Source organism: Bidens hawaiensis, unplaced genomic scaffold (genome assembly GCF_021521415.1).
Source record: "Bidens hawaiensis isolate Kalapana, Puna unplaced genomic scaffold, B.hawaiensis_p1.1 tig00010504_1, whole genome shotgun sequence".
Classification (NCBI taxonomy): domain Eukaryota; kingdom Viridiplantae; phylum Streptophyta; class Magnoliopsida; order Asterales; family Asteraceae; genus Bidens; species Bidens hawaiensis.
Window position 1 is genome coordinate 2,362 of NW_027491802.1, and position 144,179 is coordinate 146,540.

The 144,179-nt window shown below is 34.4% G+C and overlaps 1 protein-coding gene across 1 annotated transcript; it reads left to right on the plus strand.

Moving 5' to 3' along the window:
- The first annotated feature begins 24,543 nt into the window (after positions 1-24,543).
- LOC143535490 (uncharacterized) lies at positions 24,544-102,346 on the plus strand. Its single transcript, XM_077029722.1, has 5 exons — positions 24,544-24,684; positions 24,736-25,245; positions 101,450-101,581; positions 101,677-101,753; positions 102,310-102,346. Exons 1-5 carry the CDS (start codon positions 24,544-24,546, stop codon positions 102,344-102,346), a joined length of 897 nt encoding a protein of 298 aa, XP_076885837.1.
- Positions 102,347-144,179: the final 41,833 nt, after the last annotated feature.

The window sequence follows — 144,179 nt, forward strand, 5'->3', positions numbered from 1 at the left end:
AACATGTCGGGACGTAACGTATTGATTGGACAGTAGCTCAAAAGACACTAATTAAAGCTACAATAATTATTTAATTTCATTAACATCAAACATGTACACAAATTCAATAATATTAAACAATTACATCATGCTTTTGCAAGTTGAATAATATCCTAAGGCAAAACTAAATTCTTCAATCTTGAACAACGTAAGTTACTTGTACCTGTAGCATGTATAAAAATAAAGTTTGTCCACACGAATGTTGGTGAGAATACATAAGTTTTAGTTGATTTATATTTATAGATAAAAACCATAATTCATATGTTAATGTTGAGTATTACAATTCTTATGAAAACACAAACAACTAAATAGATGTGGACCCGTTCTTATTGATACGAAGTCAAAGTACTTGGGTAAATGTATGATCATACTAGATGAGAATAGATGAGGATGAGATACCAACCACTAAACATAAAATAAACACTTAAGCACATAGAGCATAGTGATAGATATTGCAATCATCACACATAAACATATAACGAATTGTGTTTTGAAATAGATGTAGAAATAAACAATAAATAAAATTAAATAAGGTAAACATGCTACCCCAAAATATAAAAGAAGAAAAAGGGGTATGTAAAACTCACCTCAAAGACGGACAAAAGTGATTAAGATGACGAGAAGATGGGAAAAGTCACACGCGAACGCTAAAGCCTAATGAGAAAATAAGAGCAAACAGATACGCTAAGTAAAGTATGATATTTATTACGAAAATTAGTTAAATAATATAATAATATATATAAGGTTTTAAAAATAATTATTATGATTTAAGCAAACATAACTTAATAATTGTAGTTTTATAAATATATAAAATTAGTTTACTTGATTTTTATATTAAAAACATTAGTATTTAAGTTATAATATACTTTATGTATATATATATATCATAATACCTACACGTATATACATGAACAGAAACGTGAGTTAAACGAGTATTTCAAACTGGTTTTTTTTTATTAAAACAATCTTTATTAGTTAATATAGTTGTTAAATGATTTAAAAATAAATAAACAAGAAAATTCCCAAATATATCGGGTGCAGGGGTCGAAACCGCGACCTTTGCCCCACCATACACATGAATTAATCAGCTGGGCTACCAGTTACAAGTGATAAAGAACAGTTTCCATAAATTATATACACTAGCAGTTCCTATCAGATTTGATCATAAACCCTAACATCTTGATTTGATCAATCCATTTATAATTAACCAAATAGATCTTAGGGCTTTTGATCAAGACATTAAAGTGAATAAAACCATGTAATCAATTACCTCTAACAAGGATCGGACGAGGGTGAACGAGATCAAAATAGGGCCGACTTAAGGTGTGTAAAAACGAACTACTGAATGAACAAATTAATCTAATTATCTATAGGCGTTAGGTTCGTGACAGATAGAGGAGTGTGTGGTACCAGTTAATTGAATTAAGATTGTGTATTTATAGGGTAAATTGATCATGCTAGCCACGGTTCATTTTTATTTGAATTAGCTATCAAATCACTATGGTTTACTATAATTAGGTTGTCGGTTAACACGTTTATGGGTCAAGGAAGGATTTGGAAAGATCAATTACGCTGAATATTGAGGAACAAGCAAAGGGGGGGTATAGCTCGATGGTGATGATGGGGAACGAAGAAGATGAATTAAAATAATATTTTTAAAATTTTCAAAATTGTCCTTCGGGTTTGGATGGTTAACAAGTTAGGATAGAACAAGAAAAAGGGGGTGATTTTTGTACAAGTTGGATAGTTTTATTAAATAAACGACACGTATACGAGTGGTGTAATAAATGATCAATGACCAACCGAACTAATAACTTATTGGTTTTAATAAATAAACAAACGTCCGGTTAATAACATTCAAACGGGTCAAAATTTGGGCTTGAAAAATAACGAATGTTACACCTATGACAACAACGGACCAGAGCGAATATCGTGATTTGATGGCTGTCTCCCTCCTGTATAGAAAGTTGCCATAAATCCTGACATTCTACCTTTAAACTTTAATTGATTTTCATTGTATCCTTCACAATATATATGGAAATCTTTTGAATTATTGTGTGTGTTTGTTACTTTCATGTCCGTTGAGAAACACTTAGAGTATTATTTATTCCGCCTTAAATGTTTTAGTGGTCTTCCCAAAAATAGTAAGTCGTAACCTTCTTGTCAACACTTATGTGTGGGTTACTTCTGATTCATTTTGTTACTAAAAAAGGAGTTACGACAGTGAGTGATTGAGCTAGTGAGTGAGCTATTAAGGGACCGATAACTCGATTGTGAAGGATGTAAGAATTCAAGAGCTTGAAGCAACCAACTCTGATAAAGATTTAAAGATCAACGAACTTCAAGCCAATACGGTGTCACACCCGAAAATCTTAATTAAGACATCGGAAGACTTTGACCAAGTCATTCGGGTGGTGACAGACGCCGTTTCAGCCAATCATAACTAAGTACACATTTATAATGAAAGTTGAACTTTATTTGACCATCATAGTTATCACACGTGCCATATTACACGATTATTATTCAAACTACAAGTTCAACATAAAGTCAACATTTTCCTTTCAAACACACGTCACAATTTTCCCGCGCTCTTCGCGAAGCTTCCATACTTCATTTATTTACCTGAAAAGCATATTAAAATATCGATCAACACAATGTGTTGGTGAGTTTCCCTTTATATAAAAAATAGTCCATATATATATATATATATGAGTCGAAAACACAATCCATTTAACAATCAAATACGATATCAATTCGTGTGTAATCGTCACTACACCCCGAATTATATAAAAAATATTCCGTGTATAATGGTCTACCGCCATTATATCACAAATCCGTGTGTAATGATCCACCGTCATTACATCACAAAATAATAGGCATTTTATTTTTTAAACAAATTGAGTTGTTGTAGACGAGCAAAGAATACAACATTACGTATGAATATCACAGTTGATAACCCGATATATACAATACTCAATATATTCCCACTTTTAACGCAACGCGAATGGAAGTGGGGGGCGTCACCCCAATAGATCTACCAATATTTCTGTGCCCCTTTCTAGGGTTAACTGTTACTTATCCCAACTAGACTCATCCCGCATTGTACACCAATTTGTAAATAAAATGCCTTTATAAAACATTAACGAAAATAATATATAATAAATAATATGCTTTTCACCCAAAACACAATTAAATATCGTTTTGAAAACATTTCCAGTTAAAAATCGAGGGGGGGTTCGATAGAGAAACTCACTGTCTTGTAGCTTTTCGTTCCAGAATTTGCGTGTCCTATATTAGTACACGTTTTGTTAATAAAAACTTGATTTTAGTTTCTACGACATCCTTTTAGTTTATTAATTCTTAATCTAGTGTCCACACAAGCACATAAGCAATTAAGTTCTTATAATGTTAACGAGTACACGTAGTTCGGTTTTCCGTTAACAGTTATTTAAATAACTATGTTAAATAAATAAACACTTAAAATATATAATAATATTTTAAGTTTTAGTTTCTGGAAAGTTTTAAGAAAATAATAATATTTTATTTTTCACCATTCTTGTCGGTTTTGTCGGTTTTGTCGGTTTTATGCTTAAAATGCGTTAATTCGGGAGTTCGTTTGAATATTTTAAAACACGAAATACGTTAAACGAATAACCGAAAATCACCTAGTTATTGATTAAAACCACTCATATACCCACCCCACTCCCCTAGGCCGACCCCACCCCCTCCTTGGACACCTCAACCCACACTTGTCCCAGTTAAACCTTTCCAAATACTCCCCTAATCATTACTTTCTAGAAATGCACACATGTTCTCCATCCAACACTCCAACCCATCACCCTAACTCACCAAATCACCACTCTACACCACCAACACATCACTCTACCCTACTCCTTCCTCTCCCTTTAAAATATATATATATGACTATTTTGTTATAAAGGGAAACTCACCAACACATTGTGTTGACCGTTATTTTAATATGCTTTTCAGGAAAATAAATGAAGTATGGAAGCTTCGCAAAGAGAGCGGGAAAATGGTGACGTGTGTTTCAATGAAAAATGTTGACTTTATGTTGAACTTATAATACAAGAGTATGTTCATAAGTGGAAAATTTGGGGATTTTGAAAAAGCTACAAGACAGTGAGTTTCTCTATCGAACCCCCCTCGATTTTTAACTGGAAATGTTTTCAAACGATATTTAGACCCGGTAAGGACCCAACGTCAACAATTACCAAAAATTAATTTCATAGGCTTGTATTATCAAGAATTCAATTTCGTTCAAGTATGACAAAAATTATTAGAAACGGGATTCGTTTGATTAGCTAAAATACGTTAGACGTTAAAACGGAAACTTAAGATTATTGTTTAAACACCTACTTACTAAACCAAAACCATGTGCCATAACCATTGTTTTCTCAAAACCAACACCCACACATGTCACTTGTAATGATTACCATAATCATTACCATAAAACTTGGAATGCTCCAATTGTTGACAACTCATCTAACTAATCATTAAACCTTCTAGAAGTAAATGTGTTGTAACATTCTCATCCACACACCTTTCACCCCAATGATTACCCTAATCATTACCCTTATGTGTTGGCATCCCCACCACCACACATCTTTCAACCCACTCAACTCCTTTCTCTCTATAAAACCCACAACACACATACACTTTTAAACACACACAAATCAAATTTCAAACATAAACACACACATACTAATCAAAAGTTATGAAGATCTAAATCAAATAACAAGAGAAGATTAAGCTACTATGAAGGATTAAGCTAGGAGGCACACTACACCACTCACTCTTAACACCATTTTCATCTTTCAAAATCTCAAGAAACAAGTAAGTATTATGTTAAGATTAATTAAGTATTGGTTATGGATATACAAGGTTTGATGTTCTTGAGTTGATTGAATGATTGAAAGCTTGAATAAGTGAATAGGTATGTGTGTGTGTTGTGCCGTGGGTATGTGTGTGTGTGTAAATGGGATAATCAAACTCATTACACATGCACACATTCATCCTAAAGATCCAACATTGATTGCTGAGCTTGATTGTAAGTGTTGTTGAATCTCTTGATTGTTTGTTATAAACTTGAATGAATTTGATATTAGGGTTTCTTGTTAGAATGGAATTTGGATGGATTGTTGAATCAAGAAATGATATGGAATAATCTAATTTAAAATAGGATAGGATATATGCTAGAATTAATAGTTGAAACTTGAAAATTAACCAAGATTGGTAAAGTTACTAAATAAGGAAACTTTAATTTAAGAAAAGTTGAAATTTGGATTTTGATGTAAATACTTGTGATGAATGTGATCAATATGTGATTAATAAAAACTTTGAACTAAGATAGGGTGCATGATTAGAAGCATTGATTAGTTAACACCTTGGTTAAAATGGACAACAACTTACTAAATAAGGAAACTTTGTTGAATGATAAATTGAAAGAACAAAATTGGATAGGACACTTAGGATGCATGAAACCCTATTAAACAAGTTGAATGAATTAAGCCTAGAATTGTACTTAATCAAAGTGGAAAGATTGAATTAGATAAAATTATCAAAAATTAAAAAGTTACTATAAAAAGAAACTTTGTTAGTTAAACACTTAGAAAATTCATATTTTAATTTATTAATTAACTACTTGAACTTATACATATATGATATGATGATTTGAACCTAGAAATTTAGTTATTAATATGATATTTTTTCATATAAAAATAACAAGCATAACTAGTAACATTGTTAAAATAATCTAAAATACGAACTACTAACCGAAAAACTCGATTAAAGTATCTTATGAACATATATAGTCAAAACTGCTATTTATGGTAAATTATATGTTATTATATGTGTGTTTAGTTTATATGATGATTAGTATAGACTTGTGTAATTTATTTGACTCGTCGGTAACCTAAACGGTCGAAAAATCGGCTTTTTAAGCAAAACTGACACAACTATTACGGACTGTTTTAGAACAGCCTCTAAAGTGTTAAAATACCCATGTGTAACATAAGTTAATACATGAGAAAAAGACAAGATGATAAAACTTGGTCCTAAAACGGTTCGTGTCGCGAAAACCAACACAAAAACGTTAAATAGTTGCTATTTTAATAAAATATCAACAACAATGAAAATAATATATTTACACAAATAAACTTATAAAACTTGATTAATATATATGTAACAAGTATTTTTCATAATTAATAAGTTATATTTTAAACGAGAAACCGAATTAACGCATTTTAAGCATAAAACCGACAAAACCGACGAAACCGACAAGAATGGTGAAAAATAAAAGATTAATATTTTCTTAAAACTTTCCAGCAACTAAAACTTAAAATATTATTATATATTTTAAGTGTTTATTTATTTGACATAGTTATTTAAATAATTGTTAATAGAAAACCGAACTACGTGTACTCGTTAACATTATAAGAACTTAATTGCTAATGTGCTTGTGTGGACACTAAATTTAGAATTAATAAACTAAAAGGATGTCGTAGAAACTAAAATCAAGTTTTTATTAACATGACACTTCCTAAATTTCGGGACGAAATTTCTTAAAGGAAGGGAGAATGTAACACCTGGCAAAAATTTTCACTATATTAATCATGATTATCCATCATAATATCGTTTTATTAATAAAATTTCCCTTTAATATGGTTCAATATCTTGCAAAGTCAACAAAAAGTCTAAATTTCGGCATAAAACAAGAAAAACGTGTAAATACCTCGGGTAACGAACCAAAAAGTAAATAAATCATTAGATTGATTAAACAATCTCAAAAATTCAAAATATATATGAAAACATGTGAGACAACATAAAAATATAATTTAGGAAGGCTCAAATCACAAAATTTGGAAAATAAGTAAACCCGAGCCGGTACAAGACCCGAAAGGGGCCCCACAAAAATTATTTTCAAAAAAATAATTTTTATGGTCCATACTGTCAGGAATTTGATTTCGTTCAAAGTCTGACAAAAATTATTAAAAACGGAGTTCGTTTGAATATTTAAAACACGAAATACGTTAAACGAATAACCGAAAATCACCTAGTTATTGATTAAAACCCCTCATGTACCCCATCCCCACCCCTAGGCCGTCCCCACCCCCACCTTGGACACCTCAACCCACACTTGTCCCAATGAAACTCTCCCAAATACCCCCCTAATGATTATTTTCTAGAAACTTGTGAGTTGTTAACCATCCAAGCACTCCACCTATCCACCCTAGCCCACCAAATCACCACTCTAACTTACCAACTTACCACCCTACACCTCTCCCTCTTCCTCCATTAAAAACTCAAGGCCCAAGACATCCCAAACCATCCAACTTAATTTCAAATCAACAATCAACGCACACATACACATAATCAATAACATGGAGGTTTAGATCAAGATCAAGGGAAGGGTTAGGCTATTAAAGAGCTATTAGGAAGGATTGAAGCTAGGAATCACACACCTAACATCTCTAATATCATCTTTCAAAATCTCAAGAACCAAGTAAGTATCATGTTAAGATTTATTGAGTGTTGACTATGAATATACAAGATTGGATAAACTTGAGTTTGATTGAAAGATTGATAATGTGTGTAGTGTGGGTATATGTGTGTGTGTGTCGTAGGTATATGTATATGTATGTATGAGAGGATCAAAACTCCATACACATGTACGTATATCTTGAAAGATCTTATATTGTTTATTAGATTGAATATGGAATATTAATAATTTCTTGAATATTTGATAAACTTGATTCAAGGGTTTATATTAGATTAAAGATTGGAATGAATTATTGATCTTTAACTTGTTAGTATGGGTCTAGATTGTTAAAGATTGTTGCTAGAAATATGTAAAACATGAATATGTTCATAATGGTGAAAATTGGGGATTTTTAATATAAAGTTACTTAGGAGGTTTTGTATGGATTTTTGAATTAAAAGATGTTATGGGATGAATTAAATGTAAGTAAGATAGGTTGCATGTTAGATCTAGTAGTTGAAATTTGAAAAGTGTTGGAACTACTAAATAAGGAAACTTTAATTTTAATAAAAGATGAAAATGAGATTTTGATGAAAATACTTGTAATAGGTGGAAACAACAAGTGATTAATAACAACTTAAACAAGATAGGATGTATGGTTTGAAACTTAGATTAGTTAAAAACATTGTTGAAATAAACAATGACTTACTTATAATAGAAACTTTGTTGAATGGAGAATTTAAAAGAATAAAATGGAATAGATTATCTAGGATGTATGAAACCCTAACAGCTTAAATGAATAAATTAAACATAGAATTGTATTAATCAAAGTGGAAGAATTAGATTAATTAGAATTACAAACATTAAAAGTTACTAAAATAATAAACTTTGTTAAAGCAACACTTAGAGAAATTATAATCCATGATCCTTTGATTTGAAAGATTGATTAAGGCTTGATAAAGATAAGAATATCCTAAAAGTAAGTAGTTATAAAGTTATGGAAACATCTAAAGGAATAATATTTGATTTTGTTGAAAAAAACAATGCTCAAAAGATATGAAGAGTAGATTCTTTTGAAAAGAGAATAAGAACCTTCAATTTAAAAGTGAAACTTTGGATTATTAGAAACTTATAAAATAAATTAAAATCTGGATTTTTAAGATATTTAAACATAAATGTACATAAATAAATAACAATCATAACTAGTAACATTGTTAAGGTAATCTAAAATACGAACTACGAACCGAAAAACTCGAATAAAGTATCTTATGAACATATATAGTCAAAATTGCTATTTATGGTAAATTATATGTTATTATATGTGTGTTTAGTTCATATTATGATTAGTATAGACTTGTGTAATTTATTTGACTCGTCGGTAACCTAAACGGTCGAAAAATCGGCTTTTTAAGCAAAACGGACACAACTATTAGGGACTGTTTTAGAACAGCCTCTAAAGTGTTAAAATACCCATGTGTAACATAAGTTAATACATGAGAAAACGACAAGATGATAAAACTTGGTCCTAAAACGGTTCGTGTCGCGAAAACCAACACAAAAACGTTAAATAGTTGCTATTTTAAATATTCAAACGAACTCCGTTTTTAATAATTTTTGTCAGACTTTGAACGAAATCAAATTCCTGACAGTGTGGACCATAAAAAATATCTTTTTAAAATAATTTTTGTGGGCCCCTTTCGGGTCTTGTACCGGCTCGGGTTTACTTATTTTCCAAATTTTGTGATTTGAGCCTTCCTAAATTATATTTTTATGTTGTCTCACATGTTTTCATATATATTTTGAATTTTTGAGATTGTTTAATCAATCTAATGATTTATTTACTATTTGGTTCGTTACCCGAGGTATTTACACGTTTTTCTTGTTTTATGCCGAAATTTGGACTTTTTGTTGACTTTGCAAGATATTGAACTATATTAAAGGGAAATTTTATTAATAAAACGATATTATGATGGATAATCATGATTATATTAGTGAAAATTTTTGCCAGGTATTACATACGGGTGGCCTCACCGCTATGTACTTAGACCTCCAGCAAAAGCTTATTCGGAAATTTGGAGATAAATTTAAAAGCGGTGAGGACATTGCTGAAACGGCACCTGCTGACAATCAAGGTGGTAGTTCCAGTGCGCGTCCTACTTCAAACATCGACGCTTCTGAAACACTAGAATAATACCTTGCTGCCCCTCCAAATACAGTCGAACAAAGTGAAAGACTTCAAAAGAAGATTCCTATTATGAAGAACTCAAATCAGAACGTGGAATCTTTTGATCACCCGGATAAATTTATTGTTGAATTCAAGAAAGGTTTTTTAGAAAAGTATGGTGATCGATCAGGTGTCTTGTCTTGGGGGTTTGATATTGATAAATCCATGTGGTGGGTGAAAAGAAGGTCTGGGAATACTGAATATTACAGGATGATGAAGGATTTTGGATCCTGGGCGAGGGTTGATCTCAGCGACCTTATTAATGCTTCTTTTCACAACCTCAACAATGTCAAAAAGGCTATAGATTTCTGGAATTTCTTGAGGAATCAAGTTGATCGAAGATTCCCGAATATGACTATAGCTGAGTCATTTTTAAAGAAAGCCAAATTGGTCTGAGATCCCAAGACGGGGAAGACAACGGTCAATGTTATGTGGCAGACAACTAAAAAGGCAAGTCATGTTCCTCTTTCTACCAGAATTCTAGATGGTGATTTAGATGAGATGACATTCTGTATGTATGATGGTGAGACGGCTACGGTCGTTATCCATTTAAGAAAAGGGAAATTTCGATTTTTCGACCCACACGATTTACTGAAGTTTGGCGAAAAGAATATTAAAACTCTTAGTAACTCTCTAATTATGGCTGAACCACTGTACAAGCATGCTGCTAAAGAGTATACAAGAATGGTGGGATCGAATATCAGAACAAGTCTATGGGCTGGTGGTTACAAGGAGGTGGACGCAAATATTCTTAAGCACGATTAACACTAAAGATACAAACCAATGGGGAGATTGTTGGGCTAGTATTAGTATGGTTTGTACTTGATATTGGGCTTATATTGTAAACCTAGATCTCTTGGATCTCGGTGGGCTTTTGGGTTGTTTTGGGATTGTGTTGTCACACCCTGACTTAGGGCCTAGAAGTGTGACCAATAGTAGGTACATGTTTTGTAAATATATCAGAGTTATGGGTTAATTTTAGCGGAAGACTTTAGGTTTGAATATAATATTAATTTACATTGAAAATTTACTTGGGAATTAAATACCCAAGTGTTTGTGTTATAGAATACATGTTCATATTACAAGGATTTTAATGTTAAAAGTTGATCCATCTTATTACACGCTTATAAATTCCACGATGACTCCAATCCTTGCTACTTATTATAAGTTCTTAATTACATGTATTGGGTTGGAAGAATACGTCAGCTATGTGCTGGTGAACACGTATGACTCCAAAATAACTGAATAACAGTTACAACACATATTTAGTTTTTTGTACAAGCTCAACAGAAGTATTTCTACTTCCGGGATTTGTACCACTACCCTACACACACAAAAGTGTTCCCCGAGCCACGTAGCCCTTAATGGAGAACTAGTTATGACGGTTAGCCCGCGGCCACGTAGCCTTTGAGTGTTTAGGCTAAACAGTTATGTATTGATCTAGACACATGTGTAATCTGTCTAAGTTGCTTTTATTTTCTATTTTGTATTATAATATTTTAGAGATCACGTAAACTCATCTAAACGTTTGACTGACTCTTTAAGACAAACAACTCGTTCATCTTATAGAGTACAAATATGTTTTGACTGATTGTAAAGGTTAATGTATTCACATGTACCGTCGATACGTTTGAAACCTTTCTTGATTGAGAATGATATTAGCCTATACATAAATAGGTTTAATAAAAATATTTGAATGGTGTTTCTTGATTAAGCTATTACTCTTAAGCTTAACCTTGAAATAGTTTTATAACATTGTTTGTCAATGAAAACACTTTTTATGTGACGTTTGATATATCATTCTTTGGCTTAATAGGTTCTAACACGTTGGTGAGTTTCTCCAGGTAAGTAAATGGGTCCCGCGGTTGATTGGTAATTGTACGAATTACTTTTCCTTAAGAAAGTAACTCGATACTAGTGATATCCCCCTTATAATTTACTACATGCCCGTCAAAACATATTTTTTGTTAACGTTACTTTATTAAGAAGTAACGTTTATGAAAACTCGTTGAATGTTTATAAAATGCTTTTAAGGTTAAAGGCCATAGCCTCATTTATTGTCTAAGATATAACTAAATATCTTAAACATAACTTCTACCTTAATACGAGTACTCGGAATGATAATAAGAAAAGAGTATTGACGGGTAGGATCTTGATCTAACTTGCTTAAATGAATGATAACTTGTTTATAACTTCTAAACTTGCACGAACTTCGAGAAAACGGAACGTCGACTCGTCTCAGTAATAGGGCTCGATTTCCTAGGCTTATGTGTGTGAGAATGAAAGTGTTTTGGGATGATTTGAGTTCAATCCCATAACTCCATATTTATAGGAGAACTTTGTACCCCGTCGCGATACGCTATGGCCAACAGTTTTACTCCATCGCGTGCCGCAATTTACGCCGTCGTGCCGCGTTGTGACACGTGGTTGGACACGTGTACTCGGTTACTTAACGGGGTCATAGCGATACGCGATGGTCCTATAGGTTTAGGCCATTGCGTATAGCGAAGCCGCCCGGTCTTTGACTTTTGTGCAAGTCTATAGCCCTACACGATGATCTTCATACTTACCCCATCGCGTATCGCGATGGATGAAATTTTCAGAATTTTTAAGTTTAGTCCCTAAAATTTATGAATATGGTATAAAAGGCTAAATTCCAATAGGGTATTCTACGTGGTGTTACATTCTCCCCACCTTTTGAATAATATCGTCCTCGAGATTTATTGGAATAGATAGGGATATTTCTTCTTCATTTTTGACTCGAGCTCCCATGTACACTCGGGCCCTCGTCTTGAATCCCATTTAACTTTTACTAAATTGAGTCGCTTGTGTTTTAGGAACTTGATCATGTTATCTTCAATTTGAATCGGTTGTTATACAAACTTAAGCTTTTCATTGACCTTAACATCCATTAAAGGCATTGTAAGGGTTTCATCGGCTAAACACTTGCGTAGGTTAGATACGTGAAATACGTTATGTATGCCTTTCAATTCCCTGGGTAATTCCAGTTGGTAAGCAACTGGTCCAATCCTTTCAAGTATTTTGAATGGTCCAACAAAGCGTGGACTTAGTTTTCCTTTCTTCCCGAATCGTACTACACCTTTCCAGGGTGATACTTTGAGTAGTATTCTATCGCCTTCTTTGAATTCTAATGGTTTGCGACGGATGTTCACATAGCTCTTTTGTCTATCTCTTTCCGCTTTCAATCTTTCACGAATTGGTATTACTTGATCAGTGATTCGTTGAACAATTTCAGGTCCTGATAATTTTCTATCACCTGTTTCAGACCAATATATAGGTGTTCTACACGTTCGTCCATATAGTGCTTCAAATAGTGCAATTTGGATACTCGTATGATAACTATTGCTGTACGAGAATTCCATCAGAGAAAAATGAGTATCCCAACTCCCTCCTAAATTGATTACACAGGCACGAAGCATGTCTTCCGAAGTTTGAATCGTACACTCACTTTGTCCATTTGTTTCGGGACGATATGCGGTACTTAAGTTTAATCGGTCCCCATTGCCTTTTGAAATATTGACCAAAAATTTGAATTAAAACGACTATCTCTATCGGAGATAATAGATATCGGCAAACCATGTAAAGATACTATATTTTCGACGTACAATTGTGCTAACTTATCCATACTATATGTTTCTTGTATTGGAATGAAATGAGCAGACTTGGTAAGTCTATCTACAATAACCCATATTGCATCATTTTGACGAGAAGTTTTAGGTAACTTCATAATGAAATCCATGGCTTTCATATCCCATTTCCATATTGGTATTTCAAGTTGTTGTAGTAATTCTAGTGGCTTTGATGCTCGGCTTTTACTTTGAAACAAGTTTGGCATTTTGCGACATACAGAGCGATATCCTTCTTCATACCAATCCACCAATACTCCTTATTTAGAGTGTAATACATCTTTTCACTTCCTAGATGCATCATATACTTAGATTTATGAGCTTCTTCTAGTATTTTGTCTCTTCAATTTCCAACCATTGGTACCCAACTCCTTGTTCCAAGCCTAGGTACTTCATCATTTCCTTTGATCAGTTGATCAATTGTACCATTTTATTTTTCGACCTTTATGTTTCCTTCTTCCAATGCTAACTTCTGAGTTTCCTTAATCTGATTCGATAAATCAACTTTGAGTTCCAATTTGAGGGCTCGGACTCTACTTGCTTTATCATGTTCTTTTCTACTTAATGCGTCAGCCACTATGTTGGCTTTTCCTTCATGATATACTATCTCACAATCATAATCATTGAGAGTTTCCATCCAACGCCTTTGTCTCATGTTCAATTCCTTTTGATCAAATATATGCTTCAAACTTTTTTGATCAGTGTATATTGTGAAATTTATACCATACAAAAATGTCGCCATAACTTCAATGCAAAAAGTATAGCTCCCAATTCAAGATCATGTGTAGCGTAATTCTTTTCGTGAACTTTTAATTATCTCGAAGCGTATGCAATAACTTTCTTTCTTTGCATTAAAACACATCCCATTCCCATGTGCGAAGCATCACAGTAAATGGTAAAGTTATCCAATCCTTCTGGCAAGGCCAAGATAGGTGCATTGGTTAACTTTTGTTTGAGTGTTTCAAATACTTCTTCTTGTTTTGGCCCCCATTCAAACTTAATTATCTTTCTCGTGAGTGAAGTTAATGGAACCGCTATTCTAGAAAAATCTTGAATGAATCTTCGGTAATATCCAGCTAATCCTAGAAAGCTTCTAACTTGGGTTGATGTTTTGGGTTTCTCCCATTTGGTAATGGCTTCTATCTTTGCTGGGTCTACTTGAATACCCTTTTCGGTTATAATATAACCAAGAAATTGGACTTCCGATAACCAAAATTCACATTTAGAAAATTTGGCGTACAACTTCTCGTTTCTTAGGGTTTCAAGTATGAACTTGAGATGTAATTGATGATCGTATTTGGATTTTGAATAAACAAGAATTTCATCAATGAATACAAAAACAAACTTATCGAGGTATGGTTTTCAAATATGATTCATCATATCCATAAAAGCTGTTGGAGCATTAGTGAGTCCAAAAGGTATGACAGTGAACTCATAATGTCCGTACCTTGTTCTGAATGTCGTTTTAGGAATATCTTCTTCTTGTACTTTTAGCTGAGGATATCCTAATCTGAGACCAATTTTAGAAAAACAACTTGCTCCTAGGAGCTGATCAAACAGATCATCAATTCTTGGCAATGGATACTTATTCTTGATTGTAACCTTATTTAGCTCCCGGTAATCTATACACATTCTCATTGATCCATCTTTCTTCTTTACGAACAGAAGTGGAGCTCCCCATGGGGACGAACTCGGCCATATGAATCCTTTTTCCAACAGTTCATCTAATTGTTTCTTCATTTTTTTCATTTCAGTGGGTGCTAGTCTGTATGGGGCTTTTTCTATTGGCGAAGTCCTGGTATGAGATCAGTTATAAAATCTACTTCCCTATTAAGTGGAATTCCAGGTAGTTCGTCAGGAAACACATCTTTGAATTATGATACAACTTGTACCTCTTCTAATTTCTTGGGTTCGGGTTCTTTGGTTACATAGTCCATGAATGCAAGGCATCCCTTACCTAAGAAACTTCTTGCTTTTATTTTAGAAATGATTCCGACCTTTCCCACTTCTCTATCACCGGTTATACGAATGGTTTTGTTATTATATGTTCGGATGTCAATGGCTTTATCATTACATAGGATACGGGCTTGATTAGATTATAACCAATCCATACCTAAAACTACATCAAAACCTGCTAATATCATGGGTAACAATCGTACAGGTATGATGTGATCGGCTAAAGAAATTGTGGCATTATTTAAAACTTCAGTTATTCTACTCACATTTCCATCAGCAGTTGCAACTTCATAGTGCTTACCTAATTTAACTAGCGGCTCATTTAATAGATTAAAGAACTTATAATCTATAAAACTCTGGTTTGCACCTGAGTCAAACAAAACCCTAGCATAGACATTGTTAATAGGAAATGTATCGGTGATCATGTCCGGTATATCTGCGCCCTTCTGAGTATCAAACATAAAGACACGCGCGTTTCCTTTCTTGGCACCGCTACCACTTGCTCCAACCGCTGTTGTTGTCGGCTTCTTCTTCGTACATTCAGTGCTAAAATGCCCTTTCTCTCCAAAATCAAAACACACCACTGCCTTCTTCTTGCAGTCGGCTTCAACATGACCCGTTTTCTTGCAAAATTACATGTAACGGTGTTGGTTGGTCGAAGACATCTGCCAAAGTGTCTCCTACCGCAAGACTTGCAAACAGGACGATTATACACAAACGTTCCTTCACTCTTCTTCTCTACCTTCTTTACTTTTCTTCCAACAGTCGATCTCCCATCATCCTTCTTCATTTCATCCCTATTCCTGATCATTCCGTCCATTAAATATCCAGCCAATTCCATGGTAGATTCCATTGTGGACGGCATATGGGAACAGACCAAATCACGGATCTTGATTGGTATTCCATAAATGTATCGAGTCACTTTATTAATTTCGGGAGTGACTAAATGACGGAAAATCCTACTATACACAAGAAATTTGGTATTATATTCCTTGAGATTCGTTCCGATGACTTTATGGTTCCATAGCTTGGTTTTGATTTGATCTATTTCATTGATTGGATAAAACTTCTTTAATATCATTTCTTTAAACATTTTCCATTCCAAATTATACAAATTTTCTCTACCCTTAACCTCAATCAGGGTATTCCACCATTCCCACGCCTCTCCCTTGAACATTTGGGAGGTATACAGCATGTTCTCCCTTTCAGTACACTTACAAATCAGTACTATAGATTCCATCTCCTCCAACCATCAAAAGCTAACGATTGCTCACTTATCACCGTGAAACTCCTTTGGATTATAAACTTTGAAAACTTTGAAATCACAACCTTCTTGTATTTTAATTTTTTAGTTTTATCACGAAGGTCGTTCTCGGCGGTCGAGCTTTGATCACTTTCTTCTTTCTTTTTCTCATGTTCTTTTTCTTTCTTTTCCGTTTCTTTCTTAGTTTCTTTTCTTGAGTTTACGATTTCACTCCTACTTCAACTAGCTCTTTTATTAGAATGAGAGGCAGTTCGACTAGGATCATTTTTCATAAGTTCGTAAAGTGGGTTAACAGCCTATTTTAATAAGTCACGAATACCGAGCACATAATCTTTTGGTATTGCTTGAATATTTTCTTCCATAGTCTTTTCTTTGTTATTTACTTGAACTTCTGGGTCACTGTTTGCTTTTCCTTGTCCAGACATGCTGTACATGAATAAGACAAGTTTTAAGAAAAGACACACTTTCTTATATTACATTATTTATGTTGCAGAAAAGGAAAAATAACATAACGGCTACTTTTATTCTTAATCTCTAATCCATTTCTTAACAAGATTTTTCATCTTATCACATTTCTTGATGATTTTATTTCCTACTTTATTTTTATCCACTTACTCATTCCTCAGCTCGTCCATCACCGCATTAGGTGGGTTAGGATATCCCGTTAGTGCAGATGCAACTGGGAAGAGATAAGCGTTTTCTTTTGGGTAAATATGTGGATTTGCAACATATGCATGCATTTCCTCATCGGGAACATTAGTAGTATAAAATTCCTCGATAAGGTTAGCATCCTCTCTTAAATCTCATTGGCTTGTTAGGAGATTGAGGGTCTTGGTTCTACGTATGGAGTAAAATAAGGTTTTCATTTTCCTCATCTTCTTCTTCGGGATCCTCTTCCGATTCATAGGGATTATTGACTGGTGATTGAAATGATATCTTTTCATAAGGCATAGTAACCCCCATCTTAGGCTTTCGGCTTGATCCTGTGATAGTCTGTTGAACTGGGTATTGATAATTCGTTGGTGGTGATTCGAAGTGCCATTTGTTTTGATCGGAGTGGTAGTCCATCCAATTTTATGAATTGGAACAATCCTCCTGTTTAATCTTGCTTTGAACTTCTTGCTCCTCGGAAGAATGATAAAGTGGGATTTCAGAAGGTTAGTATTGGGGAATGTTATCGGTAGTATCGTCAGAGATTTCGATAGGAAATTGTTGGCTTCCCGGAAGATACACAGGTTGACTCCCATAAGGTTGCACTAAGACATCGGTTGGTTTTGATTGAAGAAGTTAGTGTAATAACTATTACTGCTCGCCATATCTGATGCTTCGTGAATGAGTGTCGGTTTAGTTCGAATGGCTACTCGGCGTGTATGACCAAGATAGTTAATATAAGACATCTGCACTTAGTTAGATTTAGAGATAGAAAGTTTACCAATCCTATCTTATCCCAAAGAATAATAATCATAATAATAACTTTAAGGTTAAAGCTTATGTACTAATGTTTAATAACTAATCCGTAGAAACCGATGGCTTTGATACCAACCTGTCACACCCTGACTTAGGGCCTAGAAGTGTGACGTATAGTTGGTACCTGTTTTGTAAATATATCAGAGTAATGGGCTAATTTTAGTGGAAGACTTTAGGTTTTAATATAATATTAATTTACATTGAAATTTTACTTGGGAATTAAATACCCAAGTGTTTGTGTTAGAAAACACATGTTCATATTACAAGGACTATAATGTCAAAAGTTGAGCCATCTTATTACGCGCTTCTAAATTGCACGAAGACTCCAATCCATGCTACGCCTTATAAGTTCTTATTTACCTGCATTAGGTTGGAAATATACGTCAGCTATGTGCTGGTGAACACGTATGACTCCAAAGTAACTGAATAACAGTTACAATACAAATATAGTTTTCTGTACAAGCTCCGCAGAAGTATTTCTACTCCCAGGATTTGTACCACTACCCTACACACAAAAGTGTTCCCCAAGCCACGTAACCCCTAATGGAGAACTAGTTATGACTGTTAGCCCGCGGCCACGTAGCCTTTGATTGATTAGGCTGAACAGTTATGTTTGGATCCAGACACATGTGTAATCGGTCTGAGTTGCTTTTATTCTATTTTGTATTATAACGTTTTAGAGATCACGTAATCTCATGTAAACATTTGACTGACTTTTTAAGAAAAACAACCCGTTCATCTTATAGACTAAAAATATGTTTTGACTTATTGTAAAGGTTAACGTATTCACCTGTACCGTCAGTGCGTTTGAAACTTTTCGTGGTTGAGAATGATACTAACTATACATAAATAGGTTTGTATAAATATATGAATGGTGTTTCTTGTTTAAGCTATTACTCTTAAGCTTAACTTTGAAATAGTTTTACAACTTTTTTTGTGAATGAAAACACTTTTTATGTGACGTTTGGTATAGCATGCTTTGGCTTAATAGGTTCTAACACGTTGGTGAGTTTCTCCAGGTAAGTAAACGGGTCCCGCGGTTGATTGGGATTTGTACGAATTACTTTTCCTTAGGCAAGAAACTCACTACTAGTGATATCCCCCTTATAATTTACTACATGCCCGTCAAAATATATCTTTTGTTAAAATTACTTAGTAACGTTTATGAAAACTAGTTGAATGTTTACAAAATGCTTTCAAGGTTAAAGGTCATAGCCTCGTTCAATGTCTAAGCTATAACTGAATATCATAAACATAACTTCTACCTTAATACGAGTACTCGGAATGATAATAAGAAGAGAGTATTGACGGGTAGGATCTTGATCTAACTCGCTTAAACGATTGATAACTTGTTTAAAACTTCTAAACTTTCACGAACTTCGAGAAAACGGAACATCGGCTCGTCTCGGTAATAGGGCACGATTTTCTAGGCTTATGTGTGCGAGAATGAAGGTGTTTTGGGATGATTTGAGTTTAATCCCGTAACTCCCTATTTATAGGCGAATTTTGTACCCCATCGTGATACGCGATGGAGTAAACTATTGGCCATCGCGTATCGCGACGCCGCCTTGCCATGTTGTGACACGTGGCGTGTGAAATTGTGCCACGTGTTGATATGTGGTTGTACACGTGTACCGGTTACTTTACGGGGTCATAGCGATACGGGATGGTCCTATAGGTTTAGACCATCGATATAGCGAAGCCGCACAGTCTTTGAGTTTTGTGCAACTCCATAGTGCTACGTGATGATCTTGATACTTATTCAACCGCGTATCGCGATAGATGAAATTTTCAGAATTTTTATGTTTAGTCCCTAAACTTTGTGAATATGGTATATATGGCTAAATTCTAATATGGTATTCTACGCGGTGTTACATGTGTGTAGTGCCTATATAAACAATGTAATTAGGTTTATTATAGGTTAGCCGTGTGAAAGATAGACGAGAGAGATATCAGTGGTTCTCTGTAACCTTTGTGCTTAAGAACTTAACGTTTAATATACGTGTGTTTTGAAGCATATTCTTTGTGTTCTTCGTGTGTTTGTTTGCATAATACTGAATCATCTTGTGTTAGTTTCCGCATAATCACGAGATTGTGTGATATCACATTGAAAGATATGTCTAAAGTACTTACATATTTCTATAATTTTTTACAAGTTATTATGTTAAATAATGAAATTCAATTGTTTGCTTAAATAAGATTGGTGATCTGAGAATACACACTTCTGATGATCTCCAAAAAAAAGTTAAGCACAGTAATTTTAGTCATGATGAACGAATAGATGAATTACATTATTTTTGGATACTTCAATTTTGAAAAAGTAAAATCAAATAATATTATTTTGTAAAGTTTCCTTAACTAGGTTAAGTTTACTAAAATAGGCATGGTAGTGTTTTACTATTATGTCCCACAATTAATTTAAATAGAAATGAAAAGGATAAATTGTAATTGGTTGAATTTACTTATCGCATTTTTCGCGTTAAAATCATTTCTCTCTAGAATTATATATATATATATGGTTGGTATTCTTTGAGAACTTCATTTTTGTTAAGAACCAATATAAACCACTCATTTTTCTTTAATATTAAATACCCAAAAATAAATTAAAAAGGGTATAATTGTAATCTAAATAAATTCTCTCTTATGTTGTTAGTTAGTTAATTAATAAATAATTATCTCTTTGTTTTGTTTTGTTTTCAATCTTTTCAAGTGTACGTGTTTATAGACGTGCTTATGATTAAATTGATCTTTAATATGGTCGTTGGTTAAAACGATCTTGATTAAGGCCATTTATTAATGTAGTTATTTACCTACATTCAAATATGCTTGTGTAAGTGTACCATTTACATATATATATATATATATGTAAATGTTGAAAATGACAATTGATTTCCTAAAAATGAATGTAATATATGTAATATTTATACCAATTATCCATTTTTTAAATTCATCATCCATTACATATACATAAATCTACAAACTAATTGTTTATTTACATATATGTTAATGTTATGTATACGTCTGTTTGCATATATGTAAATAGTTAAAAAACAAACTATAATTAAAGTTCTGGAGAATATTTAAGAGAGTTTTGTTAGATAAAATTAAAAACCATAAACACTAATACTTAACAAAGAAACCCTAAGCAAGACTCAGATTTAAAATGAAATATTTAAAACTGAAACATGTTCCTTTTTACTTTAAAATATGTGGGATTATGTAGTTGATCATTAACTTCATACACGGTAACTAATAAAAAAGCATTCCATCTTCTTCATGAAAAATCACCGACTAGGGTTTGATGAGAGAGAGAGGGATGAATGTGTTGTGAGAGAAATTAGAATATGTTAACTGGTAACCATATTAATAGGAATAATTAAACCGTATTAATATTTTTATTTCCTAAATTACCCTTTCTAAATAAATAATTGTCCTTAAAACTTCTAGACAATTACCAAAATGACACTTTATCTCTCGACCCTTGATCAAATATTTAATGGATGAGATGGGTTCTTTAAGTTCTCATCAAATTTGAGAGTTTTTAAATGAAACTCACCCTATATATATATATATATACACACACACCTATATATAGGTATATATAGATATATATATAACCAGTATTAAAATTTACAAAGGTTTTTGGATAATAAAGATTTTAAAAGGGTTTTGTTTATTTAAAATACATAATTAAAATATAAAAATATACTTTGTTATTATAAATAATTATTTGGCTAAGTATTTTATAAACCAATGATAATTTTATAAATATTTATATATATTATTACAACTTTAATAGTATAAGTACAAATATTTATAAACAAATATAATTTGTATACAATATTAATTTATAAGTAATCTTTATTAATAATAAAATTAAATTAAATTATTTTATACTCTCAATACACGTTCATATCTCGTTTCTCTCTTATTCCATTTACTAATTCGTATTTCCCGTTATTACACTTGTTAGGATTTGACCTTGCTACAACTCGAGCGCGACGTTTATTCTCTTAACATTCTTAGTGTAGTTATTCGTTTGTTTATTGCTAAGGTGAGTATCTCACTCCTCACTTTTTACTCATTTTTACTGTTTTGCGGACATATGCGTTGGTAGACATCTTACTGCTATAATAAAAGACTATCACTAGGTGCCACTTGTCAAACTCTCATCAATTCTAAGACTTTTTAACCCATTTTTCAAATATGAATCCTATGGGTCATTACCCACCCTGTTTAATGTAATTCGGATCTGTATCTTTTATTCCTTCCTAAACCCTAAATCACAAAACTCTCTCAACTCCATCATCCATCACCCTCTCCATGGTCGCTGAATACTATTATTGCCCCTCCATGGTCGCTGAGTCGCTGAATACTGTTATTGCCCTCCACGGTCGCCACTACCACCACTGCCCGCACTGCCACTCCACGACCTCTTTTCGATTTCCACACATCCATCCATCCATCGATCGAAAACTCTCCTTCAACGCCAAATATGAATTCCGGACCCGGACTCTTCTCCGATATCGGCAAGAAAGCCAAAGGTTATTTCAATTCGATTCACTGTTATATGCATATTCAATTCAATTCGCCCTGATTAATATGTTTGTTTGACCTAATTAATTAATTTTTGCATCTGTTATGTTTTGTGTTAGATCTGTTAACGAGGGATTACATAACGAGTCAAAAGTTTTGGTCTCCACCGTCAGTGCCACCGGCGTTGTATGTATCTCTGTCTCTTTTTCTAACCCTATATTTTATCTCTGTCTCTTTTTTCCAATTGCTTAATGTAAATTATCCAACTAGATGAGTAACATATGATTGTGCAATATTCAATTAACAAAAATTAAGGAAATATTTTAACAAAAATTATGAGTGGTCATCAAGAAAAAAAATTATGAATTGGAATAACAAATTTTTGTTTTAAACCTAATTCACAGTAAATTGGTCATGGAGTGTATTTTCTTTTAGGCATAAGTATTATTTCAGTATCGATGGAGAAATAGCCCATCATAATTGGTCGTGAAGTCCTAATTCACTGATGTAGTTCACATTAAATTCTTTTATGCATAAGTATTAATATTTTAACATATATTTTCTTTTAAAATTATGAATTGAAAAAAAAGATATTGAAACACCACGGGCCTCAAACTCATTTTAACAAAAATTATGAAGGGTCAAACTCATAGGACTTTAGCAAATAAAATCAAATTAGAAACTCATTTTAACCAAAAATAAATATATTTTTAGGAAATATTTCGTTTTTTTTATAAAACTTAATATCTCTAATTTGGTTTTCAATATCTCTAAATTTCAATATAAATCGTTATATTATGTGTTATATAGACATTATAGTCTCAAACAAATACAACAGATTATTAGGTTACATTTAAATTTTGTTTTTATTATAATTTTTCTTAATTTTAGTCAAACAAATTAGAAACTCATTTTAGGTAGGTATATGAGTGGTCAAACTCATATGACTTTAGGAAATAAATTCAAATTTGAAACTTATTTTAACCAAAAATAAACATATTTTTAGGAAATAATTTCGTTTTTAAATTACAAACTCATTTTTAACTAAAAATGAAGATTTTTAGGAAACAGTTTCAAATTACTTTTAAAAGGTATATCACATAATGTCAAATTTAACAAATCACACTATTTCCGGTTTCAATATCTTTAATTTTAATAAATTCGTTATATTTGAAACTGTTTCACACTGTTAAGATATATGACTGGTCAAACTCATAGGACTTTAGGAAATAAAGTCAAATTAGAAACTCATTTTTAACCAAAAAATAAAGATATTTTTAGAAAATATTTCGTTTTTTTAAATAGTATAACCAATTTACAGTTTAAACAGAATTAAATAAAATCCTATAATTGAATATTGCCAAATATAAAACTTAACAACTCCCACTAATTTGGGTTTCAATATCTCTAAATTTCAATATAATTCGTTTATTATGTGTTATATAGACATTATGTAGGATCAAACAAATACAACAGATTATATTTTGTTAAATTATTAGGTTACGTTATTTCTATTATAATTTTTCTTAATTTTACTCAAACAAATTAGAAACTCATTTTAGGTAGGTATATGAGTGGTCAAACTCATATGACTTTAGGAAATAAATTAAAATTAGAAACTCATTTAAACCAAAGATTAACATATTTTTAGGAAATAATTTCGTTTTTTAAATTACAAAATCATTTTTAACCAAAAATGAAGATTTTTAGTAAGCAGTTTCAAATTACTTTAAAAAGGTATATCACATAATTCCAAATTTAACAAATCACACTATTTCCGGTTTCAATATCTTTAATTTTAATAAATTATAGACATAATGACATTATGTATATCCGTTTTTTTATATGTTATGTTTTTTAGAAATTGATGTAGTCTAAAAGAAATACAACATCAAAAAAACTAAGGTTAACTATGGGTACGCCTTCATCTGATGTTGAGGAAACCAGATTATTTGCTAAATGGATTTTAGATATAGGTGAAGGTAATATCGGAGGTCCTAATGATGGCATTGCAACGATAGATATACCTGACGATCTACTTATAAAAGATTCAGTTGATCCTATATCAAAACTTTTTGACTTTGTTTATCCTGATATTCTATAGAATTATGAGAACCAACATTACTTTCAGGATATAGCAATACTTGCACCAACAAACGAAATTGTTGATGAGATTAATGATAGTTTGCTCAAGTTTTTTCCAGATGATGAAATCGAGTACTTAAGTTCAGATACCATATGCAGTTCAGAATATATCAATAACACTGTTGATACAGCTTTATACTCTCCTGAACTACTTAATGGTCTAAGAATATTCGGACTACCAAACCACAAACTGGTGCTAAAAGTTGGTGTTCCTGTTATGCTCCTTAGAAATCTTAACCAGAAAGAAGGCATATGTAACGATACTCGACTACAGATTATATCTTTAGGTACTCGTGTCGTTGAAGCCAAAATTATTTCTGGAACTAACATTGGTCATAGAGTTTTGATTCATAGATCGCCACTGACTTCATCAGACAACAAAATAGCCTACAAGTTTCAAAGACGGAAATTTCCCCTTGGAGTATGTTTCGAGATGACGATAAACAAAAGCCAACAATCGTTATCAAGGGTAAGTTTGTAGTTAAAAGAACCTGTGTTCTCACATGGACAACTATACGTCGCCTTGTCAAGAGTTACAAGCAGGTGTGGGCTAAAGATCCTGATTCTTGATAAACATGATAATCTGACCAATACAACAACAAATGTTGTGTACAAGGAAATTTTTTCTTATTTATAAAATACTTGTGTAATTCTTTTTTTTTTTTGTAATCCTTTTAATTTTAGTGTAATTTGTAATTGTATTAACAATATATGACAACTGTATTATTGATTGTATTTTGCTTAATGTTTAAATATTAAAATTTTTATTAATTGCCCGTGTATTACACAGGTCTCAAACTAGTTTTATTACTATATATTACTCAACTTGCAACTGTAGTCATGGGTGCTTAATAATTTATGCCTAACGTGTTATATGCTTATATGCCTTACTTGAACTCGTTTCGGAGAGGTCTAACATATTCTCATACTTGTATGATCATACGCCTGCCGTGTTAGCCATCGTCCAGTTCATCTGAAATCGAGCTTACCGACAACATATTTACTTGCTCATTTGGTTAAATTGCTTTTCTCACTTGACACAGTTTGCACTTTTATTTATTGTTATATATTCACAAAATCTGGTGTTTACTCACTCAACTTAGTGTTGACAAAACCTATTTGTATTTTTAACACATATGCAGGTCATCGTGTGATGTGATTCTCCAGCTTGTTTGAAGAAAACCTAGGATTGCATGATAGAGCGAAGAAACAAGAATTTAAATTTTTATTTTTGTCTTTATTTATCCTAATTATGGATTATGTACTTGGTATTTGACAATTGTTGGATTTATTTAATTTGAAATAATAGATATTAATATTTTAATTATTGCATGATAGTACCTTGAGAGCTGTTAGCAATCCGCCCACGCCCCGACATTTCCGCCTTAGATTGTGGTGTGACACGTTTAATACCTTGGATCATAATTCTCATTGCATAATTGGAATTAATCTTTTCAGATCGTTTACACACGTAATTTGAACTACACCGACACATCTAATATGGAAAACCAGATAAATATTATACGAATTTGATTTACTAACTAAACGTTTTATCAATTTAGGGTATAACTATTTAGAGATAACCATAATACAATTAATCATATACACATCATCCTCGTAATCCGGCGACCTTAATCACTCATTTAATTTCAATATATCGATTTAGGGGTATCGCGTTAAGAGCGCAAGCAGGCCGTCGGCCGATTTCAGCGTTCACCGTCAATACGAAAGAGAATCGGATAATTTATTTTAGTTTTTAGTTCGTCCTAACCTATATAACCATAGCCTAACTCTAATTAAACAAACACGTAGCAGATTAACGAATTGCAGATCTAGGGTTCATATTCAATTTGAGGGGAAATTGTTTTACTGTATTTAAATTTTCGTTTGTGTTTTGTTACCATCTGACACCCCCAACGCAGCTGGTGGTGTGGTGTGTGTTCGGAATCTGTGAGCCAGCCAGGGCGCATGTTCGAGCCCCGGCCAACCCTTTTTGCTTCTTTATTTTTCTTGTTTGTTGTTTTAAGCATACTAATGGTTTACAAATATTTTAATGAAGGTTAATATCAAATAAATATCATGTTATCATTCCGACACCTTTAAGTTTTACGTTTCTTGACAAATAATCTCGTTATAGATTATATATATATATATATATATATATATATATATATATAATATGAGATAGGCGCAAATTAAGACAATTGATTTTAACTAATTTACAACCAAATGAAAAAGGTACATATATATAAAAAAAGGACAAACTTTTCTTATAAACACATAATTCATACGGTTTATTTTAACTCTTTAAAATATTTATATTTTTGAACCTCCAACTTTAGTTAACTTTTGTTAAATGAAATAATAATTACATGTTTACCCATCATCTTTAATCAAATATTAACTTATATTTCAACATTAAACCAATTTTCTCCCACAACTTTTAAACAACCATAACATTTTCGTACATTAATATTTTTCTAAAAAAGTTACACCATAAAAACGAGCATTTTATTCACTTTAATTTAAGTATGATATTGCTATAGTTTTATAAATTAAATAAACTACTACGTTGGGTGTTCACAGTTGGTTTTGACGGTCCTATGTTAACCCGTGAGTCCAACCGTTAGTAACATCTTTTTGACGTTGAAAATCACACTGAAACCACACCAATGACCGGTTTTAAGGGTTTAGACCGAACCATGTATACCAAATACATGCCGCATCGCGCGGGCACCCGTCTAGTACTATATATAATACACCACTTAAGGGTAAATTAACACGCTTGGATTAAGTGACTTACAACATTAATGCAATATGTACAACATTCAATAGGGGCAAAAATGTCAATATATCATTAATCTAACGTGAATTTGAAATCTATTGAAAATATTTACAATTTTCATCCTTGAAGTTACAACATTGGTCCTTAATCTTTAACCTATATATTATTTTATTTTCACTTTTAACCTAACTTCCCCACGATTTTTAAATGGTCATAACTCTTTCCTAAGTTAATATTTTTTTAAATAAATGACTTCGTAAAAAAAGCATTTTATAATCTTTAATTTGAATATGATATTGACATAGTTTTTGAAGTAAAAGAAAAAACATTTAACGCATCATTGTCCACGGTTCAGTTTTGATGGTTTTAAATTAAACCATGAGTCAACATTACACGTTTTTTTGCCATCGAAATCCGAAACTGAACTGTTTGAAATTAATACTCAACTAAGATGAACCATTACCAACGATAAGTTTCCTAGATAGTTTGTACTTCGATAATAAACTGAGTTTAAAATAAGAATTATGAATCTGCCTATACTTTCACGTCAAATTATACACCAACTAATACGTTACTTAAGAGAATCGTAATATGAACAAAGACAACTTTGGTCACATAACTGATAAACTTTATCAAAATAAATAGAAGGCGAAATCATAACAAGAGCAAATATTACAAAAAATCATACTGTAAATTTGGCTAAATTAATGTTGTAAAGACGAGTTTACTCGTATTAAATAAAACTTTCTTTAACTATATCTAATAAATATTATAAAACATATCTAATACTAGATGCGAAAATAATTAACATTTTAATATGTACGATCAGCTCCGGTTACAATCGTGAAACCAAACTAATGAACGGTCTCACACTTTCAAACAAAATAATGAACACCCATAAATTTGTTACATGATTACTAAAGTATGTGTTTCCTGCTGCATCGCGCGGGCACTCTTCTAGTATATATATATATATATATATATATATATATATATATATATATATATATATATAACTCCTCCTTAGAGAGAACTAGAGAACTAATAAAAAATATTTTTTAATTTAATTTTATAAAAAATTTAAATTTTTTTCTTTCATCCTTCTTATATGTAGTTATTCATAACCACAAAAAAATATAAAAATAAAAAAAAACTCGTTGTAATGCTTATATACAATACATTGACTTTTTTATAATGCATATGTGCAATAGTGTGTATTTTGATATGTGAGATAGCGTTGAATAACATATATGCAGTTGTTTGTATTGTATATTTGCAATAGTGTTATACAATATACAAAAATAAAAAAATTCGATACAATGCATATGTGCATTGTGTGTATTACATACAATTATTAGTGTAGTATCTGTATTATTTCAATAGTGTGTATTGTATAATGCAATTTTGTTGTATTATATGCAATAAAACACTATTGTGTATATGCAATACGCATTAGTGCACATATACACTACAACGGTAAGTTTTTTTTTTATTAACAATATCATCTTATTATCTTATTAGAAGGAGGAAAGAAAAAAATCACAAAATATTTTATTTAAACATATTTAAAAATAATTCTTTACTAGTTTTGTAATAACCGAAAAAAAAGAATAACAATAATAATAATAATAATAATAATAATGATGTTGATGATGATAAAATACTTTTATAATTGACATGAAAGCAATATTTATGCATTCAAAACAAAATAAAATGACGTTAAAACTAAATAGATTTAACAATATAATGTTATAACAATATAGTAATATATGATAAATGTTCTGTGAAGCAATATTCACAACAACAGCAACCACAAGCCATGCACATATTGAGATGTGAAGAAATATTTGCCAACCTCCATCCACACGTTGCACACGCCTCTCACATACTCTTGACGAACATAACTTACCCCGGTAATCCGCAACCCACATGCCATATGAGAAAAACCACAAGTCACCTACAACTGATACAAACCCCGAACTCCTCCGAACACACGAAGTACGTACATCACATACGCCAAACTTCAGGCATGTTCTTTACCATATGTTTCAAACCGTTCTATAAATTGATAAAAGACTTATTATAACTCTAATCTAAATCCGCCTCTCTTACTACTTTGTTCCAAAAATCCGGCAACGACTCGATTATGTGGGAAACTGACACAAACCCAAACACCAAAAACAATACTCTTATTCACTCTCTCCAATATATGTCCACCCCATAACCACCTCTGAAACCCCGCAACCCAACCGACGTCATGACGCAACCGAACTTCATCGACAACCCGTTATTCGTCTATAAAATAAGGTAACAACGAGTATATCTACGTTTACCTATCGGTGTGTGTGTATACCTAAACATATAGACACACTTAAAATATAACCCCGTTAAAGTTTTCCGACGATATTTCGCGATTATCGGCAAACCAAAAACAAACTAAAACATCAATAAGATAATCAAGCTACCTATTTTTACCATGTTAATAACTTTCGTTCACTTCACCACCTCTCAAAATAAATTTCGCCACCTCTCAAAATAAATTTCCGATTAAACCGTGCTTTATCCGGCGAAGTCTTGAAGACGACGAAGTACCAGCAAGGTTTTTGTTACTATTTTAATACTTTGAACAAATAAATGAGTGGTTAAAATAAGTAGCAAGAAAATACATTGCATGCAATGATTGTTTGCATACAATAATTGTGGTTTGCATTAAGTCTACACTATCTATTTATTTCTTTAAAATATTTTTAAAAGTCCATGAGTTTTAGCCAAGAACATCACTATGACTCCAGCATTAAATAAAAGGAAATTAATATAAATACCTATAGTACATATTATGTAAACTTTATATTTTGTTTAATAATAAATAATAAACAAATTTTTTTATATGAATTCTAAACTTTTATGTTCATCTTTATTATCCATATTTTATTTGTCCCCTATATGATAACGAAAAATTATTTTTATTTTTAAAGTTTAGACATCAATTATATATATACACACGGGCATGTAGAAATATTGTAAATTGATAAATGATCGTATAAACTAATAAATTTAATAGATATAAATTGTGATTCATAAACAACTAAAATATTTTTGTAGCAATTAAACACATCATACAAAACACTATATAAAGGTAATACTTTATATAAGTTAAATCACAACATACCATATGTAATCCTTGATGATATATTGATTCAAAACTATATAACTGATATGAAAGTTATAATGTATTAATAATTCTAACTGGGACATACGTCATATGTAGATAATTAAAACGCTCGTGAACCGGTAAACATCACTTTGAAACATTAAAGGTACGGATCTTTATCCCTACTCTTTATTGTTGTCATATTCAATTCATATAAACCCATTGAGTTAATATATATTTTATAATTCCTCACGTCTTTGAATTATCAATTCATTTGGATATCCGATGGATTCCAATTCTGATTAAACATTGGATTTAGCTTTCATGTCATGCGATATTATTATATTTGATTATACTCATTATCGCATGTTCCGATATATGTTACGAAAATATGTTTGCTATGAGTTATATGAATAAGTTCATTTATATTCCGATACCTTGAGTGTCGCTTCTCGTGGAGTGTCCCACGAGCATGTTGTTGCGGCACCGACAACATGTGCACCACCCGTGACGGTGAGATCAGTTCACGGCGTCTCTTAAGTACAAGTGGTACATATGACTATTAGGAGGCGTATGGATCGGTCCTAGGATTAATATTAAGGAGATGCATAGCGGGTATGCCAACTCGCCATCTCATGTGATAAATATGCAGGAGTAACTACCTGTATGTTGTCACGTTTTATGTTCGCTCATGGGTACATCCGTATGATACGATTTATTTGAGTTAAGTTACTTTGTATCGTATCATTATCATAAGTTAAATCTAAATTACGTTTCATTAAATCATTTTGAGCCTATTATTCCGTACTGAGCATTCGGCTTATTCCGTCGTTATTTTTATTTTTTTACAGGTACACAGGTTACTATGGGTGGGGTTAAGAGAGAGGAATAAAGCATCAGGATCATAATAAAATATCTTTTAACCGTACTAGTTTGTAAAATAGCCTTAAGTTTACCTTATCTAATGTATTATAAGTTTGACAAGTAAATAAATAAAATCATGTCTTTTATTCAGAAACCATGTTTATTGTGACACGTCAGCCCAATCCGAGCCGGGGTGTTACAAGTTCTCTACTTAAGCGATATATATATATATATATATATATATATATATATACATACATACATATATATATACATACATACATACATACATACATACATACATACATACATACATACATAGGGAGAGGATCATGAGAGAACTCCATTTTATGGAGAGAACTAGAGAACTAATAATGAAGTATTTTTAATTTAATTAAAAAAAATATTTTTATAATTTTTTTTTCTTTCATCCTTCTTATATGTTGTTATTATTCACCACAAAAAAATAAAAATAAAAAAAATAAAAATAAATAACGAATAATGCATATATGCAATACACCAACTTTTTATATAATGCATATGTGCAATAGTGTGCATTTTGATATTTGAAATAGTGTTGAATAGCATATATATATAGTTGTTTGTATTGTTTATTTTCAATAGTGTTATATTATATACAAAAATTAAAAAAAAATCGATATAGCGCATATGTGCATTAGTGTTGTATTACATATATGCGATAATTTGTTTTGCATACAATTATTAGTGTCGTATTTGCATATATTCAATAGTGTGTATTGGATAATGCAATTGTGTTATATTATATGCAATAAAACACTATTGTATATATGCAATAGGCATTAGTGCACATATGCACAACAGTACTATACCGACAAGGTTTTTTTTTAGTATCAATATCATCTTATTAGAATGAGGAAAGAAAAAAAAATCACAAAATAAATTTTTTTAAAATAGTTAAAAATAATTATTTACTAGTTCTCTAGTTCTCTCTTTAAGAGGAGTTCTCTTTAGATCTCAACCCTACATACATACATACATACATATATATATATATATATATATATATATATATATATATATATAATTCATAAGTATTATAAGTATTTATTACTAATAAGTAAACATTATCTTATCAAAACCAGAAACCATTATTTATGTTTCATCGTCGTTGAACATCTTTATAAACTTGCTTATACTTATTTTATATATATATATATATATATATATATATATATATATATATATATTTATATATATATATAATAAACGTATTCAATAGGTTTTCCTTGAAATATGCAAACAAAAATATTTATTTATACCTTATTACATACCATATTATCTACATATTATTATAACTATTTATTTATTTATGTATTTGTATTCTATTTACTCGAATAATTATAAGTATATTTTATATTAAAATTAGTTATTTAATTTATTAAATTATAAATTTGATTATATATTTATCATAACAAATAAACAAAGGTGATTTTATAAATATTAAAAATAATGATTTTAATAATTACATGATAATATTAATCTTTGCAATAATAATCACTATGAAAATTAATCGTTCAATCATTAACGTTCTAATCACAACCAAACTTAAATCAATCGAAACCCTAAAATCCATTATACGTATTATATATTTTTCCATTAATTATTATTATATTATTTAACTAGAAATCCTTGAAGGTAATTTCCAAAGGGTTAACAATCTATCAGTATCACTTGTAATTTTGTTAATCAAATCAGTTGAGTAACTCATTCCCCTTTTTACTCATTTTTAAATTTTTTTGGGGACATATGCGTATCGTATAATATTTATCTATTATTTATTATTCTCACTAGTGCACCGTCGATCCTTGTGTGTATATCAATTACTTGCTTAACTTGCTATTTGTTTACTTGATTTCTTGAACGCATTCGGAGAGGTCAAACATATTCACATTATTAGTATGATCATACGACTGTCGTAGTATCCATCGTCCAGTTCATCTGGACTCGTGTTTACCGGCATTCTTACTTGCTTATTAGCTTTAATTGATTATCTCACAATAGATGGTTTGGTTCTTTTATATAATATTGTGTTCAACTAACTGATGTTTTACTCACTCAACCTAGTGTTGACAAAATATATCTATTTTATACGCATATGTAGGTTTTAGATTGGATTGATTGCAAGCTTGGTGAAGAACACTTAGTGAAGACTTTTAGGATTAAAACACATACAAGATTGTCTGATTCTATTTTGTAATTTCTTTGTATTTGATTTACTTGTAAGTTATTTGTTGTTAAGTTAAATAAATAGATATTGTCACCTTTAATATATTGCATGATAGTACCTTGTGAGCTGTGAGCCAAAGCTCGTCCCCCGGCATTTCTGCATTAGTTTGGGGTGTGACACTTGCCTCGTTGCATGAGAATGCAGTCGAGACCTTGATTTGAGGCATCACAGTAGACAGCCAAATCCTCGTTTCCTTCGGGAAGGGCTAGGATAGGAGTGTCGCAAAGCATACGCTTCAAGGTTTGAAAAGCTTCATCTTGCTTAGCCCCCCACCCATAAGGTTTACCCTTATGAGTTAAGGTGGTGAGAGGCAAAACAATATTGGAAAAGTTTAAGATGAAACGACGGTAATAACCAGCAAGACCAAAAAAAGGATCGAACTTCAGTGGGTGAAGTCGGGGTCTTCCGGTTTTTAATAGCTTTGATTTTAACAAGATCGATATGAATTCCTTTTTCGTTAACAATGTGACCAAGGAATTGGACTTTGTTTTACAAAAACTCGCACTTGGAAAACTTGGCCAAAAGTTGTTCTTTCTTCAACAACTCGAGGATATCATGCAATTCTTTTCATACTTAACTTTAGATTTCGAGTAAATGAGAATGTCGTCAATGAACACGATCATGAACTTATCAAGATACGGCTTGCATACGCAGTTCAAGAGGTCCAAAAACACCGCAAGTGCAATGGTCAAGCCGAAAGGCATAATCATATTCTTAATGACCATAGCAATTTTCGGAACATGGTTTTGGGTATATCATCTTCATGAACACGCAAATGGTTATAACCCGAATGAAGATTGATTTTCAAAAAGCAAGATGCACCTTTAATTTGATCGAAAAGGTCATCAATCCTACGCGGATGGTATCAATTCTTAATTGTGAGTTTGATGAGTTCACGATAGCCGATTCACATTCGAAAGGAACCATCATTCTTTTTAATGAAAAGAACAGGTGCGTCCCAACGTGACGAACTTGGGCAGATGAAACCTTTGTTGGAGAGTACTTGAGCTGGCGTGCCAATTCTTGCATTTCCGAAGATATGAGACGATAGGGAGTTTTGGCGACGGGATTCCCCCTGGCACACGATCGATACGAAACTCCACTTCACGAGTCAGAGGTAAACTTGAAACGTCATTAAGAAAAACTTCGGTAAAAATCACGAACCACCAGAATGTCTTTTATTGTTTTCTTTTCTTGTTTCTTTTCAACGAAGTTAGCAAGGAAAGCAACATACTTTTTACGTAAGCATTTTTGGGCTTGAGTACATGACATAAGATTGAGCCCTTTGGAAGGCTTTTCGCCAAAAATACGCAAAATCAGATCATCATCGAATGGAATCCAAATGTAATTTTAAAAACACACGGTTTCGGCACGATGCTGAGCTAACAAGTCCATGCCTACTATGATATAGAAACTTACGGTTTGCGTAGGAATGAGATCGTTAGAAAAATTATAGTCGTTGAGATTTAGGGTACAACCACAAATCACCGAATCAATCGAGATAGTTTTACTGTTCCCGACTTCAACCATAAAAGACTTTTCGAGTTTAGAACGAGACACCAAAGCATAGGCTCAAAATCAAACGACAAAACTCATATTGGCACCAGTATCATATAAAATGGATGCGTAAATGTTATTAACCAAGAACGTACCATTCCCCACCTTCGTTGCTATGCTGAGCTTGATTTTCATTGATCACGAATGCCTTCTGCGAGCATTGGGGACGGTTGGTGTAGCTTGAGAAGTCGAGTCTAGATTGGCTTGAACCAGTTGAACATCTTGGTTCGCCATAAGCTATGAAAATGATGTTGATAAGCCTGAACTTGATAGACTTGAGCAGGGTACACAGGCGAAGTGGCCATTTGGACTTGATATACGATTCGAGGACAAGCGTTGCGGAAATGACTAGGATCTCCACAATTGAAACACGCTCGAAGGGGTGGGGTAAGCTTGAGCAATAGATTGAGCTTGAGTTGAAGCATGGTTTTGCTTTAAGGTGTGGGGAGCACGAGGTGGTTTGGTGAGGGTTTGTTAGGTGTGCATGAGTTCGAAACATGCGTCTAGCAGGTGTTCGAAACGGGCACAATGGGTGTATTTTCGGAAAGGTATGTTGAGTTGATGGTGTCGTTGGCAAATTTGTTAGAACAGGTGAGGACTGTGGTAAGGTTTCTTTGGGGTGGAGCTTGAAGGTTTTGGGTTGGGTTGGTTGGTATTTAGGTTGAGATGGGTTTTGTTGGGTTAAGGCATAATTTTGCTATTTTTTCTTGGAGTGGTTGTTGTTGTTTCGGTTTGGTTTGGGTGTGCCTTCGGCCTTGACCTCTTTGGATGGTTCTACCTCGGTTTTCTCAGCAGTCTTCTTGCTGCCTTTTAGATTTCCTGCCATGGCGTGATCGTCAAACTAGGATACAGCAAGGACAATAGCACCACGAAGACTTTTGGGAGCGTTGCTTTGGACTAAATCTTGGATTTTCCTTGGTAAACTCTGAATACACTTGCCAATCCCACGAGAGAGAGAAGTGACACGATGCGGCACCAAGATGCTATGATCATTGAAACGAGCAGTATAAGCAACATTATCACCACCCTCTTGCTTGAGATTCCAAAATTCCACCTCGAGATTCATGAGTTCATTGGGTGGGCAGAACTCTGCGGTCATGATTTCCTTAAGTTCTCCCACGGCAAGGCCATGGCTACATCAGCACCATGAGTGGATTTTTCTTGCATCCACCATGTTAGGGATCCTTTGCCGAAGACATTTGAAGTAAAGCAGGTCTTCTTGTCCTCAGGACATTCGATATGGAGGAAAGTACACTCCAAAATTTGGTACCATTGCAGTAGGGCAGATGTAAGGCCCCGTTACCGGTGCCCTACTTTAGACGTTGGATTTACTCATAAACACAGTTCTAAATATCAGAGTTAATTAAAACTTTACACGGAATATAAAACTTCAACTATAATATATTACATAACTTTCAAATCTTGTCCTAACAGACATTCAGTCATTTAGAAATAAAACATAGTCTTTTAAAACATCATAACATTTCTTTGAGCTGCCAGTATCTTCAATTCCATGTCATGTGTCCTCATCAAGCGAGGTGCATACTAATAGTCAGCTACGCTGAGTGAGTTCTAATTAATCATATCGCGTACAATACATCCATACACATACTTATATACGCACCCGAAGGTACATATACATACATAGCTTTTTACCGTCCTTCATACATTCATACAATCATACTTTATTCTTTCTTTTAATACATACATATATATACTTACATCTCGTCCTATAACTTTCGCAGATATAATTAGGGCATGTTCCCTACATTCGCGGATACTATTAGGGTCTGTTACCTACATTCGCAGATATTATTAGAGTCCGTTCCATACATTCGCAGATATTAATAGGGTCTGTTCCCTACATTAGCGGATATTATTAGGGTCCGTTCCGTATCTAACCATAGTACCATACCTTCCGTACATTTCTATACATTCTTAATTATAACTTCCATACATACATACATCATTTATGCATCATATATATATATATATATATATATATATATCATATCTTTAAACTATCTCTTGACGGTTTATGCAATATCCGAAGATCGTTCATGCATCGTCAAGCATTCATTCATACATAAATCGTGTAAGACATACACTTACCACTTAAGGTAAGTGTATTAACTAATCACATCGAGTATGCACACAGCCCCGAAAACATAACAAGGAATGGGTTTAGAAACTCACATGAACTCGGTTACATTCATCATTAACGGTTATTCCTTTCTTTAGTTGTGTGCGACTAACTATATAACAATTACACGTATAAATTAACTATCACTACCCATATCATGCTTCTAATTTAATTATAACCCTCAATGAACGGGGGTCCGGGGGCAGCGCCCCTAGAAGCAGGGTTCCAGGGGCGGCAGCCCCTAGCAGGCTCCAAAGGGCAGAGCCCCTGGCTGAGGTCGAACTGTCTTAACACATTTTTCATTAGAATTCTAACTTATTATTTAATTCGCCAACCCATTTGCTATAACGAATTAAGTCTCATTCGTTATCTTAACATAGAGAATGGGCGAGTAACGAATGACTTGATTCATTATCATAACATAGCCTGATTCGTTATCTGAACATAGCAGGATTCATTATCTGAACTTAGCGAATGGGTGAGTAACGAATTGACCTGATTCTTTATCTTAATCAAAACGGTATGAGTGAGTAACGAATTGACCTGATTTGTTATCTTAATCGTAACGAATTAAGTGAGTAACGAATGACCTGATTCGTTATCTTAATCATAACGAATGGCCATCATCTTATCCAAAACTTTGACTCAGATTTCAAAGTCAAAATTGCCAAGAACACGAAATGGTCAACATGTACCAGATCTACAATAAACCTTCGATTCTTAACTAAACAACACAATTTTGGTATCATTGAAATCGTAATCCTTGCGCCTACAAATCCCAAACCATCAATCATCCCAATATCGCGTTTAAATGGTGTATTTGGTTCATTTACATGTGGTTCTTTAGGTTGTCAATTTAAACCATCAAATGCTAACGGATTTCTACAAGAATCATCACGTTAGATTCTCTTTTACCATACTTATACAGATCTAAAATCACTAAACGAATCCGAGCCTAAATGAACAAGTTTCCGTTTTAAACGTACCTTAAACGAGTCGGTTTGCGAACTGTAACGCCCCAACTACTAGTAACCGAATTTTGTACAGTTTGTAACATAAGGAAGAAAACGTTTATTAATAAGCTAGCTAGAGGGTGTGAATTGCTATTTAGTGATTCTTGAATTTATGACTTTGGGAACAATTTATAATGTGGAGGTTTCTTGAGGGCCTAACTGAAAACTTTTATCATAATCCATTTATTTAAAGAAAGCTTCCATCATTCAAACCTCACTTCGCTCAAACCGTCAGGATCGGCCCGTATGTAGAAGAAGCCCAAGCTAGGGCTTTGGGCCTCCAAGTTTTTGAGGCCCCAATTTATAAAATATTTATCTTTATCATTACTATAAAACAATAATTTAAATTTGACACCAAGTTTGGCTTCTCTAGTTCAGTGGTAAAATTCCATGCTTGTGTTGTGGAGGACCTAGTATCGAATCTCATCTCCACTAAAAAAATTTCTTTTATTTTTTTTTACCTTACCATGAGGGGTAGAATTAGTAATGCCTATAATCCAAAATTAAAGAGATCTAATATTTTCTTGTGTTCCAATTGCAGTTGTTTTTTTTTTCTTTCAAAATAAAGGATTAGATAGCATTTCAAGTCATTTTTTGATAACGATTATTATAATAACTTAAGCATACATAATAGTTTTCAATTGTAATAAAAAATGTTTCGACTCTAGAAGCTAAAATGCAATGTCTATTTCTCTCAAAACTAAGATGATATATGAACATTATAATTGTAAATGCATATGTTGAAAATGTCCAATATGTATGATGTTGTGCAAAAGATGTTTTTGAATATTGTCCAATCAAGTTACCTTAATGTCATGTTTCAGTATATGTATATTTTGGTTGGTGTCTTTTATGAAACAAATCTAAAGAGAAATGAAAATGAATCGTTATTATATGTAACTTATTTATTTTATTAAATGTGAAGCAGAATGAATAAAACAAACGAAAATTACAATACCAATTTTTTTATTATTTTTTTTATTTTTGAAAAAACGTCTCAAATTTTTTATTCGCTTTGTGCCACCAAAATGGTTGGGCCGCCACTGCAAACCGTAAACAACAAATCGGAGATTCTCGCGAACATCTCCTATCTCTAATTCAAGGTAATTCTTGACCCATGGGTTAATAATTAACAACCTTATTTGATAGTTCGAATCATCACCATGTGTATTAACTAGTTTATGTTCACCATACGCGGTGGTGTCGCGGTTGTTGTAGAGAATCATCTCGGTTGTTATTGGTTTTTGTTGCTTAAGTTTATTGTGTGATCTTCCTCCTTTGATCTGCAAGTAAGTCTTTCAAACTCGATTCTAGAACGAAGTTGATCTTTACCATCTCAATATTGGTTTCTATCGACGCACAGGAATACGGTTTCTTTGTTCATGAACTCGCCCCACTATTACAATAATTCTAGTCGTTCTCATCTAGCTACCGATCACAATCGATTCCAGGTAAAAGAGATCTGGACTCACTATCAGTTTGTTGTTATTTTAGAATTGGTCATGATCTTGTTTGTTATTCAAACCACGCTTCATTGCATGAGCCCGAATAGGTTACGGTGATAGCCATCGTTACAACCTAAACATCGGTGGAATTACTAAGGAAGGGTAACCGGGTCGGGGACATGCAAAGGAACCGAATCTCATCGGTGATATATTCGCGACGATCCTTGGTTGTCGCTAATGAAACAAAGCTTGTTGAAGTTTTCCTTTTAAAGGGCCTAGTAACTTGTAATGCTTTCTAAACCATGCATGCATGCATGCATGGAACCACCTAAACAAACTCATTACTAATAACATGCAAAGTTATTAAATGTTATTTTTAAATCTATGTTGTGCATGGGAACAATGGGGAGATGTTGGGTACGGTAGGCGCCGAGCATAACCCGACTCATTCGGGTTAAGACCAACGATGAGCGTGCATGGTTGTCGACCCTAAATGTACTCTTCGAGTGATTCGATGGTTACGGTATGTACTAACGCGATGCACTATATTGTAGGTTCTTGTTCCTCACAGGTTTGTTGTTCGTTAACTCTCTAGCGATTCGTTAATCTGTGCGACTAAATAAAGTGAGTTCTAGACGCCCTCTTTTAAATGTTTCAACGATTTTAGGGCTGGTACATATATTTATTGGAATTTATAAATATGAATACTATACATGCATTTATGACAAACGAGCATAAAAACGGTTTACAAATATATGTACGTTTAGTATATGGTTACCTACATGATTTCTATACAAAGTATTAAATGAGCATGCAAATGACTTACAAACATACGTACATTTATTTTTGTTTTATGAACATGCATAGGGAACATAATTTTAGGATGTTGGATAAGTGTGATGAGGGGTTATAATAATCTTATGTATCATGGGTCTATTTATGATTTGTATGCTTGATGTTATGTTTGATGTTTATGATTAATGGCCGTGCATGGGTTGGGTCAACCAGAAGAAGTCCCTTCACAGAGCAAACAGAAGAAGTCCCTTCACAGGGTACTAAAAGAAGTATCTTCACGGGGCACTAGAAGAAGACCTCTAACGGTACTATGACTTGGTGTTTTGCCTGTTTGGGGCAATTATGGACCCTTTATGACCTAGTGCATTGACCATATTATATGCTATGTTGCGCACATTTGTTTATGTCATGACGAGTAATACTTTAAGTCTTTATAATGATTTTAAACTAGAACTCACTCAGCAACGTTGAGGTTATATATATATATCAGACTGATTTCAGGTACCCGTAAGAAGATCTGGGCCCTCTTGGCTGCATATGGAAGTTATCCGTTTACTGTCGGACTGGCATTTCGTTTATTTCTCTTATTTCCCGTACTTGAATTTATTTGGTTATTGGATTATATTTTAATTTTTGCATTTTAAGGCTCTTTTCCGCTGCTACGATTTTCATTTTAATCTCAGTTGAACTATTTTCTTATGATATCGCCAATTGTAAGGTCTCCCGGGTTGACATCTTACACGAACACGATCTAGTCTTGATGTTTTTTTGGTTCGTCACAACGTTTGTAGCAACAACGGGTGCAGGTTTTCACCTTCGAATCTTGGCTCGGGATATAGGATGGTGTTTGTGTGTGTTTTTCAAGGTGTAGGCTATGGTGTAGAGATGGATAAAATGGAAAAGTTTAGGGTTTAAATGGTATTTATACTCCCTTAAGCCCATGGACCTAAGGCCCATTCCATACTTTATTCCCTCTTTTACAGTCCAATCCCACCCTCTTATAGTTTACTATCTAAACCGATACACGACACGTTACTGAAAGATATGAAATTTCTTTTATTAATATCATCGAAAGTAGGATGTTACAGCAGTGGCACATTCAGAGCTATCGAACCTAGAAGGTTTTGCATCGGTGAAGGTCTTATAAGGACAATAGTTAGAGTTCGGACCCCAAGTGGCTGAGTTTGAATTGGAAGCAATGGTTTGGTGCATTTGAGCCACCATTCATGGGAGCACAACAGCCAGTTGCTTTATGATCTGAGCTGTCATCTTGCGGCAGGAGTTTCTTGTGGGGCGACGAGGGAAACGAATAGACTTGCTGAAAAGACATAAGAAAAATATGAGTATGAGTTCTCAAGTGAAGATTTCCATGAGTAAAATACTTAAACCATTTGAATAAAAAATCCATAATACTAAATCAAATGAAGACTATATTAAACTGAAATTAGAATATTCATGCGTCGCCATGATTTTAATAATACAACTTAATATTCATAAAGAAATCGAACTGAAAGATTCAAGTGTTCATGTATCACCATGACTTGTTGAACTTTTATGTTAAAACCACAATATAAACAAATGAGACTTAGGAATCATACGTTATATGAACCACCATGACTTGTATGTAATTTTTGAGTAGGAGTACAACCATTTTCTATTCACAAAGGAAAATGGTCATGTTTGACAACTTAACGTTGTGTTTCGTATGACGTTTTGTGTGGTGTGATTTGGACTAATAAGTTCCAAGTAAGAAGCTGGGTCCAGCATTTGATTGAGATTTATACGCATTGCGTATCCTTAGTTTAAAAACCTTGGTGTCAAGGGTTCAAAAAACAAGTATGTCCCTCTTCCAGTTACTACATACCCGTCACGTAAAATACTCTTTAAGGGGGTTGAATGTAAGGCCCTGTTACCGGTAGCCCTACTTTATACGTTGGATTTACTCATAAAGCAGTTCTAAATATCAGAGTTAATAAAAACTTTCGCGGAATAATAAAACTTTCAACCATAACATTTTACCTAACCATCAAATCATGTCTTATAAAACATTCGTAGTCAATTAAAACAAAACATAGTCTTTAAAACATCACAACATTTCTCCGAGATGCTTGGTATCTTCGATTCCATGCCATGTGTCTTCAGTCACGCGAGCTGCCTCAACCTATTTGCATGCGTGCATACTAAAAGTCAGCTACGCTGAGTGAGTTCTAGTTAATCACATAACTTACTTTTCATACACATAAACGTGCCCGAAGGTACGCATTACATACATATCATGATCAGCATTCGTCCATACACATTCATATCTAACCATACATTATAAAGAGCTTTTCACCCTACATACCTCGGATATTATTAGGGTCCGGTACCCTCCATCCTCGGATATTATTAGGGTCCGGTCACCCTTCATCCTTGGATATTATTAAGGTCCGGTACCCTTCATCCTCGGATATTATTAGGGTCCGGTACCCTTTTTTCCATAACTTCATACTATACCTGTTCTTAAATACTTTTCCTGACAATACGTGCAACCTCCGAAGAGCGTTCACGTACCATTAACATATCATACGTACATTATGCATACATCATATATATTCATACATGCATCTTATCTTACATCATACATGGCAATCACATCAGCTACCACCTGACGGTACATGCAATATCCGAAGATCGTTCACGCACCGTCAAGCAATCATCATACATAAATCATACAAGGCAGACACTTACCACTTAAGGTAGGTGTATTAACTATCACATCGAGTATGCACACAGCCCTGAAAACATAACAAGGAACTGGGGCTAGAAACTCACCTCAATGCGGTTGCGTTCACCGTTTACGGTTATTCCCCTCTTGAGCTGTGCACGACTAACTGTATAATAATTATACGTATTAATAGACTATCACTACACATATCGTCTTTCTAGTTTAATTATTACCCTCAACGAACGGGGGTCCGGGGGCAGCGCCCCTGGCAGCGAGGTTCTAGAGGCGGCAGCCCCTAGCAGGGTCCAAGGGGCAGTAGGTGTGTGCACGGTTCGGTTCGGTTCGGTTATTAGCAATAACCCAACCTAACCGATCGGTTATGGGTTCGGTTCGGTTAATTTCGGTTAATAATCAGTTTTAAACTTGGGCTAAAATTTTTGCTTAAAAATACATGAAATGAATGTTTTAATACATGAAATGAATACATAACCATATGAAATGAATGTATAAATATATGAAATTGAGATATTTGTACATGAAATAGAGATATAAATACATGAAAATGATAGTATTAAACTATTAATACATATAATACATGAAATAGAGGGGGAAACGCTTGAAAATATTAAAAAATGAAGAGTTCGGTTCGGTTCGGTTAATTCGGTTTTCGGTTATATTGGTTCGGTTTTGTCGATTTTCGGTTCGGTTTCGGTTAACAATTCGGTTATTGCTCACCCCTAAGGGGCAGAGCCCCTGGATGGGGTTAAGCTGCCAGGTCATCTTGGAAAAATTTTATTTTCATTAACTGTCTTAACACATTTTCCATTAGGATTTTGAATCATTAAATAATTTGCTACTTAAAAGTTCAAGGGCTTCTTTGTAACTAAATCATTCTTTTCTAAGTCCAATGACTGTTCTGTCATTCCATCAAACTTCTGGTTCGTTACTTGGTTCTTAACGAATTGTGTTATCTTAATGACTGATCCATGCAGCGAATTGAACCCTTTAACGAACTGGTTATTAAGCGAACTAGATCTTATAACGAATCAGTCCATAACGAACCATTCCTGGTAACGAATTGGTCCATCCAATTCGTTATTTTTTCTAACGAATGACTATAACGAATTCGTTATATTTTCCTTAGCGAATCTGGACGCGAACTAAGGCCAGTTCGTTATTCTTTCCTCAGCGAATCAACTTAACGAATTGAACACGAACTGTAGCTAGTTCGTTATGTTCCCATAGACGAACCAGCTAGCGGATCACCTTTAATTCGTTAAATCCCCGTAGCGAACTAGGGTTAGGTCAGGGAATGTCAGAACATTCCCTGACATCCTCGTATTAACTTTTCCGGAGCCGCATTTCCGGCGCCGCCGCCGGAAAGCCGCCGGAAAACAGCGAACACGTCGGAAAAACGAGTTTTAACTCGTTTTTCACCGTTTTTCGTCCCGTTCGATCCAGATCTGAGCTAAGGTGACCCCTAAGCTCATCATAGGTTCGGTTCATACCCGATTCCACCCGGATCTCGTGACTTAAATGGTTTAACGGAGTCGGCACGTCGTTTCGTGACTATATCAAACGGGTTAAGCTCATACAATATTAAACTATCATTACCTCGGGTCGGTGCTCGGATTCTTTCTTGGTTTCGGCTAGAGAAGGAGAGAACTAGAGAGATATCTTAAGTGTGTGTATTGGTGGTGTATGGAATATATGTGAATGAGGATTAAATGGAGATTAAGGGTTTATATATTTATGGATCATAGGCTTAAGCCCATGGTCTTTCCTTCTCTCCCTTATGACCCAAGTCCATTGCTTGATCCCGGATTAACAGTTAATAACAATGAAACAGATCTCAGATCTGTTGATTATACTGTTAAAGATCTATCTCATAATAAACATTGATTTAGTGTTTTGTATATGTGTATATATTATCAATAACGTTAATATGAAGCTTGAGAGAGAGTAATTGCTTTTCTGAAAATAACTTTATATTACTCTCTGAGATTTTTCTCAAAAACTTAACTTAAAGTGAACAGTGGTTCACTATAAATAGAGGACGACCTGGTTCGCTAACATTCCCTAGCGAACCAGCTTCCCCTTCGTTACATAATTTATCATAACGAACCGCCCCCTGATTCGTTAACATCCCCTAACGAATCATGAGGGAATACATTATAATGTCTCAGTTCGCTAACATCCCTAGCGAACTAGACTTAACCTTAACGAACTAGTCTTAGTTCGCTAACATTCCTAGCGAACTAGACATAACTTTAACGAATTAGATAAATATAAACATTAAATATTACATTAATTTATAAATAAACATTAACGATAAATACAAAGACTCTAGACGCAAAAAACCGTGCACTAACAGACACCCCCTCGTCTTGAGCTCTTTGTCTTTAACATATTTGAAGTGCTTGGACTGCCAGTCTCTGCAACTATGAATTCCATGCTCGTGACACACACGAACGAGTCATTGGAATTGCATAGCCAGGTCGTAATCTTCTTGGCGTTCAAATAAAATCTGCTTCCTGTATAGCACGTCGTTGTCTGTCTCTGATAAATTAACCAACCACATCGGGTCGATTATCTTGATGAGCTCGGTCTGCAGTCCTCGACCACAAACAATGACGGCCTCGCCAGTATGATTGTCATAGTACCAACGGTTGAAAGACAAATAAATATCTTGAGGCATTGTCTTCACAGGAACCCTTTTCATTGTCTTTGGCGGCTTCACTTTCAAAACAAGTTTCTTCCAGCCGGTCCTTGGATCAATCTCATAAGTGCGCTTACGTCTTGGGACCTGGGGCTTGAAGAATTTGAAGCCATGATTGACCTCGAACAGTAAGTGTTGATGAAACTACTCAGCCGTTCGGTGACCCCCACGATTGATAAATGGACGTCTCACGAGGGTACGTATATCCCAACGCGATATAGTTAAAACATCCATTATCCTCTCGTAATACTGGACACCCTTTTCCCACTTGACTATACATACCTTAAGGTCTGAATCAAAGAGCCAGGAGACAATATCACCATGTACCTTAGAAACAGTCTTGAAGGTAGTCACCTGATTAGCTTCAATCCAAGCAGCAGCAGCAGCATCTTTTCTTTCCTGATCTACATACCGATAAGCACTGATGATCTTTCCCACTTTCTGACGTTTGAACCATCTTTCTATGTCATCATCAGTCACTTCTTTGAGTGAGGGAACAGTTCGCTGCACAATCTTCTCCAGTTCATCCTCAGTCTCTTTAATTACGTCTTCATGAAATACCGGAGCACCTTGATCAACGTTTACATGTTGATACAAATCCGGGTACTCTTCAGCTGTTACATCCTCCATCTCAATCTCTTCGTTCTCATAAATAAAATCCGTATCCATAAATAACGGATCAACTTCCATTTCATCCTCATTGATCACTTCGACATCGGGCTCAGTCTCTAAAGCAGTCAACTGATCGTCATTCAGCCTAAGCAGAATCGAAATCTGCTCCCGTGTCAAAGATCTAACCACAAACTCACCGACCTCTATCTCATCTCTGTTCACCACACTTCTAACCACTCCTGGCCCATCAATAAATATCACCGTGTTAGCCTCAATCATTTCAATTGGCTTGGCAGCTGTTGGATCTTGATAGATAATTATCTGTTTGTTCGAATCATCAGCGCCACTAACACCTGCACCAGAGGATGAACCATGCGATTGTTTAGGCTCACCTCCTGCATCAGATTCGTCAGGATCATCATCGTCATTTTTGAGTTTCTTGAGGGCATCTTCTTTACAAGTTAATTGTAAAATTAACTCTTCTTGTTCCTTTAATTTCACCCCCTGAGACTCAACAATCATACGCAACGACTTAGTCTCCTTCTGACAGAACAAAATATAGCTCATCATTTTTCGTTGATTCTCCATGAGTCGTTCTTGAGTTTGTCGATCAGTTGCCATTTGATTTTCATATAAGTATAGCAGATTTAGCAGCATTTCAGTTTGACGACCTGGTGGCAAGTTGTATACGGATGGATGAACAGGTTGAACATGTCCTTGAGGTCGAGTAATCCTCATAAAAGATACATCACTTGGTGGAGGTGGAGGAAGAGTAGTTGTTGGCAAAGGAGGAGGTCTCATTGATGTGGTGGAAGAGACTGTACACATCACAGCAGGAGGCCTCGGTATCTCGGTCAACGCCATTTGAGGAATAAGACCGAGCCTCTCATGTGACACCATCGTCGTTGTCAAGGTGAGCATCGGAATGCTAGTAGTTAGTGGCACCGCCGAGATTTGAGGAGTTGATTGACGTGGTGGTGGAGTTCCAATAATTACCCCAGCCCCAGCAGACACACGAGGCTTCTTCGATGGTTCACCAGTAGCTACAGCTTTGCCCTTTCGTTTTCGTTCTAGCTGAGCTTTCATGGTGGCAGCTAGGGCAGCATCGACTGCATCTTGTTGTTCTTTCAGAGCACGTTCACCAGCTCCACCATCACCATCATTATCATCATTGTCACCATCATCGTTCCCACCTTCTCCCCCTTCACGCTCGGAATCCGAATCATCATGGATCCAGCGCTCATTAGGAGGACATACGTAATCCGGATTGATTATATGACCAATCATCCGTTTATCCTGTGGCTTGTATTTTCTATAGATTAACATACGATGCACCGTTTCAGCTTTCATATGTTCCATATCAAGAACATCGTTCACCAACGATCGATCAATCACCAAATTCGGTATCAGATCCTGAATAATTAGCTGTAAAAAGCGTGGATACATTAAGAAATTCTTCGTCGGTAGAGTTTGCTGAACTTACTCCTTCAGATGATCAAAGATAAGATCTGAGTAGTTGAATGGCTTGTTCAGGATTAGGGCAACAAATGCCGACTGTAAACTTAGTCTGCATTCATCAAAACCACCTCGACGTCCACTCATACAGTGAAGCAAAACATGCAGCAGATACTTGTATGGTGGACACGGCCCATTCTTGTTCAACATAGATCGACGAATATCACCCCCATAATTTAATCTTGTGAATAGACCCCTAACCAACGTCCTGTCAAATTCACTCGAGTAATCATCACTATCGTCAAATTGAAGTACCCGACGAATGACCTCAACATCAATCGTAATAGGAATCTGATTGATTGTAGCTTGAACCCAATTATTTTCCTCAACATATACCGCCGTGTTCCAGAACTGCCTGATTATACTAAGATACACCTTAGGTTTAACAGTGATTGCATAATGTATCTTCGAACGACGTAAGAAAGTCAACATAGCTCCGAACGTCCTTAAATCAGTCACGTCGTGATCAACATAAGCGCAGATGTTGTGCTTCTTATCAAACGGTAATAAAATCATTTCGACTTGTTGATCTTGTTGTTGTGGTTGTCCTTGTGGAGGTTGTTGTTGTTGTTGTTGTTGTTGTTTTTGTTCAGCCATGATTTACTGTATAAATAAAACCTAATGTGAGAATAGATATCACCATATATAATCAAAAGATATGTGTAATTAATCTAGTTACACGTATTAGACGATTTAAATCCTTTAATTAAATTAAATGAATATTAAATTTAGTTAATTAATTAATTAAAAGATATAACTAATTTTTTTTTAAATGTCATTCGTTAAGAATCACACTGATTCGTTATACAAAGATAACGAATCAGGCGATTCGCTATCAAGTAAATATCTTAATGAACTAAACCTACCGAATCACTAATTAATTTTAACGAACTAAACTCTAGTTCGTTATATTTTAAGCGAAACAAACTTTGATTCGTGTAACATCTTATTCGCTAAGCTGGTTCGTGAGAAATCTTAACGAATTGGACACGAAACAGTTCCAATTCGCTAAGACTAACGAATGGTCATAAATAAGACTTCTTCTTTGACTTCACAAAGTCAAGGTCAAAATTAACAAGAACAACAATAGTCAACATCTTAAACCCAGATTCAAGTAGGCCATAACTATCGTTGAACCATCAAGATAATCAGCTCGTTGAGCTCGGAAACACACTAGTGAATGTAGGTGAATGAGATTAAGACTCATTACCTAAATATACTAAGGATCAAACGAACCCACAGTAAACAACAATAACACAAACAATAATTAACCCAGCAAACAATAATCAAATGTTGATTAGAGTCCACCAAGGGTATCGGAAAATGATTCCGATCATAATGATATCAAAATCATACAATTATGAGTCTAAATTATACACAAATGGTTTTCAAAAGTTCAAAACCCTTAAACCCCTTAAATTTCATAATTCAACAGTCAATACATGGCCATTTTTTACGAAATTGATATCGCCAAGAACAGTTATACCTTAGAAATTCAAAAAGATCTTTGAAATATCCAAACAGAAAGGTCGAATTTTCAGAGAGAATTTGAATATGTTTCTTAAAGATGAAGAAAGAAGAAGAACAGTGGAATACTATTCATTTTCTTGTCTTATATATCAGTGCACGAAACCCTAGGCACAACTTGCACGAATCAGACGATTCGTTTAACTTAAAGTTAGCGAATTAGCCCGTTCGCTAACTCAATTCATTACCTTATGAGGGCGAATCGCTACTTGATTCGTTAAATTAAAGGTAGCGAATCAAGACATGATTCGTGTCATGATTCGTTAAATATGCATAACGAAGGGATGATTCGTTACAGAGTGCGGAAGCGAATTAGGTTAGCGAACCAGAAGCTAGTTCGCTATGAATCACCTAGTTCGTTATCCATACATAACGAATGGGAGATTAGCGAATTAAACTCATTTATTTAATTAAATAAATAAAATAAATTAGTGTATTAAATAAAGTATTAAATAAATTAATAAATTAGGTTATCGAGAAACCCTTTTATCCCGACAACCAATTACGTTAAAAATGTTTCAGATTTCCGAAACATAACTTAAAAAATTATTTAAGTACATTTTATAAAGAAGACGAAAATATTTTTGGTATTTTGCAAAAATTTAAAGAATTAAAGAATGTATTTACAGAATAATATCCGAACAATTAAAAATAGACAATCTTTTTGTATTTTTCAATGATTTATCAAAAACAATACATATTTTTGTATTTTTGTTGAATTTGATCAGAGAATCATATTAACCAAATTGCCCTTCCATCACAGTTTTATATTTCAGGATATTATGACTGGCGATAAGTCGGTCATTGGTATTGTTGTCCACATAAATCTAATAACACACATTCAAGTATTTTTGTGATATGATTAAATAGTTCAATTAAAGCACAGAATATCAGAAACTATCAGCCTCTAATCTCAGTTCAAGCTTAATTGATTTTTGCCAAATCACCCCAACTTGACTTAAACCATTAAATTGTTGATCAAAAATTTTGATACCAATTGTAGAAATTTTGAGCAATGCATCAAGTTTCCTTTACTGTGAGTGAGTATGCACGAGTCCATCTGTCGGCTTACATACATTGTATCCCCTGGGGTCCGTTTCTTAATGGTATTAAGACGCACGCAAGGGAGGAACAATTGTATGACTAACAGCGGATTTTGATCAAGTCAGTAATTTAAATTGTACGAAGTACAGCAGTGATCAAGTTTAATGACTTTGGGTTTTCTCTAGAAAGCGAGTGAAATATTCAAGCTTATGAATACCCAGATGGTTAAGCGCATAAAGACTCACAGTGTCCAGAATCTTAACGCTTGTTATTTGCTTTATTTGATTTTTGGTGATCAACAAATATAAGGCTTGAGTATGACCGGTTATTACATTTCTGGCATCCTCACCGAGACTTTTGCTAGAGACTAACACCCCTTTCAATTTGGCGTTTCTTTATGTTTATATCACATACTTTACTCTACTGGGTTGTTTTAAGACCTACCAATGCACCAATGTAATTAAGCACACAGTCTTTTAAGCTTACTTTTTGCTGAACTTGGGGTCAAGAAAATCAATGTACTATCATTTTCTCTTTTTGCTTCAAAAACTCAAAATTATGAGGAGCATAAAATCAAAATAAAGATAAATTTAATCGCCCCAGTTAACTTAAGTTAATAAATAAATGGCTAACCATTAATTCACAAGTGAATTATAGGGCCAAGACATGCAAGCATGCTTCACAAACTTAAACAACCGACATAATTTTCAGGGAGAAAATAATCTAAAAATCTTTTTGGTTTCTCTATACCAACATTAAAACACAATATTTTTGTCTTTTTCAAATTTCTTATAAACGAAATAAACTTCACAATATTTTTGGATTTTCGGATTTTTCTGTACAAAACTTAAATCACATTCTTTTTGGTTTTTCAAAAATTTTTTAAAATGTTTTTGGTTTTTCTAAATATTTAAAGGAAAAAAATTAAAGAATAGAAATCACAATATTTTTGAATTTTGAAATTTTTAATGTTTTTGGATTTTATCTATACAAACGAAAACACACTCTTTTTGTATTTTCTAGATTTTCACCCCCTAAAACCAAAATAAATTTTAAAAGAAAGAAATGACAGAAAATAAAGATAGTCGTCCTTGTTTAAGGATATCAGCGAGGGTCTTCAATCCGTTTAAATCAAGCAAAAAGTTAAAACGCGTTTTGTCAAAAGCTTTAGTAAACAGATCGGCTTTTTGAAAATCAGTATGTACTTTCTCAAGATCAATTAATTTCTTTTCATAGCAATCCCGTATAAAATGATATCGAATTTCGATATGTTTCGTTTTAGAATGTTGTACGGGATTCTTGGTGATACAAATAGCAGCAAAATTATCAATCAAGATGGGAGTAGTAAGAAACTTCAAACCGTAGTCGCGAAGATGTTGTTGTATCCACAAAACCTGGGAACGGCAACTCGAGGCTGCAACATACTCAGCTTCGGCGGTTGAAGTGGAGACCGTTGTCTGCTTCTTACACTGCCAGGAAACAAGTCGGTTTCCTAAAAATTGACATCCCGCAGTCGTTGATTTGAAGTTGATCTTGCAACCTCCATAATCTGAGTCTGAGTAGGCAGTAAGAACGAAAGTATCATCCTTAGGGTACCACAACCCAATGTCTGGATTTCCCCTCAAATACTGAAGAATTCTCTTGAATGCAGCTAGGTGAGTCACTCGTGGACATGCTTGATACCTAGCACAAAGACAAACAGCAAACATAATATCAGGGCGAGAAGCCGTTAAATACATTAGAGAACCAATCATAGCACGATAAAGGGTTGGATCAACGGAATCCTCCAATTCATCCGGTGATAAATTGTGACCCACTGGAAGAGGAGTAGAAGGGATTTTTCCAGCAGAAATCTTGAATCGGCTCAAGACGTCATTCACGTATTTAGTCTGATGAATAAAAATTCGGTGAGCAGACTGGTGAACCTGCAACCCTAAAAAGAAATTCATCTCTCCCATCGAACTCATCTCGAACTTTGTTTGCATGGACTTCTCGAACTCCTTACACAATGTGTCGTTTGTAGACCCAAAAATAATGCTGTCAACATAAATCTGGACTAGAAGAAGATCATCACCAACAGTTTTATGAAATAAAGTGCAGTCAACGGTTCCTCGTTTGAAGCCATTATCAGTCAGATGGTCGGCGAGCGTGCCATACCAAGCTATCGGGGCTTGATGTAGACCATACAGAGCCTTGTTTAAACTGTAAACACGGTCTAGATAATCAGGATCTACAAAACCAGGTGGTTGTTGGACAAACACTTCCTCGTGTAATTCACCATTGAGAAAAGCACTCTTAACATCCATTTGATAAACCTTGATATTCTTATAAGCTGCATAAGCCAGGAAGATTCGAATCTTCTCTAATCTTGCAACTGGAGCATATACCTCTGTGTAATCAATACCCTCTTGCTGATAAAAACCTTGCACCACTAAACGTGCTTTGTTTCTTACAATCACCCCTCGATCGTCCTTCTTACACTTAAATACCCACTTAGTCGGAATGGCTTTCTTAACTCTAGCAGGTTTATCTATTAAATCCCAAACACCCAAACGTGCAAATTGTTGTAATTCCTCTTGCATAGCTTCTACCCAAGAAGGATCTTCAAGTGCCTTACGAGCTGTCGTTGGCTCAACTTGAGATAGGAAGCAAACTTAGCAAGATTCACAATTCCCGAAGAATGTAAGTTAGTGTAAGCACACAACGTGTTATTGTCACTTGACGAAGCAACTTGATGACGTGTACGAACACCTACATCAAGTTCTCCAATGATGTTTTCCTGTGGATGATATCCATGAATCCGAAGAGTGGGATTCTCAGGAACAATAACATTATCAAATAAGTTAGTGTAATGTTCACCCAACTCTGGAGATGAAACATTATCACTGTCAAGATCAATAACTTGAACTTCAGCTTGATCATCATCAGAAGAAGTAGAAACAGTATCAATAGCAACTAGATAAACAACTGGAGATTCTTCAGTTGGAGCATCTGGTTGAGCTTCAACTGTATTAGAACTTGAAGAACCTGGAATATTCAATTGTTCTTCAAAGTATGCTCTAACCAGATCTTCATCGATGTTTTCAGTCGACGGAGTAAAAGAATTAAATAAACTATCGTAGTCAAACATCCAGTCTGGACCTTTCCCTTGAGGAGGGGTTGTGTACTTTTGACAGTCCACATGATACCATTCTTCAACACAGCCAGATGTGAAATTAAAAACCATTTTCTTTGGAGATGCATATCCCAAGAAATACCCTTCGATAGCTTTTTCTTCAAATTTACCCGAATCCTTCTTCAACATTTTACACGGACACCCAAATGGTTTCAGGTACTTTAAATTAGGTTTTCTATTATTTAAGATCTCGTAGCTTGTTTTCTTGAGTCGTTTCACTGTTAGAACCCGATTAAGCGTATAACAAGCTGTATTCACTGCCTCATTCCAAAATTGAACCAGAAGCTTTGAATCAGCAAGCATTGTACGTGCAGCTTCAATCAGAGTTCTATTTTTCCTTTCAGCAACACCATTTTGTTGAGATACATAAGGTGCACTATATTCTCGGTGAATTCCCTTTTGAATATAAAAGAAATCCAATATAGTGTTTTTAAATTCAGTACCATTATCACTTCGGATTCTCCTCACCTTTTGTTTATACAGTGATTCGATCTTAGTAATAAGGTTTTGTACCAAAACCGGTGTTTGATCTTTTGAACTCATAAATAACACCCATGAATATCTTGAATAATCATCTGTCACTACTAGTCTCCAGAAATACTCGCACGATTCACTGGACCAAACAAATCCATATGAAGTCGTTCAAGAGGAGTATCAATGGAATTCAATAACTTAGAGGGATGTGTCATTTTCTTCTGCTTGCCCTTTTTACATGCAACGCAGTGATCAGATAACTTAAAGTTCTTTAACGAGACACCCTCAACTAAGTCATTTGCCATAAAATAATTCATCTTTCTGACATGTATATGACCCATTCTACGATGCCATAGAATCGAGTCTTTCTCGGTTGCTTTCGAGACAAAACATGTTTCGATCGATGTTGATATCTTAGAATTCATATTTAAAACATAAATATCATTTGATCGTGGTGATCGCATGACAACCATGTCCTCGGGAATAACAAAACCCGGTTTCAAGATAAGACACTCTTTGTCAGTAAATATCGTAGTGTATTTTTTATCACAAATCTGCGATACACTCAATAAGTTATGATCAACCTTGTCGCAATAATTCACTTTCTCAAACGTAATGTGACCATTTGAAACTTCACCCTCTTGTGTGATCATGCCCTCAGAATTCCCAGCAAACGCTACATAAACCCCTTGAATATTTCTTACATTGGTTAATAGGTTGAGATTCCCAGTGATATGACGAGAACATCCGCTATCCATAATCCAGTTTTCACCAGAAATGGTCTTGGATGAACCCTACACACAAACAAAAGTGGTTAGTTCAAAAAGGCAGCCCAGGCCTCAGTCTTGGACACCTTTTGGTTTTCTCTTTGATCATTAACTTTAATAGATTTCAACTGTTGTTCAGCCACTTGTGAATAAGTTACCGGCTTCCTAGACTTTCGTCTTAAATAAGCTGCCTGAACAATATTTGAATTCTTGTTTTGACATATAGGTTCAGTTGGAATGAATTTTGGTTTTACTTGACCGCGTGTCTCATTGACATGAAGAACCTTCCGAGGATTCACATCAGAGAACAAAATATGAGTATCATCAGCATACGACACAGGTCGTTTCAGAATCTCCTTGACCACTGGAATTGGCTTAGATTTGTCAATGATTAAAGGATGAAGATTCTGATAGTTCTGTTGACTACAATTCTTCACAACATGACCTTGTTGACCGTATAAAAAACAAGTTCGCATGTCCACATGATGATGTTTAGAAGTAATTGGAATAAATGAAGCAGATGATTGATGATGACTCACATTTTTAGTCATGCTCTTAGCAAACTCATCAGATAAGTCAGATTTCTTCTTTAAATAAAAATCTAAATGAGAACTGTTTGAAAAACTTTTTAGTGTATCTGTTCCAGTTGACTTAACAAAGTTAATCTTCTTAGCTTGTTTTAAAAATTGTTTTGCCTTAGTCAATGGATCAGAATGAACTAATGTTTTTGTTTGAGCATACACACGTTCAAGTTCTTGAATTTTTGAAGTTTCATTGACAAAAACACTCTCAATAAGTTCAGGTTTGATAATACTTATTGGAATATCTTTTTCGGTGAACATCGTATCCATTCCCTTTAACTTAAAAACCCTAGCCGAAGAAGACTTAGAACTCGGAGAATTAATGAAACGTATTAAGTCCTCGTCAAAAATCTTTGGTTTAACTGACTTCTTTGTCCTCACTGGTTTGGTTTCACATTTTCTTCCTTGTTCATTTGAGATTTAAATGAACCATACACAGCTTCCTCAAACTCTTGAGGTTCGCAAAGAATATGATTAGAACTAAGAATGTTCTTATTCTTGTGGATAATCTCAGGTTCAAACACATCTTCAATAATCACCTTGTCAATATTTTCAACAAAGACCTTTTTACTTTCCACATGAGGTTTTTGAGGAGCAACTTGGGGTTTGACAATTTCAGGTTTAACCATTTTATGTTTTTCAGAAATCACAGATTCCTTTTGAATCAAATCCTCTTCTTTTCTTGCAAAAGGATTAATTTTATAATCATTATGAAAAGGTGGTGGAATTTCAACAAAACCAATACCTTTCTTGGAATCTTTTTGTTTTCCAGATACTTCAATAATTTCATTCAACAGAAAAGATGAATTCCTAAATTTCCCCAATTTGTTCTTCAACTCAAGAACCTCATTCTCAAGCTCAGGTATCTTAGAACGATGCTTTAAGATTTCTTGAAACTTTTGATCATTAATGGTCATTTTCACAGATAACTCAGCTTTGAGATCGTGATTACTTGTCGACAATGCGTCAATCTTTTCTCGAGATCTCATTTGAGATTCAAGAGATTGTCGATAAGTATCCTTAAGAGAAGCAATTTCTCTTATAAGATTATCATTTTGATTTTCAATGCTTCTAACTTAGAGTTGTTAGATTCACAGTCAACACATGATGCTTTAACAAATGAAGTAGTAGAAATAGAATTACTAACCTCATTGATCTTGGCCATGCAAGCAAACATTGATTCAGAAGGCTTGTCGCAAGACTCGTCAGAATCAGATCCAACATCATTATCGAAAGACATCTCACTACCAGTAGCATCTTGACAATCTTCATGTAACCCAAACATAGCCAAATTTGCTTGAACATCATTGCATAGTAGCCGTTGTGACCAATCAGTTTCGTCTGCTAACATTGCTTGTGTTGTAGAAGAAGATGGTTTCTTTTCAGCATCACTTCCTCGTGGTGAAGATGTATTTTGACTTGACCACGAGGTCCAGTGTATTCTTTCCTTGGTTTGTCACACTCCTTCGCGAAATGTCCGAATTCTTGACAATTGTAACACTTTTCTTTTAATTTGTCAAAACCCAACTTCTTGTTTAAAGCTGGAAGATCTTTTCCAGTTCTCTGCATGAATCTTTTAACTTTACGAACAATCATAGCCATGTTCCATTTTAAATCCATGATTTCTAGATCATCTGGATCTATCTGATCATAGTCCTCATCTGTTAAATCACTTGTGGCAATTTTACTACTTCTAAGTTTTCATATGAAGACATAAAAGCTGTCCGAAAAGCAAAGTTTTTCTCAGCTTCCTTCATATTAACACTAGATGGTGATGCGAATGGATTGGTATTGGTTGAACTTCCAGAACCACCCGAATTACCAGCAGAGTAGAAACAAACTTTTGGATCATTAAACATAGCTGATTCTTTCTCACTTGCAGCATGAGTAAGAAAAGCAGTGATTGGAGAGATTGTTGAACTGAGAGGCATACTTCCACCATAGAAAGCTGGATCTTGATTTTCTTTGGAAGATTTTTGACACTTAAGATCGTATTCTCTAGCTTCGATCTTTTGTAAAAATTCAAGTGCCGTCAAGTCTTCATTCACAAAATAGTCATTCTCTTTCAAAACTATTAGAAATGTTGAGTAGGAACTTGGAAGCACACTCTTTATAGTGTCAATTTTATCTCTTTCAGAAATTTCCATTTTCATCTTGTCCATTTCAGCAATTAAATGACTAAATCTTGTAGTCATCTCTTCAACTGTTTCTCCTTTCAATAAATTAAAGTTTCGAAATTGAAATTTGAGCATCACTTTCTTACTCTCAGCTGTGTTTCCCATGCTTCTCATACGCAGATGTTGAAATAAAGATGCACATCTTTTGATACTACCAACTTGATGGAAGATATTTTCTGGTAAAGCCATAGTCAAAGTAGAATATGCTTTTATCTCGATTTCTAAAGCTTTCTTCTCTTCTTATGAGTATTGAGAAACAGCTTTAGGAGTATACCCAATAGTATCATCACCAATCATTGGTGCAACATAAACCTCATCAAGACAATATGAGTAGTCAGGATGAACAGATCCTAAATGTGCACGAAACCGAGGTTCCCACTTGGCGAAGTCACTGAACTTCATCAATCTTGGACATTTAGAATGTGAACCTATCTCGGTATCAAGTTGCAACATCTGTTGCATCAACATGTTCTGAGACGCCAATGCATACATACCAGCCATATTTGACAAATAAATTCACAAGTTTAAATGATGTGAACAGTTATAGCGAACTACAAACTGTGGTTAACGAATCAATGAACAAGTATAACGAACTGTGAATAGTGTAGCGAATCAAGTCTTAACGAATGAGGTGAGTGTTTTAGCGAATCAAAAGTCAGCTTAACGAGTCAACTTAACGAATCACAAATAAAATTAACGAATCACTCAAAGGACGAATGTGATGAAGGTTTAACGAATCACAAGTCAACTAAGCGAATTGACCATACAAATTGACCAAGTCAACTTAACGAATTGACCAAACAAATTGACCAAGTCAACTTAACGAATTGACCAAACAAATTGACCAAGTCAACTTAACGAATTGACCAAGATTAGTTTAGCGAATCAGATATTAATTAATAACGAATTGCCAAAATAAACTTAGCGAATTAAGATAACGATTCAGCTACAGTTGATAGCGAATCAACACTGTAGCGAATTAGACTATAACGAATCAGGTTGTTACAACCGTTTGTAACGAACTCTGACACCTTATGCCACGTGGCAAAGGTTGTTATGACACAAGTCCCAAGAAGAACACGTGTCACACGAATCAGTTAATCTAGTTAACGAACTAGATAACACGAATCAATAACTTACACGAACTGGCTAACGAACAAGGTAGCGAATTAGCACTGTTGATAACGAATCACAGATAAAAATATAGCGAATCACCAGGAAGAAGATAGCGAATCACATTCATCTTCAAATCTTCAAACCTTCAAACGAAATTCCAGAAATTATGAAGATTAAACCCAGAAACTCAATAATACCAAATCTGTAATACACCTTCGTTACTCAATCAAATTGCACAAGTAAACTACCAAAATACTCGTAAACCAATTCCGAATCCAAAACACAAAACCTCGTAACTGATTAACATCTTAACCAAACCAAATTAACCAACAATCACACCCCTGTTTCGAACTTAAACCGAAATCAAAACCAAATAACTCAAATCCAAATCAAACCTCAATTCCTCTTAACCAAACCTCAACAATACCTTAATCAACACAAATTCACTCTAATTCGTCCATAATTCATCCAAATAAAATACCAATTTATTCAAAATCAAACAAAACCGAAAACTAATCAAAAATGGAATAAATATAACACCAAATCAAGTGTAAACCGAGCACCAACGGCTCTAATACCACTTGTTTGATCCCGGATTAACAGTTAATAGCAATGACACAGATCTCAGATCTGTTGATTATACTGTTAAAGATCTATCTCATAATAAACATTGATTTAGTGTTTTGTATATGTGTATATATTATCAATAACGTTAATATGAAGCTTGAGAGGGAGTAATTGCTTTTATGAAAATAACTTTATATTACTCTCTGAGATTTTTCTCAAAAACTTAACTTAAAGTGAACAGTGGTTCACTATAAATAGAGGACGACCTGGTTCGCTAACATCCCCTAGCGAACCAGCTTCCCCTTCGTTACATAATTTATCATAACGAACCGCCCCCTGATTCGTTAACATCCCCTAACGAATCATGAGGGAATACATTATAATGTCTCAGTTCGCTAACATCCCTAGCGAACTAGACTTAACCTTAACGAACTAGTCTTAGTTCGCTAACATTCCTAGCGAACTAGACATAACTTTAACGAATTAGATAAATATAAACATTAAATATTACATTAATTTATAAATAAACATTAACGATAAATACAAAGACTCTAGACGCAAAACCGTGCACTAACATCCATAACCCATATCCATACACCCAACACTAGCCCAACTCATATTCTATTTATCTAAACCGATAACGATCCACTATAAAATAAATGAAATTTATTTTATCATTACAACCAAAAGCAGGATGTTACATTGAAAAATCGACATATTGAAACATGAATTGAACATCACAAAATCGTAAAAATCAAAAAAGATTATAAAATTGTTTAGGCATAAGCCTTAGAGTTTTTGTGTGAATATGTGTACATGAGATGCTATAAAATATAATAAATATAAATTCGAGCGTATGAATGAACTTTTAATAAAATTGCGAGCACATAGCACATAGTGTCACACCCCGACCAAAGGCGGAACATGCCGGGGAGCAACCGATTTCCCAAAACACAAGACACTATTAAAGTGACAATATTTAATCAACTCATTTATTTCACAAATCAATAAACAACACATCTTGGTCATACAAACACATTGAACACAAGTAAACAAATATATTGTTCGTTTTACTAATATCCTAATAGTCTTTGTAACGTTTTTTGTCAAGTCCTCAAGTCGATAAAAGACAAACCTATAACAATACATAAAATAATATTTTGTCAACACGTATGTTGGTGAGCAATTTCATAGTTTGACTATATATAATATGAGCGAAATCCACAAACATATATGATATTATAAATAAAAGCATCAATCGTGGTATATAAAAACATATGTAATGAGGATCCTTTCTATTCGGTAACAACCGACATACTCGGATAATGAGGCCCTATTCTACTAGCACCAGGCTAAGTAGTTAGGGAAGCGTATGATCATACTTAACGAGGCTCAACAACAACATAAAAATAAACACTCGTGCACGTAAAGCATATGAGACATATAACACACAATAGAGCAAGTATTCTAGTATCATACACCCTAAAGTTTGTGGTTTGAGAAATGTGTAAAATAAATCATTCTTGTTTTGAATAATTATGCATGTTACCCCCAAAACATAAAAGTGAAAAGGGGGGATGCAATGTACTCACCTCGATTGACGAATTGAGAAATATTAAGTGATCGACATATAGAAAGCTTGTAAACGAAATGAACGAATCCGACTTGAAAGCTAATTGAAAACGAATAAATAAAAGATATTAATGAACTTGAACTATAGTTGAAACTACATTTGAAACATTGGACGAGAAGGTTCGGTTGTTAGTCGGGTTACCGATTAATTTGTTAACGATTAGAGACTCGTACTTAATTGATAATTTAAAATAAAATAATATTATTTTATTGGGATTTTAAATAACTAAACCAATATTAAATAGATACAGGACGGTTTTAATTCAAGAGTTCGGTTTTATAAAAAAAATGAATAGATAATAACGCTTATAATGATGTTATTAATGATAAAGATAGTAATGGTAATAATGACTTTAAAAATAGGTTATATATATTTATATATATATATATTTAAGATAATAATAACAATGATTATTTTTAATAATACTTTTATAGTATAATAATTATAACAATAATTATTATTAATAATACTAATGTTAATAGTTATAGAATAAAAATCTTGGTATTAATTATAGTGTTTGTTGATAAAAATGTTAATAATAGTAAATAATATTGATAGTAATAATAATATCATACTCGATGTGGGTTCGATTTCTAAACGAGTTCACAAAATAGCTATAATAATATTATTGCTAGTAATTAACGACAAAATATGATTTTAATAGATAATAATAATATGATCTTTAATAATATTAATAACAACTTTAATATTTATAATAATAATAATATTAATAATAAATAAATATAATAGTAATTTATATGTAATAATACTAATAATAATCTTTATGTAGTAATATTAGTACTAATAGTAACCGTAATATGTTAAGTATAAAAAATAACACCAAAACCGGTCTAGGATGAGACTCGAACTCGAGACCTCTAGTTTAATAACTAACGTACAGATCAACTGAACCAAGATAATGATTGTTAATTAAAACCCATAATTAAACCCAAAATTGTTAAGTTACCATATTAGGTGTTCACGAGTCGTCGAAGGAAGGTTGCCGGATACATGGTAGGTCACCACCACTATGCTTCATAAACTGTCGCCGGATCCCGTTCCGGCCGCCGGAGGCACGCCGGAAAAGCGTATAAGAGAGAGAGAGAGTAAAGATATAGACGGAGAGATAGAGAGATAAAGAGAGAGGCGGAGAGATAGAGAGAGATAACGAGGGAGACGGAGAGATAGAGAGAGATAAAGAGAGGGACGGAGAGATAGAGAGAGTTGAGTGTGAAAGACGGAGGGGAGAAAGAGACGGGGAGGGAGAGTAGAGGGAGAGAGACGGTGAGGCGATACACCGGTGGCCGGTTTTCCGGTCACCGGAAAAACGAGTAGAGAGGGAAGGGGGCTTCGGTGGTGGTGTGCTCGCTGGAAAACCGAGGGATTTGGGTGTGGGGTTACCAGAGAACGAGAAGGGAAGAGGGGGAGTGGCCGGAGGTGCGCCGGAGTCGGAAAACGGCGCCGGAAATCGGTCACCGGAAAAATGGCTAAGAAGGGGGTGGCGGCTGGAATAATATAAGTTAGGTTAGGGTTTTTAGGTTTATATATATTACATATTTACATAAAAGGCCCTCCAAGTTTCAATCATTGTTTAATACGAGTTTATAGGTTTGTAAAACTCGTAACGACTTTACGAAAATCATTTTGAACTCCTTATGTTTTTCTTAGCGTCACCAAAATATGATAAACATCGGTTTATTGATGATCGAGCTCCATAATAATATTATGTAATGATTAAATAAGGCTCTAAAAATGTTGAGTCAATTTTACAAAATAAAAGTTTACAAAACTAATACTACTCGAGACTCAAATTTGACGGATGTCACAGTATCCCCAACTTTTTGAAAATTTCGTCCCGAAATTAAAATAAATTTAAAGAAAAAGTAATTATTAAAGAATATCGTTTTCCGTAAGATAATTGCATGAACAATTTTTAAGCAAAAGAATAACGTCAAATCCTTGCATGACTCGAAAAACGGTACAAATGAGAAACATAATAAAGGCACTTATATATAGGATGTACCAGCGGCGTATCTACCATGCCCTTATCATGATTTCGCATTCGATCGTCGTATGGTCCACATGGTTCGTTCCATTGCGTGGTTTAACAGACATATTTATTTTGAAATCTTTAATTAATAAATGTGTAAATAATTTGGTGTATTTTACCAATATTGATAAAAACAGTACTAGCGGTTGAAAATTTTTGGGATTTACTTTTTAATAAGTAGGAAAATGGGATGCATAAATGAAACAATTAAAATCTTAAAATATAACCAAGGTGAAAATAACTATTTTGGTTTAAATAAGTAAAGACGATCAAATAAATAAAATCCATGGTAGACAATTACGAGACGAGGATTGAAGTCAAATGTCATCAATGTGAAAAGAATAAACAAATCCTTAAGCTCCATGGTTGTACGTCGGGACACTAAAATTTAGTATAAAATTCGATGAGTGAAAAATGAGAAAAATCCAATAAGTGAAACGAGGATCCAAAGAGTGAAAATGAGAAACCCGAAAGGTGAGTACATGAGGTAGGGGTAAACTACGTTACAATTTCAATAACGTCGTGCAATGAGTTTCATACGTGTACAAACTTGAGGTTAAAAGTAATTGAGAATTCGATTGCGTGAAATGTAACAACATGATAAATGAGGTAAGTTTCTTTGGGGTGACGCATACGTGTATCAATATAAATAAAATAGTATTTGATTAACAACCAAAACAATTGATGAAATGTCATAAAACGTGTATACAACCACTATTGTGAAACCATTTATATAATCGTCATTATAATAACGGTTTCTAATAGCGCCCAAACTTGAAGACAGCCACACATAGGCCGTTAATAGATTAGATGAAATGATATAGAATAATGTATAGAATCGTGTTTACATAATGCTCAAATATAAATAACATAGTCATGAAAATATCGTTTAAAAGATAAACGAGATTTTTTTTTGTGAAGTTAAGGTTTTGAAAGTATTACACAAATTGTTATTGAATAGTTTGCATTCGGTCGCGAAAATCAAAACACAAAAATAAAATCTCATGTGCATAATATGGTCATCGAAACATCTCATCAAATGAAAAGAAATCGTAAAAATCATTGAGACTCGAATAAACGACGAAATATGTAAGTCGCGTAGCGTATAATAGACTAAAATTGAAAATGAGGTATTAAGTAAGGCCGTTTTATTGTTTCTAAGAAATGTGCATAATAACAAAGCATCGCGCTAGCGCGTAGCTAGAGAAACATTTAAAATTGCTATCAAATGAAAATCTTGTAAGTTAAACTGTCAAAGGAATTTGTATACATAAAGCGGTTGTGATGAAAAATATTTATGAAATAATGCTTACGATAATAAAAGATAATAGTTCGCGTAAATCCTTATTGAACAAAATTCATGACACAAGGTCTAGTATATATGGTATTTATAAATGCGTCCCAAAAAGATTTATGAAGTAACGATCATTGAGTTTATGCAAGATGATGAAAGTTGAAATTTGTAACTAAATAAGTCACGCATTCAACATTCAAAATAAAGCCTCGTATTTATAAAGTTATTAAAAGATTTATCACCTTATGTGACATTATTTAGGATTTTGAAATCATACATATAATCGTTTAATAATCACTTTGAAAATAAATCATCATAATCAAAAAAAAAGTTTTGTTATGACATTACATATATATATATATATATATTACTATATATAATGTATATAAGAGAGAGAAAGTTGAAATGTTGAATTTAAGGGTTTTATGATTGTCTTTGCATAGGTTACAACCCTCTAATGCATACAAAGCCCTAGACCGTGAACGAGTTGAATTATTTGAACCTAGAGCCAATTTATGTCGCTTTCTTGCTCCTCAAAACCCACCACTCTCTGTCAAGTTCCCTCTGACCTCATTCACCCTTAAATCAATATTTTCACTCTTGAATTCTTAAATATGATTAAGAGAAGAGCCTTCAAGAAGAATAGCAACAAGAAGATGAACAATCAGATGGTATGCAGCTTATCCCTTTTCCTATCAAACAACTTCAGGCAAGCCGTTATGATTTTCACTCGAATCTTAACTTTCTTACCCATTATGAAACTACGGTTCTTTATACATTTCTTTCAGTTTGATTAATGGCTTTCATATTCTTATTTTATTTGTTTCCCCCAAAACATTATGAAATTATTATGGGTACATTGTCTTTTTTATCCCCCCCCCCTCCCCTTCTAATATCTAGCTTTATATTGAAACCTGAGTTTAACAAGTCAGCTGATTTTTGCTCTAATTTTCAGTCTAAAAGAAGATCTATCGTGACCTAAAAATCCAGGTACATATATGTCAAATATTGAAATAAAATAGTATAATATCGATTTATGCACCAACACCGGTTCGAGTTATAAACCAAAGTGTTTTGATCAACTTTGGTAAAAACACTGACAAGGTGCGGTTCAGTTGATCGGTTACACATCGATTGTTTTGATGCTTTGGTGTATGTATGTAATCAAGGTGTAGACAAGGTAATTATTGTTGCTCATTAAGCTTTTAATGGATTTATTTTGTATCAATGTTGACCAAATTGTCAAAGGCTGGGTCAACGTGAACAAACAATACATCAATTGATTGTTGCAAAAATTAGAATTGGTAATATTTCATGGGCTGGGTCAATCGTTTAACCAAGATTCAGGCCCTGTGAGTTAATTAAATAAATAATCATTTAGGGCAAATGGTTCCTCAAGTCAACAGTATTGTTGTGCACCTCTAGACTATGGTAAGCCAAATTTTTATCTTATGCTTTGGTTATTTGGTTTCAGGTTGAGATGATTAAGTGAGAGGATAAGCCTCTTCATTAGGTGCCTACTATTTGATTCCGTTGGAGATTGCTTTAAAGAATGGAGAAACGAGAGAAGCTATTATGTGAAGGTTTCTGTCAAACATTGCTTCCTGCTTTTTAAATGCATATTAGAATTTGCCATCACGTCAGTTAAATTCAAGGAGCAAAAATGCACCAAAGCCAATGTACAACTCAGTGCAACCTGTTAAGGATAAAATTTAAAAGAATTTGAGGTTTTCCTGCACTAACTTTTTCTTTACTCAAATTGTTCATTACCGTTTAATCTGTACTTTTTTTTTACTTTTAACCTGCATTTGTTTGCCTTTTTTTTTTTTTTGTCTTTAATAGGAACCGAAATGCCTCTACAGAGAGTTCCTAAAATGGTTGATGAATAAGGGTTAAACAAGAGAAAAAGGGTCTACTCGCTCTTAGCAGACTGCTCCCCCTTTAAAATAATAAAATGCATTTGAGATTTCTTAACTCAAGGTATGTGCTAATTTCTTTTTTTCTTACATGACCATTGGTATCATTTGTAATATTTATGGTTTGATTATTGTTTTAACTTTATACTTACAAGTTTTAGATCTCTGGACTCATCAGTCATGGTAATTATCTTAAGTCATTTTTACAAATGAATCAAAATATTAAATTGTTTATGCTTTATTAAGACTAGACTCAGTCGTAATGGGCCTTAAATTTCTAAATGAATATATTAACGAATTAAACTAATGTAAACTAACGAACATAAATGAACCTACACAAACAAACATAAACGAGTTTAAATGACAAACATAGGCGAACATCTTGCGTTCGTTTATAAGCCTAATTTAGATTATTATGTAACAGTATTGCTTTCGCAATCATAGTTGGTCAACCTAAATTAACTCGGTTTCTTTTAACCTGCATAATAAATGGCCTGTTTTAACCGAACTGATTTTACCCCATTACTCAATCTGGCCTTCTTGTTCTGTTTTTACTATTTTAATGTTTGCTAATTACAGCCTCATACAATTAAGAATAACATACCGAACCAGTAATCAGCAACTGGTTCAGAAGGTGTATGAAACTTCGAGTTTCATTGTTTCAAATTTGGTTTACAAAGTTTTGTTTTTAATGTTGTTTCTGTTATGAGAAATCATTGTGTATGTCTTTCTTGTTTTGAAGTTTCTAAACAATGTGTTAACAGTATAAATTTCGACCGTTTGATTAAAGTTATTATTATTATTATTAACTTTATTTATTCAATTATTATTATTAAATTTATTTATTTTATTATTATTATTATTAAACAGTATGTATTATCTTCACTACGAATTTATCTCATAACATTATATGATTGTATTTTGATTGTATAGCAGTATAGATGCATCTCATGTGTTGTGTGAACTTCCAGTTCTTAAACTTATTTTATTTTATTTTCATATTTATCACATTGTGTCTTTTTGAATTATTATAAGTTATATACCGATGGACTTGTAGCTATCTTATGTTATATATAAAAATCTATAATTCGCAGTCATTTTATATTTAGATTGGCAACTGTCATTACTTAGTTGAGACACAAATTCATATATATGAAACCCAATTTTAATTTGAGAATCACATAAATACTTGCTAGCTGAAGATAATGAAAGATAACGAGAGAAAGTGAATTATCTATAAGTGATCTTCACATATCAATAGAGGGAATAAGGACAGTACGTCTCAAGTGACAACCAAATACGTGATCTTCATATGTTAGCCCTATGTACAACCAAATAAGTTGTATTATAAGCCAAATACGTTATCTTTACATACTAACATTTTGTCAAGTAAAATCATTCACTATCTGTTCATCATCTTGTTCATTTCTATAAACAAGCCTCCTTCCTTAAGACTAAGACGCTAATTGTAACTTGCCACTGCGTCAAGAAAGCGTTTATACAAGTACAATACAAGAATCGTGTTGTGAATAGTTACTCCCGCCGCATCGCGCGGGTTTCCTACTAGTATATATATATATATATAGAGAGAGAGAGAGAGAGAGAGAGAGTATATATAATTTAAAAGTGATTATTTGAACACATGAGGTTGTTATAAATACACTAGTTGTATATATATATATATATAAATTAATTTTATTTTTTTATTTTTTATTTTTATTTTTTTTTGGGAAAAAAAACGAAGCTTGCATATGTAGGGAGGGGTTTTAGGCTTCGTATGGTGAATGGTTTGGAAATTATTTTGGTAAGTGTTTAGGTCCGTTTGGATAGTTGAGTTTTTTTTTCTTGAGTTGGATTGATGGGGTTTGTTGAGTTTAGGTCGTTTGAGTGGGTTAGGCCTTAGATGATTTATGTCAGTAGTGGTTGGGCTAATAGGTGGGGTTTTCCTTATTTGAGCTCGGGTTAAGTTGATGGGTTAGATAATTTGATATTGGCAAGCTTGGGTTGAGATTCGGTTTATTCATGTATTTTGTAAGGAGTGTTTGGGGTTGTTACTTTTACTATCAAACTCTATGGTTTGATGGGAACGGTGTGGCGATATGGTTTGTGACTCGACATAGCATGGGTTGAAGAATTTGAGTCATAGTTGGGTAAGCTTTGGTTTGTATATGTTCAAGGCATTTGTGAGTGTGTTTGTCGGTGTCTTTGAAGTATTAGGATAGTGAGTTTGATAGGTCTTCGTGGCGTGGGAGTGTCGGTATTTAAGGCTTTTTGTTGGGTTAATGTTGTACATCTTGGATTTTGCATAGGGCTTGAGTTGGTGAGGGTATACTTGATGTGTTAGGTTTCGTTCATATTGAGGAAAGATGTGAGTGCTCAGGAAACTTTTAAAGTTGAGGGGTGGTTTGATTTAAGGCGGTAGTTTGAGATGAGATACGGATGTTTGGGAACTTGTGGTTGTGTATACAGAGAATTTTTTTTTGACTAATAATAGGTGTTAAATTGAAAATATCATAATTTATAAATAATATTTGAAGCATCCATGAAATTTTTGATGATAAAATTACAAGTTAATACATATATGAATATATATATTATATAAACAGAATTTTTGGAGATCCGAGCGTGTGAATCACACAAAAAAAATTTATAAAGATTAAAATAATTTTTTTTCTTAGGAGGAAGATTAAAATACGTAAATTGAATGTTAAAATTTGTTATGAGGTCTCAATATTAAATGATGAATGTCGTTTTTGGGAATACAAAGTTGCGTAATGAATTTTTTTTACCAAGTTCGTTACTTAATATCGTGTAGCGAAAATATCGTGGTAAGTTAAAATGACCGGCATTGTAAATCGAGGCACGAGCAAATGATTTTGTCTTTAAAGTAAAATTTCTATGAAGTTTTGCATGAGGGTTTCAAGAAGATTACAAGCTATAAGTTTGTGACTTTCTTGAAAAATCATGGCAAAACTATCATAAGAATTTTAGAACGCGGAAAATCGTATGATGTAAATTTTTATTTGCGAAAATTTATAATGAACCAAAGATTGCATGATGAAAGTTATGAAAATGAATTTGGGTAACGAAAATTTTTACCACGTGTATTATATAATGTGGTGTAATTTAAAATGTCGTGAGAAGTTTAAATAGTTAAAATTTTGAAGTGATCGTCCAAATAAACGGAATAGTTATACAAATAAATTTTATAAAATTTTGTACAATGACTTTAAAGACAATTTAAAGTTTATAAAATAGGAAATTTACATGAAAAGTTGAGGTGAAATTTATCTTAAAACCTTCTTAATATGATGAAATTTATATAATAAGATTTTCGTTTGTAAATTGTCTTAATGAAAATAAATAGCATATTAAAAATCATTATGAAGAGATCAAACTCTATATATACATATATTTATTTATTTATTATTTTTTTTATAACGAAGAGATTTTAATGAACGAAATTTGCAATAAAAATCTTTGTGAAATCAAAATGAGAAAATCGATGTAAAATTTACCATATAAAATCGAGATATAAAAGAATTATTAGCAATAATAAAAAAAATATAACATTTATAAATGAAGAGTTGTGATAAGAATTTATAACAAAATAAAGGGAAAATGGTTTAAATTCTTGAAATGTAATAATAATGTTTTAAGATTTTAAGACGGAAAATCGTGCATGAACCACCACAACTTGATATTCCGACATTAAAAACCTTTATTACAAAAATACCATGTTGGAGTCTAAACATGTGCACATACCACTGTGTCTTTTTCATGTCTTCGACTCAAATAACTATTGTAACAAAAATAATAAGTTAGAATACAACGTCATGTCAAAACGTTAGTCCATGTACCACCACAGTTCTATTGTTTTGACACCGAAAATTAGGATGGGGAGAGGGACGCTCGCATTCGACTACTTAAAGTGGTCATCTCATATGAGAATCTTTAAGAAGATTTGAAACAACGGGATCTAAGTTAAGCTCGTTGTCCATAAAACACAATAAAAACTAATGTTTTTGCGTTTTAAGCTAAGGATACCTTGGAGTACTATGAAAGTGTGTGTATGTGTATATTTATGATTTGATAAAATAAATAAGTATATAAATAAACAAGTGTATTGAACAATCAATTAGGGTAAACAGGTATAGGTAACACGTATAAGGACCCTAAAGTAAAGACTATACTAGGTCGTTACGTCTAACCACCGATCATATAGTCTTGTGGCTCTGATACCAATCTGTCACACCCCGACCAAAGGTGGAACATGCCGGGGTGCAACCGATTGCCCAAAACACAAGACACTATTAAAGTGACAATATTTAATCAACTCATTTATTTCACAAATCAATAAACAACACATCTTGGTCATACAAACAAATTGAACACAAGTAAACAAATATATTGTTCGTTTTACTAATATCCTAATAGTCTTGGTAACGTTTTTCGTCAAGTCCTCAAGTCGATAAAAGCAAACCTGTAACAATGCATAAAATAATATTTTGTCAACACGTATGTTGGTGAGCAATTTCATAGTTTGAGTACATATAATATGAGCGAAATCCATAAACGTATATGAGACTGTAAATAAAAGCATCAATCGTGGTATATAAAAACATATGTAATGAGGATCATTTCTATTCGGTAACAACCGACATACTCGGATAATGAGGCCCTATTCTACTAGGACCAGGCTAAGTAGTTAGGGAGCGAATGATCATACTTAATGAGGCTCAACAACAACATAAAAATAAACACTCGTGCACGTAAAGCATATGAGACATATAACACACAATAGAGCAAGTATTCTAAGTATCATACACCCTAAAGTTTGTGGTTTGAGAAATGTGTAAAATAAATCATTTTTGTTTTGAATAAGTATGCATGTTACCCCCAAAATATAAAATTGAAAACGGGGGATGAAATGTACTCACCTCGATTGACGAATTGAGAACTATTAAGTGATCGACATATAGAAATCTTGTAAACGAAATGAATGAATCCGACATGAAAGCTAATTGAAAACGAATAAATAAAATATATTAATGAACTTGAACTTTAGTTGAAACTACATTTGAAACATTGGACGAGAAGGTTCGGTTGTTAGTCGGGTTACCGGTTAATTTGTTAATGATTAGAGACTCGTACTTAATTGATAATTTAAAATAAAGTAATATTATTTTATTGGGCTTTTAAATAACTAAACCAATATTAAATAGAAACAAGACGGTTTTAATTTAAGAGTTCGGTTTTATAAAAAAAATGAATAGATAATAATGCTTATAATGATGTTATTAATGATAAAGATAGTAATGGTAATAATGACTTTAAAAATAGGTTTTATATATATAGATATATAAGATAATAATAACAATGATTATTTTTAATAATACTAATATAGTATAATAATTATAACAATAATTATTATTAATAATACTAATATTAATAGTTATAGAATAAAAATCTTTGTATTAATTATAGTGTTGTTGATAAAAATGATAATAATAGTAAATAATATTGATAGTAATAATAATATCATACTCGATGTGGATTCGATTTCTAAACGAGTTCACAAAATAGCTATAATAATATTATTGCTAATAATTAACGATAAAATATGATTTTAATAAATAATAATATGATCTTTAATAATATTAATAACAACTTTAATATCTATAATAATAATATTAATAATAAATAAATATAATAGTAATGTATATGTAATAATACTAATAATAATCTTTATGTAGTAATATTAGTACTAATAGTAACCGTAATATGTTAAGTATAAAAATAACACCAAAACTGGTCTAGGATGAGACTCGGACCCGGGACCTCTAGTTTAATAATTAATGTACAAATCATCCGAACCAAGATAACGATTGTTAATTTAAACCCCTAATTAAACCCAAAATTGTTAAGTTACCATATTAGATGTTCACGAGTCGTCGGAGGAAGGTTGCCGGAGACGTGGTGGGTCACCACCACTATGCTTCATAAACTGTCGCCGGATCCTGTTCCGGCCGCCGGAGGCGCGCCGGAAAAGCGTATAAGAGAGAGAGAGTAAGAGATAGAGACGGAGAGAGATAGAGAGATAAAGAGAGAGACAGAAAGATAGAGAGAGATAACGAGGGAGATGGAGAGACAAAGAGAGGGACGGAGAGATAGAGAGAGCTGAGTGAGAGAGACGGATGAGAGAGAGACAGAGAGGGAGAGCATAGGGAGAGAGATGGTGAGGCGATACACCGGTGGCCGGTTTTCCGGTCACCGGAAAAATGAGTAGAGAGGGGAGGGGGCTACGGTGGTGGTGTGCTCGCCGGAAAAACGAGGGATTTGGGTGTGGGGTTACCGGAGAACGAGAAGGGAAGAGGGGGAGTGGCCGGAGGTGCGCCGAAGTCGGAAAACGGCGCCGGAAATCGGTCGCCGGGAAAATGGCTAAGAAGGGGGGTGGCGGCTGGAATAATATAAGTTAGGTTAGGGTTTTTTAGGTTTATATATATTACATATTTACCTAAAAGGCCCTCCAAGTTTCAATCATTGTTTAATACGATTTTAAAGGTTTGTAAAACTCGTAACGACTTTACGAAAATCATTTTGAACTCCATATGATTTTCTTAGCGTCACCAAAATATGATAAATATCGGTTTATTGATGATCGAGCTCCATAATAATATTATGTAATAATTAAATAAGGCTCTAAAAATGTTGAGTCGGGTTTACAAAATAAAAGTTTACAAAACTAATACAACTCGAGACTCAAATTTGAAAGATGTCACACATAGGGTATACATGCAATTTGAGGCCCAAAAACAAACTATAACTATACTAGGCCGATATGTGTAACAATCTATCTTAGAGATATGGCTCTGATACCACTGTAACACCTCGACTTTAAGCGGAATACGTCCGGGTGCAACATAAAGATCACTTATAAGCTCGTAACGCTATTAAAGCGACAATAACTATATGTATTTTATTTCATTTCATAACATAACAAGTACACAATTGGACATAAATGAAAACGAAGCAGTATACACTTCATCGAATAACAAAAGTTCTTTTATTTTAATAACCTAAGTTATACTAATTATCTTCATCCTTAGCACACCATCAGTTCAACATGCAGCACGTTTGAAATAATATATTTGTCAACAATTATGTTGGAGAGTTTTCTAAGTTTTGCGTACACGTACATATATATAAATGCACGATTCAACGATCATCATGCAATGTATAATCAAGCGTAAAGTAAAGGAAATCAACTAGTGTCGTCATCATGTTCCTTTAGCCGAAGTCGTAGTAATAGGGGAAATGAGAACCACCTAACGAGAGAAAAGACAAAAATGAACCACGATATAATGTGTTTATAACGCATTTGGGGATCGTTAATGTATCAAATATATTTTATATTAAAAAATTTATTTGTTTAATTATTCTTCAAAGTCGTATTTGATTATTAAATGTAATTTATAAGTTTAACTATATATAAAATATAAATACCGAATTTTATATATATATATATATATATGTGTGTTTGTGAAAATGTTAGAAGAAGTAGTTTCAACGGGGTTTGGTGTAAATAAATGTGTGAGTAACAATACTTGTTTTAATATAATCGTTATAACAAAATAAATTAAAGTATATAATAAAAGAAAAAATAAAAATAAATAAATAAAACCAGACAAGGGAGGGACCCGATTTGTAAATGGAATTTAACTCAACATGCACCAATCAACTGGGGTTGGTACTTCAGTTTGTAAATGAAACTAGTATCTACACCCCCGAGTTGCGACGGATGTGTAAAATCTTGTATTTACATATCCACTCCACTCGAAAGCATGAAATTACCACCACCACTACCTTCGTTCGCCATCCCCTCTCTCGCAATCAGTAACTAACTTTAACCACTAAGAAAAAGTAACAAAAAGTATACATAAAACGTTGAATCACACACGCTCATTGCATCGTGTTAACACATAAAAATTAGACCGAATAAAATATAGAAAAAAATAACCAAGTCAACTTAATATTTACGCGTTGTGATGGAGCTGTTAAACGGGAAAATAGACATAATATTCAACCACATGAATGCGTTGCAACGCGTTAACTCGTTAAATACAAACGTAAACGTTAAACAAACAAAATATAAAAGATGAAAAGTACATGGCACCAAAGTTGAAAGTGGAAAAATATATTTTGTGACTTATTTGTAAGCTATGAAAAATTGTAGGAACCAAAAGTAAAAAAATGAAATATAAAAATGAATATAACATGGTACAAATTTGAATGCACAATGTACAAGAGACTAAAGCTTATTTCTCCCACTTTTATTATTATATAAATATAACATAATTTACTTATACATAAAATGAAATTGATCTGAAATTTAAATAAACCATAGATTCATACGATCAACAATTGAGGATCATTTGCCCTCTGTCAATTCAATCGAAATTGACAGAGGTCTTTTGTTCCTTGATTATAACTGAATTAAAACCATGTGACAATTACCATATTAGAGTTTGAAATGAGGGAAAATTGATTCAAACACTATATTGAACGGCTTCTAAGTGAAAATTGAGTTAGGACTTTTGTTCGCAATGAAGCAAGGATGGTGGGGGACAAAATTAATTGCATTCTAATCAAGTATTTATAGGGTAATGGCGCTGAGCCAGACCGTGGTTTGTTAGTTAGCAAAATTGGGTGTCAAGCTGTCAATTACTCATTGTTACCTTATAGATTGTTTGTGTGAAAACTAAGGATCAAACTATTAGGTGAATTCCCCGATTATCCGGCTTGAGGATCAAAATTTGGAGAGGGGATGGGGATTGTCAGTTGTAGCGACGGGGAAGAGGAAAGGCATGGAAGAAGTTTTGTATTTTGCAAAATGGTCCCTTGGGTTTAGTTGGAGATCAAGAGTTGATAAAACTATAGTTTAGGGGTCTAAATGCACATAATTTATATATTAAATGATTTATGAATACATTAATACGAGCCACACGTAAATACAATGAACATAAAACCAAATAACATAGATAATAAATTGACGTCTTTACTAAATACGAAGATCCGATAACAAACGGTTACATTAAACGAATACAAAAATATTAAACCGAAATTTAACTAATGTCACAAGCCGGCCAGGGTAGCATGTCGAAACTTAGCATTTCTCGCCATGCCCTTCACAAGATATCCTATCTTACTAGTCTAATGTCACCGATTGGTTAATAAAATTGATTTAAATAACCATAACTTAGCTTTTGGTTTAGGCTAATAAGTAATAACCGAATCAAATCAAACGAAACCAAATCTTAAACATCTCTAATTTATATAGTATTATCACGAGAAGTAGATTAGATTGTCATTCTAACTAAACAAAATAAAAATAAAACTCGGTGGGTGATATATCCTCCAATTGTGGCATAGTGTAAGAGGCCTGGTGTAACATCCTAAAAATTTTAATGATGAATAAAGGAAGTTATGTTTAGTGATTTCGCGTAATTAATTAGTATCGGGTAGGGAGCGGGTCTTGGACGTGGATTAATTGAGATGGGTTAAATAAGAATGGGATTTCAGGGATATAAATACCCCCAAAATCCCAAAAATATCTTCATTTACATCTATTTCTTCACACACTCAAAACACACACATTCTAACCGATCAAGATTCGAAGCCGAGACCCGAGATTTTGTTGATAGATCTGAGTTGGTGAGGTAAGAACAAATCCAACAAAGCTAATATTACTGAAAATGGTTAGGATTGGATGGGTTAACCGGACCCGAAACCCAAACTGCCCAAATCGGACCCCTAAAACGTCGATTTTAGGCCGATTTGATGGTTGGGATTTGTAGGCGCCGATCATACGATTCCGTGGGTACCAAAATCGAGTTATTTGGCTAAGTAACGGAGGATTTATGGGCAAACAGATCTGCAGCGCGATAACTTCGTCTGCAAGATTAAGTTCGCCTGATGAACTTCGCCTTCAAGCGTAACTTCGCCTAAGGATAACTTCGCCTACGGCCAAGTTCGCCTAAGGATAACTTCGCCTGAAGCCAAGTTCGCCCGAGGTTTAACTTCGCCTGAAGCCAAGTTCGCCCGAGGTTTAACTTCGCCTGAAGCCAAGTTCGCCCGAGGTTTAACTTCGCCTGAAGTGAAGTTCGTTTAGAAAATAAATTAAAAACCTAATGGAAAATGTGTTAAGGCAGTTATCGAAAATAAAATTTTTCCAAGCTGACCTGGCAGCTTAACCCCAGCCAGGGGCTCTGCCCCTTGGACCCTGCTAGGGGCTGCCGCCCCTAGACCCCGCTGCCAGGGGCGCTGCCCCCGGACCCCCGTTCGTTGTGGGTAGTAATTAAGACTAGAAAGATGTTATAAGTAGTGATAGTTAAATTGATATGTATACTTGTTATACAGTCAGCCGTGCACAACTGAAGAAAGGGATTACGATCAACGGAGAACGTAACCGTGTTCAGGTGAGTTTCTAGCCCCATTTATGTGTTACGTTTTCGGGGCTGTGTGCATACTCAATATGTTTGTTAATACACTTATCCTAAGAGATAAGTGTATGCCTTATGTGGATAATGTGAAATGTATGAATGATTGCTTGATGGTATGTGAACGATCTTCGGATATTGCACGTACTGTCAGGTTGTAACGCTATGTATAAGGTAAGTATGTTATGTATGTTTATGTGTATGAACATGATAGAGATAATAGAAGAAAGAAATGATAATGTATGGCTGTATGGTTATGAAAAGGGTACCGAGCCCTAATAATACTCGAGGTATGATGTATGGTTGAATGGTAACGAAGAGGGAATCGAACCCTACTAATATTCGAGAACTAGGGAACCGAACCCTACTAATATTCGAGGAAGAAGGGTACCGAGCCCTAATAATACTCGAGGAAAGAGGGTACCGAGCCCTAATAATACTCGAGGAAAGAGGGTACCGAGCCCTAATAATACTCGAGGAAAGAGGGTACCGAGCCCTAATAATACTCGAGGAAAGAGGGTACTGAGCCCTAATAATACTCGAGGAATGTAGGGCGTAATGCTCTTTATAACATAAGATATGAAAGTAAGTTATTACAAAAGAAAGTAAGAAAGTATGAAAGTAAGAAAGTATGAATGTAAGAAAGTATGAAAGTATAAAAGTATGAATGAAAGAATATAATGTTATGTGAATGGTATGATTATGTGATTATCTAGAACTCACTCAGCGTAGCTGACTTTTAGTATGCACGCAGGTGAGTAGGATGAGGCAGCTTGCTTGAGGAGACACATGGCACTGAACAAGAGTCGGGCATCTGAAGACTTATGATGTTTTAACTTTAATGCTTTAATGGGAAAGACAATGAATGTTTTGAGACAAATTATGAATTATGTAATGTTTTATGAAAGTTTTACATTCCGCGTAAATGTTTTAATTAACTCTGATATTTAGAGCTGTGTTTATGAGTAAATCCAACAGGAAAGTAGGGTTACCGGTAATGGGGCCTTACACCTGGGTTCTCCAGTGAAGACCTAAGTTTGATCCCCACTTATGTCACTTTTGTTGGATTATGACAATGAAGGATATGAGCTAGGCCTTACGAGGTTGTCAGTTCGATTTCCGAGCCCACCCATGTTTTCATCCTACCGTGTGTTACACTAGAGTGTTATGCTTTTATTGTGGTGCAACGACTGTCAGTGTCAGCTGCCGGTATGGTTTCCTGATAGAACACCCAAAGCTAAACTCCGAAGCCAGCGTGAACTCGGTTAAAAGAACATAGTCCTACCAGAATAAGGTAAAAAAACTCTCTAAAATTAAGAAGTACGGTGATCTAACGAACAAGAAAACTGCCGTTAGAAGAAAAGGAGAAAAAAATAGGTGGTGATGAAGAAAGAGATGAGTTGGAGTTGGGTGCAATGGAAGTGTTACGTGTGCAAGCCAAGCCAAACCGGTAGTACTATTACATGGGATAGATCCCCTTGTCTCTTTCTTTATTAATAATAATATTATTATTTGTGGTGGGTGGGTGGCTGGTCACTCGTTCGTTCGTAACCCTTTGTTTTTGTTCCTTCCAACACCTCTCTCTCACACCTTCAGATTCACACACACACACGCATACAAATCTTCTTATCATCCACTCTCTCTGCCACTTTTATAATCTCATTTCACTTACGATTATATTATAATCTCATAGCCAATGGATCGATTCCGTATGCCTTCTTCAATCATCGAGCTTCGTAAAGGTAATTCAATTCAGTACCTACACCTTCGGATCTTATCAATTCTCCTCGATTGCTTCGTTTTTCCCCTAATTTTTTAGATCGGTAATTGTGAAATTGTTCATTTATAGCTTGCTTTTGATTGATTTTGTTAATTTAGATGATATAATAACTTATGGATTTTGTATCAATAATATACTTGTTCATTTAGCTGCTATTATCATTATTATTATTATGTACGATATGTGTGATAATCATAGTTTAGTTAGTTCTAAGGACTCTGTAACACAATTTTAAAGTGGTTAGTTTCACTCGTATTTGCGTGTATGTGTGACTATTGATGTAAGTTACTACTTGCTAGTTTATGGATTTGATTTCTTTCTTGTACACCACAAAAGAAGATTGCTAGCCCTCTTTGTGCTTAGATGTTGAATCAACCTATGTTAAAGTAAACATGGGAATGTGATGGGCAGGAAGGGACTCGTGAGGAATTATATGTGGTTAAAGTTGTATTTGTATGAAACCAGCTTATTTTTTTTCTAAACTCAACACTCTGTGGGAGTCTTACCTTTGAGCGATAGTATGTCGCTAGTTAGCGTAAGCTCAAATCAGTAATTTTGATACAGTTTTTTCTGGTGCATTTCAATACTTTTGAAACATATATGGCCAACTATAAGGTATAAATGCAGATCAGGTATTACAAAGTATGCAATAGCCACACATAGGAATACTTCAACTTGCATTACATTTTATAGTAGCCTATGTAAGTTTAAGAAATGTTGAATTGTACTTTGATAGTTTGATAATATGATGGTATGAAATTTAAGGATTTTAAACATAAGCTGACCCGCGACGTACCATCGCTCAAAGGAAGACCACACCATAGCATTGGAATTTGGATTTAAGAAATAAGCTTGGTTTGAGCCATACCTAAATTTTATAAATTACAATTTGACCGCCTATATTTCTCTTTGGGTCCTTTTTGCCTATGGCATTCCCATATTTAACAAATCGTACATGATGAATTTACTTTACAAAGACCTTTAGCAAATTGTGGATTTGTGGTTACTTTAAGTGGATTGATTCAAGATATAAGCGTAAATAGGGCAAGTGATTTTGTTAACTTTAAGCGGTCTATTTGCTAGTTTTATTCTCATCTTCAAGATCTAAGTGCAAAAGTAAGCATAGAATTGTAGGGGTGTAAACGAGCCAAGTCGGCTCGTGAGCTACTCGGGATTGGCTTGTTAAAATCTCGGATTGAGATGAGTTTAAACGAGCTTGAGCTGGCTCGTGAGCCTAAATGTGCCTGTTATTTATCATTTTTATTGTATGCAAAGTTATAGTAATTTATCATTTTAAACGAGCTTGAGCTGGCTTGTGAGCCTAATATATATTATGTTGTATATCAAAGTTATAGTAATTTTTTTTATAAAAACTAATTAAAAATGTATATAACTTGTTTAATAAATAATAAACCAGCCGAGCCCGTGTTCTCGATAGTCGAGCTCAATCTTTTGTAAGTCAAAATGAGCCGAGCTTGAGCGTGGTCAGGTTCAACTCGGCTCGGCTTGTTTACAATCCTACTGGATTTGAAATGTATGCAATATAGAAAACCAACATACTTTCTATTTTTTCTCATTAAAGTCTCTCAACAATTTTTTACACGATAAAGTCCCTCCACATGTTAAATTTGAACAATAATGTGTCATAACTTATAAAAACAATAATACAATATGAAATTTATTTATTTTTTGTTAATATGTTCCACTAATTTTGGTTCTTACTTATCCAATTCTCCTAGTAACTGAATATACAATCTTAGGTTTAGCGTATGCCCAAATACTATTTATTCATATCAAAGGTTGAACATTCTAATGAAAACTATTTCTTTTCATAATTTAAATCCCAAATTGCAGCAACAAACTTTTATCATTTTTAGTAATTTCTAACCTTTTAATTAAAACTACATTTTCCTAATAAAAAACCCTTTCGAATGCAATTGAGGATTGTCCATTGCTCTTCGGTATACTTTCTTTGTTGGCTGAAGTGTTGGCTAAACTTCTGTTGGAAGTCTGCCCAATCTTAGATGTGGTGGACCGGTAGACGGTCAAACCACGCTCTGGCTGCTCCAACCAACGTCATCTGGAACATATAACACCACGTGGGTTCCGTCCAGTTGCTGACGGTTGCCCCTGCTATGAATCTGTTCAAATGATCGTCTGGGTCGGATATACCATCATAGGTGCCGATGTTGGACATCTGTTTGGCACTTCTTGGGGCGATTGCTTCCGCAATGTCCCTTGCAAACTTGGAGGTTCCCGCATTTGCAGCGGTTGGTCTGAAGGTTTTGGAGAAGTCACGTGGGTTTCCACCCGCGTTTTTTGGTTTGAAGGTTTCTCCAAAATTCCTTCTTGGTTGGAAGTCTGTTTCCTTACGCTTCCCTTTCGCCTTTTGGCGAGGGTTTACGTCGGTGTCGGATTCCTCCGAATCATCGTCCAAGTACTCACACTCATTGCTCATGTTGAGCTGTTGTCGAGTGCTTCCGAATTCGTCAGCCTGTTGGAGTGAACGTAAGCGTTCATCCAACTCAGCTTGGAATTCCCTTTGACGTTTTTCCGCCCACGCTTTAACTTGTTCGAGTGTTTGGCGGGGGAGCCTCGTCTGTTATCTCTCCAACTGGGTATTGGTGAATCCCAGTGAAGGATTGTTTACTGCACTTGCCTCGGCTCGGGTAACCGGGGTAGTGTTCGTAAAATTTACTGCACTTGCCCCGGCTTGGGTAACCGGGGTAGTGTTCGTAAAATGTGTGTATTCGCCGGTGTTCCCCCCAGTAGCTGGGGTGGTGGTTACCGGGGTTTCTTGGTTACTCCCTGGCCTGGGGACCGGAGTAACGTTAACCATCTTTTCGGAGGTTTTGAAAAAAACTGAGAATTAGTTCTAGCTTTTATGCATGGATGGCGCCAATGAAGAAACACTAATCGACCCCGGGCAGATTATGGATAATCTGGGGGTTAAATAGATGTTTCCCACGAGGGGTTATGTCCGGCAAAGATGGTTCTTCCGGTGACCTGCAAAACAGACACCGTGAGCTCGTCACTGAGAAGGGGGGGTACCTCCTTGTGACCACCCTTCGGCGTGAGAATCAGACTAGATTGCTCTTGAATATAAGTGTATATTAAGAGATTGCTAGAAAAGATAAGATGTGATAAGGTAATGTAATGTAGTGTGATGTGTCCTTACCATTCCAAGGTGTTGGAGTATTTATAGCCGAAGGTAGGTTTCCAAGCAGGTACAGCCGGCTGAATAGTATTCCTGTTCTGCCAACTGTGGGCTACGCACGTGCCATGCTGGTGGTTGGTGGGTAGGCATCGGCTGATAGTGACCAGGCCGGCTGTGTACTATTCCTGTTCCACCAACTGCAGGCTATGCACGTCCTCCGACAGGTTGGTGAGTAGGCAGCGGCTGATAGTGACATACAGTACAAGAGCGTGCTGCTCGTCATACTGTTGTCAGTGAGCTGTCGTATCTTTGGTCAGATCTTTTGTCCATACCTCGTCAGGTACAGTACAAAAGATCCTCCAGTATCGTACGGACTGGCTCATTTGTGCGGGAGTGTTCCCGGCTTGCTCACTCCTTCTTCAAGTGACATTACTGAATTATTTAAGAGTTAAGTGCCTTGTGCGTGTAGCCTTCCCTGATGGCTAGTATCCGTTGCTGCGGGAACAGGCGGAGTACGTCGACCATTGGGAGGCTTTTCCTGCGGGAACAGCTTGCGTACTGCGCGTAAGGACGTCACGTCTCTGAGCATGGTGGGTCCTGCGGATCCAGTTGGTTTCTGCGCAGACGTCACTTCAAGGTGAGTCTTGCGAGTTTAGCCTTTGCGCAGACGTCCCTGTTGAAGGTGAGTCTTGCGGGTTCAACTGCGCAGACGTCCCTCTTTGAGGTGAGTCTTGCGGGTCCAACTGGGCTCTGCTGGGACCTACCTCTTCAATTACCAACATACAATTCTTGGATGACACTAATAATAGGGAATTAGTGATATTATTTTTCTTAATATCGTTCCCGAAGTGTCGAACCATTTACAACGAGATAATAGGTTCAACCACTACGAAGAAAATGTCATTTAGTGGCTCACATTTTTAATGACATTTATCTTTTGTGCTACTATTTTAGGTTTTAGTGGCACTTTCCATATGCCACATTTGCTTAATACATACTTTCAGTGGCATTTAGCATTTGTGCCACTAATATTTATGTTTAATGGCACTTTGCATATGCCATATTTGTTTGGCACACATTTTTAGTGGCATTTAGTATTTGTGCTACTAAAAAATTTTAGTTGTAATTACCCTTTGTGTATGCCATACTTTTAGTGGCATTTAGTGTGTCAATAAAATTTAGTTATTTAATTTCATTTTGTGTATAAAACATTCGCTTGGCAACATTTATACTAGCATTGAGTGAAAACATTTTTTTTAAATATGCCTTGTATCATAAAATATTTACTAAACTATACATGTGATTCGTATCAATCTATGGTCTTACGACTTATATTCTCGGTATGATCATTTCATCCATATAACTAATTTCTACCCAATGTCATGTACAACCTAGTAATATTTATAGCCTTCAAACCATAAACTGAATTTACTATTTTTCATAAAGAATGTCAAAATTTTGGTACAGTCGACTAATCATCTATACGTTTCAACTCTATCATTTCCCTTGGAGAAATAGATGATATTGATACAGACCATCCATGACCCAATCAACACCAAGTCGGTCTTTCCACATATTGATAATAAGAACTAGGTGGCAGCTCGTCCCGTTGCGACGGCGGACACAAATTTGGTTGTTATTAGTTAGGTTCGTACCAGTACATACACTAAACACAAAACACAAATTAGTAAGCACCCAGAATAGTAGTGACTCGTATGACATGTAATAAAAAAATTAAAACGTTTATTAGATTATTAAAACATGGTCGTTGCAACGACGAGTCGACGCGAATTTGATCAGTATCAGCTATAATTGTTACAAAACTACACCCAAAAATAGTTAAATCAAGTTAACATATTCTAAGTAAAAACACGCAAGTTGACGTAAATTTGAATAGTGTCCATTAGTTCATTAAGGGTAAGAGAAAAAAACATAATATATAATTTTATTAGATTAACATATTATATTTAAACAAAAAAATAATAAAAAGAAAGATAAAACGTACATGAAAAAAAACTAACAATATAACCCAATACAACACACTTGAGCAAAATCAACACACTGAGAAATAATTAACCAAAAAAATTAAGTTCACTTTGAATAATCAAACTTGGGCAAACACAAGATCAAGAAAGTTAGAAAACTTAACCAAAGTCATTGAATCAAATAGGCATATTGATTAGTCTTTGAAAATAAATATATAAAGCCCAAAATAATAGGCTTACAAATCTTTTATGGCACGGACCCCTTGATTTTTATCTATAACTAGGTAAACAACACGCCGCGTTGCGGCGACGTAACAACGCGAATTTAATCGGTATTGGTTAAGTTCGTTATGACACCGACACTAAGAAATATAAAATGTAAACTTCGAAATAGTATTGGCACACGTATAACTTATAATCAAAATGACAAGAGCTTGGCAACGGTACCGGCACTAGTTATACGATACAAATAACATATTTAAAATGATGTTTATTCGATCGTTAAAATCCAAACATTGCGACGGTGACCTTATGTGAATTTGGCAAGTACAGAAAATAAACCCAAATAATAATGTCTTCAAGTTAAAATAAATAAAACAAATAGAATAATAAAAATTGTATATATATGAAAAAATAAAAAAAAAGAACGATCCTTGTTTTACCGATAACACTCATTTTTATCAACGCTCTGGTTTTATCGATGTAACGAGTGGTAAAACCTAACCTAAACACGAGAACAATCACAGTAACATACAATAAAATCTAAATAAAGAATAACAAATACATTACCTAATAAAATTTACATAAAGAATAACAAATGTATTACCTATATTATCAATGCTCAGTAGAGCTAAACATATATAGTAGCATTCAAAGAAAATAAAAGAAACAAAATCAAATATTGACTACAAAACCAAAATATAAAAGGGCAAAAGCTTCACCGTTGTTTTTTTGGATTAAGAAATGCATGCATAGAATTGAATATTCACTTCAAAAAAAGTGAAAAAATTAGTGGAAAATTGGTATCAAGTTAACATACAAAAAAAATTCAGAGTAAAAGAATATTGGAGATGTAAATCGAACCCAGGCATATGTGCATGCAACTGGTGTTTTAACAAAAGTAAATCTAACCATCACACCATCATATAATAATTGTATTAATTTTCCAAAGCATTTACCTAAATGTTGATAGTACTTGCTTTCTAACAACTTATGTGGTACCGGCAAATGAGTACTTATGTTATAATAAGAATTACATTATGTAGGAATTAGGATTGTATTTCCAATTTCCAAATTCTCATGTTTACACGTTTCCATGTTTGCATTATCTCCTAGAATTAAGTAGGTAGTTGATTATTTTGCGTATTTAAAAGTATTTAACTTGTGTGGCTAAAATAAAATGTTTATCGTGATACCATTCATTACCAACATACAATTCTTGGATGACACAAATAATAGGGAATTAGTGATATTATTTTTCTTAATATCCATCTCGAAGTGTTGAACCAATTACAACGAGATAATAAAGTCGACTAACCATCTATACGGTTCAACCACTACAAAAAAAATGTCATTTAGTAGTACACATTTTTAATGGCATTTAGCTTTTGTGCCACACTGCCACTATTTTAGGTTTTAGTGGCACTTTCCATATGCCACATTTGCTTAATACACACTTTCAGTGGCATTTAGCATTTGTGCCACTAATATTTAGGTTTTAATGGCACTTTGCATATGCCATATTTGTTTGGCACACATTTTAAGTGGCATTTAGTATTTATGCTACTAAAAATTTTAGTTGTAATGACACTTTGTATATGTGATACTTTTAGTGGCATTTAGTGTGTTAATAAAATTTAGGTATTTAATTTTACTTTGTGTATACAACATTAGCTTGGCAGCATTTATACTAGCATTGTGTGAAAAAGTTTTTTTTTCAAATATGCCTTGTAACAATTAATATTTAGTTATTTACTAACCTATACATGTGATTCGTATCAATCTATGGTCTTACGACTTAGGGGGTGTTTGTTTTTTCTTCAAACATCTTCAAGGGAGCTAATGTCTGCAGGCGCGCAGACATTACCCTTGAAGACTGTTTGTTTTTTTTCTTAAAACAGATCTGAAGTTATCTTCTTTCATCTTAAAAGAAAAGCAAGGAAATCTTGCTTAAAACATCTTCACAAAAAAACCCTACTCTTCTCCCTTTGCAGCCACCCTCTCATCCACTGCTCCTACCACCGTCCGCCAACACCACCACCCACCGTACGCCACCACCACCGTCCACCACCCACCATCCATCACCACCACCGTCCACCACCCACCATCCATCACCACCACCGTCCGCCACCACCACCACCATCCATCACCGCCACCACCACCATCCATCACCCACCACCACCACCATCCATCACCGCCACCACCACCACCATCCATCACCGCCACCACCACCGTCCACCACCCACCATCCATCACCACCACCGTCCACCACCCACCATCCATCACCACCACCGTCCGCCACCACCACCACCATCCATCACCACCACCGTCCACCACCCACCATCCATCACCACCACCACCATCCATCACCGCCACCACCACCATCCATCACCCACCACCACCACCATCCATCACCACCACCGTCCACCACCAACCAAAACCATCCATTACCACCACCCATTGTCCACCACCACCATCCACCGCCACTACCCACCGTCCGCCGCCACTACCACCATCCACCACCACCACCTTCCACCACCCACCAAAACCAAATCGGCATGGAAAGCAAAGACTAAAAACTAGATGTAACTTGAATAAATGACTTCTATCTTGTGAGATAAGTTTGACAGTTATGCAGACAGTATCAGCTTATAAAAACAAACAGTCTTATATTTTCAGCTTGCAGATCTTCAGACCACATCTTCAGTTGCAGACATGAAAACAGATGAAATCAGCTTGCAGACAGTTTATGTCTGCAAAAACAAACAGCACCTTATATTCTCGGTATGACCATTTCATCCCTATAACTAACTTTTACCGAATATCGTGTACAACCCAGTAATATTTATAGCCTTGAAACCATAAACTGAATTACTACTTTTGATAAAAAAAAATGTCAAAACTTGGGTCAACATCAGTAAACATCTTATGTTGCAACTTCTTGAAGTTAGAGGCAAAATAGGTATTGTTGAGAATATAAAAACTTAGTGACACGATTTTGATATGCAAATTATATACAAACATATGGAATTCAAGGGTTAAAAAAACACAAGAAATAAAGATAAAATAATAACTTCAGTTTAGTTAAGAAATTATATAACTAAAATTAAACACAAGAAAACAATAAAATATATTCCTAAATAAATACAAACAAAAATAAAAATAAAAATGTTACTATGTTGTTGACTTGTTTTCCTAGCCATTATCGGGAATAGAAAGACGAACACGAGAGCGAGTAATCCAGCCTCAATCACATTTTGTATGTTGTAACAAAACATCTTGTCAGAATTTTATCAATAACTTGACATCCATAATGCACTATAAGAAGGTCAAACAAGTTAGATCATGGGTCAGGTTCAAATTCTTAACTAATGAGTTTGCAAGCCACTTTACCAGCAGTAATGTTTTGAGATTTTCTAGTTATTTCCTTTTCTTGTAGTTATGGGTCAACAGGCCCAATAGGAAAAGAAAGCCCACAATTTGCATATCCTATGGCTTTTATTGAACAGATTGAAAACTACAACCAACAAAAAATGTGAGGGTATAAGGTTAGTTTTAAGACTTGAAGTTACTGCAATACATGCCCCAATTTATCCAATTGTACCTCCTAAACCAACCAATCAAGCCCCGACTTCAAGGGGTTCTCTAGTTATATCTTTGTCTAGAAACATTTGAACAACATTATGAAAAATACAAGCAATTGATATAGAAATGTTTATATCGTCTTATTTTAAACAATATCAGTTTAAATAATTTCAAAAGTATGTACTATTAAATCAATCTGAGTACAAAAACATACTCATGGTTAATATGGATTCTCAGACACGTTATTAAGAGAAAATACACAATTTGTTAACCCATCTGGGCAAAAGTCAAATATACTCTTTAACTGTTTGATAACTAATACCAGTTAGTTAGTCAATCTCTTTGACTTTCATAGGCTATATGGTGGGCCTTAAAGGGTTATCATGGTTGTAATGGGTCAAATTATATCGTAAGGAGCAATAATAGATTATATGTCTTATTGTCTATATTGTATCTCAATAGTTATGCTGGCTAATAATGAACAATTATAGACATTATTGGGTCTTAATGGACCATGATAGGCTTTACTATGAGCCAACATTTTACAAACTGGTAAAAATTAACTATAATAACTTGCGGATTAGTAAAAATTAATCCTAGACTCATGAAAAAAACACATAACGATAGCTTGGCATTTGGAATATGATTTCTTACTCTAGCAAACAGGTCAAAATTTGTTGATTTAGTTGACAGGTCAAAACAACGATTTTGACAAACGGATCAAATATAACGATTTTGGCAAACAGATCAAAGATCCCAGTCAAGGTCGAGCTGAGCTTAGGCATGTTTAATTTATTTCTCAAAATATATAGAAGTTAATGAAAATGTATATAACTAATAAATAATAAAAGAGCTGAGACCGTGCTTGAAAAATAATTTGACGAGCCGAACTCGAGCTATAGAAAAGGAGCTCGAAATGAGACTACTTCGAGATCGCTCGCTCACTCATATGTCAAAACAAGCCGAGCTCAAGCATAGTCAAGCTCAGGCTCGGCTCGGCTTCTTCACACCCCACCCCTACTTAAATTACAACCCATCACAAATAAATACAACCTTGTTTTAAAACCCGATCTTGAAAAAAAAATTCGAGCCACATATTCGATCTGATAATATTTGTAGATTAAACCAAAAATACCCACATTATCTGCTAATTTAAATAATCTGTACTCGTAAACAAACTGTAACTAAACTGACACTAAACAAGCTTGATCGTGAGTGGGCCTATTATTTAATTGTTTTTTGTTATTATAATTTGACTATAAATTAATAATGTAACTATATATTTTTATATTAATAGTTATTGTGTATAATTATGAAAAAATTATATATACTATGTTATGTATAAAAATGATGATATACATACACACACACATATAATTGTATAAACTCTAGTTAAGAAACAAAAAACGAGTCGAGCCCAAGCCAAGCTTGAGCTTGAAAAACTATTCATGAGACCAAGCTCAAAGAAATTTGAATAACCAGCTTGCAAGTTCAAAAATTCTTATGCTGGGGTATTTTGGGCATTTTAAAAGATTCTTACTTGACTACAGAGGAATTAACTTCTCTGATCAGCCTAGAATTTCCTCCATCCCGGTGGAAGTTTGAAAAAAACTCAGGTTCATAAGTAAGAATTTAGGTGTTGGAAACTGTGGTAGAGGTTCAATCCTTAATCAGGTCAATAAAATTGAATAATTTGGTTGTTATATGGAAAAATGTTAATTAGGGGCTTTCTGGTCATTTCAATATGAACAAATATGATCATTGTTTACAAAGTCAATGGCAGAGTGAATGAAACAAAGTCAAAACACTGGATATAAGAATGTATTGGATTGTTATGGAGCAGGGGTATTTTTGGTATTTTGGTCATCTCAGATTTCTTAAGTCAGGTATATTAAATAAGGCCAAACTCTGAAAGTCACAAATACAACAAGGTCATTAGTTAAGTCGCAATCAATACAAATCTACAAGTCAACAACTAAGTCAACCAGTTTGTTTATAACCAAGTCCGCCTACGTTTGGATCAGGAACATTAGAAAGCTGGAATCTTTGTTGAGATTTGGACTGTTTGGAATGAGTTATTTGTTTAGACAGTTTTGTCTGCTCTAATCAATAATGCCAATTTTTGGGAGTTATAAAGAGGCTTTGAAAGAGTTTTGCACTTATTGGAAGGCGCAGGTTCGATCCAGGTTTGTTGTGGCTCTATAATTATGTTAAGTTTGGGATGAATACTAGAATGGATATTACCTATGGACCAGATTAGTGGGTTGCTTACCTTGTAACTTGAAGCCGAAGATGGATTTTTTAGGCACCAATGTATGAAACAATAACAATCATTCCGTTATCGAGCCTAAACGAGCCTTTATGCGAAGCTCGTTTAGGCCTGTCGAGGCTTAACAAGACTTGTAATTGTTTTAAGTTTCTAGCTTTTTTTGGATTTGTATGTATTAATTTCACACTACACAACCAAGCTCAAGAGGAGCTTTGGCTCGCTTAAGGTATTACCCAAGCTCGAGCCGAGCTCAGGCTTGTTTAAGGTTTTATCTAAATATATAAAAGTAATGAACAACATATATAAATTATTTATTATATAATAAGCAAGTCGGCCCAAGCTTGAAAAGCAACTTGTGAGCCGAACTCGAGCTTTATAAAAAGAGCTCAAACGAGCCGAGCTCAAGCTCGAGCTTTGTAAGTCAAAACGAGCCTAGGTCGAGTTAAGTCAAACTCAGGCTCTGGTAGCTCGTTTACGCCCCCTAACTAAGATCATGAACTCAATTCATGAACTCAATTTTTTGTAATATAATAGAATATTATAATAAAGATGTGCTTAGATGTATTAAAAACTGCAGTTACCGACCTCAAAAGTAAGCGCTTATAAATATGACTCAATGCCATATCGTTTCGGGAAGAGTAACATATTGGTACCGGTACCGAAATTCCCAATCCTGAAATATGAAAATATTTGGTGCTGGTACCAGAACCAAAAATACCGGTTCGGTACCAGTTTTTCGGTATGTTACCGACCTACATATGCAGCTCACTTTAATGGATTTTGCAACAAACAAAATTTTGAGTTTTTGTACTAATGGCCATTTGAATCCATGATCACTGATAATGTTGGATACAAAAAAAAATTTGCATTCACATTTTAAGGACTCGTGAACCACATCAACTAATCAGTAAGATATTAGATAAAATAATATGCAGCCACTATACATTTCAATATAGAGTTAAGACTAGGAAGCCATCCACATCTGGCCATTAGTACAACAAGGAAACAGTGAAGAGTAAGCAAGTATATAATATACGTTACCTTGTCGCTGGAGCTAGTTTTTAGCATGCAAGCCAATTCACGACATCCAAACCATGTACAGAACATGCCAGTACCTCAATAGCCTTAGAAACATCTGAGTAGCTGCTACCACATGCAAGAAGGGCTGTTTGTACTGCACATTGTTTAGTATTTTAAAAATGACATAAATTTATATTCAAATTTTGAGTTGACCAAAAATCCATTGATCCATTTTTCGTAAGGTTAAAACACACATGTGACCATAATATATATATATAATTATGCCAGTCTTTCAATTTAATTTTATTAAAATAAGGTTTACAAACATACTCAAATTCGAGGATTATAATCTGACCATAGACACTATCTTTTTCAAGCATTTCATCGGACAGTTGGTGTGCATCTCTAAGTTACCAAACAAGACAAATTTAAAGGTGTAGGAAACGAACAAATACCTTGTGAATTGCAACTTCTCAGTTGCTAATGATCTTAAATTTCCATAGTGATCGTAAAATACTCTTCATCCCCCATTACCCCGCACCATTAATTATGACAACAACGTATGCACTTTTTTTCAAATAAAATGTTATGATAATTATAATATTAAGTATTAAAAGTTAAAGATTGAGTTGGTTACAAAGAAATTTTTGGCGGGAATAAGAATTAGATAGGAGGGAATTTTGGGAGGGAATATTAGTGACTCCAAAATAAATAATTTTATGGAGGATTTAGATGAAATTTTAGAGGGAATTTCATAAAATTTGATCATTGGTGATTTATGATCGAGTAAATACTAGTAAACCGATTTAGTTTTAGTAATTAAGATATACGGTATGTACGTCAAACTCTAAAATCTAAACTTATATGAAGTCAAATTTGTAAACAAGCCGAGTCTCTCATATAGAACTTGAAATCAATTTTTATAAACTTGAATTGATCAGAACTTAATCAACAAGCTCCAGCCGATCTTTTTTATTTATACGGTTTTTTTATATTAAAAAATATGATAGAAATAATTAAATAACATCATGTACCTAATATTGGAAAGCTATTAATATAAACATAAATGAAAATAATTTATAAAAATATATCTAAATAATATAATTAAATAGATAACAAACGAGCTGAGCTAAAGCTAGATAAACTACAACCAAACTCGATCATTATATAACAAGCTCCCTTAAATTAAAACGAACCAAGCTCAGGCTCGGATCATCTCTTTTACATGCTTAGTTATATGTACATATGTTTGCATGACAATGATTATTCTAAATTAACTATCATTTACTATAATCGACAATTATTTTGTCTTAATTAACTTTGTTTGACCATTAATCCCTATTATTGATCATGTTTAACCTTAGTGTTGTACTAAGACATATGGCAAGCGGGTTTATATAAGTCATAACAGATTATAAGTCATCTTGGGTATTAATGAACATAACATGTACATGAAGGACTACATATTATCACAATTCACTACCGATGATAATGACATTGACCTATACAATTATTTGTTTAATAATTAATCATTTTGATTTACAAAGTATTACCTACTTATAAGTTATACCATGATCATAATGGTCACTGCCAAGGTTGGAAAAGTCGCTAGGAGGACCTTTGACAGTCGACAAGGAAGTTGGGTGTACTCGGACATGACAAATATAAAGATAATTAATTTTTGAATATTATATATATGTCAGATATCATAAGTTTAATAATTGTAAGGCCCCGTTACCATAACCTACATTGGACATTGGATTTACTCATAAACACAGTTTTACTAATCAGAGTTAATTAAAAATTTACACGGAATATAAAACTTTCATAACATTACATTAATAATTCATATAATCTCTTAAAACATTATTGTATTTCAAAATTAAAACATTAAATATAAAACATCACGCGTCTTCAGATGCCAGACTTTTATTCTTCTGCCATGTATACCCGATCAAGCCAGCTGTCTCATTCTACTCACCTACGTGCATACTAAAAGTCAGCTACGCTGAGTGAGTTCTAGTTAATCATACATCATACAATACATATACTTACCTTCCATTATGCATCCGAAGTTACATAATAATTATTCTACTAATTCACTTTCATTACATAATTTCATACATACTTTCACATTATATAATTACTGTCCATTCTATCTCAGATATTATTAAGGTCTAATTCCTCTGTCCTTATCTATCTCAGATATTATTAGGGTCTGATCCCTTTCTTGTCTATCTCAGATATTATTATGGTCTGATCCATTTCTTCTCTATCTCATCTCACATATTATTAGGGTCTAATCCCTCTTTTCTTCTCTATCTCAGATATTATTAGGGTCTGATCCCTTTCTTATTTATCTCAGATATTATTAGGGTCTGATCCCTTACTTCTTCATCTTCTTACATAATGCCTTTACATACCCGTAACGTACATATACTTTCTTTAATCATTCATACATATTCATATGTTGTACACACACACACACACACACACACACACACATATATATATATATATATATATATATATATATCATACACACCCATCTTTCATATACATACCTCCCTTGCCAATAAGTGCAATATCCGAAGATCGTTCACGTACCGACAAGCTTTCAATAAAGTTCATAACATAATATCTATCACATAATCATACATGGCATACACTTACCATTTAAGGTAAGTGTATTAACTATCACATTGAGTATGCACACAGCCCCGAAAATATAACAAGGAAATGGGGATAGAAACTCACCTAAAATCGGTTACGTTCACCGTTAATGGTAATCTCTTTCTTTAGTTGTGCACGGCTAACTGCAAAACAATTACGCGTATTAATTACTATCACTATCCATATCGTATTTCTAGTTTAATTATAACCCTCAACGAATGGGGGTCCGGGGGCAGCGCCCCTGGCAGCAAGGTTTTAGGGGCGGCAGCCTCTAGCGGGGTCCAAGGGGCAGAGCCCGTGGCTGGGGTTAAGCTGCCAGGTTAGCTTGGAAAAATTTTATTTTCGTTAACTGTCTTAACACATTTTCCATTAGAATTTTAAATTATTATTTTATTTTTCTAACTCATTCGTTATAGCGAATTGCCTCTGATTCGTTATGTTTCTTCCTTAATTCGTTATCCTGATTCGTCATCTGAACATGACTTGATTCGTTATCTTAATCGTAACGAATTGGCGAGTAATGAATCACCTGATTCGTTATCTTAGCATACCCCAATTCGTCATCTAAACACAGCCTAGTTCGTTATCTGAACTTTACGAATGGGTGATAATGAAACACTTGATTCGCTATCTGAACGTAACGAATGGGTGAATAACGAATCACTTGATTCGTTATATGAACTTAAAGAATGGGAATAAGCTTTAGCCTTATGCAGATCTTTGACTCAAGGGGTCAAAGTCAAAATCGTCAAGAACAACATACAGTCAACTTGTACCAGATCTGCAATAAACCTTCGTTTCTTAACTAAACAACGTGATTTAGGTATCAATGCACTCGTAATACCAGCACCAACAAACACTAACCATTCATTCATCCAAATATTCGCATTTATATGGTGCGATTGATGTATCTATATTACGGGTTCCTTAGGTTAACAATTAACCTATCAAACGTTAACGAATTTCAGTAGGATTTGTTGTCACTACTTGAATATCGCCTTTTAGCCACACATGTGGTCTGGGCGATTTGCCACACTTCAGCTTAAATGTGTGGCTAAAAGGTCTTTGACCATGTTTGAAAACCTTCCAGAATGTTTTGGCCACACATGTTATTTTTCATGTGACCATTCTATACCTACTCAGGTACTTTTCGCCACACTTTGAAAAAACTGTGACAAAAGCTAGCCACATTATAAAAACGTGTGGCGAAATGTGACCTACAGTCATAGTTTGTTTGATCTTTGATACATGTGACCAAAAACAAATGCATTAGCCACAAACTGTGACATTTAACTAGCCACATGTTTTAATAGTGTGGCCAAATGTGACGAACGTATACTGTATTGATAAGAGATGTGTCTAAAAGGTAAAAGATATAGCAATTTATATTACGTTGTGTGACCTAATGTCATATTTTTTAGCCACATTTTTAATAATGTGGCGAAATATGACGAACAACCATTGTATTTATTATTAATGTGGCTAAAACGCGTAAAATATATGGCCACTTATACGAGGTTGTGTGACCAAAGAGTAGTTTAGTTTTATATGGCTAAAACGCTTTATTTTTCCTAAGTTATTTTTCCTAACTAATAGTGACTGCAAAACAACAAATGTGACTATTATTAGTTAACGACCACACTTTATGCTTCATGTGACCATTACCTTCACCTCCTCCCAATTACAAACCTAATCCATAAACATCGATTGAAGCTCATTACTCTTCTTCATCACTTTGATTCTTGCTCCAGACTTCATCAACCATCCTGCGATCAAATCTAACGGGGGTTTTCAACATGATTAATTAGAACCCTAGAGATGTCAAAAAATGTTAGGGTTTGAGTTTTGTTGAGATCAGTTGGTTGACAAATTCGTTCTCGTTTATTGATTGGCCTGTAAGTCGATGTTAAACAAAGATTATGTAACATCCCAAATTTCAAGATTTTTATAAATTTGGTTAAACTTGAAATTAAACCAAAGAGGGGACCCCTCTTTAAGTCTGAAGAGAGGAAATAAAACAAAAGGGTGGGTGATGTATATTTTTGGATGTTCTGGATGTGTGTGTGGACAGTAGAAGAAAATGAGCAAGAAGAAGAGAACGAGCAATAAGGAGAACAGATGATTTCACTTCTCAAATCGATTATCAAATGAGCATTAGAAAATACATAATCATTGCCTAGTAGATCGATTATTGGGTAAATTTTTCTAACCCTAAAGTTGGGGCTTTGTTATCTACACTTCATGCATGATGATCTAGTACGTGTTTTATGTGATTATTGATGAACTGATAGTGATAATATTGATTATGTGATCTATTACTAGTTATAATTGTTGATTCTTGTATCATATTAGTGTCAAACTGTGTTCAAGAGTATACCATATTTGATGAACACAATTGATAAATTAGAGATCTTTTATGGATGTGGTTATATGATTATAATCTGTACACATAAGTTGATTGTTGTAATGCATCAAACATAATAGGTCATTGTTAAAATGTGTGAGCAACTAGGCATTTCAGATCGTGCATAGAGATTTAGAGTAATGATTTCAAATGAATGCACACAAGGTGTTTGTGAAAATTTCTCAACCAAAAAGGAATTAAAAGAGTTTCTAAGATGTGAAATTCATATTACTGCTGTCAATAAAGTTCGTATAAAATCATAGAAAAATCGGGTGAATGTGTATTATACATGCTTGAAAACCTCTTTTGATGTACCAGGTTTCATCTTTGAACAAGATAAGATAATTCAGACTTAAAATGGATCAAAACAGTATATTAAAATGATGACATCATGCAGTTTGAAGTTAAATTATGTTGCTGTCCTGTTCTTTGAATAATTATATAAAATAGTATAAAAATCCGAGAAAGATGTATTTTATATTCTTGGTAAGCTCCTTAAGTCTACTGCGTTTTATATGTGAACATGAAAAGCTGTTACGGATGAAATATTGGTCAAAATAGTTCGTTTCTGGAGCAATACAGCAGATTCAGCATACTGTTTTGACAGAAAATAGGTTGCTGACCTGTTTTGCTAAAAATCACATATAATAAACCGTAGCTCTGATAAAGGTGAACTTTATATGCTTAGAAACCTCTATGACTTTACTACATTTTACTTTTGAGCATACTAAGTTAGATATGACTTTTAACTAGTCAAAAGTTGAGGTAAATAGGTGCTGCACAAAAGGTGCAGTACTGAAGATAGTTTTTTGTTTCATAATAATAAATGGTGTGCGCACTTGTTTAGAAGAGATTATGACATAACTGCTTTAATGTAAATTATTGCCATAATGTATGAAGTTGCTAAGTAGATCCTAGTCATATATGTACCGAGTTAAGCGTTAAAACGAGGGAAGTGGATAAATAACTTGAAAATGTTTAACTGATAATTTGATGAACACATTGATGATTCTTGGCTTGTTAATTATTCGGTATGAATGAGAGTGGTATGAAAATATAAAGAATACTAATGCCGAGTGTCCACATTATGTATTCTAACTTGTTGAAAGTTGACTTTAACAAGCTAGGTATGTTGAAGCTTGGAAGCCAACGAGTCAAATGGACGAAGTGTAATCAAGCTTCTACTAACAAAGGTAAGTTTATATTACATCTAGTTTAAGAAGTTACAAGTCTTATTAGTATGTTTTGATTTATAATGAATATCAAATGGATACGCGCCACATTGACCCATTAATTGAAAGTTGATTCTTTTGACTATACTTAGTGCGTACTGGTTGTTTTAACTCGTTACAGTTTGAAGTTTACCCTACCAAATGTCTAAGTGGGAATTACTCGTGTCTAGAATATAAATAGTACTAGCATTGTGTAGTACGATTTGATTTGGGTTTCGGACAAACTTGTCGATTATAATAATAATATAGTAACTAGATGAAGATTTTAATTTGTTACAGTTTGAAGTTTACCCTACCAAATGTCTAAGTGGGAATTACTCGTGTCTAGAATATAAATAGTACTAGCATTGTGTAGTACGATTTGATTTGGGTTTAGGACAAACTTGTCGATTATAATAATAATATAGTAACTAGATGAAGATTTGACTCGTTGGTGAATATTAAATTAGTAGCATGATTTAATTAGAGAAATGATTCGTTAAGTTGTTTAGATGGGTTGTAAATAATATGTTGAAAAGTTGTAACCGTTTCTAAAGTTGATTTTTAGTTGAAACGTGAAATAACGTTAAGATTAATTTAAATTGGTTGTAATTATGTTGATGGGTTATAATCATGCTGATTAGAAACAGGTATGCGAAGCTTATAATTAATCAGACGAGTTAAGATACATAATAAATTGAATCTTTGGAGTTGCATAACGGTAGCCAGCATAGACTACGCTGGACCTGGTTTGGCTATTTTGACTAATGTTACTCCGGGTTTAATATTTTATTTATATATAATATTTAAATATTGGCAATAACTAATATTTGGTATTGGATTGCTTTCGGCGAAGCCCACAAATTGAAGCGAAAAGCTGAAGATCAAGTGCTCGGATTTAGACACCAATACACATCAAAGTGCAAGTTTCTAATATTTATAACGAATTATGAATAAGTTAAAAAATATGTACTATCTTTGATTAAAAGACAAGTTCCTACGGATATTATACGTGATGTTCGGATATTATACGTGATGTGTGGATGCATGTTAGGACTTTTGGTACTGTTGACATTACTTATTATCACCAACGATTTTTTTTAATTGAGTCGTTCCAACCCTTACCTGTTTCGACCCTGACCCCTTCCGACCCATAACCCATTTCAACCTAACCCAACCCATTTCGACCCAACCCAACCCATTTGCCACCCCTATGTTTAATCTATATTGACGGGTTAGGCGATTTGTACCTCTTAAGATACAATTTAAAAAAAATATTCAAAAATAATAATAAAAAAATCATAAGTCAAATTATAAATAAAAAACGGAAAAAGTAAAAAAACTAAAACATTTCCTCCGTTGTCCTTGTTCAAAAAAAAAAAAAAATTCGACCCGAAATTCGTTTTGACTCGTTCCGACCTTGACCCATTTTTACTTGGGCCCGTTATGACCCGAACCTTTTGACCCTGACCCATTCCGACCCGAACCATAACAACCCATTTTTTTAATTGACCCGTTTCGACCCTGACCCGTTTCGACCCATAAACCGTTCCGACCCATAACCCGTTTCGCCCAACCCAACCCATTTGCCACCCCTATGTTTTTGTCTATTATGGTCTAATATGACTCCCTATAACACGATATAATCCTTAAATATCTAATGGTACATATCACATGCGATAATAGACCACTAAGAGATTTCAAGCCCTAATATGACCCGTTAGAGCGACTATGACATGAAAAAGGCTATAATGGGCCACTAGCACCAACAAGGCCCAATAAGACCTATGATGAAAGTATCACATGTTATCGGCCATTAACATCTAACTATGACTAATGACATTCCTATACAACCTTCTTAGAGCAACTATGATGTGATAAAGGCTATAATGGGCCACAAACACCATTTAAGGTCCAATAAGGCCCATTGATGAAAGTAAGACATTTTGTTGGGCGTTAACCAAACTATGACTCACTAAACTCATATTCAACCCTTTTAGAGCAACTATGATATGATAGAGACTACAATGGGTCACTAACAATAATCAAGGCCCAAGACGGCCCATTAATGAAAAGTATGACGACCAACTATGCCTATGGCTCACTACACTCATAAACAACCCTCTTGTAGCAACGGGGACATGATAGATGCTAGAATGGCCACTAGTACCATTCAAGGCCCATTGATAAATGTATGACGTGTTTTGGTCGTTAACATCTAAGTATGACTAATGATAGTCATATACAAACTTCTTAAAGCAACTATGACGTAACCAAGAGACACTAACATCTAACTATGAGTCTATGACTAATGATAGCCAAATAAGGTCTATTGACGAAAGTATGGTGTGTTTCGGGCGTTAACACCTAACCATGACTAATGACACTCCTATACAACTCTTTTAGAGCAACTGTGACATGATAGATGCTATAATGAGACACTAACACCGATCAAGAACTAGTATGACCCACTAATAAGCGTATGGTTTATTATTGGGCGTTAACACTAATTACTACACTCTTATACAACTCTTTTAGAGCAACTATAAATATCACTTGTATTTATTATATATGTTTTTATATTTAAAATACAATTTGTTATATTATTTAAGGTTTAATTAGTTGTTACACACACACACACACACTAACAACTCTTTATTTTAATTAAAAATAAAAATATCTATTTCTATTTATTTCCTATTAATTTTACTTCCCTCAAAATTTCAAATTAAATTCACCATCTCTTTTCTTCAAAAAGTTTTGAATTACCCTCTCATTCTTAAATCTAATTTCTAATTAACCTACCTTTTTTTCTTTCTCTTCATTACTTCTTACTCTTCTTCTTCTTCTTCTTCATCTCTCTACACCCACCATCTTTCATCTTTAATTCTCTAACTCACTCAATTTTTAACCAAATCATTTGATTCCGGGCTCTAATCTTATTATTTTGCGAGAGGAATTCACGTATGGTGTCGGTTTCCATCAATTCTATCTCGATTTTTGCCAGATTCGTGTTGAGTGTGAAGAACCCTAAGAACCAAGTTTGGGGATTTTCAATTTTAAGTGTTATTTCTTGTAATTGAAGCTTAGTACATCTTCTTTCATCACTAAAAAGGTATGTATTTCACTTGTAATTGAAGCTTAGTACATCTTCTTTCATTGCTGACAGATTCATTTTTGTTTATTTATTGGTATGCAACTTGATGTTAAATGATGATTATTGAACGATTGTTGAGTCTAGGATATAGTACTATGATTCTAGTTTCCAGAAAGGTAAAGTTTGTAATATTTGAACGAGTTTTGAATAGTTTTTATAATTTTACAAAAACACTGGTCAAAGCTGATTTGGGGAGTTATATTCTGGTCTGTCTTTCCGACACCATAACTCCCTAATGAAAAAACCAAACGGGTTGGTTCCAGTTCTGAAAATTAGTGTTATGAGCTTTGAAGACAACCCAATTGGTCTTGCACAATTTGGATTAATTAGTTGATAGAACCATTAAACAATTGTTTGTTGTGCAATCTGCTGAATTGTTGGTACATATCTTTAATGCTTGAATTATTGTGAGTTTTGTATGCATGAGAAAAATATTATAAATTTTTTTTTGAGAAAACTAATTCAAATATTCTACTGTGGTAAATTTTATAGAATTTATACTTCATCTTTTCATAGTGAATAAAATCAGTTTGTACATGTTATAATCTGTCTCGTGAACTAAGTGATCATAAGTTAAGTTGTATGATGAATGTTTGGTTGATTTGCCATGACACGATGTGTGAATACATGTTAGGACTTTTTAGTACAGTTGACATTGATTATTATAACCAACGAGTCATCGATTCAAGTTTGTGTTTGTGTATACATTATGTCTAATGTGATTGTGCGTGAAGGTCGTTGTGCTATGCGTCGATTCAAGTTTTTATTTTTATATTTTTTAGCCTATATATGTATCATATATTTTTCTCTCTTTATAGGGTTGGAACACAGAAATATGGCTAAAGAAGTCCGCGAGCGGGAGAGACAACCGCACGAAAGAGGGTAATGATGGCAGTATATCTCAGCATACGGGCGGTTCAATAGGGTTTGATGAGCATCGTATCCGCTTGGTAAGTTAGTTTTATTTGTAAATTCAATCTTAAAAAATTAGGTCAAAAATTATAATTGTTTGTGCTTTAACGTTTATTACATTACTTCTTATTAGGAAAAAGAACATGGTCGAAAAGTTAAGTTGATTGAAGTATTCTTAGAAACCCACCTTGGCAAAGAAAGCAAGAAAAAGTATTGGGTGGGCGAGCTCAACATTAATAGCCTTGTTGAATTTCATTTTTGTACGGAAAAGTCAGAACACACATTTGTAAGTTATCTTTATCATTTTTCGTTTTGTTATATAATTAGGTATAACATATCAACCAGGGGCGAGCAAATGAAATAGACCGTTTCATATTTCATATACATGTGGTAACATAAAAACTGCTAACTGTATAATTTAATATACATGTTGTATACTCATAAACGGGTTGGTTCGGTTTATAACTAAAAATTTAAATGAAAATTACATACTGATTTTGTGGGTGTAATATATAAACGGGTTGGTTTCGGGTTCAGGTCCATGAAACCAAACCGGAACCAAACCGTTAGTAACGGTTTGGTTTGGTTTAAAAGTTATACGGTTTGGTTTTGGTTTACATAAATTAAAAACCGTTACCAACGGTTTGGTTTATAGTTTGACGAAAAACCGCGAAAACCAGACCGTGAACACCCCTACTTGTCTTTGAGGATTCGCCTTACATTAACCCTTTATTATTTATGATGCTAATATTTTTAACAATTTTAGGTTCAAAAGGTTAGAGCCAAAATGGAAAAAGAACTAGAAAATGAAAGGAAGTCAAGAAACGATTTGGAAGAACGAGCAACGAATGGAACAAATGGAAAAAGAACGCAAGGAAAATGAAGAAATGATGCAAAAACAATATGTTGAGCTTATGAGAAAGATTGAGGTCGGTAGTAATTAGTAGTAGTTTCCAATATTTTGAATTATAACTTATTAGTGAATGTTTGGTAATGTAAACCTGTTTTGAATTTATGTTGTTGGGTTTGTTAAAATTATGAAAAAACATGTTTTGAATTTATGCTATTGTGTTTAGTTACATTTTTAGCCAAATTGACAATAACCTCCAGTGTCTATATGATATGCTTGGCCACACAATACATCACTATGTGTGACGAAAGTTTGACAATAGCCACACTTTAAATTAGGAAAAGCATTATGTGTGACAAACGGTAAGACAATGGCCACACCACAAATTACAAAAGAGTTTTTGACTAGCAAGTTCACATTTTTAGCCACATTGACAATAACCTCCAGTGTCTATAAGATATGATTAGCCACACAGTACCTCACTATGTGTGACAAAAAGTTTGACAATAGCCACACTTTAAATTACGAATAGCATTATGTGTGACAAACGGTAAGACAATGGTCACACCACAAACTACAAAAGAGTTTTTGACTAGCAAGTTCACATTTTTAGCCACATTGACAATAACCTCCAGTGTCTATATGATATGATTAGCCACACAGTACCTCACTATGTGTGACGAAAAGTTTGACAATAGCCACACTTTAAATTATGAAAAGCATTATGTGTGACAAACGGTAAGACAATAGCCACACTATAATCTACAAAGGAGTGTTTGAGTGGCAAGTAAACATATTTAGCCACTTTTAATGTAATATCCAGTGTCTATATCATATAATTAGCCACTCTATTATTAAATTTAAGTGGCCATTTCTTTGCTATATCCACACGATATAGGTCACAATGCAAGCTTAACACAACCCTATTGGCCAAATTATTATAAAATTCATGTGGCTGAAACATTAATTCATGTGGATCTATACGTGGAATGGTCACTCATAGTAAATAGTCATGTGGCCATTTTCTACCGTTTAGCCACACTTATTGGAGAGGCTTCTTGATGGCCAAAAACTAATGCCTGTACCCTTTAGCCAAACTTATTACCGCATAAGGCCACTAAAAACTATGTGTGGCCATATCATACACACGATGTCGTGACCTTTGACCACATATGACCTGAACCAAATGTGTGTGGCTAAAGGCCTACGACCACACTTTTTTCGTGTGACCAAAGGTCAATTTTCACGTAGTGTGTGTTGGATTCGTTTTTAACATACTCAAACAGATCTATGATTTACCAAACAAATCTGAACCTAAATGAACGACTTCTAAATATAAACGTACCTTAAACGAGTCGTTCTACGAACAAGATCTAGTATTGATGTTGGTTTGGTTCGTCAGCACGTTCTAGCACCAACAAGCTTGGGTTTTCCCCTTCAGATCTTGGCTCAGAATGTAGGATGGTGTGTGTGTTTTGAAAGGTGTAGGCTATGGTGTAGAGATGGATAAAAATGGAAAGGATTAGGGTTTAAGGGGTATTATACTCCCTTAAGCCCGTGGACCTAAGGCCCATTCTATCTCTTATTCCATTTTCTATAGTCCAAGGCCATCCTCTTATAATTTATTATCTAAAGCGATACACGACACATTGTTTAATAAACGAGATTATTTTATTTATTCTTATAATCGAAAATAGACAATAATATGTATAACCAAACAGGGCAATATATCAATATAAATAAGAGAAATACATTTTTAAATTATAAATTATTTTAAAAATTAAAAATTGCTAAACATTAATTAAAAATGATATTTGTTCTTTAATAGTATAGAAATATGAATTAAGTTTTAATTTTCCAGTCAAAATCGGCCTAAGTTCACCGATTAGATGTGAATCTAGTTGAGGTTGACCACCTTTGATCAATCCTTAGTAACTAGACGGAGTTAAAGAAACTCACATCGACGACATACCTTGTAGTTAGTAATCCGCCTTGTAAACCTACTTTTACAACATTGGTCACTGTGATGACGATCACTAGGAGTCTTAATGGGTAATATAGACATATACACGCAATTTCACTACGACTAACTATTTTTGATCATGAGCACTATGATTGTCCATTATTTATCCTACGTTGACTATCTTTGACCATTAAGCATTGTCAATTCACTGTTTGATCATCAATTGACTATCGTGGCTATCAGTTATATAACTAAAACCATGGGTCCTAGGTAGAGGCATGGTTGTAAAAATCTCGACTAGGCATCGAATACTCGCCGAGTAATCGCTATAAGGTATGGTGTCAAGATAACTTTCTTTAACTCCGCCTAGTTACTCGGAATCAATCAAAAGTGGTCAACCTCCGCCACACATGGATCTAGTTGGTCAACTCGAGCCGATTTTGACTTTAATAAATTAAAAATAATTCATATTCCTATAATATTAAAAAATGACTATCATTTTTTTAATTAATTTTTCAAATTTTAGACCCTTGAGTAATTAAATATGTACTTTTTTTATTTCTATTAATATTCACGTATTTTGTTCTAAATATTAGTAGATTTATAATACTTGACGTATATATAAGTTCCCAAAAATTAGTTTCTTTATAATTTACCAAGTTTGAGTATTCCCCGAGTACTCTCCGCATAGACCGAGTACTCGCAACTCCCTAGTCGACCGCCCTGGGAGCGCCTAGCAAATTTTGCAACCATGGGCAGATGTGTACAAAGCCGTTTTTACAAACAAACCGGTTTTAAAACTAAACCGGTTTGGTTTTTGTATATTCCAAACCAGTTTGGGTCAAACCGGTTCGGTTTAGAAACCGGTTTAAGCATAGAAGTTGCCAAACTGATCTGAACCGATTCGGGTTGGCTTTAACATGCTTTTAATCGTTTTAAACCGATTTAAGACAAATAAACCGGTTTAATTGAAAATACCCAAACCGTTACACGAACTAGCGGTTTGGTTCGTTTTCCGGTTAACCGGTTCTGAATCGGTTTTTTAAACACCTCTAGTCCTAGGTAACCTGTTTAATTCATGTAATACTCGAAAAAAATCGAATAAAATTGAATTTGAGTTTTTATATATTAAACATAACTAATATTGAATTTGCGCACGTTTGATTTTCCATCTGGTCAATAGCTTCAACGAATAAGGCACAAAAATGATATCAGCCATCGAACAACCTCCCCTTTTGCTTCTACACTTCTTCAAGTAGTTCTGTTATCGACGTTATCAGGTATCAATCAGACATCCTTAAATGACATAAGCTTGCACTTATAGATTATAGATTTCTTTTTGTTGTAGTTATATCAAATACTTAAAGATTGGATTAATCAAGTTTTTGCCTAGGTTACAAAGGGGATCAGGGGATTTTGATTTTGATTATTTGATCATGATCGGTCTGATTTCAAGTTATAAACAGGTTATTGTTTCAAATATTTTGACTCGTAATCGTGTTAAAAAATTTTCATGGAACTTTCAGATAGTGTCATATAAAAATGAGCAAAATTTATGTTTAAGCGCTGCTGCAAGTGATGTTAAAACATGCATAGTAAAAGACTTTGCAGAATTACTAATAAAACACTTGGGACATGTTGTTAACAAGTACACATATGTTCTCAAAACTGTGTAGAAATTTTATTGAATGCCAACTAAGTAAGGGTTGAATAAACTATGCCTAGAATTTAAACCAGGCACAAATGTGTAGATGTGTAGAATTAAGAATTAGGTTACTGATCTACTAATCATCAATTAAATATTAATTAGTAATTGTTGATTAAAATTTATGCTTGCTTTCATGTTGATACATACATACAAAATTTGTTATTATTCATTATGAATAGTCATGGACAGATCATGGATGTATCTTGCTCCAAGATCAAGTCAAACTTTTGTTGATGGCGTGCAAACCTTCTTGAATTTTGCATTTGAAAGAGCACATGTCAATGGGGGGACGATAAAGTGCCCATGCACAAATTGTCTAAACATGAAATATCAGAGTAGACAAACTGTTTTGGATCACCTCATATGTTCAGGGTTCCGTCCAGAATACTTTAAGTGGGTATATCATGGGGAAGGCACAACAAATGCATCCACAAGCACAAACCTTAAGAAGGATGAAGCCATACATAACCTTGAAATGATAGAAATGTTGAAAGATATGTTGGAAACAGAAGATATAAATGGAGTGGATATACATTATAATGTTTCGAAAATAGTCAAGAGAGAAACAATAATAGAAACAATTTCGATAAGCTTGTCAAGGAAGCTGAAGAAAAGGTGTACCCAAATTGTAAGTTCAACAAATTATCATGTGGTGCATTTATACCATATAAAATGTCTCAATGGATGGAGTACTAAATCTTTATCAATGTTGTTAGAGTTTCTAAAGGCACTGTTACCCGAAGGAAATTATTACCTGAAACAACACAATAGCTAAAAAAATCATGGTCAGCTTGGGATTAGGATATGAAAAAATTCATTCATGTCCTAATGGTTGCATGTTGTTTTGGGATGAAAAGGAGAAATATGAAGTTTGTTCTTTTTGTGGATCTTTTAGATGGAAGGTTCACGAATCTAGTTCAGCAGACGAAGTGAGTGCGCCCAAGAAGAAGGCTTCAAAGATATTACGGTGGTTTCCTATAAAGCCTAGACTTAAAAGATTGTTTAAGTCATCAAAGATGTCCAACCTTATGAAATGGCATCATATAGAGCGTGTAAAAGATGGAAATTGCGTCATCCAACAGATGCATTAGTTTGGAAAAATTTTGATTGAAAAGTTTCCAGAATTTGCTAGTGATCCCCGTAACGTCCGTCTAGCTCTATCAAGTGATGGCTTCAACCCATTTAGGACAATGAATGTGACACACAATATTTGGCCATTTTTTCTTATTCCATTCAATTTGCCACCTTGGTTGGTTATGAAGCAACAAAATATTTTTCTTTCTTTAATCATCCCAGGTCCTAAAGGTCCTAGAAACAAGATAGACGTGTATAAGCAACCTTTGATAAAAGAATTGAACGAATTGTGGGAAGATGGAATTAATATATTTGACGACTCAACTAAAAAACACTTCCAGTTGAAGGCTGCTATTATTTCTACCATATCAGACTTTCCAGGTTATGCCAATCTGTCAGTGTGGAGCACTAAAGGAGATCTTGCATGTCTGGTGTGTGGTTTTGCTTTTAGTGGCACTTTTTGTATGTCACTATATGGCTTTTTTTTGTAGTGAAAACACTAAGAGTAAACTAATGTTAAAACTACTTAATAAAACTAAAGATGACTTAAACTTAGACTTAATGTATCAATTATCAAATAGTTGGAAAATGCTAAGGTATGGAACCGAGATCTTAAACTCTTCAGTTAAGAGGAAACAAAACATGACCCTCAACCCTTCTGATGGAGACACCTATGGAATCCTAAGAAGCTATTAAAATTACCGTTTTAATTAGACTCCCTTGCGGTCGCTAATTTATTCTATGAAAAGTACCTCTATAAGAAATCCTACTTTACAACGCGAAAATCAAAGGTAATTGAGACAACTGCCAAATTTCAGGTTAACTCCGTTAACTAAACACAGTTAAATCTTGTTGACTGTGTCTGTAAACTCAGTCAGTTCTGTTAACTGTGTTAATGAACTCTTGTACATGTGGTGTCATGTATATGAACTCTTGTACATGTGGTGTCATGTATGCGTACATTTAAGTTAATGTGTCGTTGATGACTTAAACAAGAATAAGTGGATAATTATAACTAGAATAATAAACTCGTCATGCATGTTATAATAAACGTGTTATGTAGCATGTACTGTATATGATAAGTATAATGTGTTATGTGATCAATATGTTATATTATAGTTGTTACATGATTATGTGATTTGTAAGTAAGCTAGGTGATTAAACAAGTTATATTATATGTCATGTTACATGTTGGTTATTTATATGGAACCTTAGATTATACTACATAGGATATGTTTAATAAAATAAGTAACATGTCACATATGATTAATAAAACTAACCTAAGGTATTATTTTCATTAAATCAATAATAAAGGTTTATTAATACAAAAGAGGTTATGAACTATTGATTTTCCAAAGCCTTTCCTTTCCCTTTTCTCTCTTCCTTGGCCGTGAACCACACACACACACCCATACTCTCACTTTGTTTTGCAAACACTCTCTTTCAATCTCATTCTCATACACATAAGGTTGGGTGATTATTGGGAAGCAAGGGGAGTAAACATTTGGATCAATCAAGTGGGTAGGTATTTATGTTTTATTGTATACATATGAACCTTGTATCCAAATGATTTGGATCATAAAAGGGGATGATCAAAGTTTGATGAGTCAAAAGAATTTGTATGAGTTTTGGTCTAGAAGTTTGAATCTTTTATAAATATAATTGTTTTTACTTTTCATATGAAATCAAATGGATAACAGAAAGACATGAAATTTGATTGAGTAATAATGATCTTTGATGATATAGAGTCATAAAGATGTAGAAATCATGACTTTTGTTAATTGTGGTTTGAATCTGCTTGTTGGCAGAATTTGTGTCTTGGATTGTATGGTGAATATATTGATGATACGTTTGTGTTTCTGGTCTATTTTTGATTCTATGAACAAGTATTTTGAATCTAGTTTTCAGAAAGTCGAGAATCTTAATTTTTGGACTTTTTTTGAGTACTTTTTATTAATTTATAAAATCTGGTGGTAAATCTGATTTAGAGGTAAAGTTTCTAAGTTGTGTTATAAATTGCATAACTTGATGTTGAAAATAGATATGGATATGATTCCACTTTTGGAATGTTGTAAATTGAAGTAGGAATCAAATCCAATTGGTCTTGCATCAATTGGACAAATATAGAATTTTTGGCAAATATTTGTGTACTGCTGTGTCAAAATAGAGATGAAAAATTAGGTTGATGTAGTGTGTGAATAATCTGCATGTTTTGGTGAATTATAAAATTATGAGAAAAATATATGTTGTACCTAATACTTGTGGGAATATGTGTGAATTATTTGGTAATTTAATTTCAAGTTTTTTTTGTTGAGAAAAATCGGTTTGGATGATGGAAATTTGGTTAAGGATGATCAATATATTGATTAGTTAAAATAGTTGTAAATTGTAATATATTGACTATGCTAATTTGAATTTTGACTTTGTGAGTCAACTTGGAACTATTTGACTAAGTGGTTAGTCTTACTTGTGAAATATTGAAAGTAATAGGAGTTGGATTTAGTCATAGAATTGCATGAAAAGTGGCTAAGTGCACATTACTTGATTTGGTTGTTAAAGTTGTGATTAGGAACAAAATGTAAACATTCTAAGTCTAACGAATTGGTCAAAAGTCATCAACGGGCCGTCGGTCAACATTTTGGTCAAAGGTCAACATTTTGGTCAAAAGTTAACATTTTGGTCAAAGGTCAACATTTTCAGTCTTCGGTTATCGAGACTTGGACTTTTTAGTCAACGGTCAACAACTTGGACTTTTCGGTCGGAGTCAAACGAAAAGTCAGACTTTGGTCAAAGTCAACAGAAGTCAGACTTTGTTCAAAGTCAACAAAAGTCAAACTTTGGTCAAAGTCAACAAAAGTCAAACTTTGGTCAAACTTTAAATAAACAAGGGAATTGTTTGGATACTAAGGATTGTAGGAATCGCTTAGCCAATACTTATAGTGCCTGTATGAGTTAGGCACTAGAACAACTTGACTTAGAAAGTTGACTTTCAAATTGAACCGCATTCGAGGTGAGTTTCACTACCCCACTTTTTACTTACTCCTTTTGGGGGGAAAGCATGCAACATACAAACTCTTTTTGGATAATTGTAAACTTTTTAACACCTCATGTGTACTTTGTGAACTTATATTGAAGTCCCCCTGCACATTGGACCGTTAACAATTGTCATTGGCTCGATAATGAAAGGTAGTACTACTGGGTTTGACGAACCCCCTCGGGGCTCTCGGTTGAGGGAGTCACCGGGCGTCTCATTTACTAGAAACACACTAGTCTTATATTTGACTTCTTGGGTGGCAAACAAACTAACAAGTCAGCCTCGGTCACAATGGAACACACTAATGTAACATGATTGCCAGCCTAATTAACTAGCAGTATTATTAATGCGTACATTATTCATGCTTTACTACTTACACTGTTTACTTACTAAATGGTTTGTTTGACAAACTTGTTTTTAAACTCAGTGAACTCACCAACCGTCGTGTTGACCCGTTTTAGCATGTCTTTCTCAGGTCGTTGATAGTGCAAGGATATGAGTTGCATTCATGATCACCAATAGACTTGCATCATAAGTTGGATCCTTTTTACTTAATAATGTTATGGCTTGCGCATGTTTTGGGCGCCTTAGACTATTTGGTTTTGCTTAGGGATGTTTTCCCATTATGTTACGCTTCCGCATATTAAAACATTAAGACATTAACTCTGAATGGTTTTCTCAAATATGGGACAATAAAGTTTATTTAAAATATTTAGACGTTGTTTGTTGTAACTAATGATTGAGATCCTGGTTTGTCACGCGGCTCGCGGTAAAACCCCGCATGTGGAAATTGAGGGTGTGACAGATTGGTATCAAAGCCATTAGTTATAGTGAACCAGGTTGCATTCTAGTTAGTGATAAGTGAACTAGGTTGCATTTCTAACTATGACTGTACTTGTTAAGGTTGTTACAACACACACATATTGGGTACTTATTCGTGCACCCGCCTATATTGCAGTATGTCATCATCCAACCCCGATCGTGCTCAATGAAGGGAACCCGTCACCGAAAGTGACGAACCACTGTCCCAACTTATCCTACATCGCCTTTGTCAATAGGAATGAAGAGGAATCGTACTGAATTGCCGGAAGGATCAACACCTCTAGGTGAATCGTCTCACGCTCACTTATTCAGGAGGCAGAAGACTTGGGATTGGTACCCGACTTAAGTTTCTAGTCTCGTTTTGAAGGAGCATGTTACACCTATGCCGAGTGTAACTAACCCCTCTTTACCTAATGATTCGACAACCGAGCCTACACTTCCTGTACTTCCGTGACATGAATTGCAAGTGATGGCTGCTGTGGTGGCTTCGTCGGAGCGCCAACGTAGTCAAATGGAAGATAACAAATTGGGTATATACTATTTGAGGAGAGATTTAGATATGACTAAGATCAGGATTACAGAACTGATCGATAGGAACAGGCAACTTGGAGAATACCATCGTGGGATGGTACGAGCTTTTCACAAGGTGAAAATTGAAGTTGCTGAACTGGTTGGTAGAGTGCAGCGCCTAACAGGCCATCTGGGTCTAGCAGTTGATTGAATTAGAGAGTTGGAGGAGCAGCATGGACATGAAGAGGATCCTGAGGAAGACCCTGAAGAGGATCCTGAGGAGGACCCCGAAGAAGGGCCAGCTGACAGTGCTGGGTCTGGGGTAACTGACTGATGATGGAAGGATTTTTTTTCTCATGCTTAGTTTTCATAAAACTAGATGGGGAGGGTTGTCTCCTTCCAACTAATACTTTTTGGATTTTGGTATTTGAACTTAAGTACTTTGTAAACGGTTTTTACAAGTTATTTATTCAAGTATTATTGTCTAAATTTATTATGTTGTGGTTATATGATTGCATGCAATTTACTTTATACTAGAATAATGGTTGGTAATGAAAGTATTAACATTATTGTATATTGTGAATGTGAAGAATTATGTCTGGTCGTGGCGGACGTGGTGGTGGAAACCTTAACTTGACCCCGCTGAGTTGGCAGCGCTAATTAATGAGCATGTTACGGCTGCGATGGCCGTGGCTCAGGCTCAAGGACAGCCGCAGGGAGGTAAAAATCCCATACCTATTTGTCAAGAATCAGACAAATGTACTACTTAGGTGATCATATCCACGAATATAGAAACTTAAGTGTACCTCTACTTTAATTCAGGTCAAGCCTGTTGTACTTTCAAAAACTTCATGGACTGTAAGCCGCATGCTTTTTCTAGTTTGGAAGGAGTAGTTGGGTTGCTACATTGGATAGAGAAAGCAGAGTCTGTGTTCTCTATGTGCAACTGCCCGAATGAGAGTAAAGTAAAGTTTGCTACTGGGACTCTAGAAAAAACAGCTCTTAACTGGTGGATGTCCCAGGTACAAGTGATGGGACTTAATGCGGCCAACGCTTTGACTTGGGCTGAATTTACTGAACTGCTGAAAGAGGAGTATAGCCCGAGAGATGAAGTGCAGAAGCTAGAACAAGAATTTTGGAATCTTCGCATGAATGGTTCAGAAATTGACACCTATATGAACCGATCTCATGAACTTGCTGTGTTGTGCACACAAATGGTGAATCCTGCCTACAAGAGGATTGAGAAGTATATTGATGGTCTAGTACCACAAATTCAGGGAATGGTAACTTCGTCTAGGCCGACTACAATACAAGAAGCTATTCGTCTAGCTCATAAACTAGCCGAACAAGCTATCAAGCAAGGGGCATTACCACCAAAGAAATCGACTGCAGGATCAAGTGAAAACAAACATAAGTGGGAGAGTAACAACAACCACAGTTATGGGAACAAAGCACCATATTCCAACAACACTCAGCATCGACAGAACAAACGATTCGAACCTACATGGAACAACAATCACTTTAACCCTAATCAAAATCACGGGGGTTGTCAGGGCCGACATCCTAGGTGTAACAAGTGCAATCTGCACCACGTCGGCCAGTGTGAAAAAGCAACTTGTCAGCGTTGTGGAAAGCCGGGTCATGAGGCGAGAGTTTGTCGGTGAGAACTTAAGAATAAGCAACCACAAGCTCACAAGAAATCAAAGAAATGTTACGAGTGCGGAAGAAGGGCATTTCAGGCCAGACTGTCCGAAACTCAAGAATAAGAACAATGGAGGGAACAACAACAATGGTAAGGACAACAATGGTGGGAACGGTAACTCCGGTGGAGAAGGAAGAGGAAGGGCATTCGTGATCGGATCAGGTCAGGGTGCCCTAACCTTATTTGACACCGGGGCAGATAGAAGTTTTATTTCTACTAAGTTTTGCAAACTAATAGAACACAATCCATCAAATTTAGAGTCAAACACAATCCAACACTCGCCAACGGGAAAACCGTTGAGGTATCCCAGATTCTTAAGAAATGAAAATTAGTATTGTCTACTCATACATTCGACATTGACCTTATACCAATTGAACTCGGTAGTTTTGATGTGTTCATTGGTATGGATTGGTTGTCCGCGCATCAAGCCGCAGTAGGTTGTCACGAAAAGGTAGTTCGTATTCCAGTCGCTAATGGAGAAGTTCTAACTGTTCAAGGAGAAGAGGGTGGTACCGCCATGGGTGTTATCTCGATGATGAGGGCTCAAAAGTTGTTATGTAAGGGACACTTAGCAGTTTCGGCGATGGTGTCCGACACGAGGACGGAAGAGAAACGAATCGAGGATATTCCTATCGTTAGGGATTTTCTTGAGGTATTTCCTGAAGACCTACCTGGTCTTCCGCCCCACAGACAGGTCAAATTTCAGATCGAATTAACCCCGGGAGCAACTCCTATTGCTCGTGCACCTTATCGACTTGCTCCTAATGAGTTGGAGGAATTGTCGAAACAATTGAAAGACTTGTTAGACAAGGGTTTTATTCGTCCGAGTTCTTCACCATGGGGTGCTCCTGTGTTATTCGTAAAGAAGAAGGATGGAACTTTCCGGATGTGTATCGACTACAGAGAGCTTAACAAGGTTACAATCAAGAACCGATACCCTTTACCACGTATTGATGATCTTTTTGACCAATTGCAAGGATCTGGTTATTATTCGAAATCGATCTTAATCGGGTTATCATCAACTCAGCGTTCGGGAGGAGGACATATCAAAGACGGCATTCCGCACTCGTTATGGTCACTACGAGTTTGCAGTTATGCCATTTGGGTTAACGAACACACCCGTAGTATTCATGGATCTCATAAATCGCGTTTGTAAACCATATCTAGATAAGTTTGTCATTGTTTTTATTGACGATATCTTGATATACTCACGGACTAAGGAGGATCATGAACGGCACTTACGGTTGATTTTGGAACTTTTGAGGAAAGAGCAACTCTTCGCAAAGTTTCAAAATGTGAATTTTGGATCCGAGAGGTTCAATCTTAGGTCATGTGGTTAACGCGAAAGGTATTCATGTTGACCCAGCTAAGGTTGAGTCCATTAAGGATTGGCCAACCCCAAAGACGCCGACCGAGATTCGCCAATTTCTTGGTTTGGCTGGTTATTTCGGAGGTTCATTGAAGGATTCTCAAAGATCGCACAACCACTCAATGCTCTAACTCAAAAAGGCATCAGGTACAAATGGGGAGAGGAGCAAGAAGCAGCATTTCAAACGCTTAAGCAGAAACTTTGTACCGCACAGATTCTATCTTTACCAGATGGAGTCGATGATTTTGTTGTATATTGTGACGCTTCTATCCAAGGTCTTGGATGTGTACTTATGCAACGCGAGAAAGTTATAGCGTATGCTTCTAGACAATTGAAAGTCCACGAGCGAAATTATACGACTCACTATTTGGAATTGGGAGCTGTTGTCTTCGCATTAAAGATTTGGAGACATTATCTTTATGGAACAAAGTGTACCATCTACACTGACCATAAGAGTCTTCAGCATATATTCGAGCAGAAAGAGCTCAATATGAGGCAAAGGAGATGGGTCGAACTTCTCAACGACTCGAGTGTGCTATTAAGTATCATCCGGAAAAGCTAATGTGGTAGCTGACGCTTTAAGTCGTAAGGAAAACCTAAAACCTCGAAGAGTTCGAGCATTGCAGTTGACTATACATGCAGGATTGCCGGAAAGAATTCAAGAGGCTCAGCTTGAAGCCTTAAAAGCAGAAAATTTTGATTTCGAAGCCTTGCGTGGAATCAATGGGAAGTCCGAAGTCGAATCCGATGGAATTCGGTATTACAACGGCCGGATTTGGGTACCTCGCTATGGGAATTTGCGTGAATTGGTCATGGACGAGGCACACAAATCTCGGTATTCTGTGCACCCAGGTTCAGATAAGATGTACCAGGACTTGCGAGAACTATACTGGTGGCCAGGTATGAAAGAAGAAATTTAACTATGTAGCAAGTGCTTGACATGTGCTAAGGTAAAGGTTGAGTATAGGAAACCATCTGGTTTACTTCAGCAACCAGTAATCCCAATGGGTAAATGGGAACAAATATCCATGGATTTCATAACCAAATTACCTAAGACTCCTAATGGATACGATACTATTTGGGTAATAGTGGATCGTCTGACAAAATCAGCACATTTTCTAACTATTCGCGAGACCGATAAGATGGATAGATTAGCTCGGATTTATATTAAGGAAATTGTTGCTCGTCATGGAGTACCAATTTCGATTATATCCGACCGAGATTCTAGATTTACTTCAAATTTTTGGCAGTCATTACAAAAGGCGCTGGGAACACGCCTAGATATGAGTACAACTTACCATCCACAGACTGATGGTCAGAGTGAATGAACGATACAAAATTTGGAAGATATGCTTAGAGCTTGCGTCATTGATTTCGGTAAGAATTGGGAAACTCACTTAACTTTAGTTGAGTTCTCCTATAATAATAGTTATCACACGACTATAAAAGCGACACCTTTCAAAGCTCTGTATGGGCAAAAGTGTCGATCACCACTCTGTTGGGCAGGAGTCGGTGAAAGCCAGCTAACTAGACCCGAAATAGTCCACGAAACGAATGAACGTATTGTGCAAATCAGGAATCGTATGGCAGCAGCCCGAGATCGCCAAAAGAGCTACGCTGATAAACGTAGGAAACCTTCAGAATTTGAAGTTGGAGACAAAGTGCTTTTGAAAGTGTCACCTTGGAAAGGTGTTATGCATTTTGGGAAGCGTGGAAAACTAAACCCGCGCTACGTAGGACCATTCGAGATTATTAAACAAATTGGCCATGTGGCATACAAATTGGAATTACCAGAACAACTAAGTGGAGTACACAACGTTTTCCATGTGTCGAACCTTAAGAAGTATTTGGCAGACGAAACTCTCATAGTTCCTTTAGAGGAATTAGAGGTTGATAAAAAGTTACATTTCATGGAGGAACCTGATGAGATTATGGATAGGGAGGTAAAAGCCCGAAGACACAACAAAACCCCTATTGTTCGTGTTCGTTGGAACTCGAGACATGGACTGGAGTTCACATGGGAGCGCGAGGATCAGATGAAAGAAAAGTATCCTCACTTATTCAAACCCAATGATAAACCTTAGGTAAGATATAAATTTCGAGACGGAATTTATTTTAACAAGGGGATGATGTGACAGTCTGAAAATTTTTTTCTTTATTTCCTTTCTTTCTTTTCTAGCCTTTGAGCGACATTTTACAATTTTCGGGACGAAAATTCTTTTAACAAGGGGATGATGTGACAACTGCCAAATTTCAGGTTAACTCCGTTAACTAAACACAGTTAATCTTGTTGAATGTGTCTGTAAACTCAGTTAGTTCTGTTAACTGTGTTAATGAACTCTTGTACATGTGGTGTCATGTATATGAACTCTTGTACATGTGGTGTCATGTATGCGTACATTTAAGTTAATGTGTCGTTGATGACTTAAACAAGAATAAGTGGATAATTATAACTAAAATAATAAACTCGTCATGCATTTTATAATAAACGTGTTATGTAGCATGTACTGTATATGATAAGTATAATGTGTTATGTGATCAATATGTTATATTATAGTTGTTACATGATTATGTGATTTGTAAGTAAGCTAGGTGATTAAACAAGTTATATGTATGTTGGTTATTTATATGGAACCTTAGATTATACTACATAGGATATGTTTAATAAAATAAGTAACATGTCACATATGATTAATAAAACTAACCTAAGGTATTATTTTCATTAAATCAATAATAAAGGTTTATTAATACAAAAGAGGTTATGAACTATTGATTTTCCAAAGCCTTTCCTTTCCCTTTTCTCTCTTCCTTGGCCGTGAACCACACACACACACCCATACTCTCACTTTGTTTTGCAAACACTCTCTTTCAATCTCATTCTCATACACATAAGGTTGGGTGATTATTGGGAAGCAAGGGGAGTAAACATTTGGATCAATCAAGTGGGTAGGTATTTATGTTTTATTGTATACATATGAACCTTGTATCCAAATGATTTGGATCATAAAAGGGGATGATCAAAGTTGATGAGTCAAAAGAATTTGTATGAGTTTTGGTCTAGAAGTTTGAATCTTTTATAAATATAATTGTTTTTACTTTTCATATGAAATCAAATGGATAACAGAAAGACATGAAATTTGATTGAGTAATAATGATCTTTGATGATATAGAGTCATAAAGATGTAGAAATCATGACTTTTGTTAATTGTGGTTTGAATCTGCTTGTTGGCAGAATTTGTGTCTTGGATTGTATGGTGAATATATTGATGATACGTTTGTGTTTCTGGTCTATTTTTGATTCTATGAACAAGTATTTTGAATCTAGTTTTCAGAAAGTCAAGAATCTTAATTTTTGGACTTTTTTTGAGTACTTTTTATTAATTTATAAAATCTGGTGGTAAATCTGATTTAGAGGTAAAGTTTCTAAGTTGTGTTATAAATTGCATAACTTGATGTTGAAAATAGATATGGATATGATTCCACTTTTGGAATGTTGTAAATTGAAGTAGGAATCAAATCCAATTGGTCTTGCATCAATTGGACAAATATAGAATTTTTGGCAAATATTTGTGTACTGCTGTGTCAAAATAGAGATGAAAAATTAGGTTGATGTAGTGTGTGAATAATCTGCATGTTTTGGTGAATTATAAAATTATGAGAAAAATATATGTTGTACCTAATACTTGTGGGAATATGTGTGAATTATTTGGTAATTTAATTTCAAGTTTTGTTTGTTGAGAAAAATCGGTTTGGATGATGGAAATTTGGTTAAGGATGATCAATATATTGATTAGTTAAAATAGTTGTAAATTGTAATATATTGACTATGCTAATTTGAATTTTGACTTTGTGAGTCAACTTGGAACTATTTGACTAAGTGGTTAGTCTTACTTGTGAAATATTGAAAGTAATAGGAGTTGGATTTAGTCATAGAATTGCATGAAAAGTGGCTAAGTGCACATTACTTGATTTGGTTGTTAAAGTTGTGATTAGGAACAAAATGTAAACATTCTAAGTCTAACGAATTGGTCAAAAGTCATCAATGGGCCGTCGGTCAACATTTTGGTCAAAGGTCAACATTTTGGTCAAAAGTTAACATTTTGGTCAAAGGTCAACATTTTCAGTCTTCGGTTATCGAGACTTGGACTTTTTAGTCAACGGTCAACAACTTGGACTTTTCGGTCGGAGTCAAACGAAAAGTCAGACTTTGGTCAAAGTCAACAGAAGTCAGACTTTGTTCAAAGTCAACAAAAGTCAAACTTTGGTCAAAGTCAACAAAAGTCAAACTTTGGTCAAACTTTAAATAAACAAGGGAATTGTTTGGATACTAAGGATTGTAGGAATCGCTTAGCCAATACTTATAGTGCCTGTATGAGTTAGGCACTAGAACAACTTGACTTAGAAAGTTGACTTTCAAATTGAACCGCATTCGAGGTGAGTTTCACTACCTCACTTTTTACTTACTCCTTTTCGGGGGAAAGCATGCAACATACAAACTCTTTTTGGATAATTGTAAACTTTTTAATACCTCATGTGTACATTGTGAACTTATACTGAAGTACCCCATGCACATTGGACCGTTAACAATTATCATTAGCTCGGTAATGAAAGGTAGTACTACTGGGTTTGACGAACCCCCTCAGGGCTCTCGGTTGAGGGAGTCGCCGGGCGTCTCATTTACTAGAAACAGACTAGTCTTATATTAGACTGCGTGGGTGGCAAGCAAACTAACAAGTCAGCCTCGGTCACAATGGAACACACTAATGTAACATGATTGCTAGCCTAATTAACTAGCGGTATTATTAATGCGTACATTATTCATGCTTTACTACTTAAACTGTTTACTTACTAAATGGTTTGTTTGACAAACTTGTTTTTAAACTCAACTGTGAACTCACCAACCGTCGTGTTGACCCGTTTTAGCATGTCTTTCTTAGGTCGTTGATAGTGCAAGGATTGGAGTTGCATTCATGATCACCAATAGACTTGCATCATAAGTTGGATCCTTTTTACTTAATAATGTTATGGCTTGCGCATGTTTTGGGCGCCTTAGACTATTTGGATTTGCTTAGGGATGTTTTCCCGTTATGTTACGCTTCCGCATATTAAAACATTAAGACATTAACTCTGAATGGTTTTCCCAAATATGAGACAATAAAGTTTATTTAAAATATTTAGACGTTGTTTGTTGTAACTAATAATTGAGATCTTGGTTTGTCACGCGGCTCGCGGTAAAACCCCGCATGTGGAAATTGAGGGTGTGATAGTAATATAAAGAATTCAATCGACTAGACAGACAACGCAAATAAACCAAACCTATATAGACTCCTTACAGAGAATTAAATCTAGAAATTCATCAACCAAGACCTATCACATAATCTATCACCTTACAGCTATTTAGATTAGCAACACACTTAGGTCTATTTGATTAATTAATATTGTTCCTATGGTTTTATTGCAAATCAACCATAAGCTAGTAAAAAACACGCAGTAGATGACCTAACAGAATCTTATTATATGACAAAAAATCACCAAAAAACCTATGAAACAATAAAACTCATCAAACAATCCTAAGCACACGTATGCATTGAATGAAAATCAATAAACCTCTTACTTAATCATAAATCTATAGACGAAAACAAAATCCAAACCAAAATCCAAAATCAACATAAGTTCATCATAATCCTAGGCGGTCTAAAGGGTTTAGCCAACAACCATACTCAAGAACAAACCAAATAAATAAGGTTCAAAAACTAAAAAATAATAACGTTTGGATGTGTAGGTCTTGAAATCAAACGCTCTCTGCACGAACCAAAGGCTTTCTCCCTCTTCATAAATAAATAATGTCGAAACACTTTTTAACCTCTAAATATGTGGATCACCTAGTGGGCCAGCCATCCACCCTTATAATCCATCTCGATCTTTTTGTTTAGTTGGGCCCATGTCTCCACGGAATTCCAACAATTCAAATGAGTTATGTAATCCAATTAATAGCTCGAATATCCCCTAGATATTTAGAAACTAATGTTAAATATAATATATGTGCTTTTAGTAATTCGAAGACAACACAAAAATGATCTAAACTAATTTAGGTGACGTGAACTAATGAATTTTGATTCATCTAAATTTTTTATATTTGATATAGTGTATCTTTATTTTATAAATTTGACCAATTAACTATAAATTCTTAATACCCAATTTAACTTAATTGTATCGTTTCAGCTCGTTTTTAATTAAAACCTTAAATTTTAAAGATGAACTATGAATAGTATAAGTTTAATAAAAACCAATCTCAAATACACTCAAAAGTGTAGGAAATACTTATAATATTTATATATAATTTAGACGACATCAAATATCCCCACACTTAAACCTTTTTCGTCCTTGAAAAAGAATATATGCAACGGAATCATAATCGGAAAATACGGTCTTAAAACGTATAGGTTATTTTAAAGCTAAGATAAACGCAAAAGCCATGATTGCCGGTATTTTTGTTCATTTAAAAGCAGCCACCAGCCTATCAAGCCCATGCAAATTAAGCATTTAAGTTCATGTGATATAAAAAATCTACGGGTCTTACAACTTTAGAGTTAAGATCAACTTAACTCATCTCAAGCATAATAAAGACAATTAAAAGAGTTGAAGTATACTTGTTCAACCTATCACCGTAAGATGAGAACCCCTTAATGGTAAGAAGAAAGTACACCTATACAGAATTATGAATGATAAGTTAAGTGAGGTTGTACGAGCATGTCCTAAATATTATTGGACTTTGTCCTATATATATTCCCTAAAAAAATATTTATTGACAAAAAACCTTGAGCCCCAATTGTGTATCATCATAGTCACCATCCCCTTGGTAACACATAAACTCTCATTCATGTCTAGTATGTGCACATTGACCCCTTTTTCTATTTTTGAGAATGTTTCTTTGGCAGTTTTCATTACATAACTTTTCTCATTCTTTTGCTTTTCGGACCAATTTCTTTGGAATACTTTGCAACTTTTTTTTTCAATTGTGCACTTAGGCATTTTTAACTTATAAATATATTACTAAAGACTAAATGTAGTATAAAATTGGACATTGCAGGGAGCCATCACTCTTTATTTATTTTCATAAAATGGAGTGGTGAGCTAATTTAAAGTGCATTTAATTCTCACCATCTTAGAGTAATCAGCTTATGCCAATACTCCTTATGCCTTATCGAATTTCAGTTTCACGGTCCCCCCCCCCATTAGGATGAGAACCCACAAAGTCGAAGATTAATTATGTTTATTAACAATATGCAATGGGAGCCTACCGACACATCCCAAGCTTAGTACGTTTTCTCTATATTATCTCTTACATATCAGTAGTTTGAAAAACCCGTCCTCGATTTTACTATCATCTTCCATTATTTGAAAAATAATAAATTTATAATTCAAAAGACATTTTTCAAATTTTTATGCTCTCTTTTTTTTTCTCAAATTTTTTATTTAATTCAAATTTTTTTTTTCCGAAAATATCAATTTCCCATCCCCACATTTAAATTTCACATTGTCCTCAATGTGAGAAACAAGAAATTACAAATAAAATTATGAAAAAAATAAAAAATAATACTAATGAATTGGAACAGATTCCCATGGTAAATAGAAGATATGCCTTGTGAGTCGTGTTCAACGCCCTCCAATTCCAACGTGATTAACAAATTATCTTCAAATAATGCCATCTTTCACGAACAAAAGCCGCAATCCTGAAGCAAGTGGCATCCCCACACTTGTTTAAACCATATCTGATCAACCATCTCATTAGCAACATTGGAACATCCTGTAAGTATGAGAAAAAAACACCCGACAGAGCAAAGAACTAAAACCAAAGTAAAAAAAGTAAAGATAATACCGGGTTGCCTCCTGAAAAGCGCTAAGTTTATAAAAGGTATTCAGCCAGACCTACTCCCAAAACCTCAATCATGAGGCTTCTCCTTAATCCACTTCCCATCAGTGCTCCTCAACACTCTATTCTTACAATCAGTTGGGAAGAAACTAATTTCCAAACACATGTAGGCCCAAATTTATGCATTCGTCTCGATCCACAAATTCTGAGAATACGACCAATTCGGCACACTTTGATTCCTGAGCCCAAATATATTCCTTCTTGGGGCTCTTGATTTACGTGGTGATCCACAAACGAGTATTTCTAAAAACCGATCAGCTTTACCGCGCAGATGCGAATGATGTTTTACAACGAGTTTTTGTTCTTTATTCTTCATTTCTTTGGGTATCTCTTGTGATTCCTCTTTGACATATAGTTTCTTAACCGGCTCCCCAAATAACAATACTTCAAACTTCTCAAGATCTCTTTCAGGGTTAAAATCTCTCTCATCCATATCAGTTAAACCCACCAAATCTTCACAAAATTCATCCCAAAACTCGCTTCCTAAGAGGAATACACTCCTTTGTCTTATCCTGCAACCCAACATCCCCAAACTCGATTGTCGGCTCATTAATTTGTGTTTGACTCATTAAGCCCAGCCGAAATCCCATATAATTGAATCATACGAAATTGGTGTATTTTTATTACAACTATGAATGACACGTAAGAAATCTCTTAATATCTCTTCTGGATGTGGTATGTGATCCATCATTGCGCCAGATGAGTCTTTACAACTGATAACATTCCACATCTTATCAAGCACCATGCATAATTTGTTGTTGTAGTAACACTCCATAAAGATCACTATAAAGATAAACCCCAACCAAATAGTAGTAAAATAAAAAATATATTAAAGAAAAACTAAACTAATTTAAAGCAATAAGACAAAACTATAGTAACCTAACTTCTACGACTCAAAACAAACTCAAAGCTAAAAGAATAACTACTTAGCCTCCTACGACTCAAAAAAAAGAAAAGAAAAACAAAAACCACTTAGACTCCTATGACTCAAAGAAAAAAAATAGCACGTATATCTCAAGCAAGTCTAATAAAAGCTAATAACGCAACCGCCAAGAGTCCTCAACAAAGGTACTAAAAAACTTGATGTGCTAAAAGTAGTATAATATTTATTAATTAAAAATATGTTAATTTAGACACTAAGTAAGAATTCTAGAATCTTAACTGAGTTAAAACTACTAACCAGTAGGTGAACCGGTCAACACTAGTATAGCTAAATAAGTCCGGATATCGAACATACGAGACTCTTTTAATTACGTAAACTAGCTAAATTAGACTCAACTACAGAAATGACAATTTATTTATATTATTTTGGGTGATTTTACTAAAACAATAAGATGAAACTAATATTAAAACTAATTAATAAAAATAAAGACGACTTAAACCTAGACTTAATTCAGATGATGACAAACAACCATCAAACCTATGGATCACCTAGTGGGCCTTCCATCCAACCTTATAATCCATCTTGATCTTTTTGTTTAGTTGAGCCCATGTCTCCACGGAATTCCAACAATTAAAATTAGTTACGTAATTCAATTAATAGCTCCAATATCCTGTATATATTTAAAAACTAATGTCAAATATAATATATGTGCTTTTGACAATTTGAAGACATCACACAAATAATCTAAACTGATTTTAGGTGACGTGAACTAATGAATTTTGATTAATCTAACTTTTATTTATTTGATATAGTATATCTTTATGCTATAAAGTTTGACCAATAAACTATAAATATTTCTTAATATCCAATTTAACTTAATTGTATCGTTTCAGCTCGTTTCTAGTTAAAACTAAATTTTAAAGATAAACCATGAATAGTATAAGTTTAATAAAAACAACTCAAATAAACTCAATAGTGTAGGAAATATTTATAATATTTATATATAATTTAGACGACATCAGGTATGACTTGCACTTAAACGATAATTTCATATCCTCATTCGTTCCACTTGATGGTAGTTTTGCCAAAACATTTTGATTTCAACAACTTACAACAGAAGTGAATGAAATCTTAGATTTTGCACTTATGCAAAAACCCTTCGAATGGTTCCTAGTAATTTGATTCGAACCATTCCGTATCACGATTTCGTATAATCTAATGGCTAAATCACCTACATATGTAACATCCCGAAATTTCCAAAATGATATTAATTATATTACTTATTAATAGAGGGAAAGTTTACTCGGGTTATCGGGAAATAAATAAATAGAGTAGGAGTTGGTATGGGTCGGGCTAGTGTTGGGTAATGGATATGGGTTATGGACTTGGGTTATGAAAGAAGGAAGGAGAGTCCATGGGCTTAAGCCCATGATCCCTAAATATAAATACCATTAATCACCCTTTAATCCTCATTCTCACATATTCCATACACACACACCCAAAACACACACGACCCGAACCAAGATCCGGAGGCGAAAACCCGAGCTTGTTGGTGCTGGAACGTTGTGACGGACCAAAACAACATCAAGGCTTCCGTGTTCGTAGTTCGACTCGTTCAAGGTACGTTTATAGTTAGAAATCGTTCGTGTAGGTTCGGGTTGATTTGAGAAATGATAGATCTGAGTTTGTATGGTAAAAACGAATCCAACAAAGCTAATCTTACTGAAAATGGTTATGATTTGATGGGTTAATCGATTGATAAAAAAAACCCGTAACCTATATGCCTAAATCGCACCCTTTAAACATTGATGTTAGGTCGATTTGATGGTTGGGGTTTGTAGGCGCTGGTCAGACGATCCCGTGGGTACCTAAATCGAGTTATTTGGTTAAGAAACGAAGGTGATTAAGGGATTTAAGAACGAACAGTAGCTGCAGACGACAACTTCGGCTGCAAGCTAAGTTCGCCTGATGAACTTTGCCTGCAAGCTAAGTTCGCCTGATGACAACTTCGCCTAAAGCTAAGTTCGCCTAATGACAACTTCGCCTAAAGCCAAGTTCACCTGATGACAACTTCGCCTAAAGCCAAGTTCGCCTGATGACAACTTCGCCTAAAGCCAAGTTCGCCTAAGGTTTAACTTCGCCTAAAGCTAAGTTCGCCTAAGGTTTAACTTCGCCTAAAGCTAAGTTCGCCTAAGGTTTAACTTCGCCTAAAGTCAAGTTCGATTAGAGAATAGATTAAAGCGATAAGTAAAAGTAAGCTAATACTAGGCCACCAGATTAGATCAGGCGAGTATTGATACGTGTAACTTATACAGTCAGCCGATCACAGTTAAAGAAGGGATTTACAACTATCAGAGGAAGAAGCAGAGTTCAGGTGAGTTTCTAGCCCCATTCCTTGTTATGTTTTCGGGGCTGTGTGCATACTCGATGTGTTGTTAATACATTTATCCTAAGTGATAAGTGTATGCCATATGTGATATATGTGATGGATATGAATGATTGCTTGTTGGTACACGAACGATCTTCGGATATTGCGCGTACTGTCAGGTTAAAAATATAGGTACGAATATTATATATCGAAGATGTATGAATATTACAAATGAATACTTGTTGGGGCGTGAACGATCTTCGGATATTGCACGTAACGACAAGGGGTATGGTTGTTAAATGAAGGATGTAAAGAACGCCTAGAGTGTTCTTATGTTATAATGTAATTATTGTATATGTGAAGTATGTGTATACAGGTACACGAATGGTATGTGAGTTATACGTTCGACATAGTAAGTTAGGATGGCAAATCCCTCTAACTTCTGTTGGACATAGACTTGGCAGGTGATGGCGTAGTTAAGGACTGCGAGCCTTATACGTGATGTAGATGATAGATGTAAACGTAGATAGGGACGGTGGGCCTTATACGTGTTATAGGAGATAGACGCCAACGTAGATAAGGACTGCGGACCTTATACGTAACGTAGATAAGGACTGCGGACCTTATACGTAATATAGATAGGCGTCAGCACAGGAAAGGACTGTGGACCTTATACGTGCTTTAGCATAGGGGAGGACTGCGGACCTCGTACGTGCTATGAATTAGGTTGCAACATAGGGAAGGACCGTGGACCTTGTACGTGTTGTGGATGTATGATGGTATAGGGAAGGACCGCGGACCTTGTACGTACCATGAATGGTGAACATAGGTAAGGACTGCGGACCTTTTACGTGTTCACGATCGTGAGTACAGGTATAGACGGCGGACTATGAACGTACTCTCGGTAGACTGAGGTTAGTGATTGTAGATATGTATGTATGTATGGTAGCAAGCATGTATGTAGAATAGAAGGGTAACTAGTGAAGTATGGATATGTATCTTCGGATATGTATGTATGTGTTGTATTGTATGGCGTACGATTAACTAGAACTCACTCAGCGTAGCTGACTTTTAGTATGCACGCAGGTGAGTAGGATGAGGCAGCTCGCTTGAGGAGACACGTGGCACTGAATAAGAGGCTGGCATCGGAAGACTCAAGATGTTTAAGTTTAATGTTTCGTTTATTTTGAAAGGCAAAATGATGTTTTAAGACAAGACGTGTTTTGATATGAAATGTTTTAAGAAAGTTTTTATATTCCGCGAAAGTTTTAATGAACTCTGATTTGTAAGAACTGTGTTTATGAGTAGATCCGACGCGAAAGTAGGGCTACCGGGTTCGGGGCCTTACAACATAAGATGTATACTATCGACAAATGGAATCTATTTGCCTTCGTATTGGTAGTATTTACTCTTAAACAATTCATTGTAGTCCCTCATTGCAAACAGAAAATAGTTTGCAATACTTAACTTTAGAGCCCATTCCTTCCAAAAGGGTTTGGAAGTGCACATAATCCGATTCTAAACCAAACCTCCACGTAGAAGTTTAGTATTTTAGTACATGCTAGTCCTCAATGTAACCAATGTATATACTCTCTCTCTCTCATACAAATAGTAACCGCGATAAGCTTCTTTTCCCAGTCATATCATGAGTACCCAAAACTCGAAACCCATTTATTGAATAATTTTGGTTATCGGGAATAACAAATTATTTTCAACAAAAATCTTCGTGACCTACTCCTCATTTCACGAACAAAAGGACACATATTCCCATATAGAAGTCCAATAATCTATGTCCGATCAATAGTCTTAAATAGTTACCACATAACTAGAATCCTATAATAATTCCTCACATACCTCAAACAACAAATTATGTCACAATCCGCTTAATTAAAGATCGGAACCAACTTAATGTCGGGTTGAAATTTCCTAAAAAAAAGGGAGAATGTGACACCTGACAAAATTATCAGTAAATCTTAGTGTTATATTCATTGGCATAAATCTTAATTACAAGTTGTTGAAGTTGATTACATTTAATTTTAGTCATTTATGGTATAGAAGAACATTCATTTTATATACAATTTCATTTTATGCAATCTATGCATTACAATGAGGTACAATACCCGACATTAGATACCCGGAATATAATTCGTAAGTTAGAAAATTTTTAAATTAATATATTTTATGAGAATATATGTGATATGGTGTGAAACCTTATGTATTAGGAATTTGTGTGCCCAACATGTCTACACTAACTTTAAGCCAGAATAAGTTGTCCAACACCCTATACAAATATTATTATTTAAAATTTACATAATATTACCTAATAATATAATTCCATATATATAAGTTTCGTGAGAAAATTCCATAAACCGAAACGATTTATGATCCAACATGCGATAACACCCGGTATAATACCCAATTATAAAATTAGTGGAAGCCACATGTGGGACCCAACCAAACCCATTGGACACCATCCCATTACTTTTCAAAACCATGTCTACCACATGGAGCCCATGCAAGGGTTTTTTCCCACTTGTCATCCATGCAAGTGTTGTAATCATTGCATATCTTATTTCCACTTTCCTATTTAAACGACTCCATTGTTGCTATAATTCAACACCCTCACTAAGTCGTACATATCTCTCTCATAACTTCACTAAATAGCCCCCTTTTAGTTCTTCAATATACCGCTATGACTTCCTTAAATATACTCACCTGTTTCACTTCATTCCATGAAGTATTCGGCCCCCAACTTTTACATTCTTCACCATCGTGTCAGAATCGGAGCTGCATTGCTACCTAACGGTAACTTGCTGTTTTGAAGTATCAAACGAATTCCAAATCCCATGATTTTTTCCCTTCTTTTAAGGACTTCGATTATGATCATATGGGTTTACAGAAATAGCATGAAAGATCCCCATAAGCATCCTTATTTCTGCCTTCAACCGACGAGGAATTTCCAATAAATCTCTTCATCATGCAAATGAGCAAATATTAAGTGAGCTGAAGGTGCCCTTGGTGGATTCAAGCCACAAGAAGCTCAAGCAAGACCAAACCCATTGTTACTCATCATGTCTTTCATTTCCGTTTGAAGGGTATAAAACCCACTTACTTCTACTTTGATTTCCTATCATTGTATCGATTCAAGTTTTGCTCATTCTAAAACAATGGGTTTTCAAAATAAATAACTACAATCGGATCCTAAACATAAAAATGATTGATTTTGATACAGGAAAGTGTGTTTTTTTGATTCGTGCATGAATATATGTATGCATGTGTCCGACTAATCGTTTAAGACTCGTTTATGAATAGATTCTTGCATGCATGAATAGATCTAATATATTTGAAGTTATGAACTTAAAAACATGTTATTATTACTATATATGTATTCTAGAACAAATCTTGCATGTTGATTTTCTGTGACTATTAACTGTTGCATGCTGAAAATTCGGTAATCACTCACTTAAAAAGCTTAAATGGTACATGCATGATGTGATCCATAATTGCTGATAGTATTATTGTAAAGATGAAGAGATATTGATCACATGTCGATTTTCTATGATTAGCTCTCTTATAGATGCTTAGATCTAGTTTAAAATGCGTTAAAGTGCATTATTTTTGCTACACGCATGAACTAATTGTATTAATATATGATCTACTTCTGAAAAAAAAATAGGTTTCTTACTGTAAATTTGTGATATATTTTGTGACTTGATGCTTAGATATAATACTTTGCTTTGTTTGCTAGTTAACAGTGCTTAAAAGTTCAGTTTTTGACATATTTTAAAGAAATTTTAGAGAGTACTATTAGAATCTGGAAGTTTTACAAAATTTCTACTATATTATACGTACTAGCATGTACGGTTTACGGATAAAAAGTTTATTGTACGGTTTACGGATAAAAAGTTTATACTTATAATAACTAACTTTGCATTTAAATGTACTAGCATGTACGGTTTACGGATAAAAAGTTTGTTAAAAGAGGAGTTTTCGGCTTCAAAGAAAATGCAAATGTAAAACTAGTTTTGGACGGATTTTAGAAACATATTTGAAGTACAAAATAGTTAAATTAAAATATATGGTCTCATCATGCTATTCTAATTTGTTTATATCTGACTTCGTGCTGCATAGTTTACTCGGTCTAATGTGCATACTAAGTGTCACACCCCAACCTACGACGGAAAATGCCGGGGCGTAACTGACTGTACAGTAGCTCATAAGACAATATTAATAATAATGAAAATAACAAATTAATTAATGTCATATAATCAAAATACATCACAAAATCAATAATAAAAATTATCCAAATAAATTGTTTATTTCTTTAAAAACCTAAAGTATAACTAAAAGCATTTTCAACCATCCAACTCCTCAACTAGCAAACCTGTAACATGCGGAAAAATAGAGCTTGATCAACATAAAGTTGAGTTAGCAATACACAAGTTCAAATGTATTATTATATTGTAAAACAAACAATTCGTATGTTAATGAAACAATTACAGCATCGATGATATATAACAATTAGAAAATAAATAGATGTTGACCCTTTTGGTCTAGTACACAGCCGTATTACCGAGGTAAGGTATGCATACTCGATGAGAATGAGATGCCCAACCGCTAAACAATAAAATTAAACACATAATATCGAATTGTGATTGATGAGATATAGATGTAAATAATTTTTTTTGATATATATGGTACGCATGTTACCCCAAAAAGTAACGATTAAAAAGAGGGGGTGTGAATTACTCACTATGAATTTAGTGAGTTGAATGATTAAGATCTTGTTTAAGCTTGGTTATGCCCTAATGAGTAATACCTAAATCTAAGTAAATATAGTTTATTTAGTATGTGTTTGATTAATAAAGGCCAAAGAATAAGTAAGGTATTAAAATAACATAACTAGAAGTTGAAAAGGAAGTACGGAAAAAGGAAATCAGTTTGGACAAATATTTGTCTCTGATTGCGTAAATGTTTAAAAATATCAATAAATTATCAAAAAATTATAAAGATCTATAGTCAACTAAATTAGCATGTAATAAACAAATTTGTTTTAGAAAGTTTGCCCAGATTCGGACACGAGATAGGCTAAAATAGCCGATATTCACAAATGGTATAGATCTGAGCACTAATTTTGGAATAACGATGTGAAGCAATATGAAAGAATAACAATTCAAATAAATAGTCGTTAGAACCGTAACTCAATAAAGTTAATGATAGGATATGACATTGAATCGTTCGTCTTTGTTATGACCGAGATATGGCTCAATCTTTGAAGATAATTCTTGCTGTGAAATTTATAACATTAATATAATAATGTTGCTGGTGTTTTGGAATGAATTTTGATGAAGAAAAATTATGAACCACTTGTGTTATGATGAATCTGATCATGTATCATCAAAATCCTTATGGTACTTGACTCAAAATAAATTAAACACAACAAAAGCTTCATAAATTTAAGAACTTGTTAAGGTGATGTGTTGTAAAACACACTTACTTTCCGTACCTTTTTACCATGTTTTAAATGCTTAATAGTATAATAAATAAGAGTTATGACTTGTTTTAACTTGATCTTACAATATGTAAGAGTTATGACTTGTTTTAACTTGATATTACAATAATATTTTGTGTAGGTTACGAGTTTTAAAGGAGAAAATGTTCGAGTTCTGAAAGACATAAGGGGCTTTTACGATCAAGTTTGAAGACAAAACTCAAGGCCCGACCCAAGCCCACTAGAGGAGAGCCTTACATGGATATTATATATTAAAACACATGTTAGTGCACGGTTTTGCATCTAGAGTCTTTGTATTTATCGTTAATGTTTATTTGATTATTAATGTAATATTTAATGTTTATATTTAACTAGTTCGTTAAGGTTAAGTCTAGTTCGCTAGGAATGTTAGCGAACTAAGACTAGTTCGTTAAGTTAAGTCTAGTTCGCTAGGAATGTTAGCGAACTAAGACATTATTATGTATTCCCTCCTGATTCGTTAGGGGATGTTAACGAATCATGGGGTGGTTCGTTAAGTTAAATTATGTAACGAAGGGGAAGCTGGTTCGCTAGGGTATGTTAGCGAACCAGGTCGCCTTCTATATATAGTGAAAAACTGTTCACTTGTAAAATAGAGAGTTTTATAGAGAGATATAACATTATTCAGAAAAGTTTTAAAGTATTTTACTCTCTCTCTCAAGCTTCACATTAACGTTATTACACATACATAACATTAAATCAAGGTTAATTATGAGCTAGATCTATAAACGTATTGATAGTATAGATTCGGATTTAAGATCTGTTGATTGTTAATGATACGGGTCACAACAAGTGGTATCAGAGCCGTTGGTGCTCGTTTTACACTTGATTTGGTGTTCTATTTATTTCATTTTTGTTAGTTTTCGGTTTTATTTGATCTTGAATCAATTTGTGTTTATTTTGGTTGAAATATGGACGAATTGGATTGAATTTGTGTTGATTAAGGTATTGTAGAGTTTTGGTTAAGAGGAATTGATGTTTGATTTGGATTTGTGTGGTTTGGTTTTGATTTCGGTTTAAGTCCAAAACAGGGGTGTGGTTTTTGGTTAATTTGGATTGGTTATCGAGGATAATTGATTACGAGTTTTTGTGTATTGGATTCGGAATTGGTTTACGAGAATTTTGATTGGTTATTTGTGAGATTTGGTTGAGTAATGAGGTTGTATTACGAATTTGGTATTTCTGGGTTTCTGGGTTAATCTTCATAATTTCTGGAAATGAGTTTGAAGATTTGAAGATTTGAAGATGAATGTGATTCGTTATCTTCTTCCTGGTGATTCGCTACATGTTTCTTGGTGATTCGTTATCAACAGTGTTACTTCGCTACCTTGTTCGTTATCCAATTCGTGTGAGTTATTGATTCGTGTTATCTAGTTCGTTAACTAGATTAACCGATTCGTGTGACACGTGTTTTTCTTGGGATTTGTGTCATAACAACCTTTGCCACATGGCATAAGGTGTCAAAGTTTGTTACAAACGGTTGTAACAACCTGATTCGCTATAGTGTGATTCGTTAATCCACTGTAGCTGATTCGTTAAGCATTCCTTAGTGATTCGCTAAGTTTATGTTTATCATCTGATTCGCTAAGTTTATTTTGGCGATTCGTTATTAATTATCATCTGATTCGCTAAACTAATCCTGTGCAATTTGTTTGGTCAATTCGTTAAGATGACTTGGTCAATTCGTTTGGTCAATTTGTTAAGTTGACTTGGTCAATTCGTTTGGTCAATTCGTTAAGTTGACTTGGTCAATTCGTTTGGATAATTCGTTAAGTTGACTTGTTATTCGTTAAACCTTCATCACATTCGTTATCTGTTTCGCCATTTGAGTGATTCGTTAACCTTATTTGTAATTCGTTAAGTTGACTCGTTCAGTTGACTTTTGATTCGTTAAGATAATTCGTTACTGATTAGTTTTAACTTTGTTAAGACTTGATTCGCTACACTATTCACAGTTCGTTATATTTGTTTATTGATTCGCTACACTTGATTCGCTATAACTGTTCACATTCTTTAAATTTTTTGAATCGTTTCAAAAAAAAAAAATGGCTGGTATGTGTGCATTGGCGTCTCAAATCATGTTGATGCAACAAATGTTGCAACTTGATACCGAGATAGGTTCACATTCTAAATGTCCAAGATTGATGAAGTTCAGTGACTTTGCCAAGTGGGAACCTCGGTTTCGTGCACATTTGGGATTTGTTCATCCTGACTGCTCATATTGTCTTGATGAAGTTTATGTTGCACCAATGATTGGTGATGATACTATTGGGTATACTCCTAAAGCCGTTTCTCAATACTCACAAGAAGAGAAGAAAGCTTTAGAAATCGAGATTAAAGCATATTCTACTTTGACTATGGCATTACCAGAAAATATCTTTCATCAAGTTGGTAGTATCAAGAGATGTGCATCTTTATTTCAACATCTGCGTATGAGAAGCATGGGAAACACAGTGGAGAGTAAGAAAGTGATGCTCAAGTTTCAGTTTCGAAACTTTAATTTATTAAAAGGAGAAACAGTTGAAGAGATGACTACAAGATTTAGTCATTTAATTGCTGAAATGGACAAGATGAAAATGGAAATTTCTGAAAGAGATAAAATTGACACTATTAAAAGTGTGCTTCCAAGTTCCTACTCAACATTTCTAATGGTTTTGAAAGAGAATGATTATTTTCCGAATGAAGACTTGACGGCACTTGAATTCCTACAAAAGATCTAAGCTAGAGAATATGATCTTAAGTGTCAAAAATCCTCCAAAGAAAATCAAGATCCTGCTTTCTATGGTGGAAGTATGCCTCTTAGTTCAACAATATCTCCAATCACTGCTTTTCTTACTCATGCGGCAAGTGAAAAAGAATCAACGGTGTTTAATGATCCAAAAGTTTGTTTCTACTCTGCTGGTAATTCGGGTGGTTCTGAAAGTTCGACAAGTACCAATCCATTTTCTACACCACCTAGTGTTAATATGAAGGAAGCTGAGCAAAACTTTGCTTTTCTGACGGCTTTTATGTCTTCATATGAAAACTTAGTGAGTAGTAAAATTGCCACAAGTGATTTAACAGATGAGGACTATGATCAGATAGATCCAGATGATCTAGAAATCATGGATTTGAAATGAAACATGGCGATTATCGTTCGTAAAGTTAAAAGATTCATGCAGAGAACTGGAAAAGAACTTCCAGCTTTAAACAAGAAGTTGTGTTTTGACAAATTAAAAGTAAAGTGTTATAATTGTCAAGAATTTGGGCATTTCGCAAAGGAATGTGATAAACCTAAGAAAGAATATACTGGTTCTCGTGGTCAACATCAAAATTCTTCTACACCACGAGGAAGTGATGATGAAAAGAAACCATTTTCTTCTACAACACAAGCAATGTTAGCAGATGGCAATGATTGGTCACAACGGTTACTATGCAATGATGTTCAAGCAAATTTGGCTATGTTTGGGTTACATAAAGACTGTCTAGATGCTGCTGGTAGTGAGATGTCTTCCGATAATGATACTGGATCTGATTCTGACTACTCTTGCGACAAACCTTCTGAATCAATGTTTGCTTGTATGGCCAATATCAATGAGGTTAGTAATTCTATTTCTACAACTTCATGTGTTAAAGTATCATGTGTTGATTGTGAATCTAACAAATCGAAGTTAGAAACATTGAAAAATCAAAATGATAATCTTATAAGAGAAATTGCTTCTCTTAAGGATACTTATCGACAATCTCTTGAATCTCAAAGGAGATCTCGAGAAAAGATTGAAGCATTGTCGACAAGTAATCACGATCTCAAAGCCGAGTTATCTGTGAAGATGACCATTAATGAACAAAAGTTTCAGGAAATTTTGAAACATCGTTCTAAGATAACTGAACTTGAGAATGAGGTTCTTGAGTTGAAAAACAAATTGGGGAAATTTAGAAATTCATCGTTTCTGTTGAATAAAATTATTGAAGTATCTAGGAAACAAAAAGATTCCAAGAAAGGTATTGGTTTTGTTGAAATTCCACCACCTTTTCATAATGATTATAAAATTAATCCTTTTGCAAGAAAAGAAGAAGATTTAATTCAAAAGGAATCTGTGATTTCTGAAAAACCTAAAAAGGTTAAACCTGAAATTGTCAGACCCCAAGTTGCTCCTCAGAAACCTCATGTGGAAAGTAAAAAGGTCTTTGTTGAAAACGTTGATAAAGTGATTATTGAAGATGTGTTTGAACCTTAGATAATACACAAGAATAAGAACATTCCTAGTTCTAATCATATTCTTTGCGAACCTCAAGAGTTTGAGGAAGCTGTGTATGGTTCATTCAAGTCTCAAATGAACAAGGAAGAAACTGTGAAAACTAAACCAGTGAGGACAAAGAAGTCAGTTAAACCAAAGATCTCTGACGAGGACTTAATGCGTTTCATTAATCCTCCGAGTTCTAAGTCTTCTTCGGCTAGAGTTTTTAAGTTAAAGGGAATGGATACGATGTTCACTGAAAATGATATTCCAATAAGTATTATCAAACCTGAACTTATTGAGAGTGTTTTTGTCAATGAAACTTCAAAAATTCAAGAACTTGAACGCGTGTATGCTCAAACAAAAACTTCAGTTCAATCTGATCCATTGACTAAGGCAAAACAATTTTTAAAACAAGCTAAGAAGATTAACTTTGTGAAGTCAACTGGAACAGATACACTAAAAAGCTTTTCGAACAGTTCTAATTTAGATTTTTATTTAAAGAAGAAATCTGACTTATCTGATAAGTTTGCTAAGAGCATGACTAAAAATGTGAGTCATCATCAATCATCGACATCATTTATTCCAATTACTTCTAAACATCATCGTGTAGACATGCGAACTTGTTTTTTATGCGGTCAACAAGGTCATGTTGTGAGGAATTGTAGTCAACAGAACTATCAGAATCTTCATCCTTTTATCAAGGACAAATCTAAGCCAATTCCATTGGTCAAGGAGATTCTGAAACGACCTGTGTCGTATGCTGATGATACTCATATTTTGTTCTCTGATGTGAATCCTCGGAAGGTTCTTCATATCAATGAGACACACGGTCAAGTGAAACCAAAATTCATTCCAACTGAACCTATATGTCAAAACAAGAATTTAAACATTGTTCAGGCAGCTTACTTAAGACGAAAGTCTAGGAAGCCGGTAACTTATTCACAAGTGGCTGAACAACAATTGAAATCTGTTAAAGTTAATGATCAAAGAGAAAACCAAAAGGTGCCCAAGACTGAGGCCTGGGCTGCCTTTTTGAACTAATCACTTTTGTTTGTGTGTATGGTTCATCCAAGACCATTTATGGTGAAAACTGGATCATGGATAGCGGATGTTCTCGTCATATCACTGGAAATCTCAACCTATTAACCAACGTAAGAAATATTCAAGGAGGTTATGTAGCGTTTGCTGGGAATTCTGGGGGCATGATCACACAAGAAGGTGAAGTTTCAAATGGTCACATTATGAGTTCATGGGTGTTATTTATGAGTTCAAAAGATCAAACACCGGTTTTGGTACAAAACCTAATTACTAAGAACGAATCACTGTACAAACAAAAGGTGAGGAGAATCCGAAGTGATAATGGTACTGAATTCAAAAACACTATATTGGATTTCTTTTGTATTCAAAAGGGAATTCACCGAGATTATAGTGCACCTTATGTACCTCAATAAAATGGTGTTGCTGAAAGGAAAAATAGAACTCTGATTGAAGCTGCACGTACAATGCTAGCTGATTCAAAGCTTCCTGTTCAATTTTGGAATGAGGCAGTGAATACAGCTTGTTATATGCTTAATCGAGTTCTAACAGTGAAACGACTCAAGAAGACAAGCTACGAGATCTTAAATAATAGAAAACCTAATTTAAAGTACCTGGAACCATTTGGGTGTCCGTGTACAGTATTGAAGAAGGATTCGGGTAAATTTGAAGAAAAAGCTATCGAAGGGTATTTCTTGGGATATGCATCTCCAAAGAAAAGGGTTTTTAACTTCACATCTGGCTGTGTTGAAGAATGGTACCATGTGGACTGTCAAAAGTACACAACTCCTCTTCAAGGGAAAGGTCCAGACTGGATGTTTGACTACGATAGTTTATTTAATTCTTTTACGCCTTCGACTGAACACATCGATGAAGATCTGGTTCGAGCATATTTTGAAGATCATTTGAACTTTCCAAGATCTTCAAGTTCTAATGCAGTTGAAGTTCAACCAGATGATTCAACTGAAGAACCCCAAGTTGCTATTCATAATGTTTCTACTTCTTCTGATGATGATCAAGCTGAAGTTCAAGTTATTGATCTTAACAGTGATAATGCTTCATCTCCCGAGTTGGGTGAACATTACACTAACTTATTTGATAATGTTGTTGTTCCTGAAAATCCCACTCTTCGGATTCATGGATATCATCCACAGGAAAATATCATTGGAGAACTTGATGTGGGCGTTCGTACACGTCATCAAGTTGCTTCGTCAAGTGACAATAACATATTATGTGCTTACACTAATTTACATTCTTCGGGAATCATGAATGATGCTAAATTCAATTGCTTTCTATCTCAAGTTGAGCCAACTATAGCTCGTAAGGCACTTGAAGATCCTTCTTGGGTAGACGCTATGCAAGAGGAATTACAGCAATTCGCACGTTTGGGATTTAATTGACAAACCTGCTAGAGTCAAGAAAGCTATTCCGACTAAGTGGGTATTTAAGTGTAAGAAGGATGATCGAGGGGTGATTGTCAGAAACAAAGCACGTCTAGTGGTGCAAGGTTTTCATCAGCAAGAGGTTATTGATTACACAGGGGTATATGCTCCAGTTGCAAGATTAGAGAAGATTCGAATCTTCCTGGCTTATGCAGCTCATAAGAATATCAAGGTCTATCAAATGGATATTAAAAGTGCTTTTCTCAATGGTGAATTACACGAGGAAGTGTTTGTCCAACAACCACCTGGTTTTGAAGATCCTGATTATCCAGACCGTGTTTACCGATTAAACAAGGCCCTGTATGGTCTACATCAAGCCCCGAGAGCTTGGTATGGCACACTCGCCGACCATCTGACTGATAATGGCTTCAAACGAGGAACTATTGACTGCACTTTATTTCATAAAACTGTTGGTGATGATCTTCTTCTAGTCCAGATTTATGTTGACGATATTATTTTTGGGTCTACAAACGACACATTGTGTAAGGAGTTCAAGAAGTCCATGCAAACAAAGTTCGAGATGAGCTCGATGAGAGAGATGAATTTCTTCTTAGGGTTGCAGGTTCACCAGTCTGCTCATGGAATTTTTATTCACCAGACCAAATATGTGAACGACGTCTTGAGCCGATTCAAGATTCCTGCCGGAAAAATCCCTTCATCTCCTCTTCCAGTGGGTCACAATTTATCACCGGATGAATTGGAGGATTCCGTTGATCCGACCCTTTATCGTGCCATGATTGGTTCATTAATGTACTTAACGGCTTCTCGCCCTGATATTATGTTTGCTGTTTGTCTTTGTGCTAGGTACCAAGCTAGTCATCGCGTGACTCACCTGGCAGCGGTCAAGCGTATTTTGCAATATCTAAGGGGAAATCCAGACATCGGGTTGTGGTACCCCAAAGATAATACTTTCGATCTTACCGCCTACTCAGACTCAGACTATAGAGGATGCAAGATCAACTTCAAATCAACGACTTCAAATCCAGACAACGGTCTCCACTTCAACCGCCGAAGCTGAGTATGTTGCAGCCTCGAGTTGTTGTTCCCAGGTTTTGTGGATACAACATCTTCGCTACTACTGTTTGAAGTTTCTTACTACTCCTATTTTGATTGATAATTATGCTGCTATTAGTATCACCAAGAATCCCGTACAACATTCTAAAACGAAACATATCGAAATTCGATATCATTTTATACGGGATTTCTATGAAAAGAAATTAATCGATCTTAAGAAAGTACATACTAATTTTCAGAAAGCCGATCTATTTACCAAAGCTTTTGACAAAACGCGTTTTTAAATTTTTGCTTGATTTAAACGGTTTGAAGACCCTTGCTGATATCCTTAAACAAGGATGACTATCTTTATTTTCTGTCATATCTTTCTTTTAAAACTTATTTTGGTTTTAGGGGGTGAAAATCTAGAAAATACAACAAGAGTGTGTTTTCGTTTGTATAGATAAAATCCAAAAACATTAAAAATTTCAAAATTCAAAAATATTGTGATTTCTGTTCTTTAATGTTTTTCCTTTAAATATTTAGAAAAACCAAAAAGAATGTGATTTATGTTTTGTACAGAAAAATCCAAAAATCCAAAAAGATTGTGAAGCTTATTTTGTTTATAAGAAAATTGAAAAAGACAAAAATATTGTGTTTTTAAAGTTTGTTCAGAGAAAAACCAAAAAGATTTTTGCAGACGTTTTTAGATTATTTTCTCGCTGAAAATTTACGTCGGTTATTTAAGTTTATGAAGCATGCTTGCATGTCTTGGTCCTATGATTCATTCGTGAATTGATGGTTAGCCATTTATTTATTAACTTAAGTTAACTAGGGCGATTAAATTTATCTTTTCTTTATTTTATGCTCCTCAAAATTTTTGAGTTTTTGAAGCAAAAAGAGAACATGATAGTACATTGACTATCTTGACCCCAAATTCAGCAAAAAGTAAGCGTAAAAGACTGTGTGCTTAATTGCATTGGTGCATTGGTAGGTCTTAAAACAACCCAGTAGAGTAAAGTATGTGATATAAACATAAAGAAACGCCAAATTGAAAGAGGTGTTAGTCTCTAGCAAAAGTCTTGGTGAGGATGGCAGAAATGTAATAACCAGTCATACTCAAGCCTTATATTTGTTGATCACCCAAAAATCAAATAAAGCAAATAACAAGCGTTAAGATTCTGGACACTGTGAGTCTTTATGCGGCTTAACCATCTGGGTATTCATAAGCATGAATATTTCACTCGCCTTCTAGAGCAAACCCGAAGTCATTAAACTTGATCACCGCTGTACTTCGTACAATTTAAATTACTGACTTGATCAAAATTCGCTGTTAGTCATACAATTGTTCCTCCCTTGCGTGCGTCTTAATACCATTAAGAAACGGACCCCAGGGGATACAATGTATGTAAGCCGACAGATGGACTCGTGCATACTCACTCACAGTAAAGGAAACTTGAAGCATTGCTCAAAATTTCTACAATTGGTATCAAAAATTTTGATCAACAATATAATGGTTTAAGTCAAGTTGGGGTGATTTGGCAAAAATCAAATTAAGCTTGAACCAAGATTAGAGGCTGATAGTTTCTGATATTCTGTGCTTTAATTGAACTATTTAATCATATCACAAAAATACTTGAATGTGTGTTATTAAATTTATGTGGACAACAATACCAATGACCGACTTATCGCCAGTCATAATATCGCTGAAATATAAAACTGTGATGGAAGGACAATTTGGTCAATATAATTCTCTGCTCAAACTCAACAAAAATACAAAAATATGTACTGCTTTTGATAAAATCATTGAAAAACACAAAAAGATGGTCTATTTTAAAGGATTGGATATTCTTCTGTAAATACATTCTTTAATTCTTTAAATTTTTACAAAATACCAAAAATATTTTCGTTTTCTTTATACAAAATACTTAAATAAATTTTTTAAGTTATGTTTCGGAAATCTGAAACATTTTTTAACGTATCTGGTTGTCGGGATAAAAGGATTTCTCGATAATTTTATTTACTTATTTAATTCTTCAATTTATTCAATTTGTTCAATTTATTATTTAATTTAAAATTAAATAAAAGAGTTTAATTCGCTAAAATATAATTCGTTATGTATGGATAACGAATTAGGTGATTCATAGCGAACTAGCTTCTGGTTCGCTAACCTAATTCGCTTCCGCACTTTGTAACGAATCATCCATTCGTTATGCATATTTAACGAATCATGACACGAATCATGTCTTGATTCGCTACCTTTAATTTAACGAATCAAGTAGCGATTCGCCTACATAAGGTAACAAATTGAGTTAGCGAATGGGCTAATTCGCTAACTTTAAGTTAAACGAATCGTCTGATTCGTACAAGTTGTACCTAGGGTTACGTGCACTGATATATAAGACAAGAAAACGAATAGTATTCCACTGTTCGCCTTCTTTCTTCATCTTTAAGAAACCTATTCAAATTCTCTCTGAAATTTCGACCTTTTCGTTTGGATACTTCAAAGATCTATTTGAGTTTCTAAGGTATAGCTGATCTTGGCGATATCATTTTCGTCAAAAATGGCCATGTGTTGACTGCTGAATTATGAAATTTTAGGGGTTTAAGGGTTTTGAACTTTTGAAACTCATTTGTGTATAATTTATGTTCATAATTGTATGAATTTGATGTCATTATGATCGGAATCACTTTCCGATACTCTTGGTGGACTTAAATCTTAATTTGATTGTTGTTTGCCGGGTTAATTATTGTTTTGTGTTATTGGTGTTTACTGTTGGTTCGTTTAATCCTTAGTACATCTAGGTATTGAGTCTCAATCTCATCCACCTAAGCTTACTAGTGTGATTCTGAGCTCAACGAGCTGTTTATCCTGATGTTTCAACGATAGTTATGGTCCAATTGTATCTGGGTTTACCATGTTGACTATTGTTGTTCATTCAAATTTTGACTTTGACTTTGTGAAGTCAAAGAATAAGTCTTATTTATGACCATTCGTTAGTCTTAGCGAATTGGAACTGTTTCGTGTCCAATTCGTTAAGATTTTACAGGAACTAGCTAAGCGAATAAGATGTTACACGAATCAGAGTTTGATTCGCTTAAAATATAACGAACTAGAGTTTAGTTCGTTAAAATTAATTAGTGATTCGCTAGGTTTAGTTCGTTAAGATATTTAATTGATAGCGAATCGCCTGATTCGTTATCTCATTGTAACGAATCAGTGTGATTCTTAACGAATGACATTTATTTAAAAAAAATTAAATTAAATTAAGATATTTAAATCGTTTAATATACATATCTTTTGATTATACATTGTGATATCTATTCTCATATTTGTTTTATTTATACAGTAAAACATGGCCGATCAAGAACAACAAAATCAACCGCCACAGGAACAACCTCCACAAGGACAACCATAACAACAAGATCAACATGCTGAAGTGATTTTATTGCCGTTCGATAAGAAGCACAACATTTGTGCTTATGTTGAGCAAGATGTGACTGACTTGAGAACGTTTGGAGCTATGTTGACTTTCTTACGACGTTCGAAGATACATTATGCAATCACTGCTAAACCTAAAGTGTACCTTAGTATAATCAGGCAGTTTTGAATACGGCAGAATTTGTTGAGGAAAATAATTGGGTTCGAGCTACAATTAATCAGATCCCTATTACGATTGATGTTGAGGTCATTCGTCGGGTACTTCAATTTAACGATAATGATGATTACCCGAGTGAATTTGACAGGACATTGGTTAGGGGTTTATTCACACGCTTGAATTATGGGGGTGATATTCGTAAGTCTATGTTGAACAAGAATGGGTTGTGTCCACCTTACAAGTATCTGCTGCATGTTTTACTTCATTGTATGAGTGGACGTCGCGGTGGTTTTGATGAATGTAGACTAAGTTTACAATCGGCGTTTGTTGCACTAATCCTGAACAGGCCATTCAAATACTCAGAACTTATCTTTGATCATCTGAAAGAGCAAGTTCAGCAAACTCTACCGTCGAAGAAGTTCTTGATGTATCCTCGCTTTTTACAGCTAATCATTCAGGATTTGATTCCTAATTTAGTGATTGATCGATCGTTGGTGAACGATGTTCTTGATATGGAACATATGAAAGCTGAAACAGTGCATCGTATGTTAATCTATCGAAAAGACAAGCCACAGGATAAACGGATGATTGGTCATATATTCAATCCGGATTACGTATGTCCTCCTAATGAGAGCTAGATCCATGATGATTCGGATTCCGAGCGTGAAGGGGGAGAAGGTGGGAACAATGATGGTGGAGATGATGATGGTGACAATGATGATAATGATTGTGATGGTGGAGCTAGTGAACGAGCTCTTAAAGAACAACAAGATGCAGTCGATGCTGCTCTAGCTACCACCATGAAAGCTCAGCTAGAAAGAAAACGAAAGGGGAAAGCTGTAGCTACTGGTGAACCATCAAAGAACCCCCGTGTGTCTGCTGGGGCTGGAGTAATTATTGGAACTCCACCACCACGTCAATCAACTACTCAAAGCTCGGCGATGCCGCTAACTACTAGCACTCCGATGCTCACCTTGGCAACGACGATGGTGTCACATGAGAGGCTCGGTCTTATTCCTCAAATGGCGTTGACCGAGATACCGAGGCCTCATGCTGTGTTCTCTACAGTATCTTCCACCACATCAATGAGACCTCCTCCTCTACCAACAACTACTCTTCTTCCACCTCCGCCTAGTGATGTCTCATTCATGAGAATAACTCGGCCACAAGGACCTGTTCAACCTGTTCATCCATCCGTATACAACTTGCCAACAGGTCGTCAAACTGAAATGCTGCTAAATCTGCTACATTTATATGAAAATCAAATGGCAGCTGATCGACAAATTCAAGAACGACTCATGGAGAATCAACGAAAAATGATGAGTTATATTTCTTTCTGTCAAAAGTAGACTAAGTCGTTACGTACGATTGTTGAGTCTCAGGGGGTGAAATTAAAGGAACAAGATGAGTTGATTCTACAATTAACTTGTAAAGAAGATGCCCTCAAGAAACTCAAAAATGATGATGATGATCCTGACGAATCTGATGAAGGAGGTGAGCCTAAACAATCGCATGGTTCATCCTCTGGTGCTGGTGTTAGTGGCGCTGATGATTCGAGCAAGCAGATAATTACCTATCAAGATCCAACAGCTGCCAAGCCA

Bases quoted from the DNA above. Each gene is read 5' to 3' on its own strand.
- LOC143535490 (XM_077029722.1), top strand. From the start codon at position 24,544: ATGGGTACGCCTTCATCTGATGTTGAGGAAACCAGATTATTTGCTAAA. The intron at 101,582-101,676 runs GTAAGTTAGTTT...ACTTCTTATTAG, and splicing joins ATGAGCATCGTATCCGCTTG to GAAAAAGAACATGGTCGAAA. The intron at 101,754-102,309 runs GTATTGGGTGGG...TAACAATTTTAG, and splicing joins GGCAAAGAAAGCAAGAAAAA to GTTCAAAAGGTTAGAGCCAA.